The sequence below is a fragment of the Patagioenas fasciata genome, chromosome 14 (genome assembly GCF_037038585.1).
Source record: "Patagioenas fasciata isolate bPatFas1 chromosome 14, bPatFas1.hap1, whole genome shotgun sequence".
Taxonomy (NCBI): Eukaryota; Metazoa; Chordata; class Aves; order Columbiformes; family Columbidae; genus Patagioenas; species Patagioenas fasciata.
Window position 1 is genome coordinate 10,949,448 of NC_092533.1, and position 127,847 is coordinate 11,077,294.

Below are 127,847 nucleotides of genomic sequence, written 5' to 3' on the forward strand. Positions count from 1 at the left end.
ACAGGACCAGGGGGATGTTGTGAGTCCCTGTCCCCGTCTCAAGAGCCGCCCTACAGATCCGTGGGACCCTTGGTGTCCCTGAGATGACTCTGTGTGTCACATCCCAGTGAGGGCTCCAGCACCATGCTGGGAAGGATGGAGCTGCAGACAAATGGGGCACAGCAGCCAGGAACAGGGGACTTGGGAAGGGAGGGGAGGAGGGCGCGGGGCTGCCCAGAGCATCTGTGCAGGCAGGGAGATGGCAGGAGGACCCGCAGGGACGGTGATGAGGGACCATGGGGGTACGAAGCACTGAGCGACGGGCGCTGCTGGGACACCAGCTCCCAGTGCAGCAGCAGTGGCTCCTTCGCTCCCCTCCTGGTGCCCATTCCCCTGACCGCTGGGCTGGCTGTCCCCATGTCCCCAGCGTCCCAGCTGCTGCACAGCCAAGGGGACAAACACCAAACTCCGCTGGACCTGCTCTGATGCCGGTTTTGGACAGGGACCCAGGAGCACGTTGCCACCAAGCCCACTGCCTCCTCGCTGCGGGACTGGGGATCCAACGCTGCTGGGGTGCACACACCCCTCCAACCATGTGCTCTTCCAGCTGCTCCCCCCACGGCGCAAGCTGAGCTGGGGGGGGTGCAAAGTCAAAGCCTGAAGGGCCATCACTCACTGCCAGAAAAACAAAGAAAAAAATCCACAAAATCTCCAAAAACCCCAACCAAAACGATCAACCAAAACCCCCCAACCAACCAACCAAACCCCCAACCAAACAAACCCCCCAAAAACCCCCAACACCACAAAAAACTTGAGAGCTGCTCCTCTCCCAGCCCAGGATGAGCAGAACTCCCGCCAGGCTCTTCCCGGCCCCGCACCAACCGGGCTCCCGTTCTCCACCGTCTGCCAGAAAAAGTATCTGCTGAAAACAAGTAATATATGTTGATTGTTTATTGATTCCAACATATTAATAGATTGGATAATAAACAGTACTTTTAAACATTCTCTTAACCAAAAATATAACAAATATTTACAATCACTCAGTAAAAATACAAAAAGCATACAGAGGCACTGTCTTTCTAAAAGACATAAGTGTAAGAGGTATCAAAAAATAGGAGACAAACATTGCTTGTTACAGAATACTTTACAATCACTGACTTGTGCAGTACAATTGCTATTGGAATATCATTACATCTGTGCAGTTTTGCCAATATGCTCACATATTTAGAATTTAATTAATACCAAGCTAAACTGCATTCCAGGTATATCAAAAATAAAGATAAAACAATAAAAAGCACAACATAAGCAAAAGCTGGGTTGGGAATTCAAGGTAGATTATCCTCTATACACGCGTTCTAAAATATAATGTGTAAAGCTTTTCTAAAGAGAGAGTATCCCTTTTTTTTTTGTGTGTGTGTGTGTGTGTGTGTGTGAAGGCAGTGGGAAGTTTGTCCTTTAAAAATCTAATTCTAATGTTTATAAAAATCCACGTGGCAGGTTCATGTTTCCACTGTTGCCTGCGAGGCAATGGCTGGGGAGATGATGGCAGGAGGTTTTGCATCCCCGCTGATGCCACAGAGGCGGCATCACCGAGGCTCAGCTCCTGGGGAAGGGCAAAGGCAAAGCAAATGAGCCAGGGAAGCAACACATGGTGAGCAAACACCCACCCGCTCCTGCACACGCACTCCGCAAACACGTGTCCTGCAAACACCTGCAGACATCACCTTTCCATTGCTTTGTATATTCGGGAGATGAAACCCGGACTCGGGGGCTCAACCATCTCATTTTCCCCTTTCTGCAACTGGAGAGGCCAATTAAAGTTTATAAAACCGCACTGCTTTTTCGGGGGGAACTACTTGGAAGTTTAAGCTTTATAAAGCATAATGAAATACTGTATGGTTAAATCACAAATAGCTGAAATTCATCTTTCACCCGCAAGTCGAGAGCAAACAAACAGCGGGCAGAGAGCAAACGGAGGTATGGCAGTGGAAGAACGTGACATGAGGCATTTTAACTGTTGATCAAAACCAGACCCCGAGTTCAAGGAAGCCGGTGGAGGTACCAAGCCTGGAGTCTTGTGATGCAGAAGACCTCACTTCATTCGAGCAGTGTACAACAGGTACTAACCACCATCCTGCTTCCTTTTCAATGACTGAAAAAAGGGATAATGTCTCTTCAAATCCATACCAGACACACTACATTTGGCTATCGGCCCCGATCAATGTGATCGGTTGATTTAAAAACAAACAAACAAACAAAAATCCCAGCAAGGACCAGCAGCGGCAAACCACACTGTGCGAGGCAGGAGAAGCAGTAGTAGCTCATTGTCCATAGTTTATGCAGTGACTTATTTACACCAGCTGTATTGGATATTAGGAAAATATGATTAGCAAGACTTCCATTCTAAAAACTTCCCAGTCTCCGGAAAGCCCTGCAGAACAGACGGATGCTGTTGATGTGCAAACACCACATTTTGATGGGTGATTTATTCAACTGCTCTTACGGCTGCCAAAGACTCCGACCCCACTCCTGGAGCTTTAACACATCCCCGATGGCAGTACGATCAGGTTTTCAGGGAAAAAGGGAGTCACCTTAGCAACAACACCCATCCCTTGTACTTTTGCTCAACAGGCTGAAATGAGCTGCAGCTCAACACCCGAGGTCACGGGAACTGTATGATTCAATTTACCTGGCACAACACAGATGATTTTGATGATTTTTCTGACAAAACACGAAGCCTGTTGCGCACTCCACGGAGAAGTTAACAAGCAACTACAGTTGATGGTGGGACTGCAAGGACTTGGATTTATATCCCACAAAAATATCAATTTAACACTTAAATATTATCAACATTACATGTGCTGAAAATAATTGCTCTGCCCTGCATTGCTTTGACACATTAATCTTAATTCATTAAGGCCTGTGCAGGTTCATTATATTCATTAAGGCCTCGAAAACAGCAAAATGCATTTATTATGATATACCTCAACTGATTTTTAAGATAATTTTTCAACCATTTGCTCCTCAGATACTTGTGCCAAAAAACTCCTGCAGCCAACCAATTACTTATGAATTCGGCATCCCTTCCTCAGCATCGCTGGTCATTCATGTCTCCCAAATTCCAATCAATTTGGGAAAGTTCCAGCCCCACGGTGATACCGAGCCTGGCACTGCGACGACTGCAGCCTCAGGTTGGGTCACACAGTCACCCAGAGGCATCAGTCCCGAGCTGCTATGGGGAAAGCACATCAAAGGCTTTGGGTTGTTTTTGGTACTTGTGTCACTTTCAGAAAATGTTGCATTCACCTTGCACCCCCTGCACACATACAGAAAAAAACAAACAAACAAACAACAACCAAACTTTAAAGCTCTTCACAACTGTGGATATAGAAATAATTTTTGAGGCACTGTAAAAATGACAAACATCTTCTTTCTAGCTTAGGCTGTAAACATCACAACAAAGATTTACAATTAAATGTTTAAATACATATTCACACATTCATGTCCAATTTCAACACTAGAATGGGGCATCGTGTGCTAGAAGAAAGAAACTGCAGGTATTTCCAGTTTTAGCCCTCTGCGCTCTGGCTGGCTAAGCGAAATCAAAGAAGCAATTTATTTGACCACAGTCAAACTAGACTATCACGTTTTAATATTGGCTGCTTGTAAGTCAGAACTCCACTGACATCAAACACCACCAGGATTTTTACCTAGGATTTAAAACAAAATGTTTTGAGATCATCCGTGTTTTCCAGATGAACACAACCGGGGTTTTTAAACCCATCATAAAAATTATTATATTCTTATATAAGCATTATGGCATTTAATCCACTTTCACAAATTTTACTGTGAAATGAAGGTGATTTATAATTTTTCTAAGATAACCTTTGCACCCAAATCCTGCACAACCCTGGTAAAAGGCCAGAACACGTGGGATGATCTTAAAACCCACAACACACGGTTCAGTTTTGGTTCGCAGCACCGCGCTTTGAACTCCGCGGGGCAAAACCTGGGGAAAGCTCTTTTGGGAAAGCTCCAGACCCCCCTCCCAGCTTCCCATGGGCTGTGGCTTCCGCATTGCAAATGATTATTGTATAGGGGAGCAGAGCACCAACTATCGCCTCAGTTGGCCGGCAGCTCAAAGAATTCCAATAATACTGGAGGGGCAGAGTGTTTTGTGAGGTCCGTGGAGGAAGAGCGGGCGGCACGGCTGCCTGCCCGACACACGCCGCTCCGCAGGGCTTTGTGCTCTATTCATATCTAATCTAAGCCCACTCTAAATCCATGTATTTCTTCACTGGGTGGTTCCCCATTTCTAGTTTTCTGTGTTTATTTTGAGAGCACAACAGTTTATGTGTAGCTAATTTACTATCACATTGACTAAACATTTATATTAGCCAACCAGAGCGCTCCCAACACAAATAAAGGAAATTCCCATCCAAAAAAATAAAAAAAATTAATAAATTATTTTCAGATATTTCAGTAATGTCCTTTGCTTTTGCCGACATTTTGATATATTTTTTGAAGTTCATAAAATAACACTCTTAGACTTGTAATGGTCATGTAGAAAATAACGACGGTGGAAAGCTACCAAATGATTATATGGTATGATACAGAAGAACGCTTCCCAGTTTCAAGCGGTGCTGACAACTGGTCCTCCCAAATGTGTGAAGCCTGGTCCATGTCCAGATACCGGTGTCGGTATCCAGGTAGTCAGAACGCTCCTTGAAAATGGTTTCCTATTTCAAAGGCAGAAATAGCTTTTTGTTTTAGGCGGTGGTAGAGTGAAATAAGGTGGAGAGACGTGACCCGACGCGCCCCGTCCCGTCCGCGCCAGAGGCGGCCGCAGCGGCCGAGGTCAGTAGCAGCAAGTCGTTAGCGGTGGCTAACGGAACCGTGCGGTCCTTCTCACATCCCTCCCGTTGTGGTTTCCAGCAACAGCCCAACGGTTAGACTGCTGATACTTGTTCGTCTTCTGCAAAACAAGAAAAAAAAAGCAAATTATTCCATCGGTTCCCTGCCTGGGACGCAGGTACACAACAGCACCCAGATATTTAATTACTGGTCTGTGAAGATTTCACTACTTCATCGTGATGTTTTCACTGTCTTAATCATTGATCACGACATATTCGGTATCAGCATTTATCAAATCCTCAAGTAGTCTGAGGCATTACAGTCATACAATAAAAATATATCGCAAAACAGAAGATCCCAGCTCCTCCAAAAATTATTAGCATGCAGCTCCCAATATCCCAAAAGCTACTGATTTGGGAGAACAGCCAGAAAATTACTTTCCAACATGCAGTGAGCATTGTATCGCAAATAAAATTAACCAAGCACTTTAAAAATAGTGTATCTAAAAGTGTATGGTTAAATTTCATGTAGAAAAATTTAGATTAAAATGTTTGAAGCAATTATTTCTTTATTTTTACATCAAAAACATCCCATGTCACAACTGAATTAATGCTGTGCAACTTTACATTTTACCGTAAGTTTGAATTGCAGTTCTAATATACATGTTAAATACTCCTTACATATTTTAAAGGGCCAAGATAGGATCATTTTGCATCAGGAATTGTTTTAATCTAAATCCACACTCATTTTAAGCCAGAATGAAATGGAAGGAAATGACCACACCATTCTATTAATAATAAAAACATGAGTTCACTAGCAAAGGGTACAGAGAGATCCCATCAGTGCAGAGGTACTGAAAGCAAATCAGCAGGTAAACAATTAAGCAGAAATTCGGCTAACTTGAAGTTAGTTTTGACACAATGTAAGAGCAGTCTTGTTCAGAAAGATCTCTTGCATTTTGGTCACCCGATACGTGCCATGCTTGGCAGCACTGGCTGTTGCTTCAAACAAGATCATGAAGAATTTAACTGGAAGAGACATTGTCAGGCCAAGTTGGGCTGAGAAGTCAGGTTTTATTTCCAGGACAGAGATTCACTGTTCTTTTGTCCAAGATTTTTAAACCCAGTCTCCAGAAATCTCTGTTGAGGCTTAAGGTAGCTTAATAGTAGCACATATGAATACAAATGTGAAACGAATTAAGAGTTGTATAACAACTCATCAATTCCAAATTACTCATTTTAGATCATCATCCTGATGCCATCCTAAAAACAGCGAGACATCAGTTAACCAACCCGGAGAGGCTGGAGCTTTTCTGCATGTCACTTATAGCCTGACAGTGTCCCTTAAAGCCATTGCCACCACTGAGTGGGGACAGATTTAAAAAAGAAATTAAAAATAGTAGCTCCATGCTCTTAAGTGTCTCAGTTGCGCTTTGGGAGATCTCATATGTATATTCATATACAATTCAATATCTGTTCGGTGTCAACATGCCTTTTTTTAAAGGGAAAGCATTCTTTTTTTTTTAAACGTGTGTATACCATGCATACACCTATGCATGTGTATACAGCCATACAAACATAATTGCATATTTAGAGATTAATCAAGTGTTAATCTCCAGGAATGCCCAAGAGAAAGCCCAGAACATCGTTGTGAAGTAACCACTGCCCAGACCCGATTCACACAGCAGCTCACTCAACATCTCCCGAGCCAGGTGTTGCACATACCATCCTCTTCACTATCTGCGTCAGGCATATCTGCTAGTTTGGGGCTGGACGGCTGCCGACTATGCCACTGAGGCATCTTCGATGAAATACAGGCCACCGGTTCGCTACCGAGAGAAGCTGATGAAAGTCTAGAGAGGTCACTGTGCAGCATCTTTGACCTCTGCACTGCCACACTATAGTCGGGAGGTTTTAGGTGTGGGTGGTGGGGCGATCCTTCCTTTATGTCCGCTAAAGAAATCCCCATATATCCCGGAGGGGTGGGCGGTGGCTCCCTATACCTATCGTCCTTCTTAGGTGAGGTGACACAGTACACTGGCACGAGAAATAAGCAATGGAAATGTTAAAGAAGAAAAAACAAAGGAAACAAAACGTTAAAAAATCATGAAATGTTACAATGGAAAAAACAGAAACTGATAACAAAATGCAAATGCAGAAACACTGGTTATAACGACAGGAGCAGGTATTTACGCTTTCATTTATGTTTTCTACTTATTTTAAGAAGTCAGAGCAGCAACAGAACCTGTGAACTCACTAGGCAAGATGCCAAAGGAGCAGACACAAGACTAAAACCTCCTCTGTGTTCAGTTTGCAGTGCAGAACTGATCGCTCCATGGCGGGACACCGAGGAGCTGCCGGCCGGAGGGAGAGCCAGCACGGCAATGCCGCCGGCCGCGGCCGCTCCCGCTCTCCCTTACGGGTTGCCAAACCGAAATGGAAGAAATTAAGGCAACTAGCCCAAAGTTACTTTGCACAGCGTGCGAGTATCCGATAGTAAGAACTGTTGGTTGACTTCAACAGCATCCACTTCATCATCCATCAGTGTCTTAAGAGAAACTCATTATAATACCACTGTATCAACTGATGTGTATTAAGACATTAAACCATCCAATCAGCTATGCTATAGGGTGAAAAAAAACCCAGAATCACATGAAACTGCTCCTGTGAGGCAAACCACATATAGGGCCTGCATTCATTATTTTGCATTTTCTAATAGTAACCAATGGCTTATCATGTCCACAGTTCTCTTCCCTGTCCATCAGCAGTTCAGATCACATAGGCTCTCAAACCAAAATCTAACTTTTCTTAAAGATCTCTCCCCTCCCACCCACCCGCAGGCCTGGGGCTCGTGTGCATGTTAAATTGGGCTTTTTCCATGTACATGTTGCAACAAGAGAGTTTCAAAGCTAGGGTAATTTTTTCAATCTATTAGTTGAGTGAATTTGCATTCTTCTGTTGATACGTTTTAACATGGATGCATGTTCAACACAGCTTCATTTATTTCAGCAACTGTAATATTATCTCACAAGAATGTGAATGAGTGAAAATAAAGGAGATTTCTTGTGTTGTGGACTTGTGAGACTCTGGGTGTTCGTATCAGAAATAAGAGCGAGTTCCTACCCGATGGCCTTGGTTCATGCTTGGGCTTATAGGAAAACAAAGCGAATTCATGTAATCTGGGTCTTTTGCAGATACACGTGAGTACAGGCAGAAATCTATACTGCTGATGTATAATAACCATTTTCATTTAACTAGCATTTAATTGCACCCCTATGAGAAAGGAGGGGAAGTGAAGGAAGCCTTCATCTCCCTGAAGGGATTGGGAAGGGCTGGGTCCTCCCAGCAAACCCCAATCTTCAGTCTGATGGATTTGCAGGACTGACAAGGGTGGGAATATTCTCCTTGAAAGGAGAAAGCTACAGGCTTCCTAGAGCCAATATCCAGCCTACTGCAACAATGGAAATGGGAATACTGTGCCCTTTTGTGAAGTTCCAATTCATAATACTTTAGGAATTCTAACAAATAAAACATTCTAAGAGCATTAAACATCCACAGCATTAAGTGTCTGTGATTTCCGTTGCCCACTCACAGCCTCAGGTTACAAAAACCCTCCACAAGGAATCTCCTTCCCAAGCACCTGACTACTCAAATATTGACTTCGTAAAGAAAACAGGGTGAAATTCCACACAGAGGCTAAGAGAAATGTATCTAAAAGGTAACAATATAAATTTTTATGTATACTATAGGTAAAAGTAATGGGAAAGCTTGTCCCTTTGGATGTACAGCAATGGCACAACCACCTCTCCACACCTTCTTTTCTTGTAAAGCAAAGGTTGCAGCAAGAAACGCTTGGTGTTGCAGAGGGTAGAAATGCACCTGAAGTTCTGAAGCCATCGCAATTATGGATTCTCCCTTGACCACATCCTGCCATCAGTATGTGGGCAGTGTCTTTCCAGCTCTGTTTTAAAGGTTTCAGGCAAGAAAGCTTCTGCCAGTTCTTGTGGGGGACTGTTCAACACCAGCGCTCATTAAGCAAATTAACTGAAGATCCTTGTTTTGTTTACAATACTCTGAAATCATGCAGTCATTACAGACTCTGGCAACAAGCTGTTTGTAGAGAATAAACAAATGGTGATATAAAGTGAAAATACCTTTGGCATATTGTATGATGGTGAATGGTTAACAGATTCACATTTGCAAACCAGGAATTATATCCACCTCTATCAGATGTTTGCTTAAGGAGACATAAGCATGCCCTGCTGAAGCACGTTGCTGAGTCTTTCTTACCACTGTGCTATGACTGCACAAGGGAGGAAACCTATACAGTGCTGTGTGTAAATAAAATTAAGATAATGGGGAAGAGCTGTGAGTAAAGATGGAATGTACTGAAGAGCTAACACACCATCTCCTAAAAGAGCTCAGAGGCCCAGGAGCAGCTTTGAAAGCTGCAAGGGCAGAGCACAGGCACAGGAGTGAGCAAGTTTTCTGCAAGGCTGCACCACGCTGCCTTTCTTCTGCAAAGGCAAGGAGCAGGAACGCAATCCAAGACCTCCAACCCACGTGTGATGTTTATTCAGGCAATTATCTTTGATAACATAAACGCCTCTAGCAATCCAGTCAGTAACTAAACTGCATTTCAGCTGCACCCCCAACTTAGTCTAGAAAGCTTTGCACTCCATGTTTTATCTTGTTCTTAACCCAGCTCCTTTAGTTTTAGTAGGATAGGGAAAGAACATCTTGCTCGGTAGAACTATGCATCTTTGAAAAGACATTAGTTTTTCTCCTTTCATACAGAGTCAAACTGCAGTTGTATGACCAAATAAATGGCAGTTTAGCACAGCAAAGACAGGAAGGGAATCTGCTTTCCCCTTGAGCTTCCCGAGCCCAAAGCCCTGTGCCCCAACTCCAGAGAGCGGGAAGAGCTCTGTACTGCTCAGTCATGCTTTTCCCTCTCAGGTTCTTGAAAAGTCTGTATTATATGGACTACAAGAAGCCATGTTTGTTGCTTCTTGCCAGAGGAACATCTACAGTGATGTAGACTCCAAAATCAATGACGATTCCAAAGTCGTCCAAAAAATAAAAGGTCATACCACTGAGAGGAACTGGCTTGACATTTTCACGGAGACAGTTCTCGTGCAGCCCCATACAGTGACTGGGAAGCATGCTAGTTTATTATTTCAGTTTTCCTAGTGAAAGAGAAGCTGAAAACACACTGTCTGTGCAGTGTTCTGATTAAAAGCACATGTAAAGCTGAATTTAACATGCCATCGAGCCCCCAGACCTACTGATGTCATTTCTTAACAGCTTAATATTAAAATGAAAAACAGAGGTAGAAGCTTCCACAAGCTGTTGGCTTGGCTTACCTATCAGGCCTTTTTCTGTACTTGAAGTAACAGTTTTATAAGTTGTATCAGTGCCTGGTTTAGAGTCCAAAACCTCCGTCTGCTCTGCTGTAGAGTTCTCCAGCCCCCTTCGCTTAATTGTCCCATAGTTTGTCTCATAGGTGTCCGACAAGGAGCTAGAGGAGGCCCAGCTCTGCCGAGACTGATCCAGCTCCACACTGGCTTTCGACTGCCTGTTGGTTTTGGAAAAGGCATCAGAATACAAATAAGCCTCTTCGGAGAAACAGTTTGTGGGATCGACTTCAGCTATAGGTCCATCCAGCTGGGTGTGCCGGTAAGAATTGAGGAGATCCCAGCTCTTCTGGTTGGGGATATTCTGGAAGTTGTCATGAGAACTACTTGAGCATGAGGTCCAGCTTCCCCGGCCGCTGTCTGCTGCCTCTACCGTGATGTGCTCGTGGGAGATCTCCTCGTTGCTCATGGAGGACGTGAAAGCCATCCCTCTGATAAGAGCAGGCCTAGTGATTGACCAACTACATTTGAAAGCAACAGGAAGCAGAAAAGAAATATAAAATTAACCAGCTTTTAAAATAAGAGTGATGTACTCAGAGACAATTACCTGGTTTTAAAGGCAACTAATCTCTGGTTTTGGAAGAAGTACACAGCAAAGTCAAGGCACATGGGAACACTTCCAAGCGACACTGTTATTCCTGACTCATTACTGCACATGGCAGAAGGGAAGTTATTCCCAAGGAAATAACAAATCTGCAACAGGCATTACAAGCTTGACCCCAGATCCATAAAAATCTGGTCCACAGTGGCTTTCCTCTATCAACCACAGCGAGATGGTATCTGACAGCAAGCAGAGGAGTAATGACCTCTTAGTTTCAGACTACTACCACCTTTTTCTTTGCATTTATAAACTAAAACCAAAATAAATACATAGAATAAAAACCAACCCCTTCACTGGCAGCAACTAGAAGTTGTTTAGACAGAGGGGCGGTAGTTGTATTTCACGAATATTAGGAAATATTGGGCACAAATAACATCTGTGGAAATGATCTGGAGTGACACATTCTGAAACTCCAGCACAAAATCTCCTGTTTAAAGAAATGGCTGCTAAAAGCTCTGATTGCTGTCAATACATAACTAAGGGGTGAAAAAAAATCAAGCCAGTTTTGCCTGAATGTAGAATACATGAAGTTACAATTGCTAGACTCCATTTAAGTCTCAACTGTTTCTGGTTATGTTAACAACTGCATGGACAGCACATTAAAATCCAACACTAACCCTCAGCAGTTTACTGACATGCTGTGAAATCGAAGAATGTTTCTTAGACACATGCAAACAATGTTTTTTTCCCCTTGCTTTTCCATTTTATAAATTCTAGCATAAAAACTGCTTTCTTCCCTCCAAAACCCACTGAAACCAAAACCAGTTGTGTCTTACCCTGGGCATGACTGGCCATAATCAGCCAGAGGCTGAGGATGCTCTTTTCTCTCTGTGCCCCCCGAATCCACCACAATGAGCGACTGGGACAAGCTCCTCTCGTCCTGCAGCGCTGCCGACATCGAGTCCACCGAGCAGTTGCTCACGATGCTGGAGCGGGATGAAATCTCACTGTGGCTGGAGTCTGAGAAGTTATCAGACTTAGTGGAAGGTATGAGGGCATAGCCTAAAGGAGAGGAAAAGAGAACCTCTTGGTCAACAAGTAATTTGAGCTTACTAGGTAAGACAACGAAGAATTAACAGGCACATTTCAGCGAGGATATTTAGAAGAAACAATCAAACCCTGTTTGCGCACAATTGGTCCACCGAAGTTTTTAGCGTACTAAAGATTTTAGCATCTATCATTTATTTAGTCTCGTGACACCAATAATCCACCTGCAACTCCACTACCCTCCAGATCAGATGGTTAATCCTGTGTAAACAGAATTGACATTTGCAGCATGAATAGTGGGTGGACAGATCAGGTCTTCCTGACTCTGCAAGCACCGAGCTCTCTTGTATGAATGCAGTGCGCTTTCCACTATCCCTCTGCCCTGCTCTCATGTGAGACTCGAAAAGACTTTGGCAGTGGACGAGGAGATGCTAACTAAGGTAAAAGTCAGCTATTAGCACTCAGGGATTAGCCATATGGCCCACTTCAGGTTTATTATCTGTTCCAAAATTAACAGATCAGGAAGTAAAAGCAGAAAACACAACTTTGGCAGGAGCTGGACCAGCCACCGGCGTCGCTCCCGCAGAGGGGAAACAGCTGAAGACCTCACCGGTTTCAGAGCAGTTGTGTGTTGTTCCCCTCTATCTGAGGGCAAAAGGTCTTCTACTGACTGTGGTGGTGTTTGGTTTTGGGTTTTTGTGGTTTTTCTTTGTTTTGTTGGTTTTTTTCTCTAAATTCCCAGTGGGTTTCTCTATAGCAAATTCACTGCATGTCAGGGAAGATATCCCTGTCTTCACTGAGAGAAAACAGTCTATGATATGCCTTACATTATGCCCATAAAACGATAATATTAGAACCTTTATTTGAAAATATTGGATCATCAACTGCTTCATGTATAGGTAAACAAGCATGGTCTGTCTTTACAGAAGACCATATTAATACACTGTTGACACACCCCTCAGATAAGCATTTTTCCCGAATTCCTGCCATTCACTCAATTCTTTACTTCATTTCTACCTACATATGCCTTTGAGTTGGACTGCCATATATTTACACCAATTGGCTGAAAATGTGAAACACCCAGGCAGTGTAGAAGCCAGGCCAGTGATACACACAACTTAATACAGATGACTGATGCCATCAAGTGTGTAAAAAACCAAAGGTCATATAATATGGCATGTAGAGCCACTGGTATACGTGCCACTGAGCATACAGCTCATAAATGGAGAGATTTCACAGCTTAAGCTGGATTATTGCTGTAAGATTTTAAGAGCAAATATGAGCATTAAATATCAATACTATCGAGCTAAGAACACAACTATACTGCAGCAAGTAATGTTGTCACAGCGCATGTTAAGATGTTCTTTTCAAGAACTTCAAAGGTCTGGACAGCAAAAGGCCTCTTCTTCATTAAAGAGATTAACACTATCTGAAAGTTGAGGCATTAAATAATGGCACACATATGCAAACAGACTAAATGCAAGTCTTTGCTGGGCTGAAAAGGTTAAAGATGTAACCAATGCAAATATACACTAACTGGAAGTGAGCATTTGATTTACATCATATGAGGGACTATCTAGAGCCTAATTAAAAGAATGTTGCAGAACTTACTGTTTCACTGGCATTTGCAAAACACTAAGTAACAGAACTGACACTGTACCTGTTCCTTGATTTTCTAAACTTCACATTACTGTCTTCACTGCACTGTAAGGGTGATTAGCTACACATAACTGACACAAATATCTGGAAGGGAAGCACACTGAACAGCTTAAACGTATCAACAAATAATGCTAAAATAACTTAGACAACATTGGTATATCTGTCACAAAGTGGACATCACAATCTTTATTCTAAAAATACATCATATCGTCTTCCTTCTCCTTCTAGACTTCATGCACAGGCAGTAAGATGTCCACAGACTGCTGTTGCTACAGATACTTGCTGTACTCAGAGCATCACTGTCTTTCTCCTTTTGGTTTTCACTCCCTTCCGAGGCTTCAACGTGCTCCGGTTCCCTTTTTGCAGTAAAAGCTGTTCTTTCCCTGGAGAAGCTTCTTTCCCTAAGTCTTCTAAACCGGAGTCCCATCGTTCTCCTGTGCTCAGCTTCTGCCTTTTTACTCTCATCCTCTCCTTCTCCCTTTTCACTTATGTCAGAACTGTCTCTTGCTTTGACAATCATCCAAATTTTCTTTTGTAAATAAGCCCCACCTATTCCGTAGCTGCGTTGTCCACTGTTCTTGTTGCTGGTTTCACTGGCGAGTGATGAGGAAGAGCCAGAGAGATTCATCTGACTGCAGTTATCCGACCTTTGGATGTTACCAACTACAATAAAGTACAGACAGGCAGATCTTGGTAAATGATGAGATCAATCACAGCAAAAATAACGTGCTGATTTTAAAACGACTTTTTTTCAATCCTATTTGCATATCACTTGGGTATAGCTCAAAAGAAAATGAAATCTAAGATCAAGTGGAACGTGTTCATGCCTATAATTATATCTTTCAGCTGTCTGTGAAGCACCTAATTTTAGTTCAATGAGCCATTAACACAACACATACAAGGTACGGATCACCCCAGTCAAATTAGATCAGTGCTAAAAATACGCTGAAAGCAAGTTGAATTAATGAAATAATCCCAAAGAACAAAGTATTCTTTTCAAAGAGCAAGATGAAAGTTAACAAAAATAACATGTTTATAAGCAATGCTCAAAACTCTCAGTGGAGCCAAGTTTGGCAACACAAGTAATTAAGCTTCTTATACAGATGCTGTGTTGAAGTAAAAGAAGTGGCATTCTCCTACAGGAAACAGGATCTTGTGAAGGCAGAAGTGGACGGAGCAGCACGATCTGCCACTGAAAGGGTGAGAAGATGCAGAAAGTCGCCGTGCGGTGCCATGCGAATCCCTCAGTGAGTCAAAGCAGCACAGAAGGGAGGGAGAGACACCTTACACCGTCCAACACCGACCGCACCGGCTGACTACAAATGGTGTTAAAGAGATTGCAAATGAATTCCCATCCAAGGTTGACTAATGATGAAGTGATGCGGGTCTTTTAAGACGAAGACATCAAAAATAAAGGGATTCTCAGGGCATCATGATAGACAGGGATGTATACAAAGCCCTGTGCACAAGAACAAAATATACGAATAGTGACTTGAGGATTTGGATGCACTATTTTTGCAGCCACCAAACCATGTGTTCTGGAGAACTATGACAGCATTTTATCTCCAGCTCCATCTAACCACCTGATATTCCAGCTACCTGAGGCAAAAACATAAGATGCCTCAACAGCCACAGTTTCTGCGCAACTCTGTCGTCTTCAAGAAATCCCCAGGTTTGCAAATCCCATTTGTATAACCGGCAACCTAAATGCGAACTGACAAACTGGCAGGTGTCAGCACTTAAGATCTATTGGGAATTCTGTCAGTACGTCAGCAGTTTTTAAGATAAAAACCTGTTCCCCTTTTTAAACAGGTGACTTTCAAGGCCAAAACATATAAATACACTGAAAATCTACGTCTATTCTTAGACATGATTCTGTTCTTGACGTGAAGATTCTAAACTACTATTTCTCTTACATGTCATAACCAACAAATATTCCTGCTACGGCCCACCCTGGCTTTAGTCCAACCCAGGCAGGGGGTGCCAAGAGGGATGCTGCCCTGCGCCCCGGAACGTCCCCGCAGCTCACGTACCTTTGCGCGGAGAGCCCTGAGGAGAAGCAGGGGGGCTGGAATGCAAAGACGACGCCATGGACATGGTGTCATCCGCTTGTTTCTTACTACTTACTTCCTCCGATAAGCTTAATGACTTCTGTGGGGAGCCTGTACCTACCAAAACAACAGAATCACTTACTGCATATTATTCTTCTTTCAAGTTAGTGATATCTGTGTAAACTACAAATGACACCATGTTAAACAAACACTGGAGTATTCAGCAAAGAGAGGAGCAGATGCTCAGATGAATTCTACACATGGCAGCCTGCATTTAGAATTTAAAACTATTTCTGTCACAGTCAACAAGTCAGTTCAAGATCTTCTGAATCAGGACCTTTCAAATCCGCACTTACTTAGGAAGTTTAGCAAAACCTTTGTGCCACTGTACTTTGCAAACTGATAATTTGGTCTTTCTTGTTCAATTTACAGAGGACACAGTGCTGAGAGGTTAATTTAAGTTCTCCATAGCTTGTTTGATTAACATGTAACACAGGAATGAAGGAACACCTCTCAGCAAAGCTGCTGGAACACAGCAAGTTGCACAGGCTTTTAAGAGGAGACTTGAAATAAATACTAACTGGAAACATTATTTTATATGCTGCAATATACTGTTTTCTGAAGCTATTTTAATAGATATTGATTGTATATCACAGAATCATTTAATATCATTCACTGACTGCAACTAACACTATTTAATAACCCACAACTGTAGCTTTCAAACGACACAAGTTATGCAAACAGGACAAAAGTATTTTAATACCTAATACTGCTTTGCAACTAGCCAATATGGAGACAGAAAAAAACTGATGCTCACTAGGAGCAACTAACAGCACATGTTGCTTCACTTGACAATAATATTGTTATAATGGCGTTCTGAAGTTAAAATAATAAATGTCTGTGATTTGTCTCAATGATTTCACCAAAACATTTAATACTTCATTTTGTCAGGTACGCAAACAAGCAATGTTGTTCTCCTCCATGTGTGCAAAATACCTTTAGAATGCAGAAATACACAGTAAAAGACTTAACACTCTACATCTAATCGGTTCAAGAGAGATATTAATATCACTTTAATTAGAACGTGCTCTTTGGTTCAGGAAAAAAAAAATTAAGAGTATATTTGGAGACAGTGCTTTGCTATTAGCTGTTTTAAGAAAAGTTAAAGATTGTGCAAATGACTAAGTACATGGCACACTCCTTTAAAACACAGTAACATGCTTCAGCTTTTAAAGGGAATGAAGTAAATGAAGCCCAATGGTATCTCAAATGCTCCACCCAGCTACGAGCAGCTCCTCCCTCTTATTTACTTAATCAATAAAACTCTCCAGACAGGTGAACTGAAGATACTCACTGAATGTGACATGATCCTTTGTCAGCCCCTTTTTTCTACTGGGGTATAAATTCACAGTCGGAACCTGAAGAACTTGACTCATCCTGTTTTGCTGATGGGCTTTAGTGCTTTGGCCAATTGATCTCATGGGTACTGGAGACATTTCTGAGGATTTCGCTCCTCTTCTTTCACTTAAATTCTTTGTCACTGTTATGGAAAAATGGCATATAAATATCTTGCACTGTGAATGGCAGGATTCTAACAGTCATTTGAGTACTCACCGCCAGACAAAGCCACCATGGCACGAAGCAGATAAAACATATTTGAAACTATTTCTATTCCAAACGCACCTATCTTGTTACACTGAAGAGGCTGCTATGTAAAACGGCACAAAAAAAACCAACTCGTGTCTTTGAAGTTTCTTAAAGGTGCTTTATCAAAAGACAAAAAAATATGATTTATTTCTACCACAATTAAGGTCCATGTTGTAGACATTTGTACATAAAGTGCTAAAGCAGAAAGGCATCTCCTTTGAAATTACTTTCCTTTTTTGAAGTTTATGAAAAAAAGGACTTCATTTGCTTAATTACCTGGAGTAAAACATTACGTACATATTCCCTAGTTTTACTTCCGAGTATCTATGGCTAGCACTGTGCAAACAAAGTTTTAAATGATTTATTAAAAACAATTGAAAAACAACCTGATAGCATCTATGTTTGTCTCCTGGGCACACTATGGCCACCTGCTATGTTTGCACAGAGACTCATCCTGACATGATTTAATTCATTTTTTTGGCATGGGGAGCAAAGCACAAAAGCACAACAGCGTCACCTCTAAGCAGAAGCTTTCAGTGCTATTACGCATCGAGCTGAACACGGCACAAGGTGAACACCTCTGCTAGCAATGCACGATGCTGTACCTATTTTTAGTCAGAGCTACCTGTGATTTCTGGCGACCTCAAGCACAAGACCAGTGGGAATGCACAGAATTTAAAATTTTTAAAAAGGGAATCAAGTATGGCCATTTTCAAGATTCCTACATCAGTGCTATTTAAAAGGAAATGTTAAAAAAAAAAATCGCATAGGAAGGCATCTTATGAAATAACAAGGATTTGCATTCTTAATATTGAATAATGGAAAGGGTGTAACATTTTCTCTTCAAAATGCCATCTCCTAGTCATGCTTTTAACTTGCCTCGTCAGAGACAAAACAGTATTTGAGGACAAAAGGTCTTAAAATTCTACATTCGGACAACAGACAAGCATCAAACATTATTTTGATGAGCCTGGTTGCTACTCTTCCGTTTTGAAACAAACCTGCCTTGCAAGCAAGTGAAAATTTCTAAGGATCAGAATAGAAAGTATTTACCATTTCTCATTTTTAAATAAGAATTTCCTGAACTGTGCAAGACAGCAGGTCAGGTAACGCTTTGTTTAGTTAGACAGCTGCACTGGAGTTCAACTGATGAAAACTGTCCTGCTGTAGCCCTCACTTTTTGACTGTCAAGCCACGACAATCCCATCAGTCAATATTGACCTAACTTCTCCTTCTCAACAATCTTCATTTATTCAAAACCATAATCCATTGCAGTTTCTATATTGATTTTGTCTCTTTTCATTTTCTTGCTGTTCATATGGTAAATGTTACTTTTATCCTTCCTAATTCTGTACAAGGACAACAGGGCAAGAATAGAGCTGATGTACTATTGAATTTCCTTCCAGGCTGCTGAAAAGACACACTGTTTAAGAACTATAGGTCAAAATAGAAAACATCACTGCAGTTGCTGAGCTCAACCAAGATCAGAAGATAAATGCTGGTTTGCTGAAACTGTCACTACATGAACTGACAAACACACACTTATTAATACTGGAGCGTTTCTTCTTGAAGGGAGAAACAAATGAGTATTTCTAGGGAAGGAACAAGATTTTTGTAAATCTTGTTTTTTATAAATATATTACTTATATATAATACACAATATATTACAGATTGTTTATAATATATTCATAGTATAAATTTATTTTTACAAACCACACCACCATTCTAGATCCCTTACTTACGAGTGCTATATGCCGGCTCACACTGAAGTGACAAGATTTGAATCTTCTCTTCGTCGGTCTCCACATTGAGGTTGGACAGGTACTGCTTCACCTTCCTCGCCATCTGGGCGTCCTCATACAGCTTCTTGGCATTCAGAAGCGAGCTGCGTCGGGCACGTTTTTTGTGAGCACCTCCCTGTACATCCAGCATGTTCGAGTTCGTGCTGCCCTGGCTCAGAGACCTAGAAAAAAGCAAAGCGGCAAACGTTTAGTTCTCAGTAGCAAATAGGAGCTACAGTAGCATACGCCAAAGCAGATTAATACCAATAATCTTCAGTTAGGGCTAGTGCATGCTGATGTAAATGAGTTAAAAAGATGAACAGCATTAAAACAACACTTGTCTTAAAATATTCGGGTAAATTGATAGCAGCAATTTGAATCTAGAGAAGGATTGCGCATGAAAGTGCGGAATCAGCAAGAATGAGGCACAACGCTGCCTAAAGGACCCGTTTAGCTCTGCTAAGGAATGGCAGTCTTGTTCTGCAAAACCCACATAGGCTATTTCAGCTGTGGACTGCAAGAGCGGACAAACTTCTTAACTTTATTCAATTAAAGCATTTGGTACCCACTATCTGCATCAGGCTTACAACAGAAACTTCTTGCAGTTCAGCCAAGTACAGAAGTGAGTGACTCGTGTAATCCTCTTAGAAAACTGAGCTGCTGACAATGCTCAAATAAAGGGAAAAATTATGTTACATATGCAAAGTACATTATATCACACACTTAACTTCTCCAATTCAGTAAAAACATCCGCAGTAGAGCAGCTCATTAAAAAAATGTATCCCAACAAAGGTCAGGAAGGCAGCGATAATATACATATGTCCAGACTGCCACCTATGAAAGATGATGCTCCTAATTCTGAGCCACCAATTCTATCAGCAACAGAAGCAAAAAATAAATAATCCCCAAATGGTTCACGTACATCAGTAACTCTCCCTGACAGTCACTCCTGGTCACACTGAATCAGTGACCAAACCCCTGATACTGGTGTCATTCAGACATACAAATCACCTCTGAACTTTCCAAAGTCCTACAGCCACACCAGTTCTAATCCATTTTTCAATAAAGTGAGGTCACGGTATATGTTACATGTAAATTCTAATGGAAAGTGTCAATAAAGTTGTTTATAAATTTGTTTGTGTGTGTTTTGTTTGGTTGTTTTGGTTTTTTTTTTTTTAACTTTCAGAAGAATATTTTAAAAGGCTAAATTATTTCTAAAGATGTTTGTCAAGATCTTGGGAGGGTTTATAGAACCACAGGTGGCAGAATAAACAATTTCCAGCACTGAAGAGCCATAACAGCTAGAAGAGTCAGAATGAAACATTGTTTGAGGAATTCTAAGGAATAAAGCACACTGAGCTTAAAAATTAAGAAATGGTAGGAAACAGCTGACTGCAGTATTTGCAAAGATGTTAGATAAATCAGTTGAAGAGAAAATGTAAGACTAAAAACTGGTAGAAAAGTACAGCTTAATTAAATTAAAAAGTAATTTATTAGAGTCAAAGAGAAGCAAAAGGCACAATGGACTGTTCACACCTATCCAAACTGAGGGGGCACTCCTATCTCCTACGGATAACAACGAAGCTCATATCTATTATATAATGAAATAGGAAACTGCGTTATGTTTATTTTTAATGATATAAATATTTTATTGGTTATGTACACACTGTATTTAAGTCTGGACTTGATTTTTTTAAGGCAATTTCATGCAGTTTCCTTTAAAAATGAGTTTTCCTTATTCACTCGTGTTGATAGTAATCCCAAGGGCTAGAAATTCCGGTGGCTCCGGTTGGATCCCTGGTATTTCTTCCCATGAGCTGATCACTGAGCACCTAACGCTGCCAGCCGAGCCCTCCTGCTCCCGGGGCACCCACACGCTGGAGATCGCGCATCGGGGACGAGCATCCAAACCTGCTCTCCCCAGTCTGCCCAGCACAAGCCCTGGTACCACCCCCATCCTTGCTGGGGGAACAATCTGTGCCGGACACCCGTTGCTGATAAATCGCGTTGCCGCTTGCAGAGCCATTGTAGGAGGGCAAAGCACCACGAGCGTTTCTGCCTCCATCCTCTATGTAAAATGTTTAACTTCGGTACACACAGTTTATGGGCAAAAACACACATAAGAACATACAAAATACGGCTACAATGTCATCTTGAAAATCACTGCCACCTGTCAGCTGGGAATTTCACTTGCCAATCTTGGCACTCTCATTTGTAGTAATTTCATTATTCAGTCCTTGTACAATCAAGACTCCCAGTGAAATCAATGAGGATTTTAGTTCATGAAACGTGCGATACGTTTTAAATACATACTAAAAATGAATAAAGACTGAATTCAAACTTTGGGGGGAAATCGCTATAGCATTATCACAATGCAAAGTGTCGCTGTAGTTTAAAATGCAGAAGGGGTTAAACTTCTATGTTACACGTTTCAAAGCAAGTTCTTTATTTCCCAAACATTCTGCCTTCCAATATAACTGCACAGCAGGTTTTTTTATGCATAAAGCCAAAACTCAGACAACTTATCTAGTACACAAAAGCAACTCAGAATTTTTGTAGCTGCGGTATAACGCTGGCTGTAACCCCTTACTCCTGTGTTCCAAAAAACATGTATTGCAAGGTTAATAAAATGCATGCTGTATTTCAGATGCATGCACTAACGAGGAGGATGCAGTATGTTAAAGAGTTGCATAATCTTTATTTATCTTAGTTGCATTCATCTCTACACTTACCCCAAACTTCTCCACCTCTTCTTCCTGTAAGCAAGAGCCATATACATTGAAGCATGTATTTGAACAGAAAAGCACAGGAAAAAAATAAAACAGTTGAGAGTCAGGAAGAAAGATGTAGACAGGAAAGAACAGAAAAGAAAAGATTTCTATACAGCAAAATTCTTCTCAAACAATAACACAATGTTTTAATGGAATGCGAGGACAAGACTTGATCAAATACTTCAATATGGAAGAACATCTATCAGTTTTTGCTTATTTTTAAGTTTAACCTACAAATTTAAAAAACAAACTCGCATTCAATTTTCTTGTTAAGTATTCCCCATAAGTCAAATTCAATTTTGATGGAGAGAGCGAAAACTGTTTAACTTCTTCATATTGCAGAAAGCATGATTAAATTAATTTATTCCTTGCATTAGGACTGCAGTAAGTGTATGGGGAAATCACCACCAGTATTCAGGTTTATGATGATGTTTTCTCTTGTTTGCTTGGCTGGAAAATGAGCTACTTGCCAAATATATGCCAAAAAACTAGATACTCTATAGTAATCGGTAATGAACTTGTTAGCAAGTCTCATGTTACTGCTAACAATCATTTTCTTGTTCATTTTTAATCTTCAAAAGCATTTATTGGTGCTTCATAACACAAACTGATAGATCAAACACCAGAGGCAATGAAAACATGGATTTATTTTCTTTTAATCTTTGGCACTCTCTCTAAAATTAGATGCCTACGCATTTTATGTCAGTGTGCATAATTTAAATTATGGTCATTAAAATGTGTTCTGTAATTCTGAAAAACATACTAAAGGTAACTATTTACTATTAAATTCATTTAATGATTAGATTAAATTAGGTCTTAGCGCACAGGGGACTGGGGAAATTTATTTATAGACTGATTTCATCTGTGAATGTCAAAGTTTCTGAAAAGCAATCATAAGTTATCAGTAAGTAGCCTTATAAATTTCATTTAAAAGGAAATTTTGGTAATTCAAATCCAATAGTATGAAGTTGTATCTCCTCTTTAAAACGAATCCATCTTAGAACTGCAGAATTGTTTTGGATGGAAAAGACCTTTAAGATCATCAAGTCCAACCACTAACTCAACACTGCCCAGTCCACCTCTAAACCATGTCCCTAGGAACCTTTAAACAACAAGAATAAGGGATCTGTTCTCTTTGCCTCAAACCTCAATTGGACCAATTGTAAACAAAATACTTAGTTTCCTGATAGTCAGCCTTGAAAAGAAAAAACAGCGAGGATTCAGGATCATCTGTGGATCCTGACCACTGGAAGAACACAGGGAACCAAGTCTCTACGCTCTTACAGTTGCTATGTATCCTTGCATTTGCTCTATCCTTCCATTGCACAGATGTAACTGAATTCATAAATCAAAGACAACTACCCCCTGCTCAGGTGACCTCTCAACTGGAATTCTGTGCTTGAACAAAGCAAAGGATGCTTCACCCAAAAACCTCTCCAGGAACCTTCCTCTGGGCTCTGCTCTCTCCACAGTGTCCAGAGGGCTCTCGCTGCCAGGGACACACACCTACCAGGCTATTCGGGCGTTTATTTGAAGTAGACGCAGTGTTGTGATTCAGCACGGGACATCAGCTTGTCACCAACTCCCCACCTGAACGGAATCCTGAGCAGTTTTGTCTGGCACCTTATTCTGGGGGGCAGGGACTGACAGGCATCAGATGTGGCACTGACACAGCGATGCTGATGCATTTAGTTCAGCCAGTGGGATGCAAACAGATGCAGGAATTATTTAGTTCCACTAAATACAATATGGAGCTAATCAGCAGCAGATTAGAAGTTGTGGTGCTTTTATTCTGCAGTTTGTTAACACAGAGCCTGATGTACTATATGTGCATAACACCCTCCACCTGCTTAGAGTCTGAACATATCAAATATTATGTAGGTGGAACAAGGTGTGTTTTGAGCAAATAAAAAATACTTTGTTTTTAATATTTTATTAGTGGGGTTTGTTTTGAAGCAGCACTTTAGATTTATACATGGGTGATTTAGATGCTTTATATATCTCTCTATATACATAGATATATATATAGAGAGAGAGACACGGTCTCTCTCTAATATTATATCTCTCCAAAACCTCTCCCGACACTAACATTTTACTGAGCAAAAATACGAATCATTAAAATTAGAGCCTATTCTTTGCTTTTTAGAGACGACAAATTGATTTATTAGTCATTAAAAGCGGGTTGTGGAAGCATCAATGGTGTGGTCAGAATTTGATAAAAGTTGTGGTACTGATGGTAAATGTCAATGGGTAAGTTACACAATGAAATTTAACACAAACACACACAAACCCAGATCCCGACCCACTCGGAGACACCTTCTATCCTACTGTCTTTCTAAATTGCACACCTTTGCCTGAACATCACCGCCGGGTCCATGTTTGCCGAGGTCATTCTGACAACTTGGCGAATTTCTTTGGCAATCATTCGGAGTTTCTCAAAGTTTACCAGGCCATCCACTTTAGAATCGTTTCCTGGGGAATTGAAACACACACACACAACAAAAAAAGAGTGTAAGAATATTCTTTTCATGGGCAATGTGTTCCTAAGTGCTTCCACCCTCCCTGCCCCTCCATCACCAAAACTGCTTTAAGCAAGAAAACAGGAAACTCTGGCAAAACACAAATGATGCTCAGGCCCACTCAGACTCCCCAGCATTGCTCTTGTTCATCTATTTCTGAAGTAATAAGTATTAGCAGGAAAAAAAAAAGGAGTAAGTGAACTATGCCCAAATTCATTGGCATAGATATTAAAATCACAGAAATATAGAGCTGACATCAACAGCGGTCACATTCTGAAGTTAGTTCAAATTGTTCTGAAACATCACAACCACGAACTGGGCATATGTGGAAATGTTTAACACCTTAACCAATTGCGGACAGAACTTTGTCTAAAAGGAAATAAATGGAAATTTTTAAACAAAAACCCTTGAAAATGCTGAAAGCAAGAGTAGGAGGTGTTATATCATCGTAGCTGTCTGAAAGCCACAACATGGAACAAAAACCTAGAGACATTTAAGAAAAATACATTTGAAGTAGTACAACCACCAGCTGGCACACTCACCTGCTCTTCCACCCTAAACCTTAGGACAGGTGATGAAGACTAAGTACTGCTTATATTAAAAATACGCATCTGATTTTTATGTTTTGTCTAGGATCAGTCTCTCCTGTTACACATTCAGAGATGTATTTTATTTTACTCCTACAAAGGCCACATCGCAAGCATCCTACTGGTGGCAGTTTCTTTTAGACATTGATTGAATCACGGAGCACTGAAGAACGGGCTAAAGCGTATTCAGTGCTCGGTTTATAATTTCTCTCTGTTTGAAATTACCTTCATGCAGAAACGTGATATCCTTCTTGACAACAGGAAAAAGTGGAATAATTGGCGGCTGCATGCTCTGGCTGCTAAGGATGTTGCGGTATTTTGCCATGTTTCGAGACGGATCAAAAAGATCTTGCAGGTCTCGGAGGTGCTTTTCATACTTGCTGGGTAACTTCTCCCAAGTGCCCCTGAGACGTGCTACTGGTGCCAGATTTAACCCGCTGTAAGGCAGATACATTTCATCATTAGCAGATCATTACTTTTCATAAGGAAGTAAAGGGCTGGTTTTTTTGTTTTGTTTTAAGGATTAAAAGTAGGTTTCACAAGGCTGACTGTAAAGCTGGGTGAACACCAGGCTGCGAGTCCATCCCAATAAACCTCCACTGTTCGCTCTTGTAAGCGTGTGAATGAGAGGACTGGAAAAAGCACGATTGCTTCCTGGTCACACGGTACAAATTTCAGGTTAGCTGCCAAAACTCTCTCAATGCCTATTTAACTTAAGAACCACTTCTCCCCTGTAAAAATGAATACCCTGATAAGGACGAAAAGGGTGAAAAATTAATGAGGTGACAAAAGGGCACTGTCAGAGTTAAGAGCATGGCAGCGCTTGTAAATGAGCACCAGACTGAGAATTAGACACATCAGGTATGTTAAAATCGTTACTGTTCCCTTATTCTCATTAAGTAAAAATAAATCCAGAACTAACTGGTTGCAGTAGAAAGAATAATAAAGAAAAAAAGAAATAGATCTATCCTCGCTGTAATAGTTTGTCACCAACTTTGCTCCTGAAATTTTGCAAAGTCCTTGTAGCTGCAGAACTGGAAAGTGATATTCTCCAGCATTCATTAGTAAATCCAGAATAATACAGTTACTGAATTTGCTATTCTAAGAAGATATTGTTCTCATTTGGAAAATTTCAAAAACTCACTTTGTATTTGTTCTATTTTTCTTACACAGATTGCCTCCATGCTATTGGCAAATCACAAACAAAGCCTTCTCTCACGTGAAAAATCAGACATATGCCACGACACAGATCCTCTTTCACACACTATGTTAGGATGGTATCTTCCTGTTTTGTGAAACATATGGCACCACAGTGATACGCAGTGCAAGGCAAGAACAAGAACCCCTGTGGTATATGCTAACAAAAACATACTCCTCTGGAAATAAGGGTAAAACAAAAGCTAATTTATTTGAGGGCTTTTTGACCAAAGTCCACTGCAGTCATGGCCTGATTAGACTTCACTGAGAAGTACGAAGAGTCATTTCTCCACCTACAATAAACCATGAGAAACCAGGGAGCAGAATACAGAAATTAGATTCTGTATCCACATGTGTATTCAGCATGTAATGAGTACCCACAGTCCCAACGGCTGCCCAGCACCCTTCCAAGGAAATTCATTAATTATTTAATGTATGACTAAACAGAAATCAATACCATTTGATAAACCGTCTAGACATGGAAGAAAACATTTTCAAATGTTATTTTCAGAGATAGTGCTGGTGCTCGGATACAGCGTGAATCTTTGTCTGATGAATCTCAGCAACTTTTGTTTTTCCCTTAAAGTAAAACCTTGTTATAACATAACTGCAAAAAGAGGAAATGCTTAAATGCTGTTAAAGTAGCAGCATCTAGTATAGATCAGAAAAGAAAGTATAAATGTACAAATGAAGAGGGGAAAAGAAAATAGAGAAGCAAGCAGATGACAGGAAAGAATAAAAAAGAAAATTAATCTAAACCAAGACTGATTTGAGGAAATCCTTACAATGAAAGAGAGAAATAATCTCATCATTGCAGGTATGACTCAGTGCACACTGAAAAAGTTACGACGACTGTAAAAAGAAGGGAAATTGCGTGTGGGAATCACAGAAAATGACAGCAATGTTCAGGTGGGTTTCTGAAGTTCATCAACCAAACAGCACTTCTGGCCAAACCCTCTGTCTCCCTGGCAGGTAAGGGAGGGACGGTCACATCCAGCACCGCTGCACAGCTGAGCTGACGAGGCTGAGGAAGGAGAAAGCTGCAGCGACAACACTGGACATCTGGTTTTCGAAAAGCTCAGCAATTCCCTTAAAATCACCCAACAGCACTGGTGATCTGTTCAGGATACACCTATTTCCCTTCATTTAGAAGAACAGAATTGCCTCTGACAGCACAAATCAGATCTGACAAGTGTGAAGTGTTTTACCTTATAACCGCGAACATGGAATTGAAGTTCTTGCATTCTCGACAGTGGAGGGCAATTTTAATGAAATGTTTAATAATCTTCATTCTTTTCAGTTGGTTGGGCTCTGCTAAAATTTCCATGGCAACCCAGAATGTCTCTTGATTTATGACATCCTCAAACTGTTTCAGGTGAGCGTTCCCTGTTTTGGAGTCCAGCTTGTAAAGGTCATCGATGTATTCCGTAGGTTCGATATTGCGAAATAATTCAAAGTCTCTCATGGAAAGCTGAGTGGCCACCTCAATGGTGCTCAGCTGGAGGAGGGAGATTTGGCTTTCTCTCAGCAGCTCTTGAGCATCCTCATCGGAGCACAAGGTCTCTGTCTCCATATTGTTCTTTAGATAATACCTGAAGAATAATTGTGTTACAATAAAACATTAGAGATGCTCTGCAGAGGGTCTGTGAACACAGAAAGTGAACCGGATCAGGCATTACTGACACCAGAGGGGTGCTTGTGTATTAATATTTCCATGTTATTGTTGATAACCCAGACTAATAGGCAAGAAGGGACAGCGTAACCTTGTACTTTACCACCATTACAACAGCAAAAAACCAATTCAGAAGCTGTTTTAATCTACCTCTTTGCTAATATTTTCTATACTGTATTCTGCAATATGCTGTAGTGTTCACCTTCAGAAAAAGGTCAGTTACTTTTTCATTTGTAAAGTCAGCAGTGAAGTAACACTTTAAATATACAATCGTCCTGAGAAATCTCTTGTTAATGTATTTCTTCATTTCTTAAACAAATGGAATGTGGTTTCTTACATAACTTCGGTACGGTATATTAATATTTACATGAAGCACATAGTATTCGGGAAATTAAAACACATCTGGAAAATTCATTTTCATGGTCCCAAGCAGATCACTTTCAGATATACAGAAGTTTATTCCTTATAAATTCCCTCTGTTGCCTAGCAAAGACTAAATAATTTTTTACTTAATAAACTTTCCTCTGGTACGGATCAGGTCATCAAATAAAACTGAAGCCCTTAACGTTTCAGAAACGTTCATAACAGTTGACATAAAAATGGAAGCATTTACCTCAGGTTAATATCAGTTCATCGCAACGTAACATCAGCGAGAAAGAAATTAAATTGTATGTTTTAATCATGAAGTACATGTGGAGTGCTAGAATAAATATAATTTTTTCCTGTTTAAGTGTAAGCCGCTATGTAAGTCAGCTTGATTTGCTAAATTTAGTTGTCATCAAGCAACTTTGTTGTAGTTTTGGGGAGGGTTTTTTCGGGTGTAGAAGAGGAAGGTGAAACAGGAAAGAAAAAGAAGAGAGAGAAGTGCAAGTTACTGACATTTACTTGTTTGTTTTTCTAAGGGACTGTGTCTATTTTAATGAAAGCATCCCTCCCCAAAGTTTCTTTTCAACATTTCAATCCTAAAAAAAGGCAAATAAATCCAAACTAGGGTCCATTTACCGTCCGTTGAGTTGAATCCTGTCGGCTAATTTGGAGAACTGGTCTGGGAGCCTCCGCTGCTTGATGACTCCCTCGGGGCTGACGGACACCTCGCACAGCGAGTAGGTCTCGGGGGCTCCCGTGAGGTTGAATTCGTGCACGGCGTGACTCACCACCTCTTTGGCCGTAGTGTCTTTGCTGATGATAATGTAACAGCTCTGCTGATCTGCTTTGAAAACCCTTATCACTTGATCCGGGATATCTAAAACAACAGAACACCACCTTTAAGGTATGAAGCTCCTTTTTCCTTGAAAAGACACAAGGTCATTTACTGTATTGTTTGATAGCCATAAAACAAATAAACAGCTAGCAAGGAAAAAAAAAGCCATGCTGGACTTGATAAATATTCCTTAAAATATTCAGTCGTTTCCTCCAACTTTGAGAGGGGAAAAAAGACAAATCTCTCTGCTTTTCCACAACTGAATTAATTTCTGTATTATCCCATGACCACACAGTGCGAGACTGTCCTGCTCAGTTCTGTCAGCATCATTCCTTCCTTGGCTCTTTCATCTTCGTGAGAGCCAGAACCAACATTTGTGCCGGGGATCTCTTCCAGGGATGGGGAAGCCACCGAGCACACGAGGATGGGCTGGGGATGGGAAGACGTGAAGAGGAAAAAGAGATTTTATCGCTCCCATAACTAGCTGCAAACTTTTACACTTGCTCTCTCATCCTGAAGGAACTAAGCTGGTGCCAGCAATTAATTCTTTGGCTAGTGTATTTATTTATAGCACGTATTATGTATTACAAATGCATTAGAGAACAGCTTTATCTGAGGCAGCCTACAGCAGGAAATAAATACCTAAAGCGTTTAGTCTACAGCTTGATGATTGTAAATAATTTTCTTCATTAGTTATTACAGAAGGTTTGATTTTCAAAGTAAAACTGAGTGGGGAAAAAAATGTCAAGAGTCAGAGCACACACTAATTTGAAAGTCAGGGAAACACAGTTTCCCCGCTCCCTAAACTCTGAAAACTAAAACCTCCCAAGTTTCTGCAGTTTTCTGCAGATCTGAGAACGTTTACAAGCTGCTTGCTCCATCGCCTGTACATTAACTTCTTCTGTCAAAATCCACTGCTTAAGGAAGAAATGAAGATCTCTTTTAAGGGTACAGTGAGCTTGGGGTTACTTTTTCTTGCATCATGACTTAACGGTGCTATGGGGGCAAGTAGCAGGAATTTCAGGGGAAAAAGTGAGCAGGTAATTTATGATCCAGCATCAAAAGTTTCCACCCATTGGAAAAGGAAAGCTCCAAACAAACTGGAAGATGGGGGGAAACAATATTAAAAAAAGTAAAAGTAGAATTAGTTTTCAATCAGATAACATTTTCATTATTGTATCACATTATCAGAACAGTCTCATTAAAAGCTGAGGACTAGTTGAACTTGAAAAGCTCCATGCATCCATGAATGGGGGTAATAAAGGCAAAAAATAAACAGTATGCACATATTTCAGAATCAAAGCAGTGAAGCTGACACCGAATAATTTGGAAAATGTCTGCACTTATAAAATCGTAATAAATCAAGAGAGGAGGCAAACATCTATGCCTTGGTATCACCATGACCATGCAACCCAAACTCAGCCTAACTCGTGACAGGTAAGGGAAATTCATGTGACAAGGACATGTCTGTCTTCAGGGTCTCTGCTTCTAGGCAGATAAACATTAATAAAAATTATCTTCTTATGCATTATTGAGCTTGTGTTGAGAACACAAAACACGTTTCAAGTTCGCATGCACGTACTTTTAGCTACACAGAATCCACCAGAAGAACAAATCTCAAACTACGTTATCATCTAAAACTTCGGTTTCTATCAAAGTGATGTAAGGAACCTCATTCCTTTCCAGTGAGGTCACAGAGAAGCAAAGGAACCTGCCAAAGGTCACTGAGTGTGTTGGTCACAGGAATGGGAATAAAATGCAGGTCTCAGCCTCAGGATGGCACCATGCCCGTCAAGAGAACCCACGGATTTGTTTAATTTAAGGGAAGATTACAGGGCACAGGACTATCCAATGCTCTAATAGCAATAACTACATCAATACAGCACATGAAAGTGTTAAGTTTAACAGGCAAGCCATGCAATATTAACGTCTACAGGATGCTACACATCAGGATACTTACAGTAAAACCCAACAGCTGCGGGCAGGAGAAAAAGAAAAAAAACTGTGTCAACACCAAATGAAGATTTAGATCTTTACAAAACTCATCAAGGGTATGCAGTGCATCATCAGAAATATTTTGGTTTTCTCTGCCATTCAAAAATGACAGCGTATTTGTTATAGCAAACATAAAGGTAAGAAGTACTAGTTATACATTTCATATTATGCTATATATTATGTTTCATATTATGTTATATATTTCATATTATGCTGTAACTTGGACAGGATTAAATGAATATTCTTAGAGAACATGTGTGTAGCTCTCACGCAGACAGCAAGAACCCAGATTTGCAGCAAAAAGGGAATTTATTTGCTATGGATACTTATGCACTCAATAGGATATCTGTGTGAATCCCTTTCAAAGAGAAAATCTCCAGGTTTACATAAACATTGGTCATAGCCACAAGGGGCTTTACAGAATATTTAATTATACACAGAACTTACACTTGAAATAGGGAAACTAGATTCTGACATGATTACAAGCAACGGTGTATAACAACAAATGTCTCCTGCAGCCAGCCCATGGACTCTAATGGACTACACAGCTCAGTTTTTTTTCAGACATACAGTTGAATAATGTTTGTAAAACACTAAACCTTAATAACACTATGCTGGTACTATGGCAGTGCTATTCTACCCACAATACTGCTTGAAATTTATATTTAAAGATGATGGATGGACAAGTCAAATCACCAGTACTGGTATTGGGAAGAGATGACAAAAGAGAAAGGTGCGGACAGGGACAATCTGCTTCCACCAGAGCTCTGGTAAACTCCAGTAAAGACTCTCAGAGGTGGCAAAATACATTTCTTTCTGGTAAAAGATGTAATTTCCCCCCAAACCACTTGCCTTGTAATCATCCTGTAAAGGAAGCTAAGGCTGCTGTTTTACCTGAAGGATTAGAGAAATCCAGAATGCTGGTCGTGGGCTGCAGGAGGTCGGGGCTGCTGGAGGAGAGCGTTCCCGGGATGGGCATGATGGCCAGGCTGTGCCGGCACTGCCGCGTCCCCACGATGCTGTCGTCCTGCGACTGGCTCACGCTGCCGTCACTGCAAAACAGTCTGCCCTCAGCAACCTGCACTAAGGCCTTACATTCATCTCGGGATGAACAAAACTAAGGAAAATAATGGCACTCGGATGTTTTAATTACACACTGTAGACACGCTTTCAAACGAGGACAGAGGAAATGCATATTTGAAAGTGTTCGCTGGGAGAGAAAAGATGTTCTGGTCTTTTTCTGCATCTCTGGGTCACAGATTTGCTGCATGTTTTTAAACATAAACAACCTGGATATAATGACTGAAGATACTAAGCAACTAAAATATAATAACTTAATAAGGAACAATTACTTTTTGAGCAGAAGAGTCTGACAAACCTGAACAGTTTTGGAGGCAAGATGCTGAATCGGGTCTTGTCTAAAATTTTCCTGATTCTGTTTCTCCCACCAGATACAGTGTTTGCTTTCATTTTCTTGTTTCCTTTTTCACGAGGAAACATCTGTTCCACATCTCCAGGCATATCTGGGATGGAATAACGGTTGTTTTTCTTTTCTGCGATTTTCGGAATATGTGGAATTCCATTCTTCTCTTGTCCTATCCTGCAGAGCAGCTCCTTAAACACTGTAAGGGAAGATACAATCACCATGATCAGCCTTTGCATGCTTAAAACTTCACAGTGAATTCCTTCCCCTCGAACGTTTTGCTTCCCACATCCCTGCAGAAAAAGTGAACCAAAGAGGTACAAAGGAAGCAATACATTGCATTTTAATGGGAGAAGGCAGAACTTTACAGAGCAAATTACTCAGATTGTCGCTGTGAGCAAGGCAACCAGGACCTTCTGTATAGGAACGTACAGGAATGCCCCGTGAAATGGCATATTTCTATTACGTAATAAAATTTAAGGTTAGAAGCCTCGCATTATGGATTCAAATATAAGAAGAGGAATTGCTCATTGTCAGCACCAGGCACTTAGCACTCAAAAAGACAGGATGATAAGTATGACTGTTGAAAAAAGCTTCAAGACGTGAATTCATTAACATTTATCAGAGAAATCACCTTAAAATCGTATCAGCTAGCAGGAAGAGATTAGAATCTACTCATAAAAGTATGCTGCTTACATTTATAATACAAATGAACAACCTATCACTGTCTCAGTTACAGTTATGCTTTATGTCATTTCACATCAGTCTGGACCACCGGCCACATGGTTGTTTTATGCTTTTTTGGAATTACGCTAAGAAGCAGAACCCTGGAAATTTTTACTTGCACGGTGCTAAACAGAAAATCATAATTGAAAAGAAAATCAATAGTGAACAAGGGCAGCTAACTGGAGGAAGACGAAAAGGACCCATCAGAAGGTCTGAGATCTGACTACAGGGAAGAAACTACCTCGTGCAGTCTCGGTCTTGCTGTAGCTACGGTTGTTCCGTTGCCTGAACAGGATTACCCAAAAAGAACAGATGGTTTGACTGAGATTTTAAAGAGGTATTTATGTGTTTATATTCACATTGACAATTAAAAGCCAACATTTATATGTCACGCTGCTTTTTACATCCCCTTTTCATTTTTAGATACAAAGGCAATTCATCCTGTCTTCTTTCAGCCATTATAAAAAGTTTTATGAAAGCCCAGTTTTACGTTTTTGCTGTTTCTTGGCAGAAACAATTTGGCCCAGGTCCCTTGGCTCCGTTTCAGCCATAGCGCATGAGGGGACACTAAAGCCGCTTAAACAGCCATTTGAGGATTTCTCGGGGAGGAAAGAGCTGCCTGCGCTGGCTTTGTGCCGCCCAGCCCTTGGCACACCAGAACCTATCGGAGCAAATGGAGGCACAAGGAGGGGAATGCTACAGTGATTTGGAGGGGGGGGTGGGAAGTGGAATCTTGTTGCACTTCTAAAGCCAGAAAGACTGGAGTTTTTCTTCACATATACACCACCACATTATATATGAAGTCTACTCACCAAAAATGTTTGTTTTTACAGTAATGGAGAGATGAGTGTTGTTCCTCAAGATTTCCAGAGCTTTTACAAAGGTAATGTTCTCAAAATTCTGTCCATTTACTTCCATTATCTTTAAGAGGAAATTGGATTATTAGGAGAACAACTGCTTATGACAGGCTTACAAATACAAAGGTAAGAACTTTCCAGAAGTTAGCATATCATCCTTGTAAAATAAATATTCTCATGATGTCAGTGAAGTTACATGCTGTGAACAAGCCAGTACCTCCATTTCTCCCTGACAAATGCTTTAAATCAATTTATTTTCTGTGATAATATGACATTCTTGCAATTAGGAACTGCACCTGAATCAAGAATGGTGGATTGTGAACCACAGAACTGACCCTGCATCAAAGGCCGGATTCCCACCTGGTGTGAACTGTCATTGCTCCACCAGCCTCACTACAGGGCAACGATCTACACTAGGCAGAAATTAATCCAATAAAGCAATCTGGTAGCTTCAGCTTAACGATGTCTCCACTCCGAAAGTTTCCCAAGATAACCACAATTTGGTTTCTTTTCCCATTCTGTTTTTGAAATATTTAAATATCTTAAATGTTTTGAAAACTATTTAACAGAAAGCCACTTAACGCATGCAGACTGAAGCTGAACTGTTCCACTCACAGCAGAATACTAGTTGGTTGGTTGTTTTTAGTAAACAGCACATTCTTTTTGTTGGGAACACTACAGTTGGTTGAATCAGATATTATTTTTTTTTAAATAAGAGACTGACGTTGTAAATTAACTTTATTCTTCTTACCTGATCACCACGCTTGAGTCCAGCTTCTGCGGCTTTACTGCCCATTTCCACAGTCTCTACAAAAATACCAAACCCCTTGTCGCTTCCTCCAAGGAGGCTGAAGAACAACGGTGAATCTCTAGAAGGTTTCTGCAGGGTAATTTGCCTCCATTTTGCTTTGGCAGCACAGGCAATGTTCAGCAATCTGAGATGTCCTTTCATTTTCTGTAACAGAGAAGACACAACAAAATGGAGCCAAATATTTTCTCTACTAGAAATGGAAAGGCAGTTGTGAAAAAAAAGAAAACACCAAAGTGCCAGCAAAAGGACTTAGGACGCCATGTATCCAAATCATACCAAATAAACCTTGTCTCTTCTGCAGTCATGCAAAACCACATAAACAAGCGCCATATGTACTATTCTATATGGGCTTGATATCTAAATATATATTTAAGAACAAATATATCCATGTTAAAAGCCATCTATTGACTGTTAGACTTAGAGACTAAAATGCCTTAGTCATTGGTAACACACTGGAAAATGAAAATGTGTAGCATTAGAAAGTAGGAAAGTCATTCTTTTTTGCTCCTACCGTATCTTCCAAGTTCTTTTCAAATTCTTCTAGAAACCGCGTCATAGCAGGATCTCCTTCAAAGTCATTGAAATGATTGTTCACCCACAGTAAGACCACTCTGGTAACCTGTAAAAAAAAAATAATTAGGTATATATAAAGGTACCCACAATTCTTCTATCAGCAGGAAAAAAGAAGGGAGAGTTTGACAGTCTGATGGGTTTCCTTCAGCTCAAAGTTAGAACACAATAAAACCGCTGGCTAAGAATCTTACCGCCACAATTTTCAACAAATTGGACATGGATACAAGTTCCAGACTCTGAACACTCTTCATGCGTATGTGCATACAGCTACATAGAGTTGAACCTGGTTCTATTTATGCGTTTTTATCGACTGCACCTGTCTTGAGCAGAGTTTGTTTCCAGGACAGAGGTTGTAATAAGCTGCTCAAACAAAATGCGTTCAACACACTGAAAAGCTCTACAGTAGCAAATTATGGAAGACAAGCACAATGCTGTTGTGAAAAGAAAGATGCTATGCCCAAGAGATCATGAGCACAATTTCCCTGCATTTCTGGTGAAAAAGTATTTCAGGGACTGGCATTTACATCTTTAAATTAAATAGAAAAGAGTATTTATCATTCTGCAGAAGAGAAGCAGTCTCATACCTGATTTAGGACACCATACCCATACAACACACTGTAGAATCTTTTCTTGATACTAGCGAAACATGTTGCTTTAAAATAGTTGGAGCAAAATCCTAGTTTATCAGCAACACAAAAAGGAATCAATTTGGTGACATTTTCACCAGAAATACTAATCTCTTAGACTCAAACCAACCTTGTCCCTGAGGCTGTCCACTGTAAACCACTCCAAGAGTTTATTTCCGACTTCCAGAGGGCTTGTTAGAAATGTTCGGTATGTTAAAAGGAAATCTTCAATGTAGGTTGGATCCACAATAGAATGTTCTTCTATTAAGTGCATGATGAGTCGCTCAGGTGTTGCCTTAAAAAATTAAATGCAAAAAAATAACTGATATCTCTCATCAATATCTCTCTCTAGAGAGTATCTTAACAGAAAACCATGTGAACAGTGTACTCCATTTTCATATTTCAGTTATGGTCAACTCGGGACAAAACACACTCGTGTTTAAACCAAATCTTCATGCTTCTGTCAGCCCAAATGTTTTGCATAGGTAATACCTAGCTAAAATAATTACTAACTTCCCTTAATTTTATTTCAAATCAACAGTTTAAGTTCCTCTTCCAGATTACAAATGACAGGTCAATACATAAAGATGCACAAAGGGTGTTCCCAGTACAAAACTTAATATATGTGCTGAACAGGGCTAACTTTATTAAAAGGGAGATGGAAGTAAACTTGTATAATAATATCAGTTCCTTCCCAGACAGACAAAACTGAGTATGTGTTCTAGATTCAAACCAAAATTGTATTTATTTACTAGTAAATAAAGGTTTAATAGATTAAAGAAAAGCACAGAAAGAAATTCACCTTGATAACTATGTGTCCTTTTCTGGTTCCACTGCGATCCAGCTCCCTGTGCTCCTTCACCATAACAATTTCTCCTTCTTCCTCCACTTTATGAGTGTTTTTTTCCACGTGGTTCAGAATCCTCCAGTAGTCTTGTTGGGCTATACACACAAACTATTCCCAAACAACACGGGATTGTTAATAAATATCCCAAACATGAATGCATCCCCTATCCCCAGCTCCGGGCTGTTCTGACAAAATTATGACAGCACAGCATTTGATACCAACCCCACTCTGTTCTGCCCAACTACACCAGAGATAAAGTTAGAAATAGAAGACAAACAGAACTGGTCACCTTTCTGCATCTCCAAAGAGTTGTTCAAATGGGCTAAACATATAGAGGACAAAGCCTGTAAGAAGCGGAAATGGATGTTTTCTATTTATCTGTTCTCTCTGCATGCCAGTCACACGCACAGTGTGACCGGGTGGACTCTGCTCACACTGCAGCACAAAGCGCAAGTTCCCATTTCTCACGTAACAGCGATGTGAAATCAATCCCAGTTACTAAAGAGCGTACAACTACTTCAACATTGGAGTCCTTGACTCATAAAATACCAAGCTCCTTTTTCCTGCTCCTGGAACGAAGATCCTGCCTTAAGATGAAAGTAGTCTGTCTGCTTTTATTAGATGCTTAAAAACACGAGGTAGTTGTATACAATTGTAATCTTACCTGGCAGTCATCTACTTTGGTTCTGACCACTCCATTCATGTACTGTTTGTCCAGAGAGGGTGTAATCCCAAAACTATTTCCCATACAGAGACTCTCACTCTTCCCATCAGGATAGCTGATTTCCACCGTGCCATTTAAAATAACGTACCAAGAATCAAGCTAGAGGAAATAAAAAACCACACATTTTATAAGCTGTCCCACTGCTCTTATATTGTAAAGACTTATTCTTGTGGCCTCCAGTTTGTTGTCGCTACAGTTATGCAAGACTTAATTCAGTAAAAATCTGCACTGTAAGGCAAGCAATAAAGATGACTAAAACACGAATGCTTTTCAGCTTTCTTCATTCATGTCAGAACTAATTCAGTAGGGAGGAATGCTGATTAATAGATTGCATTTTTAAATCAGTGGGCTAATTGCTACAATGTATTTATACCATTTAGTCAGAACAAATACTTTTCCCCTGGGTACCCAGTTGGTCACTACCAGAGACGAGAATCTGCCTGGTCCTCTTGGAGGAACAACCTGCTGTGGTCAATTCCAGAGGTCTGGATCCAAGGACAGAGAGAGATGACTACTGACTAATGTGAACATCTGTTTCCTCCCACTGAATATGTTAAGAAACTGCTCCTAATTAAGACATTTATGTTATAATACCTACATTTTTGGGCAAGGATACCTCTTCGTGTTAGTATTTTTAAAAAACTACTTAAATTTAAAAGAGAGTTATTTTACCAATGGAAATAATGCATTCTTCTATGCCATAAATAATCTTTGAAACATTTCCTCCAGCTGTTAGCATTTACCTGATAACAACATCCTCAGTGCTGGTTTATGGCTACACTTGGCCATGTTGAAGTCTTGAACAAGACAGCAACACACAGGCAGAATCTCCCAGAGACACAGGCAAAGGTTTGGGCATTTTGCATACGATGAGAGAAGAACTCTCTAACTTTCAGGTGCAGGAGAGTTGTGGATATGGAAAACAGATTTTTCAGCCCTTTGCCCTCAGATGCCCTTGCTCGCCTACTAACTATGGCACTCGAACTGTGTTGTAAGCAGTGACTTACTTCTTGACCGTCTTCGAGTATGATGGCTCCTGCTTGCTCTACTACTTCAAATATCATCACTGAGCAAAGTTCTCGTCTCACAGACATCGTCATGTTCGCAAAGGCAGGGAGTTGATGCATGAATTCCAGTAATTGCTCTGTTAGACAAAGGAAACATTGGTATGAATACTGCAAGGCCCAAGGGTTTCTCAGATACCTTACCCTCCACAGGTATATTAAATCTCAGTTAAATTCATTGAAAAATTGCTCAGTGGTGTTACAATCCCCGTTAGTGCCTGTGGCTAAATGAGCCCAGCGTGCATTCTGACATCGACAACCAGAACTCGGCTCTACAGCACTGACGGTGCCCTGAGTGACTCACGGCAGCAGCCTGGCCAGAGTGTAAAAGCACTTCAGCTTCAAACATGTACAAAATTTAAAAATACCCTTACAGTACACTAATTATAAGCTTGATAGAAGCATGAAATTATTTTCCACTGTTTAAAGAAGTGATATGAAGGACAACATAACATAAATTTTACTATTAAACTAATGCCAATTTCTAGTTAAACATCACAATAAATTATTTTCATTAGAAATGTTTTCCACTTCACAATTATGTAGATCTATACTGCAGTAACAGTACATTCTCTCTGACATTTAATAACTGATTCAACAGTTTCAGGGAGTCAAAAGTACCTTGTTACCTATCCCTCCCTTATATCACTATATACAATGATGCTAATACCATGGTCATCATCTCAAAGGCAGTATAATACTTAGTTTCTCAGAACAAATACTGTCTCAGTAAGAGAAGAAATCATTCAATCAACAGTATCACTAGAGCAAAGTGATCTCTGGCAGGTATTCATAATTATGAGGGTATACATTTAACATTAATTCATTAAATAGTTTCAGACATGCTTCTCTTACAGAAGTTATATGGCATAGTTTTACATAAAGATCTTTATTTTTCCTCCTCACCAATATCATCATCAGTTTTATCTGCAGGCTCTTTCTCAAGGCACTCTCGTACAACATCGCGCCCTAGAAGTGGATCTGAGGTTCTGTCAATATCTTCATCCTCTTCTTCTTCTTCATCTTCAGAGTCTACAGGGGCTTCCGGAAGGCCTGTTAAATCAACGTCTCCCATCTCGCTTTCTGTAGCCTACAAAGAAAACATCCATCAGACAAAGAGTTCAGTGTCTTCAGTTTGATGATTTATGGTCTTATCTTAGGTAGTTAACATGACATAAGAAATTCTGTGACCAACAATTCAAACTACAAATTGTAACAGCTCTCTTTCTGAACACTGAAATAAACACGTTACACTGAAATCTACAGTTACAAGATGGTACAAATATCTACCATTGGCACAGAGCAACACCACACTACAGGAATTATGATCACAAGTTTTGAAAACAAAATCAACATACTAGGACATGTGTCATCTGTATTTATATCCCTCCACACCCCAAGAAACTACAGGCAATATAAACCCATCAATATTAACCATGTAATACGGGAAAAACAAAGCAGCTTGAGTGGCTAAAATGAAAGCAATTTGATCTCATTTTTAATTTCGGTTTTATAAAATGAATTTTAATCCTGTCATGGAGCAAGTATGTCAGGTGGAATATATAAATTGGGGGTGGGAGGAAGGAGATAAGTATCCTGATTCTTTCCCGAATTAGCTGATTCTCACTTTATAGCATTTACTCCTTCTTGCTGATTCACGTAAATAAAATGTTTTTTTTCACAATTTGAGAGTCTGTATTATTAACAAAATAATAATATAATTCAGTTACACCACTGGTTGCCCAGTGCCTGTAGAGACATTTCTACTGTCATCAATAGATGGCAATATAGACACCACATGGAGCAGACACATAAAGCAACAGAGAAGGAGAATGCAATGCTGGCAACAAAAAGCAGAATCGCATAGGAATAATTTGCAATAATTCCTTATGTAAAGTTTAAATGATGTAATTGCATGAAAATAACTTTCCAGACAGATGGAAGAAAAAAAAGTAGTTTCAAATTTTCAGTTTCCACAGAGTAGTTGTTCAATCAGTTTTTTCTAGTTTAAGTCAGCATGCAAATCATTTTTCTGTTCAAACTCAAAAATTTGAACAAGATATGTCACTGAGAAGTATAAAGCAATTATATAGAGACGTGCAGAATACCGAGTTTATTTTTTTAAATGAAGACACTTAGAAAATTCACTTTCGCTTTAAAAACATTCTTGAGATTTTACAAAAACACTGATGACACACCCATGCATCAAATGCTCTGCAGGCTCACAAAATCTCCAAAATAAAGGATGGGGCCTGTCCAACCTGGCTTTGAACACCTGCAGTGACGGGGCAGCCATAGCCTCTCCGGGCAGCCTGTTCCAGTGTCTCAGCACCCTCAGTGTAACAGATTTCTTCCTTATATCCAAGCTAAATCTACCATTTTCTGTTTAAAACTTTTGTCCTTGCGCTGTCACTACAGGCCCTGGCAAAAAGTCTTTCCTATGAGATCCCTGTAGGTACTGAAAGGTCTCCCCGGGGCCTTATTCCCTTTTTCCAGGCAATTGGAACTTCCCTTGACCGCCATGATTTTTGGATATGAGCAACTGCACCAGTCAACCCCCTGACGGTCCCATGGTGCATCCTGTTGGGTCCCATGGACTTGTGTATGTTCAGGTTCCTCAGGTGGTCTCAAACCTGATCTTCTCTTCCCGTGGCAAGGACTTTGTTCCCACAGTGCCCACCTTGAGCTTCAGGAACTTGAGAGATGTTGGAAGAGTGAACGCGAGTGAAAACTGAGGCAAAAAAAATCGCTGAGTGTCTCAGCCTTCTCCGTGTCACTAGTTCTGTCTTATTTATGGTGGTGAGGATGCTCTCTTTAATGCTCTTTTTATGACCAATGTACCCGTAGAAGCTCTTCTTGTTATTCTTTACATCCCTTGCCAAATCCAGCCCCATCCTTTAGCGGTCCCAGCTTCACCTGTCCAGGCAGTGTCCCCATGTTCCTCCCAGGACACATGTCCCTGGTTCTACTCTGTGCGTTTCCTTCCTGTGCCTTAGTTTGACCAGGAGGTCCTTGCTCAGCCATGCTGGTCTCCTGCCTTCCTCGCCTCATAAAAGACAACACTCATTTTAAGTGATTTAAACCCAGCAGACTGCACCGCCTCCATCTTCCTACACCTCCCCGTTGATGGGCTAATACAAGTCCCAGCACTTGGGGAGATGAGCAGCATATCCTTCTTTCACTAGACAGAAAAATACTGGGGTTTAGATATAATCTTGGACCCTTCAGCCAGTCTTCATTTTAATAATTAGCCAGCGAGCCTAATAAATCAGGCTTAAATGATTTAACATAAGTATTTCTTTCAGAGTAGGATAATAATACATATAGGGTTAAATCTGTTTTATATTACATCACTTTACTGGCTCATGTAGCTCACATTAACAATTTTGGAATTAAGCCCAAGCGCAAATTGTGCTTGGAGAGTCTCAGTGGCACATGATCAATACAGCATTTTATTCAAGGACTTTTCTAGCATTTCTTTTTCTAAAAAGCCACAATTTATATCAACTTTTCCAAGCAGAATCAGAGACACTACAGTACTAATTCCAACTTTGACAACCTCAAGCTAAGGTAACAAAACTGATTCTATAGGTTCTACAGAAAAGCGATTAAAATTTTCCTTGTATATCCTATATAGGACAATAAACAAATCTTCTCTTTTTTTGATAAAGAAATTCTAGTTTGGTTGAGCTATGAAGTAAGAGAAGGTCCTCAAATGGTGTTTCGAAGCTGATGTGGAGCTGGTTGACAAAGCGTGGGCAGGTCAGGCAGCGCTGGCGAACAGGAGGGTTTTGCTCGTCAAGCACAAGGAGCTGCTCTTCCCAATCACGATGCTCCAGCTGCTTCCATTATCAAATATCAAAATCATTCTTAATGGAAGCATTTATGAACTACTAATTTGCAAAATAAAACCAGAAGCTGCGATACTCAGATCTGACACAAATTGGGATTTTCAGGACTGGGTCTATAGGGCAAGAATATCTACCAAGAAGGCAGCAGGAACAGGCTCACACAGATCATTTGGAAAGTTAACAGCAGCTTACTGACAAAAGATTTACTATTTTAAAATCATACTATTATTACTCTATATACAGCAGTGCAAATTTTGCCAATTTACATGTTTCAGCTATGTTTGCCAAACGTTGATCACAGAGATGTCCTGTACACTGGTCTCTGCTTTGGAAGCCAAAGACATAAGAATTAGCCCTAGCAAAGTTTTGGTGATAATTACATGTATATTCCACTACAATGTATGTCAGAAACAGTCAGTGACAGGAAGAAAATAAGCCTCATGTAAAAGATTTCCTGTGCCATAATAACTCCATATGATAATGTATTCTAGTGCTTGTGACTCCTGATGCAACCTGGTTTTAAGAACAAGTTGGTTTTTTTCCCCTTCTCTCCTGTCAATTTTATTAGAAAAAATGTCCAAGCTCTTTTTCAGAATTGACAGAAAAACCCTCAGTAAGATCTATTCTCTGATGCACATTTTATAGATAATCCATTTTAATATCACAACCTTAACCACAATTGGAATTATTGCTGGGCAATGATGTTTCTACTCACAAATAACATATGCTGCCAAAGGGATACATGAAAGATTAAAAAAAGAAAAAAAGAGAGAAACTTTGGGCCCATCACTGACAGAACTAAACGGATAAGAAAAAAAATAGATACAAAAGTGCTGGTCATACAGCGAAGCGCACTGCAAGCTTCTTATCAGGTAACTAACTCATTATGGCAGAAGCGAGACCCTGCCCGCCTGTGTCAGACACGCTCTGGGTTCCCAATGGCACCATCGCTGCCCACCTGAGAAAGGGCAAGGAAAGGTGTTTTCTCTCTGTAATAGCTGTTGAATTATTTTTCCCTGAGGATACCTACGGCAGGTCACAGCAGCTGTTTGCAGAATTCATAAGCCCTCATTTCAACCTCTGTACACATAACCACGCAGCCTCCCCACAGCTCTGAAACCAAGCATGCTGTACAAAGCGGATTGAATGAAAGGAAAATAAAAAATCAATCCACTTCAAGCAAATTCAAGAGGTTGTGTCAAAAATTGCTGGGAATATTTTTTTCCCATACATTAAAAAAAAAAAACAACAGTCCAACAGAAAAACAACTTCTCTGCGGTATTGTAAGCAAGTTGGACTTTACAATGCATACATTTGGACATTTTATCACATAAAGACTGCAAGCTCCAACAGGGAGCAGTAATGGTACAGGAAAAGGGAGAAAATTATCTTTGTATATTTATTTTCAGAAGTTTCTACAAGTGACTAAGGGTTTTAGCACAATGTTTTCGTGGCACTGCTTGCGGGCAGGACTCCTTTGCTGCTGGTCTCACCTTCTGCTTTACGTTCATCATTTCATGTTTAACATCCTGGACTGGGAAACAGCTGGAACATGTGAGGCCTCATTTCAACACTATCGATTAATACAGGGTACACAGATGAATGGAAACCCTTTCCAAATATCTTAATAAAATTTGTTTCATTCTTTGGTTCCACCATCCTAATCATATTTTCCTATTCTGGAGTCACGTTTGCACCACTTACTGTAAAAATTAATGTTAAGCTACCATTAATTCAAAAGGTCATTTCAAATTATTCAAAAATGCTCTCCTCTGCTGACATTAATGATTCTAATGATACTCCTGGAGAATTTGGTATGTAATAGATACAAAGCTGACTGCAAAAGCAAAGCGGCACTTTCCAAGTCCTTCCTGGAGCGCTGTATTTCAATGTACCAAAAACGCTTCCGGCTATCGAGCCGATTCATTACACTAGTTTCAAAGAGATTCTCTGCCTTCATAATATCACCATGAATATTTGGGGAAACACTTTTCTCTTTCCTTCAGATTTCAAAATCTGTCTATATTGATGCGTCACTGCAATATAGCGCTATGTTAAATACTGTACCATGACATTATTACACGTTATCTATCCATGCGCTTACAACTGCGTGACTTCACCAAAACTGTTACAGCCACTGCCATAAAGCCCATAAAGTAGTCAGCAGCTTTTGACTGATTACTATTTGCACATTATGCATATGAGAACAAGATACAAAACATTCACTAAGATAAGAAGTGGTTTTGTTCCCCTCATGACATGCCTGTTGCCCATCTATTCTTCACCCACAGTTCATCAAACGCTTGATTCTCCAATGCTATCTTTCAGGATTAATGACATGGCTGTAATATTGTCTTTGAAGGCCTCACTTGAGTCTACAGGGTAACATGCAGAACAGAACATCTGTTATTAGCAATAAATACAAATAATCAAGGAAGGTATTTGAAACACAAGAGCAATTTCATGAAATTTGTTCTATTTCAGAAAGAAAGAAAATCATCCCATAAATCATCAGCTGTGACACTGAAAGCAACACCACACTTGTTGGTAAACAAAGATGTGAAAGGCAACAAAAAAGAGTTTTAAAAGAAGTTTGTTTCACTTTTGTGTGGTGGTGGCGAGACACAGGAACGACACAGAGATACGCAGAAGCATCAAGAGGGGAAATATTGGCTAAAGGGCCACTTGGTTTTGTTTATGGAACATTTAACACCAAAGAAGGAAAAATAAGAAACAAAAGCAATATTACCTGATAAATATCAGACAGGCTGCTGCTCCCCGAATCACTGGCAATGCTACATCCCGACTGGCTTGAAGGGACATGAGTCACCTGAGGATGAGGATTGTCGGTAAGATGCATCTTGGTAAGATCAGCTGGAAGCTGTAAATAAAATGGATTTGGGGAAAGGCGGGAAAAAGAAAGGGAAAAAGATGTGTAAGTCTGATTGGAAGACAAAGTTATTAATAAAACTTTCGTTAAACATTCGAATACCCATTTGTAACTCGATGTACGTTTTGAGAAAAAGCTTATTTAGACTTAGCTTGCCCAGTCACACTCCAGATTTTATGAGAGTGACAAAAAACAATGCACCTTTCATAAAACAAAGCTCCAGCCTCTTTAGAGCTCACCGACATACACCGACAGGATTGAGAAACAGTCATGTCGGCCAAAGAGCCCACACTCTTAAACATTCGGTTATGATGCAACCCAATACGAAGCAGGATTCCTGTTTATAAATTCAGTTCATGCCTTAGTTCAAGAATAGCCTCCAGAAATCATCAATATGTATAAAGAAAACAAAAGGAAACAAACGTTTTGGTCCATAAAATGCTATGATTCTTCTTTAGGAAAACAGGCACACAGACAGATTTATAGAAGTACTAGTGTACATACATGTACATTTTACAAAGAGTGCATAATATTCTATCTGTAAATGAACACACATATGTAGACATATAAGTTTTAGTGCATGATTGAAGACCACAAACGTTCTTTCTATTGAAAAAAAAGTGAAAGTCAGTAGTAGGGTTTTGCAGGATCAAAGCCACATAGAATACTATAAAATAGTCAGTCCTATAATTTAGTTCCCCATCTATTTTCTGCCACATTTACATCTGGTATTTCTTAAATTTACACTCAACTATATGGTAAGAACATCATATCAGAGAATCACAGTTTTTACAGTAAAATGTATCCCACTTATAAATGATAAAATTATGCATTATTCCTTTAAAAAAATGTTCTGATGTAAAAAAAAGGCCCAAACTACTCTGACAGCATCAAGTACCACGATCAAAATGAAAAGTTTCTTCTGCAAAACAAACAAAATTCCACCCAGTTGTGTCAGCCACTTGATATTCAATCCTACAAATTCAAATATAGATTTGTACAAATATAGATCTGTTGTCGATCCTATGTCAGCCTTATAAATACCGACTAAACTTAAGAGAAATGGAAACCAGATCTTCATTTGGAATCACGTTTTTATGTCATTTTTATTTAAAGAGCACAAGAGAAGCACTTTACCAAATACTTGTTCACGTATTTTCCAAAACCGTAAGCGGCACAGTTGGTCTCCCAAATCTTCCCTGCCCCCAGAACAAAAGTTGAGAGCACCTCTGACACATGTAACGTAATTTTGATTATCAAAACTTCTATGAGGAACATGACGGATGTTGTGTCATCTGTAATTCACAATGATATTCTCCTTGGCAATTGCTATTCAAATCCAACCATCCTACGGGCTCTAAAAACCAGCACAGATCATTAATTGCAAAGTAACTCTAGGAACAGAAAGACTGCAAAACGATTTCCCCCATCCTAATATTTACATTATACTAGTTTTGTATTTATTTTACTTACAAAAATAAGGTATAAAATATCCAGCCTGTAAATTAATATCTACTTTCACATGTATTTGGAAAAGGAGAAAGTCTGAAAAGTGAGAGACTGCTAACTTTCACAAACTCCTGTTCAAAAAAAAATCCAAGCAATAGGTATAAAATAGTGAACTTGAGCCAAATACAAAGGAAACCCAGCACTTTGAAGGCTATGTTTAGCCACCAAAAGCTTTCGCAGGCTGAAAAAAAAATCTACTCTCAGGGTTTGAGAACAGCAAAAAGGTCAAACCACTCAGCTGACTAAACTCAACCCCGCAGCACAAAGGTGCGCTCGGCATCCCCAGCACACGCGGTACGAGCCGATGTGCACCAACATGAGACCTCTTAACGACGAGAACAAAAATGTATTAAAACCAAAGCAGAAAGTTGTAGTGCATTACAGAGCAAACCAACCCACACGGATTAATTACTCCCAGCTCTACAAGACTGCAGTTCTGCTGCAACCTCCTCAGCCTGTCCCTGTCTTTATAACCTCCTGGTTCCAGCCACCAGCTCCCAGGTCAGATCCAATCAGATTTCTCTCCGTCCATGAGCAAGTCCCACGCTGACTGTGGTAATATAGATACAAGGAAATCTAATTTAAGCTCCCTGCTATCCAGGTTCATAGTGATTTTCAGACTTTCAGAATGGCTCCAGAAAGACAACAAGCAGGACCAAAAGTGGAACCAATTCTGTGAGATTTCCCAGGATAACAAGAATCATAGAAAAGTTTGGCTTGGAAGAGATCTGCTGTCTACCAAAAACTGCTGCTGTTGAAGTCCATTCTGGCTCAAAGACAGAGAGACACACAAACTGCCACATAAAGTTTTTCTTCCCTAATTTAGTTTAGATTTTAAGATTCTTGTGATGAAGGCTGTTCTGTACAGCTAGGTTGAGAAGTACTGCTGGAGCAAGACACATCTCTCAAAATAAATAAGTTGTGTATGTACTTTGAATGCCATTTTCACAAATACACATTGAAGACCAACTCCAAAACACCGCCAGACTTCCCAAAGGAGTATTTCTAATCAACTCATTAATCACTTACAACTGATCTTCATTCCCCTGCCAGCACTCGCATTCATTTCAATCACCTATGAAGCACATGGGCATATACAATGCTCCGGCTGGACTCTGCAATATGTTCTTGTAAAAAGACGTTTAATGCAGGTTAGATGCAAGGAAATACTGCAATATTTCTTTATATTTGAGAGAGAAAGAAGGTTTATTTGAGACAAGTGACCTTTAAAGTGTTGCTTGTCACTCTACTCCATCTCCCAAAATAAATCACAGCTTCTGTCTTCTGTGTGTCATTTTTATTATCCAACTGATTGGTCTTTCTTTCAGAGCTCACTAAGCACCAATACATGGACAGGGTATTTCTGTAACAGGACAGCGGACACAGGAAGGACTTGCTGGATGTGGTGGTGAAGTTGCTGAAAGTGTTATATATGACATTGTCTCAACTATTGGTGAATAACATTCACTTTGTATTCGACTATGATTTTTTGGTGGGAGAAACTTCTAAACTATTGTTATAATTGCATCAACATCTTGAAAAATTATGTGTTGGGGAAACAAGTTCAAAATACGGACATTCACCTATGTCCTCGTTAGATGCTTTCGGATGCAGACATATATACCTACATTATCTTCTGACTAGTTGTGCGCCCCAGCATCCACAGAGAGGAAAACCCCAAACGCCCATGAAATTCCAATAAACACTCAATACAGAAACAGACTACTTACTTGCCACCTTAAATCACCACAATTTCATTTTTTCACAAGAAAGGATAATCTGGAGTTCGAATATGAGCATATCTGATGTGCTGGCACAGCCAGTCCCTACGCCGGTGCCAGCACATCCTTGTGACTGACCTTTCCCAACAAAGAGATATTTAGCACCAAACCCCCGCTGAAATGCCCTACTGTGGTTCAGTTGTACATGAAAGGAAGTTAAGAAAATAGAAGTTATGCTTTGCACAGCCACCCACAGCTCTGCCTTCCCACAGAGTCTGGCAAATACTGTCGGTGATTACACCCAAAAAAATCGGAACCAACGAGGCAATTTTTAAAGAGATATTGCAAATTGCAATAGGAAAAAAAAAAAAGAAAGAAAACACACTAAATCCTTCGGGAGCTCGTCCTAATGGTAGCATCAATCTGTCTGGTCACACAAAACGTGATGTTTTCAAGATGCGATGGGGCCGGGTGTTAAATAATCCCATCTAGGGTCCCTCTCCAAAAATGACCACATTGGTGCCAACACTGACAACTGACACTGCTGCACAACTGCCAAAATCTCACGGGTTATTGAGCTTTTTCTGCATCTGATTGAGTATCAGAAGTGACCCAACCAGATGACGTCCAGTTCATTTCCTCTTGGATAACAGGAAGGTAACGTTCTTCAGTTTTATTACTTCACTACGCTTTCATCACCACGACCACGCCAAATGTACAGTGAGGCAGAACATCTCCATAGCCACACAACACTCCTCAACAATTACAACTACACTGACCTTTTACACATAATTTTCAAGCTATCCGGTGCAGTCGACTGAACCGCATCTCAGTTGATCTCATTTGAAAGTATCTCATTTTTAAGACATCCAGTTTGAGGTGTCTGATAACCAAAGACACAGGAAAGACAACAAAACCTGCTGTGCAACTGGAAGACGCGTGTCTGAACAGAGATTTCCCAACTAACGCTAATTTTCTAAATTAGTACTTAATTCAGCTTTGCAGTAGTATTTCTATCTATACCTATGGTAACACTTGCTATACAAGAAGTAATTTGCCAACTTTCTCCAAGCATTAGGTCTGTAATTTTGAAATTAATTGAAGTATAAATTCCAATACACGGTCCATTTCGCCAGCTAACAGACCATTGCTACAGGCCCCAGTCGAGTGCGTCTGCAGGGACATTTACTTCTTACGTAAACACCATTTACTCTCAGCAGTGAAGTCACACAGAATACTCATGAATTAAATTAAAAGTCAATTTTGGTATAACAGATTTTTAAGACTGCACATGCCCCGTACCACAGAGCAGATGACGTGATCTTTGACAAGATGACCACCAATTAACTCTTTCAAGAAGCACACTAAAAATGACTGTTAGCCTAAGGAGAACGTTCCTTTATGTGCTTCCATGGGAGGTTTTGCTAAAATTTAAGGCTATAGAAAAGTCATTGCAGGGCTTATATAAAGACAAAGGCAACCACAGAAGTTGTAAGTGAATATTTGCCATAGGAGTGCTAAACTGAGACTTCTGTCTTTGTACTTACCCTTCTTTCCAGGGAAAGGAATCAGAAGAACCTATCTCAGCACAGCTCGTAATGCTGTATTTCCTACATTACTTATTTTTGCATTTCCCGGTCTCTTTCCCCTACGGAAAAGCCATATCTGTGCCTTTGTACCACAAGTTTTAAAAATAAATATCAGTGTTTCCTGGCACAGTTTGGATATCAGAAAAACGCATGTTGAAAAGGCATAGACAGCATGAATTTGCAGAATAGCCTTGATGGATGGACACAAGACCTATGAATTATCTTTTTCTACATGTTAAATAAGCTTCGCCATTGTGTTTCAACCTGCAGTAAGTGGCATGTTTATTAAACCTGAAACCAAGTTACTAAATGTCTGCATAATTCTCTCAATGTATAGCATCCATTAAAAATTCAACTTAATGTACAGAAAGGGCAATAAGGAAGCAAAAGTTTTGCCTCATTCTTTGATACTCCTTGATAGCAAAGTTTTTCATCAGTTTCCGAGGTGCCTGTATGGACATTTACAACCAATCGACCTAGTCTGGACACATCAGGAACATCAGCCTCCGAGGGAACAGTCTGTCCTTTTACAGGCTGCGTAAGCAAAATTTTATGCCCTTGGTTTTACAGATTGCCAGTAACCTTATACCTTATTTGCTTTTCTGAAGTTCCCTGAAATGTTGCCAACAAGAGTAATAATCTTCAGCACCAACACAGGGTTTTATTGCCACCAAACACCCGAGGATGAGCAGGGTCGGGGCACACACCCCTCTGGTGTGTCACGCTAAAAACCACCACCCGCTGCCACACCAACCCCACCAGCTCTCAGAGCCTAATAATCCCAATTTTAAGGCATATATATTTATTGTTTTGTTTATTGCTTGAGGTTTTCCATTAAGAGGTTTTCACTGTTTTAAGCTGGAACCCATTAACATACCCTTGGATCATTAACTGTGATCACATGTGGTGACCTCTGAGCTGCTGGAAATGCTCCTGCTCAGCCTCCATCGCACCCAAGTGGCTTAAGGGTTCAATTTCCCTTTCTCAGATGACACAGAAAGTCTAGACTGTTCAAAAAAGCGTGTTCGCCTTCAGTTTGAAAAGTTAAACAAAAGTGCCAAATTAAAAAGACCACCTGATCACAGAGCTGAAGGGGACACAGCCCTCTGAGCCCTCTGCCAGCTCCCACTTCTCGTCACTACATCCTCCCATTCCCTTCACATGCCATTACCTCTGACGCCCTTGACTCAACACCTTTCATAGAGTTCATATCAGAATGAATTAGTTCTGTCTAAACATCTTCCTTGTAATTCCCATTTGCACTTCCAGTCTTCGGGTTTCCCTGGTTTTTGGCAGCCCCGTTGGGAGCTTTCCCCTTCCCTTTGCACTCCCATATACATCTCCAATACGTCTGTGATCTCCTACAAACCAAACCCCCACCACGGCAGAGGAAAAGCTCTGCCCAGAAGCAGCCAAGTGGCTCTGCTGGGCACAGCAGCACTATTGCGGATTTTGATTTAGCTCTGGTACCTCAGCAGTTTCTCTGCCGGACCCCTTGCTGGCTTTATAGTCAATGCCGATTCCCTTCGCCTTCAACTTGAGCAAACTCGGCATTCTGGCATCTTTTTTGCCAGTTGTTTTGGTGGTCTCACTACGTGCCTGCGGTTCCATTGTCAGTTTGTTCATTTTCACAAGACAACAAATTTCTTCAATTAGTTCTGCTTTTCTTTTCAAAACCAATGCAGCAGTGCTTACTGCCACTGACATGGCAGTCAGTTTCTCACCAAGCAAACCTTCCTGTATCCCACTTTTTGCTCTCACCTACCCCATTCATTCCATCTAAAACAAACAAACAAAAAATATATAACCACACACACAAAAAAAAGGAAGAAAAAAACCAAAACCTCTCAGACATATTTTCTTGGCATCAGTAAACTACTTTCACCATCTCACCAAAACCAACTGGAAACCACCAAAACCAACTGGAGTTCTCCGAAGTTATTTCGCAGCATTTTGATTAGCCTGCTTCCAAAGGATTTATGTACATTACCTCTGGTTTACGTTCACCTTTACAGATGAGCTCCAGCTCTGCTCCAGTTTAAGAAAGTTTAAAGTACACGTGGAGCTGTGGTAACGGGGGAGGAGAAAGTTGCTCCTGGGAGATTCAGAAAGAGGCCACTTAAGGCCCCACAGCGAGGGGCAACTGAGCCCAGCCGATCCTCCTGTGTTGACATCAGTCCTCAGCCAACTTAATGCAAACAAAGCCATTTTCTCCTTAAAGACCACAGATGTTCCACCAGTGACACAAAAGATTTCTTTAGATTTTTAAAGAGCATCAGCGATGTTTTCTGTTTTGTTTTTAGAGCGAACTGATGGATCAAATTGCCAACAGATAAAATCCTACGACCTTCAACATCAGGCAGAGAAAAACGATGCCTATCCAACTAAACAAACCTTAGATCATTTTCTTTTTTGAAATATACAAGCGATGGGCTTGCTGACAATCTATATTTCAATATTTGTTTCAATTCACTGTCCACAGTACATACTCACTCCAGTATCATTGGTACTACAGACGTGAATCTCAAACAAACAAGGACCAAGTTGATACAAGCCGTGATGTCCTGGCACTGCCCTCAAAACTACCCTTGTAGCCTTCCTAAAATAACCCCAGGCTTAGAAAGGAGAAAAAAGCACAACACAAAACATCTAAAAGAATTAAAAACCCCCAGGGGCTGTTCTATGCCCCCGGCAGCCAAGAGCTTTTTGGTCTTCATGGCTCCTACAGCGTGTAAAAAATAAAATCCTCTCAAGTGTTACGTTTCCTTAGTTACAATAAGGTGACACGAGGACAGAATTTCAAACTAAATTCTGGTGTTGCCTTAAACTACACATGTAATGCAATTTTAATTTGGTTTTCATATGTCTAAATTATAGATTACTGCTATGCCTTAACTCATGATAACGCTAAGTGTCTGACATGCAAATACCTCTGCTTTGGAGAAGAAATGGGGACGTCAGCTGTGAAAATTCACTTGTGAAAAAATGTACCAGTATTGATGAGAGCTCCATAATACTGGGAATATCTGACACGTAAACATAAGTTGCATGTTTTACAACCACCAACTAATACAGATCAACTCTTCTCGGGTCCATTCACAGTGTAACATTTTCAAAATGTCGAGAATTGCATTTAGTTAGTACGAAAATGTAACAGGAGTGTTCAAAAAGACTTATTTTCAATGCCAAGAGTTCAAATTTCACTGTTCTTGCCACTGCAAACTAATACAAGACTAAAAAGAGCCTGGTCTAAATAATTACAGCAGCAACCAAGCCGTGCCAGCGGCTGGTGATGCTGTGAGCCGTGTTCCCAGGTCACCAAAGGACGCCAGCTGATGGAGCGGAGCTCCGGCCCCGGGACAGCACCGCAGGGCACCCAAAATTCCTCATCTGCAGCCAGTTTCACCTCAGCTGAGTCACTTATCAACTCTACCGTGGTGATAATGGCCCCTCTTTGCACATCCTCAGGCTGCTAGAAGCTGACATCCCTGTAATGACATCATGCAAGTGCCACTCACTGGGCTACGGGGACACAGGGAGCTCGGGGTGAGCGCCTCGACACTGTGAGCAACACCCGGCACCTCTCAGCTCAGAGCTAAGGGGCCCTCAGGTCCTGCATATGCAGAGAAACAAAAGAGCGCCAGTCTTCCAGCTATGTTTTCTTTCTGTATTCATAAAGAAATGCATTCGTGGAAGTGAGAGGAGCAAAACAAGGTGGTCCTGAACTCGGCTGTAGCTGTAAGCGGAATTGTAACAAAGCAGGTTTAAACCAAACAAAGGAAATAAACGAACAGATAGGTGTTTATTTGTGTATTAGGAGCCGATTTCCGACAAAAACAATACTTCAGGAAAAGGCTTTTTTTTGTTGGAAAGTAGTACGATGTGTACTTGCTTTTAACCTCAACATACTATATACAGGAGTATAAGAAAATCCAAGCTTTCTAGAGTAAATGGCCACAGAGCTCATATTAAACCATTTTTATATTGATAAACTATCAAACAAAAAGTACGTTTTAAAAGTTTTGCTGAAAGTATCCTGCAAGTTGTCATTAAAAAACCAAACAGAGCTAAACTTTTAACTAAGTGCAAAGAAAACTGGCATTCATCAGTCCGAGCACCCAGGGATCAGAACATGGAGTAACCAAGAGGCTGTGCTCCTACAAACCAACTCTGACGGGGTAACAAGGCAATCCTTCTGTTGCAGGGGAGCAAGGGGAGAGAAAGATCAAAAAATGTAGAAAAGGAATAGATCATAAATATGCTGAGGAACTGGCTGAAAACTCAAAAAAATTCCAAAGAGGGCTCAATCACACAAACCAATGTTCAGAGAAGGGAAGAAACAGTCAGGAAGCAGACTGGAGGAATTCACTTGCTGCACACAGACCAAGAAAAGGAAGCAAAGGATCAGCCGGTCACCCTGAAAACATTTAAAATCCGTACTACCAGGGCTATGTTCCATGGAAGTTCATTAGCAGAGACAAGGACGACATCCAATCAAATCAAGGACACTCTAACCAAGCTCTGCTTTTCTTCTGAGGAGCTGAAAATACTCTCTAATTGCATGAAGGTTTCAACTCAAGATCTTGGAGACCAAACTGATACCCCCTGGAATCAGAAGATGCTGTTACACTGATTTTAGTTACGGATAACTGAAACTCGCATCACATGTCCCTGTGAGACAACAGCAGAAATAGGAATGGGACTGAAAAATGACGCTGAGTCTTCCGCTCTGACCCAAACACAAACTTGTACCAGGCAAATGTATCTTCTTATTATGCTCAACATTATTAGATTTTTACCTAAACAGCAGAAAAAGAACACAGAAGCCCAGAGAAAATAAATTACTGTCTACGGTCATAAGACAAGTTTAACATGCACCTGGGATCTTAAATGAAACTGTTTTCCTTCAGGAACAAACATTTTAGATGCTTAGATGTTAATTCAAACCCCCTTATTTTCTATAAAAAGCACATCTCAAAAAGCATCCCTTTTCAAATATCCTCTACAGATACATTATCCAACCACTCCGTATTTTCCCCATCAGACCCTTCTGCTACACAAATGTGTGTGCATTCTAGGCTTGGGAAATTGTTAGGATGTGCATCAAATTTCTATTACAGGAGAACCATATACATCTAAATCGTTAAGTTTAGAGCTTTCTTTCACAGTGACTTCATAACACATCTATGTTCAAGAGTCTAATACCACAAAGTGCATTACAGGCAATTTAACAGACACTGAGGAAGTTATGGCCAGAATTACAAAGATTATCAGAATCTTGCTGAGATACATCAGAAATATTTAAATCTTTTGCCTTAAAATATTGCACTGGTATCAGAGGAATTTAGTTGAATATCAGCTGAATGCCTCTTGTCCTTGCAAACAGAAGCAGATCTCCACAAGACCGATGCAAAGTCCTCTAACCCTCAGCCTCCTCTGGAGCGGCAGCGACTTGACAGCCGGGGCTGCTTTGATCCCTGCTCTCCACACTCCTCGCTGCTCAGCATATTCACCATGTTTGCATAAGGACACCTGCATCTATTTATCTCTTTTTTGTTTTCTTTTTTTTTTCTTTTTATTAGTCTATCGTTCCACAAAGTGTACAGGCAAAGACCATTTCTTCTGATGTGGGATTCTGCCCCTGTGCTGGTACATCCAGATACAGCTGATAGAGGAATGACCATCATCTTTCTGCAAAGGAGATGGTGATTTCTCTTGGACATATTTCCACGTATCAGCAGGTTTGAGAAATAACGCTGAGTTCTAAAACAGCCTGCACAGAAGGGCCAAAACGCTCGTACAGCTCATCTTCGGGTGCAATGCAGAAATTCATAACCTCGGAGGTCTCTGTCTCAGTTTGTCCCCCCTTCATGCAGCAAAAGAGATTCCATCCGTTACTTTACGGATGTCTAGTCCATCTCTTTTACTTTCAGAATCCAAAAGCAGTGGAGTTTCTGGGAGATGAGGGGTGCACGTAATGCAAACCGGTGTGTGCAATGCAAACTGGTGTGGACAATTCTGGGGCTCGGAACATCTCTACCAGGAGGTGACGGAGCTCCTAAAGCTGCTTCTCCAACGGGTCACTCGCAGGCAAATTAACCTCCTCAGTAAAGGTTAACCTTCCCAAGTATTCTCCTTTACATGCCTTCAGGAAAGCGTACCTTTCTGATTAGTCATCTAAAACATTACTTCATTTTGCTATGATTAAATAGATGTATCATTACACTGGCACATTTGGAACAGTTATAATTGCAACTGAGTCAAGAGCCCATTTTCAGACTATTGTCCTATACCAGTTTAAAAGCAACTAATTAAAAAAAAATCTGGAACAGATATCTATACAAATCTACGAAATTTTGAATTTAATCACCGAGATAGTAAATGAAAAATTAGATGTTCACTGCTCTATGGCAAGAAATGGTTCTAGTTTCAAAATAGGATCATAAAATACATTATCAAGTTAAAAGTTATAAACTTGCATATTTAAAACACTGACATCATTTATTTTGCTATAACATGTATTATTATAAAACACCTGTCACAGAAACAGATTTGTGGTACAAAGCTCAGCTAAAACCAAAATGGAACAAACTTGGATATAATTCAGCTCATCAGTGTGTTTAATCCTATGCACATTTCTCCTCACAGTTGCAGAACATCATGAACAGATCAGTTTAAAAGTTTGTGGAGCGCTGCAAGAGTTTTGGGGGGGTTTGTGTGGTTTTGTAGAAGGGGATTAGAGGTGCTTTTAAAGATAAAGAACTTTTACCTGCGGATTGGATTGCAAAACCAGTTAATCAGATTGTATTAGCCATTAAAAAAAAGAAAAGGAAAGAGAAAAACTCTTTCCCCCCCCAACACTTTATACCATTTTATTTATGAATACTAAATGACTGAATAAATGGCTTGACTGGTACGGCAGCAACCCACTGGGTATCATCCAAAGAGCTGACACAGGGGGTCGAAAACCTTTATGATTTTTTTTTTACTATTATCTTACCCCTGCCAAACCCTCAATCTGAGCACAGGGCTGTTTTTCTGTGGTTCCTCACTTTGGCCCAAACTCTACAGGAAGAGCAACCTCAGCTCAAGTCCCAACGTGACTAAGCATTCCCATTTTTTAAGCAATATTACACGTTCAGACATCCTTAATAAGAGTGGTGCAGGTAAGCCGAGCTTAAGTAAACAGATCCTTTCATATTTAATATCTACAGAGTAGGAAGGGAAGAAAGCGAAGGGGTCTACATGGAGATGGAGACACGGATGATGATACAAACAGGCCAACGTTTGCCAGCAGCATCTCTAAGGTGAGGAGCCGCAATTACCTGGTTGAGCCTTTCAAGGCAATGGGAACCAGCAGCTCCACTTTCCCCAGTGATGGGGTGGATTCAGCACACTTGAAACAGGCAAAGTTCAGCCACACGTACACCCACCGATTTACACATTGATTTTGACAATGCCATATGGAGACCCCAAAGCTCAGCATTTTTACCCCTATACACCGTGAGCTTCCATTTGTATTTTATCAGTAAAAAAACCCCACCCTGCACAGGGACTCCATACACCCAGCTCTGCTGCTCCACACCATCACGCCACTTACACTAAACTTTTTGGGACCAAAGTCACGAGTAAATTTCTTGCTCCAAAGTCAATGTCGTATCTCGTGATGTCAAGAGCAGAAGGGTTTTGCCTTCAAACCCTGCCAGCTTTCACATGCAAGAAAGTTGCACAATCTTTATTCTAGCATGTATGAGCTGCAATATGAATACAAACTTGTAATAAATAATAAATAATAATGAATATATGCCCAGCCTCAGGTTTATAAGGCAATTCCTGTGTCTTGGGTGACTACTCCTTGGCAGTAGCATTAATAAAACATCAGCAACTCAGCTAATTTTCTGAACAAGCATATCGAATAGTAAGAGTCTGACAAACACTGTATTTTTTTATTTCTTTAAAGGCTTTTATCTCAATAGGTAGGTTTAGCTCGAATGTTCTAGATGTCATTACCTCCTTTAAGAGAAACACCCTTCCCTCCCCAGTTTCTGCATCTTCAGACACACAAAATAATTTGTGTCCTTTAAAGCTAATTGTAATTACATAGTTCAGCTAAATAATTAACCAATTCCACAACGCTGCACAAAGGAAACAACCAGTACAGCGTCATACAGCTCGAAAATTAGAACAGTGGGTTTGTATTCCAGTATTTTCAAGTTAGCAAAATATGCAAGCAGTCACAAAAATGTTACACTTCAATAATACTTGCCTCATATTTATAGGCTAAAAAGCAAGCTTTACACATTTCATAAGCAAATGGCATTTTTTATCCTTCCTGTTAATTTGTAAGCTATTCGTATAGAAAACAATTCCAAGATTTGAAGGTCCCCCCTTCCCGTTCAGAAATGATTCCAGCAGAACAGTCCATGCACAGCCCCGAGAGCAGCATCGCATCCGAGCAGCGCTTGGGGTCTGAGAACTGAACATTCAAACAGCACCACGGTTGTCAATACATGTCAGAGAAATGCACCACAGACAAAAATCTTACTTACTTTGGAGGCCCACGGTTGCAGGCAGTTGGCATAACATCGAACCAGAAAAGCCATTTCTTAGGCTGGGGGAAAAAAGTTTCCTTTCTCAAAGAAATGCCACAGAGAAATAAATACGGAGTAAAATCCCTTCTGGATTCTCTTTAAAAATCATAAACCAAAGCAGCAAATGTACATGTATGCAACTTCTCAGGCTTGAATTTCACACTGAATTCGATTACAGCTTCCACTAGATCTGAGGAGTTTTGAGTATTGCAGGGAGTTAGCAGCAGCAGCAGCAATTCCTCTAAAAATGTTCCGGTTTTAACAAGCACATAAATTCAAATCAAAATGTTTCCTAGCTTTTAAAATACAAATATCCATACGTTCCCCCAGGCAAGAGGCATGTACCCAAAAAGTGCTGCTGAAATTGAATTAATTCTGAAATGGATTAGAACTGCAGGTTAAAGCAACAATACATTAAAAGGTGAGATATCAATTCTTCAAATTCCTTTTTCCTCTTCACTAAAACGCATTTACAAGTGGCTTATCTTCGGGTCCACTTTTCAGAAACTTCACATTCACATTATAGATGAAATTTTGCAGAGGTTCTTCAGCATCTTAGGCGATTCAGGAATCCCACACCCTGGATATTAAAGTTTCTTCTTTATACTCTTGTCCATCATAACTGCAAAAATTGAATTAGTGTCCAGATTGTAGCTCCAGGATATATGCTCTAACAGGTTTGCACTGTGGAATGTATTAAAAGCCTCTGCAATAAAAAACCTTTTCTCTTTTGCCCCCCCTTCCTTTTTTTTTTTAATGCAGTTTACAACTCTGCAGTGTTGCTTAGTATTCTAATGCATCAGTCAGATACCCCGGTTAACCCACGCCTAGCTTCTCCAATTAAAACATTTCTGTAATGCACAACGAACCGGTACGTCCATAGCTACAGCAAGCCTGGCTGCTGGAGTCCTAATTCCTACTATCTTTGCTGGCTTCTCAGCAGCTCCCTCAGGAGAAGCTCCCATCGATTGGATGCTCCGCAGCAAGATGAAATATCTAATAAGGAGGAAAGAGAGTGGGAGGGGAAGGGAGCTAAAAGGATGACATCACCTGGATAGAAAGCCTTTAGAAACTGCATTAGATCAATTGGCTACTGTATCTGCAGATGCAGCCAACAGAGCATCTTTACTGACCTAATATAAACACATATATCGGTACAACTGCTCAGCAAAACACTCCTGCTCCACATTATATTTTATTTCATTTTATGATCTATTAATGCATATACTCTGACTATTTTTATAATTTTTTAAAATCTCTTGTATCTATTAACACTTTCAACAACATTCAGGGGGATTATTTCTCATCTTTGCATCCAAATTTATAAATATCTGAAATAAACATCTGCAGGCATTCACATGCATGCACACACGATACACCCATAACCAGTGCACAATAAACAATTCCTGCTTTTGTGTATGTATGTCACACAAAAGCCTCAATATTTTTATCTCATCCTATACACTCATTAGGAGATTTCTGTCTAGAATGGGCAGAAAATTTCTTATTGCAAGGTGATGTTTATAATTCTCATAATTTTAGTGGTTTTGAAACCATGTTAAAAGTTTTGGTGGGTGGGTGGGGTTCTCCCCCCCCCCTCCCCCAAAATCAGGACTAATTCTGTTTCTAAACAAAATTGCCTTAATTCTGCAGTACTCGCTTTCATAATTTATTTTTGCAAGTAAAACCTGAGATACTTGCAAGCAGCTTAGTATCTTGGATGGCAGCCCAGCCTGCTGGAGAGCTGCTCCGAGGAAGCACCTACGAGATCCCCCACCTTGGAGCTGGGGCCGCTGCGATGGTTTCAGTTCCTCGAAGGCAAATGACTTAGAAGGGTGGAACATCTGGAGGAGAAAGGTGGGGGCGGACAGAGGGTGCTGCTTCTGTCAAAGCCATTATTTAGTATTCTGGATCATTTATTTCATCTGCAAGAAGGGACACTCACTGTTTCCGTTTTCCTCTCTTCAGAAAGGATTTTCATCGCCATGTGTCTCATTATGCCCAGTTTGCATCAGACTCAAAGGTAATTCTCTAAATCCAAACCAGGCCCTGCTGGCCATCCCAGCAGAGGAGCTTTCATGAGTGGTCTGGTGGCAGCAAGGGCCAAAAATCCACTTTGTTGTTTGCTCGCTTATCCTTGAATACTAAACCTGGTGGATTAAGGCCATCCACCCCAAGCTCTTTTTCATCTACCGTGCCAAGGGGCAGGTGGAAGAAGATTCTTACATTTTGGAAGTCAAGTTGCACCAAGGGGACACCGCACCCCATGTCAAACCACAGGCTCCTTCCAGCAGCCATACCGAAGTTGAATTCTTCCCGGGATATAACACAGGTTTATGATGGGAGTTGCATTTTAACTAAGAGAAAACCTTCCCCTAGCACCTTCAAATTGCCTTAAAATAAATAAATAAATAAATAAATAGGTATTGATGTCTCAATTAACCTCTATCAAACAATGGAAATAATAACAGATGTAACCAGGCTTCATAAATACTACTGGGTTTAATTTGTATTAAAACATAAAAGCAAAACTGAACTTCATTCCTGCGCTTGCAAAATTCGCAAACTCAAAGTCATTTCATTTTTAAAAGCTGAAAGAATTTTAGATAATTACTTCAGATTTTTAAACTGCACTACAGCAGCTGTACAAATAGCTGTTTCTTGTACTGTTCCTCAATACTGAACAATAGCCTACATATGCCAGCCTCCGCTTCCATACAACCATACTGCATCTTTTCTAATAATTCACAAAATTGCATTCAAAACCACCTTAAAAATCTAATGTAATGCCACAATGATAAATCTTCAGCAGCAATGAACACCCAAATACTTCTATGCAGCATTACCTGTATCATAGTTACCACCATCACAATTTATATCAAGGAGAAAAGCAAATCCGCCCAGCTAAAGGAAACCTCTCCCTGCCTGCACACACCCCCCCAGCACCAACATTGACATTCACCTCCCAGCCACATTTTAAACCGCTGCATTCTGCATTAAATCCCATCCACTACAGACTACAGCGCAGCTGCCATATTTTACAACTCCTGTAAACACCGGCTCAATAATGGGAATAAAATTCTATTTCCTTCTAGTTTTGCCTTTAAGTGCAGATGACATCACCGCTCTGCCGCTCCGCCAATGAGCGCGGCCGCGGGGTCCCGGGGGGCTGCGACCAGCCCTGCGCCCCAGCCCGAGCGGGGAAAACCTGACCTACTTCCACCGCCCAGCTTTTGGGGCATCCCCCCACCCATTGCTGGCTTGGGTTTGGTTTGGTTTTCTTTTCTTTTTTCTCCTCCTTTATATTTTTTTTTCTTTCCTTAAACACACAGGTTTCTGCAGCCCCAGCCCCCTGCTGCACAAAGCTGTAAGTTTTTATAAATTGTCTGTTTAAAGGGCAAATCTCAAAACTAAAGCAACTGAGATGAAAAAACAAAGAAATAAAAAAAAGAAACTAACAAACCAAAAATCCCAAACAACAACAATAAACCCCAAAAAAAAAGATACAGAAGCTGCTCCATAGTGATCATGAGAAAAATACTTATGAAGAACTGCAGCACTGGGTAGAGTCACAAACAATACATCATCAGTCTTATTTTAAGCCAGATTCTAAGATTTTAGAGAATCTTAAGGAAAAAAGCCCTTCAGCCTAAAACCTCTGAATTAAAGGTGGTCTTTGTTTTTTAACATCAATTTCTTTCCATGTTTGAAATATCACTCTATACGTTTCTATGCATCATATTCCCTTTATCCTCCCAGAATACTGTCTGAATCCCCCTGACTGTGAAATAAATCTGCATGTTCTAATTGTCTAACAAGTTACTGAAAAACTGGATGTTTTTAAAAGGACAGTAAGGCCTTTCATAATTTAAATGCACGTTAGTTCAGCAGCATTAGGGTCTCCTCTCATTTAAGGACACTTCAAACTGAAGTTCTGTAAAAGCAGCGCACACTCGCAGCCGGCAGAACCCCCCCCACCCCCAGCAGCACCGCTTTTTCCTGATTAATCAGAGAAAGAAAAGCCCATTGTGCAGCACCAGAGGGGAGGAACGGCGCTGGTCTCAAAGCCATCATGGCACTGGCTGAACAGGCAGAAGAAACCGCCGAGGTGCCAGCGAGCCGAGGGGCCTGGGTCTGAGCAGGTACCTTAATTTGCACTCCCCCCTCGTGAACAGAGCAGCTAAGGTAGAGCATCCAGCCTCCAAGCCCTGGCTGGGGGCTGGGGAAGGAGAGCAGCTGCTTGGAAAGCAATCTGTCATTGCACACACTCGGGCAAAGATGTTTCAGGCTACAATAATTCATTTTAATACAGTTTTGCGAGTGGGAATTGCCAAACACAACGGTGTAATGCAGAAATATTTTAGTATTAAGGGCACCTTGCATCAAGAGGTGATTTCAATATATTTGAGTACTTTAAATCTTTTTTTGGGAGGTGGGGAGTGTGGGTGCAGCAGCAGAGGCAGCTGGAGCGGGAGCTGGATGCAGCCCCTGCTACACTGGCACAGCTCGCTCAATTCTGTGTCGAATGTTTCTCCCATTTCTCCCTCATTTAGCTTAAGCATCTCAGATGAATCATTGTATTTTCATGGCAAGGGTTAGCCCCTCATAAAGGCTTCTCAGGAATTCCTGTTTAAAGGGGGGGGGGAGGCGGGAATACAACTCTCCACCCTTTTCCTGACCCTTTTAGCAGGCAAGGAAATCAGGACTGCCAGCTCCCCTTCCCCTTCAGGGTGACATTACATGGTGCAAACGCATCCTTAGGTCTGTGGCTTTCCACGGTAGCACTTACTAACAGGCTGGAGAAAAATCCTACCGAAAGATCTGTAGGACTCGTAAGTGGTATGAAAACACGATCCATCCTAAGGCAAGGAGGGAGGGAGAGCAGGAGGGAGCGGGAGAGGGAGGGCAGAGACTGTCATCATCCCTGAAGTGATGTAAGCTTCTAAATATAGCACCAGCAATACAGTGGAACAATAAAAAGGCACCATGGATTCAATTTCTCCATTGCTTTCGCACTACCTCGACCATCTTTCTTCAGCTGTTGTGTTAAGCACAGAAAGGTCACCTCCTATTTGTGGTGATTCAGATTTATATAGTTTATAATACTTTCTTAAATATATTTATAAATTACAGCGCTCTCCTGCAGATCTGACTGCTGGTGCGGACACTGCAGAGTCGGGTAGCAGCATGATCAGCATTGGAAACAGGGACAGGGCCAGCATGGGGGGAAGGGGACAGTCCCCCCTACTACAGACTCAAACAAAAAGTTCATTTCTATGGTTTGAACTGAGATGATTCATATCAGGCTCCTCCCTTCCTTCCTGACATCTCATTTCAGCAAGGGGTGGGGAAGTTTGGGAAAGTACACAACCCAAAAATCCCTGGTGATGAGAAGAAGTGGGCACCAACCCCAGAAGGGTCAGTTTGTAGGACTGAATCCACCCAGAGATACAGAAATGATTAAATCTCTAATGGCTTTATACTGAAAGAGGGTAGGTTTACATTAGTTATAAGGAAGAAAATCTTCACCGTGAGGGTGGTGAGAGCCTGGCCCAGGTTGCCCAGAGAGGTGGTGGATGCCCCATCCCTGGAGACATCCCAGGCCAGGCTGGACGGGGCTCTGAGCAACCTGAGCTGGTGAAGATGTCCCTGCTCATGGCAGGGGTGGCACTGGATGAGCTTGGAAGGTTCCTTACAGCCTACAACATCCTGCAATTCTATGAATGCAGAATTTTCCTCACTAAAACATTAACTTAATCTAGTCTCCAGACCAAAATCACAGCCCAAACCTGATACAAGCCTGACTGTAATTTCCTCAGGTGCCGCCTACCTGGGAAGCCAGTTGGAGTTTCGGGTTTGAAAGCTGTAAAGCCCATCAATGTATATATTAATTTTCATCCCCAAAAACCTGATATGAAAGCCAATACAAAATACAATCTTTTCTTCCCTCATTTATAAAAACTGTACCTCAAGTTAAAATGAGCAGATTAAGACCATTTAGAACATAAGGTAACAGCACACCTCCCACAAGAAAAAGGCCTCTGGTTAAATGACCTTGGGAATAACACATTAACTCCACAGATCAGGTTAAAAATCATTAAAATGCCACTTCCAATATTTCTTCTGTCATTTTTCTTGAGGATTAACTCCAAACTGGAAGCCTGAAAGCAAGAAGGAGGGAGGGATCTGGCTCTTCCTACCAAATTTCAAAATTTCTCTGAGCAAGTGTGATTTTGAACAGTCAACCTCCATTTAACAGTAGCCAGGGCACCTAGCTTGCAGAGTGTATGTGACACGTGTATCACCTCAGGCACGACATCTCATGAACAGTTTTTTCTTAGGAATAGACCCGTGTCTGGAGGCACCACTTTTAGACAGCAAAGGGTAAATGAACAGACCTGCCCGGACTCAGCCACAGTCCACGCACAGGAATCTCGGCCGACCCTGGACCCAGGCTGGGACCAGCCAGGTGTAGCAAAGTCTGAGCTTGGGCAAGAGCGACTAGAAGGGAGGAAAGGGTGAGTAAGGGACTGGCAAAAGTGCTCCTGAGGGGTTTACTACAAGGGTGACCACAGCACAATGCAGAGATCCCCAAATCTGCCATGCTGGGGAGCGCAGCACAGACCCCTAGCAGCTCTGCAGGGCTTCCCTCACCAGACCAAGTGTCACACCATAATGCTTTCCAAGTTTTCTCCTTTTCTGGTGTCATCCAGCCCTCACTACCTTTGGAAGTGGGAAGTGACTACGCTCTTTGAAATTTTACCCCAGCATCACTTGGGGTCCCTTCCTCCCCTCTGAGCAAAACAGTAGCAAAATCCCAGTTATTCTCACCCGGTCTGAGAAACTGAACAGCTAAAGCAAGGGATGGGCCAGATGCCGAACCTGCGCTCCAAGCTGACAAACCACGACTGTTAACCAAACTCTAAAGGAAACAAAATTTGAAATCATAAAGCCCATCCAAGCATTGTGGCTACATTACCTCAAACTAAAACTTCATAATGTAAGAACAAAAAAACTCTAATGCTCAGCAACAGAAAACAATTCTGACTGGCAAGAACAAAGTATCAACAAGGAATTAAGCTACAATGATCGCCCCATTTAGCCGGAGACTTCATTTAATCACCTATTTCAAGTATTTCGTCTGTCAAATACATCCCCATTAAGAAAGTTTCCACATATCTAGTGTAAAATTACGAATGCTGTTAAATGTCATTAGATAGCAATCAGTTCTATGCCAAAACCAAAGATCTTCTTCTAGCTATTCTCTTGTACAGATAGTGGTTTTCATGCCAAGTTTTTCAAGGAAAACAGGGCATCCAAATGCTTGTGTTATGCACTGACATTTTCTGATGGTGATTTTAACTGAAAATTGCTCAGGATATTCTCAGTCCCTAACTTGGTCCAGAAAGCTTCTGAAGAACATGACTGAGCTGATACAAATTTCCATATTCTAAATTAGAAAACCATTTTAACTTGAATACAGAGCTGAAGACACCACCATCCCAGTCCTTTAAAGAAGTCCTTCAGTGCTATGTGACATTCAATCCCATGGCTGAAATACAAAATGACCCTTCACATGGCTACTTCTCTCTAAGGAGTGATAAACCTAAACTGAAGCAAAAGGTTGAGCTGGCTACAAGTGAGAATACAGCCAGGCTGCCACTCTTCAATACGACATATTGAACAGAAAGAGCCCAGATGGAAGACAGGAAAGGAAAAACAAATCCACACACGCTACCATCTCCCTGCATGCAGGCGACCAGCTTGCTGGCTACTACCCTGTGGGTTTCCTACAAGAAGCCACTCAATATGTCATTTCAAAAGACTGAAACAATAATGTTAAAAAGAAGGATCTGACAAAGAACTGCAGCTTATATGCAAAAGGTTTTTAAGTCCCCAAAAAGACAGACATGTCTTTCTCAGGTGCAGTGATACAACCATGAGCAGTGGGCACAACCCTTACACATCATTCTCAATCTAGTTTGCATAAGAGGTTCCTTATAAAGAATTAATGACTTTGGAACTGCCACCCAGCCCCTTAGGGTCCATCAAAACGGCGATCAACTCTCTGAACATGCTGCATAAAATATTTTCTCAGGCATTTTCCAAGGAACTGAGTTAATTTCTAACCATGGTGTGAATTTGTCCATGCAGTGAAAGGAGTAGGAAGAAATAAATAACTGGTTATTATGTGGTGAACACTTTAATAATGACCTGGCCTTTTACTTCTTGTGCATGTTAATCTGAAAAATATCTAGAATTTTTGAAAGGTTCTTCTGCTACAAGCTGCCACGGAGCAACCCCAGGTACAACAGTGCATTCCTCCCACAGTGCAGCCAGGACCAGCTTAGGTCTAGGTCTGAGCAACTCTCCAGTTCAACCCCAGTTAATGGTGCGGGCAGGTTTCACTGGGAAAGATGGACTATGCTCAGGATCCATTTCTGAAGGGTTCCAGGCTGCCTGGTGAAAGTGCTCATGTTGTAAAAACACTGATGGGCTTGGACTGCAAGTAGGAAACAAGTGGAAAAATCTGTACAAGTTTTTATTGAATTATCACACGGACAAGTGCAGTTCTGCTGCTCTGCTGAGCAACGGAAGGTCACAGAAACCTGCTGCAGGGACGACATTGTGGTCACGGGGACAATCGTCACCGCAGCTTTCACCAGCACCTGGGGAGGGAGCAGCTGAACAACTAAGTGCTCAAGTTACTCAAGATACAGAAAGGTTTTTTTAAAATAAGAAAGGATTTGAAGCAAGAGAAAATTATGGTGTAATCACAGGTAGGAAAAACAGATCACAAAAAAAAAAAAAAAAGGAGAGAAAACTCCTTTAAAGCAGCTGACAGATACTTATGAGTCCGTGTGGCAAAAATTAGCTGCTTCTTCAGCTGTATAAAGGGTTATTTTACACATAAAAAGCCCTGAAGAAAGATGGTTAAGTCAGCCCTGTCAGCAACCTCACAGCGCAAAAGCTCCTGACAGCAGCTCGGTACCTCGTTCCAGGACCAGAGCTTCTGGCCTGGCAGCACGGGAGGATGCCAGTCTGTCTGTCCATCCGTCTGTCTGTCCTGCAGAATGATGCCGCATCCCAACACAGTGCTGTTGCCCATTGCTGCAGGCTCTCCCACAGGCAATGAGAAGGGCTGTGCACTACTGCAGGCAGCCTGATTTGAGTAAATACAGGTGCTCACTTAAAATAAACCCTCCCTAGTTTCAGTTCGATGTAGTTTCATTTGTGCATCACTCTTAAATGCTGTTAAACATTTGCACATGTCATCTCCAAATTGAGGTGTTTTCTGTAATTCACAGTTTATATATAATCTGCTTGTTAAGTCTGGAAAATCTTCAGGGAAACTCCTGAATACAAGTTTTGAATAATTACAACCACTTTAATTATGGATAAATTGGGGTAAATGGATAAATTTTTTTAAAAATAAAGTTTTAATCTGAAAAACACAGATTTTAACAGAGGGGCGCTATTTTCAGTAAGTATTTTCTTATTTTGTGCATAAATGCAAACAGGCGTGACTGGTTTGGGAAGCACCATGGAAATTCCTAGGAAGAACCTGAACGCATGGCACACTTTGAGGATTTGGGCGGTTTTTTAATGACCACCATAACCAGCGACAGACTTTCAAGGAGTCCTTGACAGAAACGCTGCTGACATAATGAGCAGACAAAAATCAATACATAAAATGAGTGAATGTGGATTTGGCAATTCCCCCCTTGCTTGTGCATTCCCCTCTCTCCTCCACAGCCGGCTCCGCTCGGGTGCAACCACAACCAGCCCCAGATTGTCTGCTCAGGAAGTGAATGTGCTGCAGACGCAGCTTCTTTGTGGGCGCAGAAGCAAGAAAACAACTGAAAATGGCAGGAGTTCAAGAGAGATGCAAAGCAGCGAGTGTGCACATGAGGTTTGACAGGTGCCGTCCTGCCCAGGCAGCCCAGCTCACTGGGGGACTTGAAGATGCTGCAGCACATGCAACCTGCGAGTTATCCAGCACCGTGCGGAATTAAATGGATGGATGGATTAGATGGGAATTAGAACAAAGTACATCTCCATGTTGTAAATAAAAATGGTGTCAGGAAGAAGGGACTTGCATTATCTTTTTTGCATCGCATGACACCTCCAGAGAGCTACCAATGACACAAATCTCTGTATCTACACAGCAAGACTCATGGATTTCAGAAAGACCCAAATTTTCTTCTGATTCCTTAGTTAACAAAGCTGAAGTTCTGTCAAGTAGTTTAAGAGTGTCAAAAAGAGGAAGTGTGCACAAAAAAACACATTAAAAAAAGCAATGAGCTGAAAAGAGAATCATCCTCCAGCTCACAAACAAGTGACTTGAGCCACTCAGAGCTCAGCCACAGCCTCATTAAATTAACTGATATTCCAAATAAACAGATGACAGCTGATGCTGTGTTCATGTTTAGCAAAAGGCAGCTGGAGGCATGCTGCAAGTCAGTCTTTGTTTTAGATCAATAAAAGGTACCATTTCAGCATATTTACCTGGTAGTTAAAAATAGATTATAAAGACCTATAGTGGTTTATAGCATTTAAAAGGATTAGTGATAGTAAAGAACCTAATGGGTTTGATCCAGTATATTGAAATGTGACTTAAACTCCTAAATCGCGAGATACTCTACGCTAACTCCAACCTCTGACAGGATTACATTAAGCAATGATCAAAGAACAAGAAACTTGCCACTCAAGCAGTCTTCAGTGACAGACTTCTCTGAAGATAAATGTTTCTGCAAAGCTTAAGGAAATTTTTTACATGATGCAAGTATTAAGATACTGTCCATAAAACTTAATATGATAATAAATCTTTCAAACCTCATCATCCTCTTACAAGATTTAAAGGAAAAAGTGAATTTGCATCTCTGAGAAAGAAGATTACTACAAGTTTGGTGCTGATTTCTTTATTCTGTTTAACAATGAACTAACAGTTGAAAAAAGTCAAAATGTTGTCACAACTCCACAGAAATACGCATCGCATCATACATGCACTATTTTTAGAAATACAAATATTCCTCATTCAAAAAATTACAGATAGAGAAGAACTGTCAAAAAAGTACACAGGTAATAAATTTGAGACGTCTCACTCGAATGAGAAGAGATTTGAGCTTACAGGTTTGAGAGTAATGCAGAAGTTTCTATCACATTGTTAAACCTCATTCAGGTTTGACTTCTACAAGAAACATAAGCGCAAAACTTCCTTTATTTTTTTAATAGTGAATATAAATGCTTGAATCATTTACTTTCTGATTAGTCGATCCAAGATCAAACCAGCAATTTCACTTCTATAAAGCAACAGAACTACCATTAAACATTTTTTCCTAAAAGCATCAACATAAATAAATCAGCTGTTCTGAGTCTGGCTGTAGTTTTGTAAGTACCTGCTGAGTGGACACAAAAGTTCAGAACATAGCTGAACAAAGATGATCACAATTACTTTTTCCTTTTGTAATGAAGAAATACAGTTGCATTACCTATTGGGTCGAGAACCAGACTATGAACTAGAAATGACAAAGTATTTATCTGAGTTGTGATGACTTCCTGCTGTGTTACCCTGAGTTCCTGTGTGGATTCTTATCTACATTAGCCAGTCCATGCACAGAGTGCATATCTCCAAAAAGAGATGCAATCATACTAACAAGCCAGATCTGAAGCACAAACAGGCATAATTAATACCAATGGCACGTTTCTTTCCAATCCATTAAGTGTGAGCAAGAGCTTTCTCCAAATGACTCCAGCCTCACTTTTCCCCACCCAGTCGGGATGACACTGCAGAGGTGACATGAAAATGCAGAGAGTTAAGTGACAAAAATGAAAAAGGCAACAGAGCCCAGAAATGCCCTGGGATAAAGAGGTCTCATGTCATTATGGATGCCCAGACCTGCCCCAGGCAGAGCCAGCCATGTGCAGCCATGTGCACTGGGGCTGCCATCGCGATCCAGCTGCACCCTAAAAACCCCCGTTTGAGTAGTGCTTTGCCAAAAACACATTTATCCCTCCAACCCTGCTGGCTAGCGATGCTGTAGAAGTGAAAAGCCCAGCACCAGCAGAACCTGGACAGAACTGCGAGCAGAGCCAGACGTCAGGCTGTTCACCCACTGAACAAGAGTGAGTTTAACACACCTTTTTGCATACATATTGCAAGAACAAATCCGCTTTGAAGGTAAAAACAGAAGTATAATCCTTTTCAGTCTGAGTGAGAAGAAAGAACACACATGTTCACTGTATTTTACTGGAAGAACAGAAAAAAAACACACCACATCCAAATTTAAATACTTATTCTGCAGGAGACCACTGCTCTTATGAAACAGTATTGCTCTATGAACCACAAAAACGTTGTAAAGGAGCCTAAATGATAACTCCTTCACCAAAGAAGCCACCAAAACGATCCACTTTTAACATTAGTTCATTCAAAGGGGGGGGGGGGGGAAAGAAGATTCCCACCTTAATTTGAATATCAACTCTCTTGAAGATATACAGTCAAATTCAATACTAGGGCTCTTTTACCAAGTAAAAGGCATAAGAGAATGGAAGAGCCTCAAAGATGGTAACAATGATTTCAAATATTAAAGTATCTGCATACAAATCTTTATTTTATGGCCATTCACAGGGTTTTCTACAGAATGAGTTCCAGCAATAACAAACGGGGAGCTCCATGTGAGAAGCAGATGCAAGCTCATGTTACAACCTAATGGGTAATTTTTGTACAAAAGCAAAGATTAACTTTAATTCTAGAATCATTTTGGTTGGAAAAGACCTTTAAGATCATCAAGTCCAACCATTAACCCGCTCTTGGCACTAACCCATGCCCCTCAGAACCTCACCTCTGTGTCTGTGTAACCCCTCGCAGGAAGGTGACTCCAACACTGCCCTGGGCAGCCTGTTCCAGTGCCCGACAACCCCTTCTGGGAAGAAATTTTCCTAATATCCAATCTAAACCTCCCATGGCACAACGGGGGAACATCTTTTCTCTCCTATAGATGGTTACTTGGGAGCAGTCCTAGGGCAGCCGTTATCTTGGCACTCTGTGGTGTGACCCCCAGGGCTCATGACCCCAACAGATCTGGGTCAGGGCAGCAGGGCCCGGCCTTGCTCATACCCATCTCCACAAGGGCCCGCAGCTGATCCCGCAAGGCATATCTGTGTCCACGTCCGCTGGCTCCGCCAGTCCCGCACTCCCGCTCTGTCACACCGGCAGCTCCGCCGCAGCCGAGGCCCGACCGCTCGCACCGGAGGCTCAGGCGGCAACGGCCGCGTCCGTCACCATGGCGACCGGACGCCCCCGCGCGGCAACCCGACCAATAGCAGCTCGCTCCCTCTCCCCCGCGCGCCCCCCACGCGCCGCAGGCCGTTGGCCCCGCCCCTCAGCCCCTCGAGCCCCTCAGCCGTCTGGCCTTGAACCCCCAGGGCAGACGGATCAGCTCCTCAGAAGATGGCAGGTGCTACCGAGCTCCTCGGCGGTATTCCATAAAAGATACTAAACAAATTGTAAATACTAATCACAGTATATTTAATGCACAGAGATTTACATTTTAAGAAGTTGAAGGTCAGTGCATAGATAATCCCCCTTAAAAGCAAACACAAGGAATCTTCTGTTTAATCATGAAAGGAAAAATTCTGAGATGGGAGAAAGCAACACCAAATTTCAACACCTATAGCGTTTAAGTTTTCTTTAGAAAGCAGAAAACTACCTGTATGTGAGAAACGAGGCATTTAAAAACTTCAACAGTGTCACATTGAGTCCTCCAACATCACAGCACGGAGTCCCCGCAGAGCCCCGACCCCGAGCAAGGAGGGTCCCCAAGGTCCATCACGCACCGTCTGCCAAAGGGCACTTAGCACCAGGCTGGAGGGTGAAATCCAACACTGCCTTCATTCATCACGCCATGCCAGAGAGGAAACCTGCCGCCCAGCCTGTACACTCTCCCACTCCGGCAGAAAACATTACTGCAAGTTCTTCTCTTAATAAGAGTTTCATTCAAAAAGCCTCCCCTCCTTATCCCGCCCATTCTCACATGAGCTGAGATGAAGGGTCACATTATAAAGCCTGTTTTTCAAGACCCACCATGTATGAGCAGACTCATATAAGTTAAACCTAGGCACAGAACAAACCATCCCTCAGAAAAACTCATTATTTTATCGGATTATAACGGAATATGGAAAATACAGGCATCCAATTTTTATTGTCAAACAGGCAGCTGGTTATTGTGTTTCAATTTCTTCGTCATGTGTTCAGTTACGAATTACTTTTCGCTATACCAAGTGCTGTACCACACTGTCCAATTAGGAGCTCACAGTCTACAAAGCAAGGATTGGTATTTCGGTTCAGGCTGCTGGAAACCCAACAGCTTGCAAGTATGCTATCAGAGAGGTGGCTGTTCACTCCTTACCACTCCAGGACAACACCTAACAGCATTAACAGGCCTCTTTTTATATATCCCTAGTTAACTGACATAAAAGCAGATTTAGGAATATGCTGTTGATTTATGAAGTTTATACCGTTTCCCATCAAATGCTGAAGAAGCCACTAGATTTGCAACATGTAACTATACGCGCAGACACACGCATGCACTCCATGTAGTTTGTAACATAAAGAAATAAATCAACATGAAGCCCTAACGAGGACGTCATTTGTTGACTAATCACAACCCTGTGAGTGTAGCACTCTGACTCCTTGCATCGATAACCTACAAACTCTGAAATCATTCAGGAAGACACATAACTTGGTCTTTCTTAGAGCAGAGATGCTGAGTCCCTCCAGGCACATTGCACAGGTACCAGCAGCATCGGCTGCTCCTGGGATTCTCTTCCTCTTAGCAACAAAGTCTGAAAATTATTTCCTGCGAGCTTATTCATTGCCACAAACACCAAAGAGAAAGAGACATTTTGTCATCCACAGATTGGAATTTAATTCCTAATAAAGCCTTATGCACAACTGCCCAGAGGATGAGTGTCCAATATCTCATTTCATCAATAACTGATTGAGGTTACTTACTAACGACAAAGTCCAACACGTGACACTTCTTGAAATGAGGTAGAGGACCTTAAACTTCAAGCAGCATATTCTTCCTGTCACAGGAACAGGAGCTTTGCTGCTTATGAGACTGAACACATCAGATATTCTGAAGCGCATCAACTGAAAGAGGCTTTGTTCCTTTTGAGGAGATGAAAAGGAAGATTGGCAAAAAAGGGGAGAAATTGAATTTGTTTTTTCCTGTGCCTGAAGACTACTCAAGGACTGTGTACTTCTGCATCAGTACTGTTTTTTAACCTTTGATTTTCGAAGCAAATCAAAATATCCAGAACAATTATTTTCAATGAGATAATCTGTCTGGATCACAGCTATACCCTGCTACCAAACAGGAAGTCTGTATGTGAAAAATAATGGTAAAGATTAACCTCCATATAAAAGCATTGTGGCCTTGAAACCACAGCCGTACGTGCTTTCACACAGCGCAGATTATACAGTCTGTGATGTTATTTAAGACTAGCAAATGAGTTGCTGTTACTCTTCTTGATGCTTGAACTACCACTATGCTATTTTTAAGCAAGTAAACACAACCAAGTACAACGATATTCTTAATGTTGTATTGAACTGCATCCACGACTGACTAAATTTCAAACCATAATTCAAATTTATTATGGAAAAAAAAAAAAACCAAACACAAAATCACCAATTCCAACATCTTGCCAAAAGAACTTCAGGTAAAACCAACAAAAACCAAGAATGACCATTTCTCCATGCAGCAAACATTTTAACATTTATTTATAGCATTCAACTGAAAACCCCTAAACCAAGACACCTCTTTTCTAACTAGTGTCTGAACCTTCACTTCCACCTATCGTGTTCAAACCCAAAGCACTCTACTGCTCCCCAACAAGAAGTGTTTGCCAAAGTGACAAACATGGCTCATTTCATCTCACCAGTTTTTCTCAATAAAAGGAAGGCCAGCCAGCCACGGAGATGGCACGACGCCAAGGAAATGGGCCAAGGCAGAGCAGACTCACCGACAAGTAGCTGCTGGAATCCACGTTGTCAGTGATGGTCTGACGCTCGCCCCTCTGGTTGATCTTCCGAAACCTCCGACGGGACTGCCTGATTGGGACTTCTCTTTGCAAGATGTTTTCCTCATTGTCCTTGGAGTTCTCCACCTGAAACACATGTTCAGGCTCCTGGTTAAACATCCAGTTCTTCCATAGCACTGAAAGCCGATGGAGCCGTATGAAGCTCATGAGGAAGGAACAAACATAAGTTCAGAGCAGTTAAATTTTTCTCGAGAAAACGACTGCGGACGTTTCAGAGAACCAGTGCTGCATGTCTCAGAACTACGTTATTACAATGAGCCGGAGGCCACAGTTTCCTTCCAGGAAACAGTTTGTTGTTTTTTTTTTTTTTTTTAAAAAAAAAAAAGTAAAAAAGGCACACGTATCCTCTAAACAATGTCACTCACCAGTAGAAAACGCTTTTACACCCACACGTACCATACAACACGAGTTACAGACACAGCTCATTTCAAGTGTATCTTCAACACAGAAGTTACCATTTCTTTGAGTACTCTGAGTCTGCGAAAGGCATTGCATTATACCCTATTTTTATTGGTGTAATTTTTAAAAGTGTAACTTGTTTCCAGTACCAGTCACAGCTGAACAGCTTTAAATACTCCAGCTTTTTATAAATAGCTACTTCAACTATGTCATACCGACTTCTAATCAGTTCCAGAAGATTAAGAAGAAATAACTGTAATCGGATTCAGATCTCGATGTTAACTATTATTTGTGACTAAACATTAAAAATTAGGTAAATCTATCTTGTTAGTAAAAGTTAATATGAAACCTTTTGATCTCGCTAGTTCCAATTCCTTTTTTTTCCCTATAAAAAGCAGTCTCATCCCTTCCCATTTCCTTCTGATGTTTTGGAAAGATATCTCCTAGCAGGAAGCAGAACAGACGTGCACGAAAACAGGCAGCAGCTGGGCAAGAAGCTCCTCTACTATACATTTACTATATAGAGTTTATACTGTCCTCAGTGATTTATTTTTTTTTAATTTTTGTTTTCAAATTTCACTTGAAAAGCCTAAAACGTAAGACTTGAGTACTGGAACAGGAGAAGAACCTCAGTGTGGTCTTATGCAGCCTTTACGTCATGTACTTGGGTAAATTATCTCAAAATCAAAATGCAAAAGGTATAAAGGAATGAACAGACGGGAACAATAAAGTAACAAAAATACCTAAACCATCACAAAAGCAAGATCACATCTACTTTCCACATCACTTTTTCCAAACAGCTAAGCCTGTCTGAAGTCACAGGAAGGTGCAAGCAGCTGTGCTTGCCTTGTGGGCTCTTTTTAATTCGATAGAGAAAAATACGCATCAACAATATAGGTTAAAGATATCGTTAAAAAAGGTGAACCTGATACCACAGTGTTGTCAAAAAAGCAAGAAAAGCAGAGTTCCCCTAGAAAGGGACAACCACGCATTTCACTAGAATTTTACTACCTGTTTGCAAAGGCACGGGACAATGAGGAAAGACATCCAGCAGCAGTGCTGCTATAAGCATGGTGGTATAAGGATGTATGGAAAAAAAACCATATATATATATATATATATATATATATATATATATACATACACACACACACACAAGGCATACAGGTCAACAAAAAATAAAACAAGAAAATCCTTTTAAATAGACCACCTAGTATAATTTTAAAAGTAGCAAGACACTGGATAGAGAAGCCCTTCTTCACCTAGCATAAAATATAGATTTTTAGTTAGCAATAACGTTGCTCCCAAATTATACAGAAGGCTTCCAGAATTAAGAAAGTTTGGTTTTCTACAGTTACTCTACTAAATAACCAACATCATGTGGATTGCATTTATAATTTTTGTATGTGTGCCACACTATGTGAGCCCCTTCAATAAATGCATTATTTCCTTTTTTCTCTGTGTTCAGCCCTACAGGATCACAGAAACTAAAACAAGTGCTGAGCTTCTCCAATATAATGGAATAACCTGGACACCGAGGACTCGCTGAAGTGGCCAAACAACAACTCTTCCAGTACTGCGAACCCTGATTATTAAGAAGTCCCAAAATGAAAAGGTATTTTTAAGACTGAAGTAAAAGAAACGCTCAGTGAAAGATGAAGTTAGTTTTCAGTTAGAATTGTGGAAGAAAAATAAGAAGTGAGCATAAATGTATTATTTGTTAGCACAAAGGCAAAACAACCAACTGCTAGTGGAATCTGAAACTGAGACCAGCTGCTTCCTTCGGTTACCGCCACTGCTGTGACCAAAAACACATTAAAAAATAAAAATCAGAAAGCAAGGAAAGAGCTTCACACCACACAGCTTCCAGTTCAGTACCACCAGCACCATCAGGATTTTGAGTGTAGACAACCATCGCATTGTTTGTGCTTCTGATTTCTGATTTACAATAACATATACAAATGGGCTTTGATACGCTGCACATCAGCAGGTCAGGGCTCCCCGGCGCTCCTCATCACTCGGCTGTGCTTCGACCTGCTTAAAGCCAAAAGTTTCTGTTGGCAGAGAGCAAATCCAACCTCCTCACATCCCCCTGGAACGGGACAAACACTCGTATTGAACAATTCAGCATCTCTGTGGGTGCTGTGAGCTGTGCCCTGGCGTGGGAGCAGAGGGAGGACCAGGCTGCCAGCTCAGATGGAGACTGCTGCCCCACAGACTTTTATTATTATTTGATTTTCAATATGTAACAAGAAGTCTAGAATAGAATACTAACTGACTAGTTTCTAATCAAGAATGTTTCCATACAGCCGGCTTCACCAACAGCACTGGCTGCCACGTAAAAAAAATTGAGGAGATTTGTAAGACTGTCCCCAAATTCACCATGCAGCCCATGCCAGCAATTGAGTATTTTCCAACTCCAAATATCACGCTGTCTTACGCTTAAGATCTGAAGAAGAAAACAACAGTACCGTGGAACAATAGAAAGGACACTTCAGCACACTGAGATATGCTGCGATTCTGGGCCATTTTCTTAAATGATAAATGGGCCTATAATTAATTCAATAGATTGCTCAGGCTCCAAAAATATGAGCTACAATGTTCATTCACACACTATCTGTTATCCTCATTAACTTAAGCTGACCACATTTTATGGCCTTTAAAATGGGTCAGTTCCCAGAGGATTTCCACTACAGAACTGATTTACATTCTAACAAGAAAGGATAAAGGGGGGGGGGAGGGAACAACAAAACAAAGCAGTAGTAGAGAATGATGGTGTTCTTCAACTACACTGAAGTAGCTAATTCTTTTGCTTGAAGATAAAAATTCCTTATGTATCACACCTTATTAGAACGTTGCAAATTAAAAGAGAAAATAAAATAATATAAATGAATAAGAATTAATCATGGAAATGAAACTCAAGTACACCTTGTGTCAGCACAGAACATTGGCAAGGTGCGTACCATCACATTGATGCTTTTTTCTCACCCCCATTTGAAGTCCTACCTAAAAATCTGACAGTTAACAGTATCTTTAGTTACATTTACCTGTAAAACATGAACATAAAAATAATGAAGAAATCATTTCGTATTTTCAATTTTCTGATTTTCCTACAGAAAAAATACAGTGACGTTCCAGAAAAGGATTTAAGGTACTTCCAGGTATCTCTACACTCTCTATATTCTCAGTGGGATTTAACTACAACTGTAGAAAGTTCAAGAGGTTCAACACACAGAGGATGACAGTCCAGGTTGTGCATCTGTCTGCAGGGACAAGCAGTTTCTCAGCAGACTGCGACAGGGTGCTCCTCTGAAAAAAACTCACAGTTTCAGCTACTCAAGCTACACATACACAAAACTCTATGGTTTCTTCATAAAATATTTTAATAAGATAATTCTCCCTCCAGTAGTACACACTACATGGAAGCTACTCTTTGATTTGCATCTTGTTGTTGTTTTGGTTTGGGTTGTTTGTTTTTTTGTTCTAATGGTGATAAGGCCAAATAAGGATGGGTATGAGTTGTGTAACCCATTTGTTAGTGAAACTGAGCCAAACAGACTAAATTCTTCTTCTGTTACATCAACCTGAAGGATTACAGAGATTCAAGAGGTCTATATATGATCGGGTAAGTGAGCATTTGTCATTCTATGCCACAACATGCCAGCAACATTGAGGTGCCTGGCCCAGCTCACTCAGGCCTGGCTCACCCCAGACCGTGGACTCGGGCATACTCCGCGTGCCAAATCCTTGACAGCAGCAGTTAACAGGCAAAACTCCAAAGCAGCAGCAGCAAACCCGAGTGCCTGGGACATACGCATGACATGGCTGCACATATCATCACCCAAGCAGTCCTGTGGCACCCCTCAAGGCATAAATCTCTCCCCCAAACCTCCAGCTTTGAGAAGAGACAGGATAATTGGGAATACACAAATGAAATACTTCACTCCAGAGGACCGATGTAGGCTCCTTGCACGATTACCTACGCTCACTTCATGACATGTCAGACTCCAGCTTAAACTGTGCTGCAGTAAAGAGCGCATTATTGATGCTGTCAAAGCCAGTGAGCAGAACCAGACTGACACTGCACAGAAAAAATGGCACAAAGGACACCAGATGTACTCGGTACGGGACATCGCTGGCGTCCACAGCTGGGAGTGTATTGCGAGAAACACATTTCTCATAGAAGCTGAATATTTACGGACTCAATGAGTAAGAGACATCCTCAAATGTTAGCTCTATTTAGTGTTATTGTATCTAGATATAAGGGAGTGAAATACATGGCAGTTTAGAGATCTAAGCCTGCTTAACAGACATGTTTCTTCTCAGAACAAACATTTTTAGTCCAGCTCTATTAGCAAGATCTCATAAGATCAAAATTGAAAGAGATCTTCCAGTGTCCCCAGCCACACTACTCAGGTACAATGCTGGTCTGCAGGATGGAAAAGCAATTCTAATATTCCAGCTTCTGACAGTATGCATACATCAACCCAGGAAGGACTGAGTTACAATCTATTGGCACATATGAACTCAGCAGTATTCTGAAGAAGCAGAAGGAAACCTGGCCATGGAAAAAGTTGATGACAACTAAGCTGAAAACTCTTATGTTCCTTCTCCTCTTACCTAAAAGCCTTCATGCTCTGTGGAACTGCAAAGGTGAGTACTAAGAAGGCCTTTCCTACCAGATCCAGAATGGCTGACATGGTTGGTAAAAAGTAATGAAATGGAGTGTGGGGGTGTAAATAAAATATTTGAGATAGCAGTCTATCATTGCCTGACTCAGGAACACTCAACTCAGCCATCATGGTAGGCTTTTGAAACTCAAGTAAGCATAATTTTAGAAAGAATGACCTAATCATCATCACCATTTACCCATCTAGATTAAATTTACATAGCTATTGCTGTACGATAGCAGCCATAGGTATAATTGAAATCAAGGCAATTTTGATGCAATTTTATAGAATACTTTACAATAAGCTTTCTGCTATAAAACAGAAAGAATTTGCTGAAATCAGCAATAGATTTAAATACATTTGAAAAAAGTCTGTCTTACCACAATCATTTCTGAAGGCTCCAATATGATACATTCGCATCCTCGTTTTCCTCCAGACTGTTTGCCAAAACTAGAGTGGGATGGGGAAAAAAGCAAATGACAAAGAATGAGATGAACAGCCTATTTTACCTTTCCAGTAACAAAAATAATTGGCAATGGTGTATGTTACAATATCCTTAAAAACAAAAGAGGACAAAGAAAAATTGATGAAAACTATTGTGTGAATAATTCTAACCAGGTAGTACCATTATTATAATATTTTATTTACTCAGCACCTCTTGTCATTCCCTGCTATGTAAAGCCTTAATATAAAGAATGTTCTTTTGTAAAATCATTATTACTTGCAGATACTCAAAACCACTCACAATGCATTTCAGTGTTGACAAGAAAACATTAGTAAATTTTAATTAAGCACTAAACAGGCTTTGTAGAAACAAATATACATAAATTCCAAGAACTCCAAAGTACTTCTTTGCGGGCGGTATTTGTAATGACGGGTCGCTCAACTCCATGTCACTCCTTCATCCTCCCAGCAAACGGGAGGACAGTTCTGTAAAACCAAGCCTTAACTTGGGGCCTCTGTCTTTACATCGATTCTTGTACCATCACGAGAAGCACATCATGGGCATGATGGGCAGTGTAATACAGGAAAAGAGGCTAAAAGCCATGTGATGTGGTTTGGCTGATCGACTCTAAAAGGTGATATCTTCAGGACACCTAAGGACAGAGGTGACTTCAGGGAAACCAACTCTGGAGAAGGTTCCACCCAAGCAGATCTGAGGGTGCTGGAACTATCAGCAAGAAAGAGCTCAGCGAGATACCTAGGCAGGGGGTGGTGGTGTTACAGACCAATAACCTCTTTAATCGCTTAATTTGTGACTGTAGGAACACCTGCAATCCAAAAATCTCTGACTTCACAAAGTAACTTTGTCTTCACTACAGACCTGTTAGCTCAAGTAAGGTACACTTGACCCATCCCACCAACTGAGCTCAGGTGACAGCGATCCCATACAGACCTTTAATTAGAAAACAACTACTTGATTAACAGCATCATGGCTGGATTAGCAGTCCAGTAGCTGTAGCTGGTGTGTTACAAACTCACTGTCAACAGCAATTACTTTCTAACACAGATCAGCAGGTGAAATGATGGCAGAATCAGTTAACTCAAAGCAGAGATTAATGTGTAAATTAGAAGGAGACTAAGACAAGTGGGGAGACAAATCCTGAACAAGTGGGTCAGCTCCAAGGTTACGCTTGGAAAGTACATCTGAAACTCCAGCCACACAAAACATACTACTTACATACACGGTCATCTCTACAGCAAATATGCACTGAAACACGACCACTATATAGAAAACATATAAGAGACTCATGCTTATAAACTTCTGTTGGATACGTGCATTTTGGGGAAAAGAACTTATGCAACTGAACCGTGAAGTTATTCAAGCGAAGCTTCAGATTATTCTAACAAAGAAATTATCAGCGCAATCTGTTAGGATAAAGTATTACAGTTTACAGCAGCACAGTGGTTTAAACTGTCAAGTTTTGATTTTGCTAATGGTCCACTAAAAAATGGAAAAAAAAACACCTTTAAATTCCATGGTTGCCATGGAGTCATAAATGACAATTGATATTTTCTCGCCCCATGCTATAGCAGGCCAGAGAAGCACAAGTTTCCTGCTGAAAACTGGCATTTTCACACACCTGTAGTTTCACGCCTTCTTTCACGCGTTTTCCACACAGTAAGTGATCCAGGCATGACAGTGTGTGTTGGCAATGTATCTAAATCAACGGCCGAACCACTTCCACCGTTACAACAAAGTTACTTTAGTTCAGAAAATACAGAAATGTCTTTTTTCGAGCAAGCTCAATATAAGCTCTGACTTCAGGGTGAACTGAAATTCCATGCTATGATTTCTCCACAAACCAAAAACCAAGGCAAAGCCAACTTTGCCAAGGTAGCATTTGCAATTGCAAAACCAAAATAAAGTTAAACAGTTCTAATTCTGTTTGATACAACAGAAAAATAAAGACAAGATTTTTTCCCCAAAAATTCTAAAGAATTACGTGCACCTAGAAGATTCAGTTTTTGCAGCTTTGTAAAGAGAAATAATCATCATCGGTTTTGTCACAAACAGATTACTGCTATTGCTGTATCCCCGGTAGTTCGGAAAAGCTACAATTTTCTGCTGAAGGTTGTTCAAGCACAGTATTTTTATTGTATAACAACCATTTATCAAACTACTGGAGGTTGAGGGAGGGTTGTTTTCTTCTTGTTTTGTTTTACATAAACACATCCATGAAATTCAGCTACTGTCAAGCTCCCCCCTCTGCTTATGTTCCAACATTCGCTAATTAACTAATGGCTGTAAATACTGCCAGGAAAAGAACACCGCATGTAGCAAAGGTCAAGCTCTTGGCACTATCATTTCTGGTCCATCAAGCACTTTACAACAACCGAACGCTCAGAAAAGGATTATGTTTCAATGACAAAACTCACCCATCTAATCCTAAAGAATAAACTACTCATATTTACAAGTCAGTAGGTCAGGTTTAATTATTTCCTGGTGCGCATCACGAGATGCTTCATCAATTATACCACAACAGAGCTCCCTCAAAATGAGGAGGTGTCATATGTCTTTTCCCCAGCCATAACTACCATCACATTTGAAAACAATTCTAAACATTCTTCTTAATTAATATACCAAACATGTTTTAGAAACATGGATTTTTACTTTCTTAATAACTTATTTCATATTTTTCTCAAGAATACAAACGTGTAGCTTCTCTATCACTTAAGAGGTTTTCCAGTATCAGTATATTTCATTAATCTGTTGGTTTTAACCAAGGCATCAAAATAATGTTCATTCCTAATTTTCTCGTAATATTACACAATGAAATGTTTAGAATAAACAGAAACGCCACCCTGAAATGATTCACCAGGGAAGACTCTTCAGTAGTAACATCCACCAACATGAGTAACAGGCAAGATGAAACCATCATTACCAAATACATAAGCAAAGATGTACACCTGCGTGTCTGACTTACAGAAGGTGCTAATGTATGCTGTTTGCCACAATCATATATGCATATTTTTTAAACTGAAGACCTTTAATCAACATTAAAGTTCAAATATCTGTTTTATTGGTTTACTGTCACAGAATTAGTGTCCTAACTAGTTCAGGCAAATACGTTAGCAAAAATTAAAAATAGCCATGAGCAGAGTGTGCGCACATCCAAGGGAAATAAATAGAGAGAGGAGACGTGGGGAGGAGCAAGCAGCAGCCTCTGGAGTCACCCACATCTGCTTTGAAGTGATGCTTCAAGTCTTCGTAAAAGTTGTAGGTAATCAACAGTTCCGCACTTCTTTTTTTTAAGTAGTAATTTCAAGCATTAACTTAATTAATAACAAGCATTGTGACAGTAAAAGAAAATACTTATTAGGTTTTGGAGTCACCTAGTCATGTATTAAACCTGCCATGTTACTAAATATTTACATTAAAAAAAATTAACAGTACAGTACTTACAAAGGTATGAAAACTCTCAAGACATTAACTGATTTCAGTATCAAAACATAAGAGAATGTTTGGAAATGGAAAATGTTAAGTTGAACAAAGCTTTGGAAATGGAGGAGACATAATCCTGTTTGGAGAGACAAGAGCAAGCTTTGGTGCAGAGCATTCTTCCAAAGGAGAAGGAACATTGCTGTGCCAACAAACTACCCAGACAAGCCGTAAATTTAACATCATTATTCTGTAGCTTCCCACTGTTGGAAGCCCAGAAAAGTCTATACTGTAAACTATATGATGTTTTTTTTATTTATAATTTTATTGTATGCTCCTGTTACTTAATTATTATTACTTAATTACATCTGTATCATTAATTTTCAGACAGTCACTCACTGGCTTTTGCTCCAGCGGGGGGACTGGATGAGATGATCTTTCAAGGTCTCTTCCAACTCCTAAAACATTCGGTGATTCTGTGACTTGCAACACCACCACGAGAAAAAGAAAGTCGTCCACATAGCAAAGGCAGCTTTGTTTATCCTTGATTTATGGATGCCTCATTTGCAAAAAGCTTGTTTTCCTCCTGATTCACTGCTATTCATAATTAAAAATACTTCAGCAATTGCATCATGTGAGAAAGGAACGTAAGTTAAACTGGCATGGTATCATATACCAACCATCAATGGAAGGTCAGAACCGCAAATAATGGGGTTCTCAGGATCAGCTGGTTTAGTCAGTTCATCTGTCCCTTTTCCACTGCAGGATTTGCCACCATTTGAGAATACATCAGTTTTCAAACTCATGCCCACTCCTCAAAATACTGGAAGGCATTAAAATTTCTTTAAGGCACTGGGTCTGTTATAACAAACCTTACTTTTACAAAGCAAACTACTTAGAAAAGCTTCCAACATTAACATATTTTGAACACAATAAAGTAGTTGTTTAAATAGGATGTATACAAACACTTTAACTTTCTAAACACACATGTTTAAAAATGTTTAATATGCAGCTGTTAAGCAACCTGATTATTTGGTGCTGAAATACATCTGGAATTTCCAGACTGACAAATTTCAAGAATAGCCATCACATTTAACTTGAGCAATATGCTGAAGTTATTAATTACTGATGGTTTCTCATTATTCAATACTCAAAATAAAGAACATGCTTTAAAGGTAAAAACACAGCCTGTCCCGAACAGTTTTCAGCCTACAAACAGATGGAGACGGAGACTGAATTATTTGTTTGAACATCAATTAGCAGGCACCTTCAAATTCACAATACTCTACCACATCCTAAAGCAGTATTTTCAGATATTTCACGCATCAAAGCTTTCAACGACGAGATGTCAGGCACTCTAAGATTCGTTCTGTATTTTCCAGGAACTACAAAATTATGCTGGCTGTATAAGTTGGTATCGATAATACACACAATTATCTGTGATTGTCAACCGAGCTGCCCGCAGTGATTCTCAGTACTGTGTTACACACAGGACTCTGCTCGGACAATCATCAGTTTATCCCTATCACAAAGGGTTTGCAATTTTCTGCAGGTATTTTGTTCTTAGGAACATACTCGTCCCTCTAACTGCCTGGCAGGCTGCTGTTAGGAACATAAAGATGAAAACAAATCGTACTTTTTGGCACTGCAAAGAGAATCCTGTGACCCCACACATCCAGTTACCTGGCTGGATTTCTCCATGCAAGTGCACACACAACCTGGCCTGGAAGAGACAAGTTGCATTAATAAAAAAGGCCATGTTGTTTGTTTGTTTGTTTATCCAACAGATGAAAAATGTTTCTTTTTTCACAAGTCAGGGCTTACCCTTCATTTGAAACGCATTTCATTTTTCCTCTTCCCAAATAGCACCTCTTGTGCAAAACAGCAAACACACAGACATCTACTGCAATGTTGCTGCTGCCCAGATCCAAGATAGAATCCATTCAGTTACCACTGAATGTACTACACGAGTATATTGTGAAAGGCTTGGAACAGACATTAGTATTATCAAACCTCAATATAAATATAAATAGTCTAAAAATGTAATTTTACATTTAAATTCCTGAGAAGTAAACAAGAGGAGAAAATCTGCACAGCTGCCTAAGTCAGCAGTAACACAGCAATGCGATTGCAGACAGAGAAGGCAGAATCAACACTTGGAATTTCCTCACAGGAATAACTTGTTTCTCTGAGTTTCTGCATGGAGGTCTTAATTTCTCTAGATTTTCCTCAGACTGACCATTATCTGAAGAACTGGGGTCCTGGGGAGTCTCGGTTCCCCTCCTGGAGCACCCGGGGCTGTCAGGACGGGACACCCGGAGCCCTTGCACCAGTTGGCAGCGTTTCCCTTCGCGTTACCAACTGCCGAGCAGCCCCAAATGCACTTGGTTTGCAAAACAGAGTAAGGAGCTGGGGAAAAAAATACGAGCACAGACCAAAAGCTACAGCAAATGCAGGTGGCAGGGTTTTCCAGATACCCTACCCTGTGCAAGTCCTGAGCATTTCAAAGTAACTTAATTATAAAAATATTAGAATATTTAAGTCCATCAGCAAATGGTTTAAAGGAAACCTGAAACCCCAGGATAGAGGGCTGAATGCAAAATACCAATTTCAATTAACGCTCAGTCATCAAAAACCATTTTGGCATTAGCTCTCGGTAACAACATTTAACAGGTTTATCTCTCGAGTTTGCTGAAGGTTTTAATTGGGAATGAATTTGGAGGCTGCATAACCTGCTACTCAATTTGCAGGCTACAAACTCAAGATGTCCATACTAATTACTTTATATTCTGAACAAAATGATACTGTGAGGCAGCCTGTATCTTACCTACCACCTTCTGTGAAGCTTTGCAGCTATCCCAGGCCACGTGATTAGATTGTTTATATCTAAAATATGTTTTTACTAAAACTAACTGCACATTACCCTTTGCTTCTAATTTCATATCCTTCGGACTTTTTTAGTTTAGCCAATAAAAAAAAAATATATATTTATTTGGTGAGATCAGCATCCCTTGCACTTCATCAAACCTCTATGGTGCAGCTGTTGAAAGAAACTACAAACAGAACAAAAAGAAATTACTGGGGGGTGGGGAACTGTGGACAAGATTATTTGGTCGTTTAGTTGCGACAGGTCTAAATACAGTCTGTCTTCACTACATACTCATTTGGCTGTCTTCGAGGATTGTTCCATGCCAAACAAGATGCAGCACGTGCTCTTAGTTTGCAACACCTCCCCAGCCCTTACTCAAGGGAGCAGCTCTCGCACGGGACCTGCACCTTGGAGACCAGGGCACACGGCTTCTCACCACGGTCCCTTTTTCCTCAGAGTGTTTTCATCACAGCACTAGCACTGCCAGAAAAACTTCAATGCAAACGACCATATCTGAACTAATTAGTTTTACAAAATACATTTATTGGGAGCATTCCCAAGTGGTATCACAGTGTTAGTTTACTGCCCAGCTACCAGGCAAAGCTACAAGTTACAGCCACCACTTACAGAAATGCCCAGGGAAAACAGCACCTCATCGCAGATGCACGGAATAACCACTGCTTCTCACCCAGATGTGAGTATAAAATCTATTTGGTCTTGAAAAGCACGGGGATGTAAGCCTGAAGCTGTCTACAACAGTTGGTTGCAAAGAGCTCTGAAGTCTGAAGCAAACACACATTGACAGAGCACCGTCCCAAGACCTCTGCAATTTTTACAGTCACAGAAACAACGAGAGGTTTAAATTACAATTCTTTCAAACAGCATCACACTTCGGAACCTTATTGGCAACTGCAAGTTTGTCAAAAGCTATGTTTCCCGGATGCCAGCAGTGGACTGGTGAACATATATGAATCTAAACCCTGGCAGCTGAGGGAGAAACAGAAATATTGCACACTGAAATGGCAGCGAGAAGGACAGGGACGAGAGGAAGAGCAGAGACTGAAGAGCACTGGGACAGAGCTTGGACACAGCAGGTACACACCAAGTGGAAAGCAGTATTTCATAAAGCTGAATCTGGGAGGGAGGCTTGGCGGGAGAGAAACACCAGTATAGCTTTTACTGGCAGACGCTAGGAATGCAGGAGCTTGGAGCCGCTTGTTTACAGCTGCGGTGTTCAAGAGAGTTTGCAGAAAACAGCACCGCAGGTTTTACAAGTCAAACTGATCTGGCTTTAGATGATATATTAGAGGTGTAAATATATTTGAAAACAAAGCTACATATGTCAACATTTAAAGATTTTCAAAATACAAGGAATTCCAGCTGGGCAAATTGCAAGGCTTTAATCGTGCATCCTTATTGATCAACACTAATTGTCCTGTAAAAGCACAAAATTTTCTGTGCTTCTGGTACTTCACATAGAATAGACTGAAAAACTATTAACAGTCACTATCTTAATGTATTTTGAAACGTGCTGTGTTATTCACAAATATTAACACAAAGCAAGGTAAAATAATTTTAACCCAATTCGCTAGAATTCCTCTTTCATGATGCAATTTTTTTGATCCAAGCATTTGCACCTTCTCGTTTTACCCAAGAAGAGAAAAAGAAATGGCTTAATTGAGTCATTGACATGTCTACAACTCCCATGAAAAGACACCACAATATGATCACGAGTCCATTTTGGATAAACTTAAGTGTTTTTAGCAACGTAATTCACTACCTGAATAGGACAATGATACCAATTTTCTCCACTCGTGAGATTTTGGAAGGGCTGTTTAATTTCTTGGAAGGGCTCAGAAAAGAGAAGTGTTTATTTTTAATAAGATTACATCTTGAATGTTTCAAGACTTTGGTTTCTTCCCTTGGAGGTTCAATTCTCACAGCTGTAGGAGGCTGTCATCCACATAATTGGCTTCAAAAGTTCCTCCAGGCCCTTGATGTATTTCCTATGGCTAATCTTGCTGTGAGTAATCTCCTTCAAATATCCTGTTCACACGAATCATCTTGATTAACAAGCAAGGTTAACACAAAAACTCTTTAACTTGCTGACATGATTTTCCTTCCACAAAATCTATCAATCCTATTCTGTTGTTCCAGCCATTACTTTCATGTTAGGAGCAAATTCTTCTCCGACGATGCCAGATCTATCGACAAATCCATTCTCCAGGCAACAGGGCAATCAACGTTATGCCATCTTTGTACCTGATATTACTGACTGATTGATCTGCTTCTTACCTTAAAAATCTTATAGGGCTTTTCCTATCAAGATCATCAGTGTCAGAATATTCAACAGGTCTATCGTAACTGGATGCAAGTTTGACTCCTCCAATTTTAAAGCCAATTTCTGAACTACTGCTTGCATGTAAATTCATCCAAGTTGAATAAAAAGCCCTTGTCAAGCACAGTGAGCCACAGCTGACACCCTTACTCATTCAAATACTCAGAGAAAGTTAATAAAGCAATGACTGCCCACCTTCTTGTGCTTCCATAGAGCTATGCCTCTTTCAGGTTTGAAACTAGGAATATTTTATTCAAAAAGATCTGCAGAAGAAAAGCAAGGTTTCCCTAAAGCTCTGTTGACTCTGAAATTATCCAGTGGTAGATAGCAAATGAAACGAGGCATGCAAAAGGAGAGCGTAACCAACATCTCGACCAGGGTAAGTTCACGGTTGTCTGCTGAAGTTGCTGAAGTCTCCTTCTATCTATCAAGGTCATCATGCGGCAGATGACAGAAAAAAGACAACTACTGTGAGGAGGTACCGGGAAACAGTAAATCATCATCACCTTCCAGCTGTACTTATGGAGACTGAAAGTATCTTATTAACCATCAACTGTAACTGCAGTTTCTCATTCAATTGTTTAACAAAAGTTGCTAGGCAGTTACTTTATAATACAATCTCAAATTTTGAGGAATGATTGCCAAATAGATTAAAAACAACAACTTTACAAGAAAAGGAAGTCCTAAAAAAATCCCTTATTGCCCAGGGAACCAGTTTCCTCTAACTGAAAAACACCAATATCCTGCTTCTCTATGAAAAACTGTTCCAGTATTCCTGGCAAAAGAACCCTAAAATGTACAAAAATTCTTTAAATATAAAGAGTTTGTCAGATGCTCTACAGGACAAATATAAACACTGAAATTACCACATGAACATTACAGAGAGATAACTGGGGAGTGGGAGGCGTTCTACACAAGGATTGAGTTTCAAACTAGAATCCATTGGCTGACCATTATCTGTTTTACAGATAACAGCCTCTGTCTACCCAGTTCTTCCAGAATTACCATTATTCAAACTCGGCTCTTGACCTTTCCAAAGCACTAGGAGGTCTCCAGATTAAAGCCTAAATTCTCATCCTTCGGAGTCACCACCTTCCTCTCATTAAGGATTCCATTTCATCCTCATTCACTTTCCACCTGGACGTCTCAAAGCCACTGTGAGTTTCCCACATCATTTTTGTGCAGATGACACCTGTCTCTAACATCACTCACCTCTGCCCATGTGCTGCATGAATATCATATTAAATTAATCAAAGAGATAAGTTTTATCTGATGGCAGTGTCTGAGCGGCAGTAAACCTATCAAAACCCCTAACTGACTGAAAGGATCTCTCCATTCCCTTCAGCATCTCAGAACACTGCATGCATGGTTTTCTTTTAATTCTCTGTGTTTGCCCACCACTTTCCTATTACAGAGATAAAAAACAAGCACAGATAAATCAATATCCCAAATAACATACATGAAGTTTATTTTACTAATACCATACAGGTATAGGATTATATGCTCATTAGGCACAGAGAACATGACATCAAGCTCTTCATCAGCCAAAGATGAATTCTTTGAATGGACAAATGTCCTCCCTATCCTCTTTTAAACACATACTACTTTTTTCCTATTACAGTAAATAATATCTCCTAAGGTTGTCAGGCATTATTTTCAAAAAATCAAAGCCTGGGGCATCACTAAACTGCAGCAAGAGATACTGTGGGTCACCTCCACTGTTACAACTTAAATGAAAGTAAAAAACAAACAACTTACTTTTGTTTCCTATCAAAAAGAATAGCTCTGTAACACCCAAGGCAATAAGAATGAAGGCAGTGTTGCGTTTCCTTACAGATCTGTATTTAAGCCTCTTTTCAGAATGAGTCACATAATCAGAAATGTGGTTGGGGACAAGGAATAAAGCAGAAGATTAAATATTGCTTTAAATGTAATTAAAATTGTGCTAATTATTATTATAAAAGAACAGTACTAAATTATTTATGGTACTGTTTCATATGAAAATAATCTGTAAATGACTGGTGACTGTGCAGCTCCTTCAACTAAAAATGTTATATGAGGTATTCAGACCAGGGAAAGTAGTTTAATTTTATCCCACTGCCATAGGGCACTTAAAACTGGCAACAACAGATCTGGTTTGCCTTTGAAAAGAAAAAGGCACAAAAAAACCTTCATGATGCACTTCAGTAAGTTATTCCTGAAGTTTAGCAAAACAATTTTATCCAGGTTTTATGCAAATATGAACTTGCCACGTTCTCACTTCTGGCACTGCTGAGCTTCAGTCACTCCAACAGCTGACCAAGAAGAGAATTGAAAGATTCAGTCCTACATGTTCTTGTTGGTACCTACCATGAAATTCGAATACATGGGAATGTACGTGAGTTAAAGCTGACGTTTCTAAGTCTACCAACTCCTGGTCAAGTCATGCTGAGTAAAGTACCACTGATTAACCTGAGCTTCATAGACACCTCAGCATAGGCGCATGTGCAAAGAAAACAAAGACATTTGCAAGGTTGGTCTCCACTCGTTATCAATCTGATGGGGCTGTGTTTCGGCTGGAGCAGGCGAGGGGACCACGCTGTGACCACAGGAGCAGCCGTCACCATGGGGGTCACCAGTGTGCCAGTGCTCACGGGGGATGGAGTCCAGCACAGAGCCATCCTGCAGGGACCACGTCATTTGATAACAGACAACAGCATTTCCGATAATCTCATCAAAAACTATCCAAACTGGGTACCAAGACCAATCTAAATTGTTATTTATTTTTTTTTTAACCATTCCTGCCTAGCCTAGGAGTGCAGCTTGAATACAAATAAGCAAAGTGTAACTTCCAGATACAGTGAAGTAAAACTTCTGAGTGATACAGGAGGTCAAGGAGAGTCCGACAGCACAGCAAGGTCCAGCTCCAATCAAACACTGTGCTTCACTGAAAGCCCATTGCAGTGTTCACTGGGCTTCAGCTCTGAGGCACAGCCAGACTCCTGCCATGCTCTCTGATGCTGCTGGGCTCTGCTCTCTTGTTGAGCATAAAAACCGTATCTGCCATGAAACGCAGGCTCCAAGCAAATGGTAGAAGCTGTGATCTGCAGTCACGTTGTCTCAGACAGGGAACTCTATGCTAAACAGTTATACAACTGGAATTATGCAAAGAGCCCCCAAGTTAACAAGCTAACTACAATTTATCTTATAAATGTAAAAAGCCAAATGAGATTTAAAGCCCATGAAGTGAGGTATTTCACACAGAAATTTCAAGATGCAGAAAGAGCGAATGCGAATTTAAATCAAATTAGCAGAACATTTCTTCCACTATCAAGCTTTACAAGAACAAAATAATAAAATTTACAGTAACATCAACATATAAGAAAGCATTTATTAAAAAAAAAGGAGATCTTGCCCTTAAACAATAATAACAAACAAAAACTTTACATACCTGCAAGGTGGTAAAAACATGGAATCCTTCATGAGTACAGATCCAGAAAGCAGTATATACCAGCATCTTGCAATAGTTTCTGAGCTGTAAGAAAGGAAATCATTAATGTCTACTTTCTTCTTAGAGCGACTCAGTAATGTATTATCCAAAATGTTATTGTAGTATAATAATGATCTACCACTCTACCAATTTCATATGGGGACTGGAATCCCAAGCACTTTCATTGAATGCTATCAATAATTAATGTTTTTGAAAACGTCTAAATCCAAAATGTTTCTTATACCTTAGGAGTTGACATATTATTAAAATCAAATTATTAATTTTCAGTAAAAAAAAATTTCACTCCCATTAAAGTGTACATAAAACTACTAATACAGGAAAATACTATTCCATGCTAAACTGATCAGCAGTTCTACACAGACCTATCAAGTGTTATGGATAAAATACAAGACTCCTATACATGACTCCTGCTGTGCATTCCTCCATCTGTGCACGTGCGGTATCATCTCCCTTGTGCCACTCAACTGCAGGTGGGCAGACAGGGGATGTTCCAACCCCAGCCCAGAGCAGTGGGTCCGCACAGAACTGCCCGTGTTTTATGCAGCAGATTTTTGCCTGTTCCCCTAGCGCTGCATCGACACCTCCTGGCCACAGTGCAGCAGCCCCGTCCTCCCCACGGACACATCGCAACCCGCCACCCGAACAGGTGGCATCTCATCTAGACCCAGGTGTGCTGGAAGACATGTCTTACAGAGAGCTGGGATTAGCTGTGAGAAGATAAATGCACCATAAGAAAGGCTAAAATATGAGAAAAAAAAAAAATATATTTATACATAGGGACCTAAAGGGAAATCTATGTTGAAGTTCTAGTAATTGAAAGAAGAGGTAACATTTGAGCTCCATTCCTCCTCCAATCCAGGACACTCCTCCCAACGGCGCGGTCAGAGCCAGCTCCAGGGGAAGAGTGCCACCTACTGAGATGTCACCACAGCTCTCAGCATCCGCTGAGGTGACAAACACTACCTGCTTTTCATTGATCTTCCCGTGCACAGACACACCTCTGTTGTCCGTGGGAGCCCGGCTGGTAATTCATGGGCGCCCCTCAAATGCCAAGGCTGTGACAACCACCCCTGTCAAAGCTTTTAACCAGTCTGGCCAAGCTTAAATGTTGTGAAGTCTTATTTTTACAGCTACTGAAAAAGCAAGCGATACATGCCAGCATGCAAACCAATGGTTTTGTTTACACTTGTACTGAAGAAGTCCAACAAGCAATATGGACTTACCAAAAGAGAACTTGGTTGCCCTTGTACCTCTCATAGCGGGCACTTGATGACATTATTCTGGGGGAGAAGGAGAAGTTTAATTTCAATTTTAATCCTCAAAGACTATAAGTCACTAATCACCACATTTCAGTAGAATTGCTTTAAGGCTCTAAGACCTCAAATTCGACTATTTTTTTTTGTTCTAAACAAAGGATGTGCTTAACCATAAAAATGCAAATTATTACGGTGTTCTTCATTATCCAAATAGATAACATACAGCATGTTCTCTAAGTGTTTAAATCACTCCCACACATTGGAATTACCCATAGCAACAGAATTCAAGGAACTAAAATACTTCCAACGCACTTTTTGTGCTTTGTTTGCCTTCCATTTTACGTATTCTGAGATCATCTGAATGTCTGAAGCATTAAAAACCTTTTGTAATCTAGAGTTAGCATAGGGCACTGTCTGCACAGTGCTCTGCAGACAAGTGGGGGTGGGCTCTGCCTTCATTCTCAGCAAAGCTAATTAGTTTAGATCCCATGCCACGTTACTGCAATGACTTAGCTCAGCAATGGACTTGGCCAATGTTCTGCCACCTCGGAGCGGAGGCAGACAAACGCTTTGTTCATCCCCACAAAAATACAGTCATAACTGCCAGCTGTGCTCTGCAACGCCAGCTCGCTCCGCAGTACTTTACCTGAGCTGATGTTCCCTGAAATGTGAGAGTATGTCCAGTCCATGAAGGAAAGAGTAGATAGTATTTAAGTCCTAAAATTAAAGAGAGAAAAGAAAAATTAAAAAAATACATCAGCAACTTCATTCACAGCATCTAACCACTTCAGCATTACCTTCTCATATTCTGCAATATGTTACATAGATCTAATTCCAGAGACAAAGTCTAAATGAGTAGACAGGTAGGTCAGGACACCTGCAGACTTGAAGAACCCTGTCCACACTTAAGCTTGTAGAAGTTAAAAGAGTGAAGTCCAAATGACGCATAAATATGTACTTGAAGGAGATCTATTAAAAATATCTCTGAAAATATTATTTACATGAATAGATATAGCAGCAGCATGTGGAATAAGCCAAACAGGACAGTCTAATTCATCCACGGTCAAAAAATTTTGAAACCTTACAAAACTGCATTGAGGAGGGAATTTTACAAAACTAGTCTACTAATAGCAAAGAACCTTAGAGAAAACCTAAGCCACAAAGTCTGGCCACTATGTATGATGCAGAGAACCACAGTCCCTTTTCATAGCAGAAGTGTCATGTTCAGGGAAGAAAAGCTATTTTATGTCTACCTCAGATCTAGCTGGAAGCCCCACCACAAATTCTACCCCTCTCTAACTCAGCCCAGTCCTTGACGGGACTGTAACATTCAAAGTTACTCCAAAATACTCTTTGGGAAAAATACAGACAATGAAGTTTTAGATTTGCTGCCTGCCTCCTTCTGCAAGGACTCGGCATCACACCAGTGACATCCATGGGCAACCACAGAGGTAAATAACTTCTCTGAAGTGGCAATATTAAAACATGGATATTATTTCTCTTTAAAAATTGGACTTTACATAGAAGCTGTAATTAGGAGATACAGCTGTTTAAACTTCTCACTACACAGGATCCTCTTCAGTCACAAAAATATCTGTGCTGATGGTGCAGACCACATGCTGGGGAAAAGCTCACTAGGGCTATTCATCATTTAATTTACTGTCCTGAACAGGTGGGCTGTTAGCATTAAATGCATGCACAACAAAGCCATTATATACCACACAGCAGTCTCTCCAGCTTGGTCTCAGAAAATATGCTCTGAATTTTCAAGTGCTGCATTTACACTGCTTGCAAAAGATAAATCAATATGAATGCTAGCCTCAGAATTTACAATGGATTTACTTTAGAAAAGTTCTTTGGCTTAATATTCGATGTTTAGAAATATAACGGATACAGACTGTTATACCAAATGAAAGGTCATATGTAATTGCAGGCCATGTAAAACAAATAAAATTCTGCTTTTATTTTTTTTTTTTAAATGTCATTACCCAAACCCATGAAAATCAAACAGAAGGCTCTGAATGCTTAACACATATATTTATAAAGCACCCATTTCACACAGTCCAATCTCCTCTTTATCTTCCAGCTGTGAATTGACACAAACTTGATTTCCTTAGTGCAGCACCCCGGAGCCCTCGCCATGAACCAAGGACAACACATGCTGGTGGGGACCAGACACCAACAGCAGAGCCCAGGACGGTCACCCAGGCACCGACCGGCTCCGTCCCAGCGCCGCCCTTGCCGGGCAGGATCCACCGTGACCCCACCACCAGAAAACGTCAGGCACAGGAACACGGCAGCGATATCCTCCAACTGGGTAGTATCTTAGTAGTTAAAGAATTTATGGAACAATCAAAATGAAATCCTTGTGTTCCACGTTCTTCCTCCCCCAGGCAGGCAGGTAAAGGACGGACGAATGCCGATGCTCTCAGCTCCTGTTGATGCTGAGCTACCAGGCAGCCATGGGGAGTTAGTGTTTGGTGTTACAATTAAAGCTAAATTTTTCAGTCTTCATAACTCATTACGTCTATATATGCTTTCCTACATTTTCCAACATTTTTCTACGTAATTGAGACTAAGATATAACAGAATGTCTTTAAAATACATTTTAGATTAGCAGTTCTATTGTCATGAGTTACAGAAAATCGTAAGTGGCACAAAAGCTTATGTTCATGTTTCATTACAAACTTTTCAAGGTACACATGGGACAAAGGACTATGTCCTTACTTGAGAGAACTATTCCCTACAGCTCCAGAGAACACAGCCCCTTGTTAATTCAGCATGGGCTGTCTCCTGCCCCAGACTGACCAAACAGGAACGGCTGTACTGACCCATCATGCTTATTTGGGAACTTGATGAATAAACAATTGGGAAATTAAAGAGATAAACATTTGCTTAAAGGGATTAATGCCTGGGAAACCTCTCTCAGCTCAGACTTCGGCTGTTGCAGAAAGAACAGCTGAGCCAGAGCACAGTGCAGGAAAGGCAAAGCTTCCCATCGCCTCCTCACAGCAAAGGCACTGACCTTAAGCTGGACGACATTACTGCTTTAATTGTGATAAATGAAATGAGAAAGATCGTATCGTTCACTGTCCAGCCAGGTGACATTTCAACAAGCTGTACATATCGGCTACTCACGCATCAGCTTCTACAGGCATTTTAAATCAGCACCTGTAACAGTCTCCCTAAAGATAACTGACTTCTAAAGCAATCACCTCTCTAATTAAGAAGAGCCGGTGATTTTGTTGGGTGCCACCAAGCACAAGGTCTAACTCAGCGATCGCATCTCCCAGGCGGGTCTGTGAGATGCCTCTGTCCTCCGCCACATCGAACATACCGACCCAATGTGTTTTACATGTCCCATTGAAACACTGCTCTCTGTGTTTGTTTAAATAGATTCCTTACAGCCAGCTGGGCAAAATTCTTCCTCTCCCTCACATGCCACTGCAAAGTCTAACAAGGGAGGTTATGTGCAGCTAATCTAGCTCAGTTTTTCCTGATAAGAGGAAAATTACATATCAATCATCCTGGGTGAAGTGTCATCCATTAGCCCAATCTCATTTAAGAATAAATGCTTATAAGTCTCTTAAACATAATTTCGATGTTATCTTTAGAGGTTCATTTCATATTTTTGCAAGCAGGGAACATAATTTAACCCACCCCAGCTGGAGGCAGCGAGCTGTGCCCACCTCACAGACCCTGCCAGCCCAAAGCATCCCGTCACAGACAAAAGCATTTGCTTCTCCATTTCAAGCTTTATAGAACTGAAAATAAAATTATTTTTAAAAATAGATTTATGTTGCCACACCAGTTATAAACACCACATAAACATATAACCACAGTACAAAGGGTAGAGATCATTTTCACAGATACCTCCTATGAAAAGGGCTGTAAAAGGACGATGCCAAAGGGCAACAATCAGCGCTACAACCCCACAAGGCAAAGTATTTGCTGAAAAGTTACAGACCCTTTCCAAACCCTCCCCTATATGATCTCTTTAGGTACTTCTTTCTGCCAAAACCCAACCAAAATACCATTATTGATGAAAAACTATTTCACCACATGCTCTAAACCAGGGACCCAGGTCAACATTGTTTTCTTTTGTGACCTTCATTTTCAGAGCTTTTCATCAGCTGAAGTAATAGTTGAACATAAAGCACAGTATCTACCTTTAAATGGTATGCCCATACATATCCTTCAATCTTTGACAAAAAACTACCTTGCCCAGGTTATTTAAGGAGAAATTAACTCACATTTTTCTATCCGACTGGCTGAAAACGCAGCTCCAGTGAGCTTAGGGAAGGAGCGGAGCTCGAGAAAGAGGGAAGTGGGCAGAAGTTGTTAATCTTGGTAGGATGGAGGTTTTCTAGACTACAGAGAGCCAAAATGTGAACATTGCGACCTCAGTGACGCTGCACAAAGCTGCCTGGGATGGCATATTTTCTTTGCCTCCAGTTCTCCTAGCACTTAATTTACGAGCGAAGGTGTTCTCAGCTGCTACATTTAAAAAGCAGAGGACATCTGTGCCTTCACATTCTTCATGTGAACGAATCCACTGTATGAAATAGCGTGTGTTTAGGCAGAAGTGCAGAAATCAATGCTCTGCGGTGACACCGTTATCGTCCAAACCCGGCCCCAAGGAACGCGTGGTCTGGCCCCGACACGCCAGAGCTCCCAGCTCCATCCCACAGCAGCTTTTATCATCCCTGAGACACACATCCTTCCGACAAAGAGCTGCCCCAGCTGCTAAACCAAAGGCAATGTAAAAACACGGAGATTTGAGTAACAATATAATGTTATATAAATCAGCTTCCTTTTATAGTAACATCCCCATCCCAATATACTGTGAAGTGAGGCACCTGAATAACGAGACCACTTCTCATTTCCCCTGTCAGATGTTAATCCGCGTAATTACTGCAAGATGTCGCAAATGGAGAATAATGGAAAATAAAAGCAACAAGTAACACCAACTGAAAACTCATCACATGAAAGCAAACCAAATAACTACTGCCATCACTCATTTACCCCAAAACACCTTTATTTGAAAATAACATGCTACTTCTGATTTTTACAAGAATGGTGAAATAATAATTTCTTAGATGTAAACATATAACTTTAAAAATAAAGAAAGAAATAAAAAGTCAGCCAAAAAAGTCATCATGAAAATACAATCAAACCTCAAAATTGCCGTACAAGTCATGACCACCCTTAGTCTCCTCATTTTTAAAAAACAGCTAAAGATCTGGGTGCTTCCAAACAAGGAGAACGGTGCAGAAGCACCGAGCGCTGCTGGAATCCATCTTCTCCCCCTATGGCCACCTCTACTTCAGTAGCACATCACGCAATACAGGTGACTGGGTACCCTTCAGTTAATCCAGGAAACTTGCCGAAGCATAGTTTATTAGTCTTCTAAGGCCAAACTGCTTTTCGCAGTTGCCTTTGAAGTTTATTGGAGTTAACGTTTAACAATTTAATGTCCACCCTCAATAAGGAGTTTGTCCCTCCCTCTCTGTCACCTCAGCTGATGAGCAAAGTTTGTGTGTTTGTATCGCTTCCTCCTGCTTCACTCTTTTCTCTCCCAATCTTCACTTTTACTCCAGGGAGCAACTTCACAGTGTGCGATCAAGGTTCCAATGGAACGACGGTTGTCTCAAGTATGGAGTTCTAAATACAACGTTTTCCAACCAGCCCCAATAAATCCAGCCAGTACAACTGTAATTCACATCAGCTGCATTCATACGCTATAAGTCCACAATAAGGTCCAAGACAAATCCCCCTTCAGTGTTAAATGTGGGCAAAAGCAGTGTGATGCTCTGGAATGAGGATTAAATGATTGCACCAGGAGCAACTTTGCTCTTGATAAACATAAAATGAAAACCCGATGCTTCACATGATGTGACCCCAGCCAGGTGTTCCAGTGACATATGATTATTTTAAAGCACTAAGCCGGAAATCTGTTCTATTTCTACGGAAAAAAGAGTAAACTGTTCTGAAATGACCTCACAGCTGTAAATTCTGCTAAATCTCACAAAGAGCCATCCTCAGTGATTGCACTGAGGTATTGGAGAAGCTGAGGAACCCATAAATCCCCTTGGACTCCCTTTAGCACTGCCCAGTCTGCTATGTACAAACTTCAGAGATGCCCTAGACCCACACTGAACATTAGACAAGGGGTCTCAAGGAATGCAGACTAGCAGGTAGCATTCAGTCAGTCCAGAATTTTGCACAAGGAATGAGAAAAGAGCAGGAACTTGCACAGCAGAACCAGCACTTCAAAACGCATGTAAGAAACGGCTGTGTCAGCAAGTTCCAGACAGATTGCTCTCACATGCAAACCTGTCCCGAAGAGCTACGCAAAACCTGTCTCTCAATTCCACCCCAAACACATCACATTCCTGTTGCAAGAACACACAGTTGGCTCACCGGAGGCTGCCCACACCCAGCCCTGCCAAGCCACCGGGATTCACGCTGGAGAACCTGCTCCTTACGGAGGCGCACAGCAGGGCTGACGGGATTCTGCATTCCTGCTTTCAGCACGGTAAGCCAAGACACCTGCCAGGATGCGTATTTTATACACTTTGGAACAAACAAAAATGTTAGTATCTTCTAAAGATCTGCTACAGATTCAGCTGTATTACAGATAATATACTTTAAAAGAAACAGACACATTTCTGCCTTTGAAGCAACAGTTAAGCCGCATGGTAACACCTTCCCAAAGTCCACTGATGCTCAAGAAGACCATGAGGTACAAAATCTTGCAGTGAAGGGAGCTGCACAGCTGAAAGCTGCCACAGCCTCCCACTTTGTACCAGAGCTGCTGCCTTCTCTGCAGCGCTCCGACCAGACACTGCCAAACGGGAATCACGGCCAGAACCGAACTTCGGCAGAATCAAGCACTCACTCGGTCTCAGGACAAGGATTTTAACATGCTCTTGGACAGTGGATGAATTTCTCCATATTAAATTTGTGATTTGAAGTGCCTGGATGCCAGCGGAGCGAACAGAGGCGGCTCCTGGGGCAGGGCGAGCAGGCTGTGGCAGCCATGGGGAGCAGGCCCGTGATTCAGCAGCCTCCTCGGACACATTGAAAGCGTCTTTTATTAGGAACCCTGTCAGGCTCAATACAGACTTTGTCACTCTTAGGGGGTGCAGCGAGAGAGAGGAAATGTTACTCAGCACAGTTTATGGTTTTCATTGCTTCCCTTCCTGTTACTTCATCGAAGGCTGGAACCCGTGCTGTTTCCTTTATTCCCTCTTTAAGGCCAATTGTAAAAATAGTACTCCCAAATTCTTTCCTGATAATGTAATACCAGAAATAAAAATACAGCAACACGCTTAGGTTCTCTGATCCAGGGTTTACATATTCAGATATCAAATGTACCATCCTTGGTGATGCTGGCTCAGGAAGCTCGACCTGCAGACCCAGAGGACACAAACCATCAGCCCCCCCAACATTTAAATGTGTGCAGCAGAGTATGCGGTCCCTCAACTAACAGGAAGACAATGAGATAAACTGGAAAGCAACTCCTCCATCTTAATTATTTACTCTCCCTGTTCAGTGGCATAAACTTTTGATTTTTTTTAAAGTGCAAGGGATGCAACAGAACATCAGCACAGGACTCTTCACCTAGAGCTGGAGAGCACACCTAGAATAACAACTCCCTTTAAAGTATCCTCCTTTTTACCTGGAGGCCTTTAAAAAAAAAAAAAATAATAAAATACAAGCACCAAAACACTGTTAAGGAGGCGAAAGGATTAGTGAGATGAATGAAAATGTTCTCAAATGACTTTAACAAAATATTTTGCAGAGAAAGACCCAGTATAAGTAGCACCCGTAAGGAACAACATGTCATCATGCCATATAAGAAATACCATTAATTCAAAAAGCCTTATTAAAGAACTTTTCATAAAACACTCTAGCAGCAAACTCCTCATGAACCTAAATCACTGCCCGAGACTGCGCCCAACAACATTTCTATAAAATAAACTGGGACAGACACTTCAGAGCCATATTCTATTATTCAGAAAAAACAGCATATATTCCATAAAGAAGTTTTGCACCTGTGGTACCGGGTGACGGTTTTCTGGCCTCAATTGCCAGTTTACTCACTATAGGCATTTGAAGCAATGCTCAAGTGATCTTGCTAAAAATCATCATTCATTCATTATGATTTTGTAACACAGGATCACCACACCTGATCCACTGAACAGCTTCAAATGACTGAGAACTTGATTTCTTAGAATTACAGCCTTTCATATGCCCACAATCTCCTGGTGCATGTGTCCATCAGACAGCTATGGTCCATGTTACGACCAGGATACAAGACTCCTGCCTAAACTTGTAAACTTTACGTTTACCCATACAGATGACGGATACCATTTTTTCCAAAAGAGGAAATGCCAGTCCAGTTATTGTAGTATCTTTATATAGGAGAAAAGAGATTAAACCAGACTTCATTTCACTCTTTCGTAAATCCAGGAAGCACTTACAATCGACAGCATCAGTTTACAACAGCGTAGCCACAAATAGGAAATTAAAATCTGGGTTTTGTTTTTGCAGTAACATCTGCACACCTGAATTTTTATCTTTTGTTTTCCTGCAAAAGTAGTTAAGTCTCTCAATAGGGTTAATACGGTTTCCTTATATCTTTGTATTTTCTTATAACATGCACACAGAACTACAGGCACAGACTTAAGAATTACATTCCACTCCTAGGAACAGAAGTATCCTTATTAAGATTTGAAAAAGCCAGATCTTACTTAAGAACAAAGGCCATAGACCACTATTAGAGTTTATGTATAGACTGAAAGTACCTCCATTCAGCAGAATACTTCTGAAAATAAAAGAGCCAAGTATTTCTACACGAAAATAAAACAAAAAGTTTCTCTCCTCGCCAATAGCTCCCCACACCCAATACAGATAAACACCTTCCACCTAAGAACCCTGGACTATGTTGATATAAGACTTTGGTAGAAAGAAAAACATTCAAAGGAATGAGGGAGAAGAAATTTTATATTATTTTGACTGCTGTTTCATCACACTGCGTTAGCATTTCTGGAACTCTGACTTTACCAGAGAAGAAACTTCCTTTGGAAAAGCTGATTTTGCAAAGTGAAATAACAAGGGCCCTGAACTGGAGAGGCAGGAATGTCAAATGTTATTCCTTCAAAGCAAGCAGCTTATAGAGAGTTTTGAATACCTGAAGAACAGTTCAGCCCTCATCACGGTTCAGAACAGAAGCACAGCTATGTAAAAGTGTCTTGCAGTTAAACATTACCATAAAGTTCCCAGACACTCATTACTTCATTTTAAAATATCTTTTAGACTTACATGCTGGTAATATTCATTAAAAAGAAACCAAAAAGCAAGCTGCCTTGAAAGCATTGTGCTCCTGGAGTTCAATAGGATGTGATGCTGAGAATAGCCAAAAATTAATCTCAATGGTCACATCTATCAAAGAGCAGGATTCTACACCAAACATTTTTCAATAAGAGATCAAAGACCATGAAAGCAGCCTCCTTACTCAGGCTCTTGAAAAGTCACCCAAAATCAACAAGCAGAATGGGCAATTTCTGCTTCGAGTTCAGTCAACACTTTGCCAGTCGAACAGCTGCCTACTTGTCAGATTAACAATGGCCCTTCCAGAGGACAAACACCCATCAAATCATAATATTTTAGTTAAATATTTTTTTGGTCATAACTCCAAAAACATCAGCTTCCCTGACTCACAAAGAAACTTCCAGCTCTTTTAAGAGAAGTTGGCAAGAAAGTACCAACCACTGGAGGAAAACAAGGAGAAAAAAAGAAAGAAAAAAAAAAAAAAAAAATCAAGCTCCAGATATTTTATTCCCATAATAATGCCATTACAAACTACAAAGGAATTCCTGTACAGAACAACAGTAACATGTTTACTGGTAATTCCTCCTGCACTCTGATATTAGTGCACCCAAGCACTACCAAACAGAGCAATACAGGAAAGTTACTGTAATTTAGAATAGGTTATATTCCTCAGAGAAGTTGTAAAATACCTCACTGCAGATTCCCACAATCAAATTCTACTACTGCCACAACTACAATATCCCCTCGCATGCAGAGAAATGCTAACATGCCTGTGTACATGCGTATCCATGTATTAGCAAGCATACATATTTCCCTCACCAAAGAGAAAGTGCAATCACTGAGTTTTAGCATCTTCACTTGTAGCAAAAAAATAAGTCAAATTTACCCTATTGTGACATTTGAATGCAAACCGCAGCAAAACTCTTAAAAAATGACACTACTTCACTGCTTTAAGATCTACTTTTGTATTCCTCAACAATACCTCTGCCATAAACCACAAAGAAGCTTACGGATCCAAACTGACAAGTTATATTCTATGTGTACTTATTCATATATCTAGGTTAACGGGTTTAAAGTTTGAAATCTAATCAACATAAATATGAGAGGTACTGACAGCTGTGCACTTCCCGAATAATTACAATTGATCACTGATGCATAATGCTACTAAGGGAATAATTCCAATTAAGAAAATGAACAGCTTCAACACTAGGAAAAACAACAAATGAGTGTACTGCCAGGGAACGAATCCACCATGAGATAATATTGTTACTTGGGAATTTCCAGCTCCAGATCCTGCAGCCTTCCCACCAGGCACCCAGCATCCCATAGAGCAACCACCTTCATGACTAATGTGCACCGAATTATAGACGAGATGCCGAGCAACCGCCTTCTCCACCCCCGTCCTACATCAAACAGGCACTAACTGATCACAGGTGAGACATGGGATACTTCGGTTGGGTTGCAGCACGTGAGATGATACGCACACCTCCTCCAACCAGCCATTACATTCTCAGAGGGACCAAAAACTTCAAAAGCTATAATTACCTTTGAATACAAACCCAAAACAAGCCAATCTCAACTCTCTCATTCCTATGAAACCGTGATCAACACTAATTTGTAATGCAACATGCCGGAGATTCCTCCAACACCTCACTCTTCCAGTGTTATTCAGCCACAGCCTCCACAGAAGTATAATATATCAGGATTTCATCTAAGAAGACAACTTCTGCTTTCGCAGAGCAAGACTACAATTATTCAATGAAGATGGAAAAAAAATTCTGAACTTAATCTGAGTATCAAACTTAGGGTTACAAGCAGCAATGCAATGCATTAAGACTCAGTCTTTTAACTCATCAGCTCACATTAAAGAAGATTCACACGGGACGATGAAAGTCGAAGCCTGGACCCAGCAGCAGAATGTGGCAATAGGAGATGACACCACCGCCATGCCTGGGCAGCCACGCTCGTGAGCGCAGATGTGGAGAACACACGTTCTACATCCCAGCCCACCCGCTAGGAGAAACGGAAGGATCCAGTATTACAGTTCAGACATTTTACACAATAATACTGAAAACTGAGACATCTCTGCTGCGTGTTTTCAAGAAAAGCAGCACACAGAGTGTGTCAGCCTCTCATTTGAGCAGCCGGTCTGCTGCAGTACTTACTAGATGCACCCTGTACAAGCGTCAGAAAGAGGGGAAGACCTAAAGCGTCTCACTTTATTACATAAGATTCACAGAGAACTATAAAATTATTTCAGATATAAATATATTGAAAAAAAAAAATCAAAGCAACATTACTGTTTGCAATACTAAACACCGAACTGTGTGACCTCCAAACTCTACACAGCCACATTTGCTAGATTTGAGTGACCTAAGAACAAGGGAAATTTTCAGCTTTTCTTAAAAATATGTTTGTGATCAACTCTGTCTGTGCAACATCCGTTACCTACAGGTCTGCTATACTCCATAACCCCCTTCTTTTAGCTAATGTATACCCAAATTGCAACCCATCAGCACAGGAGCCAGATTGACACGGTAGGTTAGCACCAACATGCAAGCCAAGTGATCTTCCCTAATGATCACACCAGCTGGATCATGTCCTTTAACTTTGGTACTAGGACTGCCCATCAGTTGGGAGGTACCAGCACATTCTGAAGATTCTTCCAAGCATGTTGAAAGCCACATACAATGGCATCTTTGGAAGAGTTTGCTGAAAAAAAGCCTTATCATCCAACACAACTGGGAACGACAAATCTCTTTGACAGGAGGTCAGGAGCCGAACACGGGGCTGCCAGTTTCCTTCCTACTTCAGATGGGAAACAGGAACAGAAACTCCTTCTACAACAGTTGGAAAGCCCACTTCTACTTAGCCAAACCAACACAGCCCACTGCAGGCTGGATAATATTACACAAACCATGACAACACAGGGTAAATAAATCAGCTTTAAGTAGAACATCCTCCCTAGATAACCCACGATGTCTAGTTGCTACTGGCAAGCCCTTTGTGACAAGAGCATAAAAACCTCCCAGAATCGAGGTTCAACAGTAGAAGTGACCCTGTCACCTTTTAATGCTAAATACGCTATATGGTTTACAAAGGCAGACCTCACTCTCCACCTCTTTCAAGTGCAAATTGTCAAGGTGAAAAACTTTACAACAGTTCTGAAACTCTCTCTATGTAAGAATTCATATTTGGCCAAAAGGTCAAACCATACGTGCCTGCAACATGCCACCACAGGAATTCTTTCCCTCCAGAGCAAAAGGACCAACATTTGAGGCTCATTTTTAATCTGTCTATGGAGGACGGATGGCTTAAATGTCAATGCTTTAATCAGACACAAAAAGATTACAAAGATAAAATCCCTTGAGGCAGTTATTTTTGTTCTATTCAGCAAGAATTTGCTAGACTCTCTTAACATGCTAAAAGATAACCGATAATTAGCAGAGCTAAGGAACGCAGCAAAACCAGATGCAGAATGCTAAATAATTTGTGTGTGCTTCCCTGAACTAAGGGTATTTCCAAAATACTGTATTGCAATCATCAAAAGAGGAAGAAGGGTGTATCACAGTTCCATCAAACAAAGGAAAACCCTCTAGATTTTAAGCCTGAGGTCACTGGAACAAGAAGACCTCCTAGTTTTAGAAATAGCTTGTCTGGCAATACCAGTGTAAGTCCAACTACTCTGTGGCAACAGCAGACCTCTTACAAGAAAGGCCATCAGTGCTCCGAACATCCTTTACAGATCTGTTCTCCCATACACTTCCTAATGAAAAGTAGTTTTGAACATGCTTGGAGGAGGTGAGAGAAACTTTGCAAACTGGAAGTTTATCCAGAATGAATGGTCCTCAGAAACATGCAGCTTCTTCGCCATTGACAAGGCCACCACAAAGCCACCTTTTAATGCCAAGAGACCCGTTTCCACCTGCAGATCACCAGCGCTTTCCACTCCTGTGATGGAGGATGAGCAGAGTCACGGGGCAAACACCAGCAGCACATCAGGGATGCTCCAACAACTGTTTAAAAGATTCGGCTTCCTTCCCCCCTCCTCAAAAGCTGTGCCCGGGCACGAGTGGGCAACATCCGAGCACTTTCACCCCAATTTCTCCTCCAACAGCATAGATGCAAGTTTGTTGAGTATTATTTTCTTATTCTTATCTGCACTACCAACTGATACCCAGGTTCTCCTTACCCAAAGTGATGCAAGAATTGGTTTTGCCAAATATTACAGGAAAACTCCTCTGCAAACTTACACAAAGTAAGTCTTGCTATACTACTCAAAGGTGTTTTCTTTCCAAAATTATCATTATTTTTTTATGATTACTTTCATGTAGTATGGTATTTTGGGGCTTTAATACTCTTTCTGCAAGGAATTTAACACCTACACATCTTGACTCCTTGCCCTCCACCCTTGGCAGTTCCGGAGAACAAAAGCAGAAAAGAAATGTATTTTTCTTCCATTTGGCAGCTTTTCTGAATGCCCAGTGTACTTGCAGTTCTCTCCCACCTCCTTCCACACCCTTTTCTCGCCCTTCTTCACTATTCTAGTATCTCCAGGGAGTTCTTATTGCAAGGTCAGTAACAAGGCACTGGGCTTGTCTTTTAGCTCAGATTAACAGTTTTGTAAAACACATCCTTACTACCTAAGAAGTCTCTGGAATTCACTATTTAAATTCACATAATACAATAGAAAATTTTTTTTTTTTAGAATTTTAGAATTAGATTTTAATTAATCAGTGACAACTTCTAGTTACATTATTGCTAAGCAGATGAAACTAAGTGCACGACCCCACTGCATGGACAAAGGTATATACTATAGGAAGTAAGCTCCAATAAAGAATTCCAAGACTCCATCATCATTTCTGGTTTCACTCTCAGAGCTGTCACAGTTGCCATTAAAATGAAAAACCAGTTTTTTAGGCACAGTAACCGGAAGCAAGGACAGGAGAAGTAAATCTTAGAGCACCAACACCTCACACGCTCCCTGGAAGATCACTGGGAAACAGCCACCCTGATCCACTCTCAATTTTCTCCTTTAATAAGGTTTAAGGTTCATATGAAGCAGAAGGTTTATTACCTTCTGAAAAGAACCAAACAGAGCTTGTTACTGGAAAGTTCAGGTACCGGACTGCATGGTCACCAGTGTGACCTTCGCAGGCTAGAGTTCACGCCAGGAGACGCAGCAGCACTCGCTCAGGACCGCGCAGAACAACCCATCCCCGCAGCTGTTGTGCAGCATCCAGGCCTTCCCTGACAGTAACCGGCACTAAATGGGAGCCATCTTTCAACCTCCTACAAGCTAAATTTACCGCCACCCTATCATCACAGCTTAGAGAACCAGGCCTTGAAGTATTTGATCAATAATAACCATATGACCTAGTCTGCAAAATCACATCTGTTGAGCCCTAAACCCTGCATTTACTGCGAAGATTATCACAAAGCAAGCTGCTGTGATCTCTATTCTTTAGTTACAGTTACTCTGCCCAACAGCTTGAAAAAGATCCATAAATACTATCCGTGTAAGCTTCCAGCGTGCTCTGACAACCATGCAGTAAAAACAGTGAGTTTCTGTTTTGCAATAAACTCCCAGATACAAAAGCCTTGTTGACAACTATGTTGTCAGGCCAGAAAAACCTAGAACCACTGAGTGCATCTTCTAAAGTCAGTTTCTTGGAACAAAACAAACAAACAAAAGAACAATAAAAATAATCAGAATTATGTACATGCCTTTCAGGCCATCCCAAAAGCTTGCTGCTACAGAAAAAGAGGCTGCACACCGAGGCATCCGAAGGCAGATACGTGACAGTGCTGACACGGCCCAAGTTGGAGCAGAAGCCACCAGAAAGACCATGCCAAGAGAACAAGTCTCCCTCTGACCAGCAGAAACCCGCCTGCCAAGGTGAACCATGGTATGGGAGCTCATCACCATGTTCCAGTATTTAAAGGGTGGCTACAAAGAAGATGGAGACCCCCTTTTACAAGGAGTTCGCAGAAAAGCCGAGGGACAATGGGTACAAGTTACTCCTGGGGAGATTTCAATCAGACACAAGAGGGAAATTTCTCCTGATTATTCCAATGGTTGATTATTCTTATCTCCCCAGAGAAATGGTGGATTCCCCAACACTGGACACTTCTAAGATGCAGCTGGACAAGGTGCTGGGCTGGCTTGTCCAGATTGGGCTTTTGCCAAGAAATGTTGGACCAGATGATCCCTGTGGTCCCTTCCAACCTGGTGTCGGATGATTCCACAATATGATTCCTGGGGGACAGACTGAAAGGTTGAAGCGGTGAGAGCCGTTTGCATGCTGTGACCATGGGCAGCAGCACCGCAACAAAATCCTTCTCCAAATACAACCAGCCCTTCTCAGGGATCAGGCTGCAACACCAAACCTGCTGGCTGCACCTTCTGAACTGGGGTGAAGGAAAGAAGAATGAAGGGCAAGAGACATAGGGAAAACTTTGTGCACCAAGAATATTTCACAGGAAGGCTAAGAACTTCAGGTATTCTGGACATGTTTGGTTAAATATTCTGACCTACACCCACACCAGATTCCTTTAACCAACAACCAGCAGTATCCCTCTGTATTGGGATTATAACAGAATACGAAGCTTAAAGAAAAAAAAAAAAAGAAACAAAAATGATCAAACCACACCTGGTAATGGGTTTCAGAGAAAGCTGTTCCTACACATACCGGACATTAAAGCATGACACAAAATACTCAAGAGCACTTATGCTGAGGACTGCTCTTCCAGAGGGAAGGTGAGTGAGGCCATCACCGGCTGCCATCACCAACCAGGGACGTTTCCCCCAGGTCTGGGTGCAGAGGTCTCGCCAGCACCCCCCAATCCAGCCAGCTCCGCAGCAGAACCAGCGGCACACGCGAACCATGGCCGTCTTTTTCCTTATTTCATATATACCTTTCAGAAAAGATACCTAAAAATCATACATGTAAGGTGTGCGGTAGACACCCATACACAGTCATAGAAAGTAAACAATGCTGACACACAATTACAAAGGTAAAATGCTTTGTTACTGCTTTTTGTTGTGGCCCTACTTCCTTTAAATGAACCCCAACAAGCAGGAGCAAGTAAGATTAGGCAATAATCTGACTTTTTTGTGTAACTACACACAAAAGAGATACGGTCTGTTCATTACACTGGGTTAGGATGTTCAGATTCAACAGTTCACCAACTTCTAGACACAAGAAGTGCCTGAAGCCACAGGGTCAGCCAGCACACAACATTCCTCAAGCTCCCAAGGCTCAGACTTGTAGCTCTATCTCAGTTAGACCTAAGTAGGCTCTTTTCTCCAGGTAAGCTGGACTAGTACTACATGTTTCAAAAGGCCAAGACAATGCTCAAAGATATCCATTCACTTCTATCCTGTGACAGAACCACAATCCTACTCACCGCTTCACTTTAATGAATCAGAATTGGAAGCTGCATCCCATAGACAAACATGGATGGGGAACAGCTTTTCAGCTCCTCATGTGGACCTGGGTGACTCACTGAGCACAAACACTGGACTTCCTGGAAAAAAAGCCAATACACCAGCTCTTGTCCACAGAGTTATTAGCCCGCTGTAATGTGATTTTCTCTTTAGTACACCCATGGTTATGGAGAGGTTTTTCTGTGGGTTTGACTTTTTTCAGAATAATTCATACACCTAATTCAGAAAACCTTAAGAGTTACGTTTTCCCATTTCCATCTGAGTTTTTCTATTCCTTTCACTCCTGCCCAAATCTTCCTTTCCAGGACAGTCTTCAATGTCCCTACCCACAACAGGGGTTCATATGGACATAGATGCTAAAAACAAAAATCTCACCTGCCCAGCAACATTTATTATATTTTCTCTACTTGTTTAATATTATGTTTTTGAACAAGGGAACTTTGTTACTCTAAATTTAATTTTAAAAATCCATTTGTCAATGACACTTGAGTAAACTCAGTAAAACAGTGCCCTGAAAGCTGATTTATTTGGTTGGAACCATGAATCTATATTTAAGTGAACTCAACAGGCCTTAACTGTTGAGAAAGCTGGGAAAAAGTATTTATTTCTGTGAACCACTCGCAAAGTTTCCTTGCAGGTATTCCAGACCGACAACAGCTGCACAACAGCCAAACCAGAAGCCTTCTGTGAACAGGGTACCTTGTCCAAGGCTCAACATAACGTTATTTGTGTCTCTGAGACATAAATAATCAAAAGACTAACATGAGCAACACATTCAGTTTTGCTGCTGAAAGCACAACAAAAACAAGCTCAAAAAAACTGGTCAAACACAAACAAAAAACCCCTCCTAAGACAGACATTGAAGCTCTTATAGCTGAATATTTACATATATTAACATTTGGTTAAACACTAGTAAATGCTCCAATACTGTATTTTGGTTCGTTTGAAACAACAGATGGATTTTATGTTTTAAGTGCAACTAATTTAGGACTGATTTCAACTTCAGAAAGTGTGTTACACTTACGGTTCCAACTAGCGATAATCTGAATTACTTGAATACTAAAACATATGCCAGGTTGTTGAGTACTTCTGGCCAAGACACAGCAAAGTGACTGTACAAGTGCATCCACACAGCATTGAAAACAACTGCAGTAAAATAACCAAATATCGCTGGTCTTACGTAACACTTTGTGAATTCAAAGTCAATCCTACAATCAGCAACAGGTTAATAATGCAGAAGGAGGCTAATTTTAATTATCCAGAAGAGGGATTTGGTGTTGCCCAGTCTCGGGGATGGGGACCCCTCATTCTACCCACACTGAACCCAGGGATGCTGAGTAAGACTGATCGACTACCAGCAAACATGCATCCATTGGTCTCTATTTTCATTTTGTTTTAATAAAAGATTGAGATGTGTCTATTGAAGAACATCATTCTTGACCATCTCAGAAAACAAGGTGCAAACACAAAGTTTATGAAAAGGAATCATCAAGAAGCATATCAGTGAGGCAGCGCTTTGGCTTTTTTTCTCACAGGAAAATTAATTGAAGACTCAAGATACTACACTGCACCGAGAAATAGAAAAGTAAGAGACAACTACCCACCCAAAGCATTCTGACAAGACAAAATGAGGAAACAGAAGCCCTACAAACTTCCTAACTCAGCAGGCTGGCAGCTGAAGAGCTGCAGCTCTCCCAAAGCACCGAGGCCTGGCGGACAGCCCGCCGTGATTGTCAACACTGTCTTTATCAGGCGCTTAAATACGTCAGTTTAATTAGCAATTTTGGAAATTAAAGAAAAGTGTCTTTGTTTTACCTCCCTATGTGGCACAGAAGTGCAGGAGGGGAAGAGGTTTACTGCTGCTTCATTAAAGTAATAAAGAATTTCAGGACTTGCTTCATTAACAAAGAAACTATATTCTGCTTGTGAATAAGACTCTTAGTAACAAACTTGAGAGCTGTCAGCCACCAATATGATATCCATTCCTCAGGTACTACTGTTATGAACTTTAATTTTACTAGACGGCTATAAAAAGAAAAAAGCTTTACAGCACATTTTATTTAAAGAGACTAATCTAATACTTATGAAAACATCACAATTTAGGTCTTTTCTAATCTTGGGAAGATGCTGATAGAACATGGTGTCATGGAGGCAGCACGCAGGCCTGGATGCACGCACTCACGGCTCTCCCTAAAGTGCAGTCACTGAGCATTTTTGCTAATAAAACTATTGATTTTTCTGTATTTGTTTTTTCAGTCATACAGAAAAAAACACAACTGCATCTGTCACCTTTATGAGACTGCTTCTAAAGTATTCGCAATTATAACATAAGGTATGTTGTTGTAACTGTAAATAATAATTGTCACATGAGTACGGAAAGGCAATCTGCATAAGGCACACAACAACCCAGCCAGGAATTTATTAGCAGTAAACTGCAGGAACGTCAGTGCGTGTTCACAACCACTTCGGTTATCACCCAGTGATAATCAACACATCGACTTTAAAGGTCTCTTCCCACTTCCCAGCACACTTATGTGCAAAGACCAAGCCAAGTCTGCAGTGTAAGGGATAAAAGCGGTTGGTTCACGCTGGATGTTCAGTTTTGGGAGGTCCTGTGGCACAGACACCAAAGCACAAAGCTACAGAACAATGTGGAGTATTTTACACCAGGTAACTGCTGGTCTTCTTCAAATGGAGCTCCAGAATTGTTACTCACCCTACAAAGTCTAAGAAACTATCACCTATAAAAGAACATATCACTAACAAACCAATGGGAATGAAAATGCAAGAGAGGTTAGTTAGTAGAAAATGCTGGCAGGAGTCAGGTTGCCATCATTTCTCTTTCCTGGTTTTAGAGGCCCGCACCCTAACAGTAAAGAACTTTTATTAAATACAAACCAACATCTAGAACTTAATTTAATAAAAATTTCTTTTCAGCTTTAGGATAATGACAAGCATCTAGATTCTTGTAGTGATTCTACAATTCTGATTATGTCAAATGGCTCTCCAAAAACAACAGCGTTGTTCCATTAACACTGCTAAAAGCTCACTGCAAACTACAAAACAATGGATTTCAACAAAGGCTAATCCTCTATTTCACCTACTGAGTTTACAGAAAATTATTAAAAGGATGAAAAAACCCACTTCAAAATACCAGTTATTTCTGGAAACAAGAAGCAGATGTTCTCCTCTTCGGCTCAGCTGTGCTACAGTACAACAGTGCCTTTGTTATACTGTCAATGATAATTTATTTTATTTATTACAGCCATTTTATAATGCCCATCAATGTACTATTTGTGCATGATTTAGATTCATGCAGATCTATTTCTCTATATACAAAGCCATCAAGAAGCATCACATACACACTCCAAATAGCAGACCCTGTTATGACACAGTTGTGCAAATTAGTTTTTTCTCTTCCCACTGTATTAATAAAAAGGGAACAGGAAGAGAAGGAGGAGTTAGTATTGCCAAATGAAGTCGAATTAACATTAATCAAGAGTTACTGAAACAAGACATAGTACAAAGACAGGAAAATACCAGAGCTTAGAGTATAAAAATAAACTCTAAGTCTTTGAAGTCCAATAAAGGCAAAGATTTCTGAACCACGTAAAGGAAACACTGTCTAGAACAAAGTCATGAAAAACTAAAAGGAGACTATGTTGGGACAAGGATCCATTAAAAATGAAAGAAAGGATGCTCATGGGAGAGAGAAAAAACAAATGAGAGAGAAAGAGAAAGGGGCACAATAATTTGCTATTTTGCCCTGTCAGTCACTGAGACCTTATCTGTGGCGGGCATTAAACCACCCCCAAAAAGACCAACATCCCAGCCTTCGTACCAATCCGATAATGAATTCTGGGCTTCAAAAATGAAACCTTTAATGAGAGTGCATTCGCAGTGGCATCAACATTCATCCTTCCCTCCTACTGTTTTGAACGAACAATTTCCTTCTATTAAAATATTCCCAAATTACCAATTTAATGTCCCCACCTGTGACACAAGAAGCAGATAGGATGATGTGCAAGACAAAGCTAAAGCACAGAACTACCTAAATCCCATATTGCCAACCTGCAAGAACTGCAGCATCTGCATGTATAAATACTCCCACGTTTAACAGCGCACAGACATCAGCATAACCCTGGAAGACAAACGCAGATATTAAAATATTAAACAAGTGTGTGAAATCCTATAGTTTAAATGTAGGTATGGTTTCTTTATAAGAAAAGTGATTAAGTATCCAATTACTGCCAAGGTTTCCTCCACCTGACCAGACAGTGTGCACGAAGAGGTGATTTGTTGGGATAACCTGGTATTGACAAGAACATCTGGCAGAACCCTCACCAATTCTGCACTTTCAGGCTGAATCTGAGGCAGACAGACAGACAGAATCCTACACAGTGTCAGCACATGGTCACACTCAATCTATGTGACCAGTGAGTCCTAAATTCTACAGAAGCAAGACTCGCATCCCAGAGTGACAATGAGCCCACAAACAAACATTTTGAAAGTCTTTCCACAAGAAAGCTGGGCTTGCATCACATTTCTGTACAATCTTATGATGCACCAGGGCAGAGGTAAGGAAGAAGATAAAAGAAATTCAATACATTTTCCAGACTTGGGTAGTAACCAAAGAAAGTTTCTAAATGGAGTAACAGAACAGCAATTATAGAAAAATGTATACATCATTAAATGTTAGCTACAGTCTCTAAGAGTTCATCAAAATAATTCCCCCCACCAAATAAATTAAGGATTATAACACATGAAGTATCTAAGCAGCAACAACCAAAAAAAAAATCAAGTGTGTACATGTCTAATATGCATAACTTATACACTTAAACAATTAGCAAACGTTGGAATGTTACCACAACACTGAAAACTTGCCCTAACAGAGATTTTCCAAACAAAAATATTTGTAGCATCAAGAATTCAAATTTTTACTGGAGCGAGCCATCAAGATAATTCCCCAAAATAAGTGAATTATGAAAATATTTTAATATCTCCCTGCTTAGTTCCTTAGATCTTACAAATTCAGAGATTCTGTCAGGAGAAAGACCTAAAAATCAAAATCGTATGGATAATCGTACCACTCATAAGCGAAATTTGATGTGTGGATTATTTATCTGTATTTTTCCAGACACTGCTGTACAGATGATAGTTATGAAGCACCAGACCATGCTACTAATCAGTGCAGCCCCAACCCTGTAATTAGCGATACCCAGGTAAACTGCTCCGATCCACTGCAGGATCAGGAGGGCAGAAAGGGACTGGAAGTGATGGAAACTGAGGTGGTTGAGCAGCTTCAGCTCATCCTAAAATCCCAATCCCAGTTTCGGGAATTCTAAGGGGGTTTTCCTGTATAAAAGTGCAGTCAAAGCACAGGAGCGGCCCCACGCAGCTGATTTCGTGTGGGAAGAGCTGATGATACCTTGCTGGGAGAGTAGGAGGGGAACAATGAAGATGAACTTTTTGTCCGTGCACAACTGGATAGTTGGGGACAGGAGTCACCAGCTCGTCCACCCTGCGCAGGGACACCCGAAACCAGGGTCTGACCCCCAGGGCTGCACCAAGTAGGTTTCAACCTCCCTGACCTGAGTCTTGCTGCCTACAGAAGAAAGTTGACAAGTCAGGATGCTTAACACAATTAAAAATAATAATAATAATTACATTGCAATTGTTTCTTCTGGTTCCCTTATCACCCTATATCCATCTGTCATCACATCTCGGAGCTTGGGAAATCTGGCGGAGCACGGCCAGGGAGGGGAGGTTTGAATTTTGGCTTTGTGTCTCAACAGGTAGCACAGATCCAGCAAGAGGACCCCCGGTACACCCTGCGATCAGAACAGGGAACTGCCCTTCTTGAACCCAGCTTAGTTTCTAAATGTGTATAAATAAAAGTATCCCAAGAAAACAAAAGTGATTTGACTGTAATTATCCACTCAGGAACAGAGGACCCAATCCTGCCAAGTTTTAAGTACACATTTAACTTTAATCATGAGTAGTCTCACTGCGCAGTATCTCTAGATGTCTGCCAAAAAGGGTCACATTAACAAGGGAATTAAGATTTTTTTAGAAAATCATTTTAGGAGTGCTATTAGTTAGCGATTAATTTTTTTTTCCCCACAATTGAGATATCTTGGCAAATTCAAACCTGCACACAACCCTAATGTCAGATCCACAAGCATGGTCCAGCGCAGCTGGACACCATGACAGCTGACAGTTTAAGGTTACATGGTTAAGTGAAATACTCATTTTAAGGCAATTTTAGCCAAAATAAGGTGACAACCATAAAGAATTCCATGACAATTGCGGTGGGGGGGGGGCGGGAACTGGGGATATCTTAAAAAAAAAGTCCTGAAGAACAAAAAGCCACACGCAGCTGTGAGATGCTGGTATTGCAAGCAGCAGCGGGCAGATGTTTCAGGCCGGGGCAGATTACCTGTGCCCCACAGACAAAGCCATGACGAGCCAGCTCGGTATGCGAGCTCCTGAATGACACTTGTGTGATGAAGCCAGTTGCCCAACACTGCAAACCACACCGGCAAAGGAATTTTCCTAACTGAAGACCACAGCTGAAGAGAAAGAAAGGAAGGTCTGAAGCAAGAGAGGAGTGACAAAAATAAGAAAAGAACAGAGAGACATCTCTTTTGTAGAGACTGCCTCATCATTAATTTAGGGAGCAGAGATACAAGGAGGAACGTATCAGATGTCCCAGGGCAAGTAAACATTTGGTATTTCACCCACTTAAAAGACTGACCCAAAGGGAATTGGGGGTCTCTGTCCTGCAGGGACATACTCTGAGCAGCCTCTGCAGCAGTTTGCCCGAGTAGCCTTTTGATAATTAACTTATAAGGAAGACCAGGCAGGACATTCTGCTCTCTGTGAAGTATCAAGGGAGAACAGATGTTTCCCGGTCTCAAAGGGACAAACTCAAGAGCGTATCATTTCATACCACTAATTCTTAAGCACATTAAAAAAGAAATAAATAAAATTAAAAAAAAAAAAAATCAAAAATCACAGCAAGACAAACAAATAAAAAAGGCTACGGTAAGCAAACAAATTCCAATCAGCCTTTCAGTGAAATGCAAATGCTATCTAATACATTTCATTATTAAATTAATGCTCTGTGACATTAGCATTCCCCAAAATACATGGCTGATTACAGACTAGCTTGTGGGGAAGGGCCAGAGAACGCAGTTAATTGGAAAATACGTTCTATTGTAGCTAACCAACCTCGCACATTTCTACACTCCCACTCACCAGAAAAACATCTCTTTATGAAGTTTGTGCAGCATAATTAAGTTTGGTTTTGCTTAAATCTGCATCACCGTACAGGCAAGCAAAGTCTTTCAGCTCGCTAACTTTTCCCAGAAGTTTTGCATCACTGAAATATTCACAGTTTTACTTTTCAGTAATCTAGCTCTTCTTCTTCACCCTACAGCTTGCCTGAAGTAGTTCCTAAAGCACCCTATGTCCGTAACCAGTGTGTTACTGGACGCTTAAAACTGTGCTGGGCTTGAAAGGTCCAGCTTTGCAAAGCAGAAATAAATAAATAACCAAACTGCGCACGCAAGTTTGTGAGTGCTGGCCTCGGTGTGTGCGGCACACGGGCAGGAACCACGCACCGAGCAGGAAACCTGCTGGAACACCGATCAAAGCAAGGGAACAGCTAAAATTTAAAAATAAAACAAAATAAGATAAAATAAAAAGAGCCATCGGGGAAGGCGCTGCAGACCCCTTACCTCCGGCGTCCTCTCTGCTGGTTTCTTCCGCAAAGCCTGTTTCACCTTGGGGTCCACTGGAGAGCTCATTCTACTCCTCTGCTCCTCCCGGGCCGGGACTCCTCGGAAATCGCTGCCGGGGGGCGCTGCCCCCGGGCGGGCCGGGCACACGGGACGCACCGATCAGCCGCGGCCGCCGCCCGGGACCCGCCGGCTCGGAGCTCGGCCCGGGCGGCCCCTCTCGCCGCTGCCCCGTGGCGGGGCGGGGACGCGCCCCGAGACGTTGCCCCGTGCCGGGGGAGGCCGCGCCGCCTCGCACACCGCCGCCGGGCGGGGAGAAAGGCCGAGGCGGGAGAGGGGACCGGGGGCGCGGGGCGGGTGGGCCCCGGGGCGGGCGCGGTGCCCGCTGCCGGGCTGGCTGCTCACCAGGCGGGCGGCTCCTCCGCGGCGAGCGGGGCGCCTCCGGCTGCCGGGCTCAGCAGCGGCGCGCGGGGCAGGTGGCGCCGGCTCCCGCCGCCGCGTTCCCCCGGCGGCCGCCGCCGCTCCCCATCGTGCGGGCCCAGGCGGCGGCGCGGCCCCGCCGGCAGGAGAAGTGCGCGGGCTGCGGGAAGTTACCGGCCGGAGCGGGACTCTCCGCGCGCTCGGCCCCTAAGCAGAGCGGCTCCGCCCGCCAGCCTCGCACAAAGCGACGCGGGCGGGCAAGGATTTTCGCGGCGCGGCGCCGGAGGATTCCTCGCCTCGCCCTGCGCCCGGAGCTCGACCTTTTCCTCCCCTCAGGCCGTCGGCACCCACCACCACAGACCTGGCCCACTGCCCCCTTCACCCACCGCACATCACCCCCCAAACACAAAATGCGAGAGCGGGCTCTTTAACCCACAGAATCAGCAAGAAGGGCGAGGGGCGGGGCGGAGGGAAGGGCGGGGCTGGGACGAGCACCGCCCCCCGTCTGCTGTGGGGTGGAGACGGGGCGGGGTCAAAGAACCGCACGGAGGGAAGGCTCGCGAGGGTTGGGCGGGGCTCCGCGCGTGCGCGTTGCGGGGGCGCCTCACGGGCCGTGGGGCGGGACGGGTGTCTGCCCGGGCACGGGGACGAGCATGTTCCGCTCTCTCGGCCCGCGGAGCCGAGCGATCCCGCGGTTAGAGGCAGCCGGTAGCCGTTGAATGCGGCCCCGCCAGCACCGGGTGCCGCCGGGCTCTGCTCCTCTCCACAGGGCGCCCACAGAGTGTTCCTAAAACCACCATCAGCTCCACCTTTACACCTGAGACAACCCATTCTCTACATCAATTACCTTTCGACGTCCAGTGGGACATAATCCTGCAGCTGGAGTGCCCACGGGCAGGGACACGTGTGTCACCACACCAAACACCGTGTGGTTTCTCGGCTGCACCGTGCTGGTCTCTGCTCCCGCCTTCCGCTCACAGAATGTTCTCGAGCTTCTCGAAGTCTTGGGCTCCATGTCTGGCACTGGGGGTCGGGTCCCCCAGACGCGTGACCCCACCCAGCTGTGCCCACAGAGGCCTCGTAGGTGAAGAGACGGACCCAGAGAATGTGGGGTTTGCCCGCAAATAACTGGTTGCACCTCTCAGAATCCCGTCCTGTGGGGTTTTCACAGAGGGGACCTGGACTGGTGCTGAGTCCTCCTAGTCCTGTGTTTCTGGTGACAACGGCCCCTCGTGGACACTGGGAAGCAGCTGCCTCCTAAGATTTTGTTCCTTACACCACGTCCTGTTCAATAAATTTATGAGAAAAAAGCTCTGCAGACACACAACTTGTGTTTGTCCTTTTTTTGTTGGTTTTGTTTGTTTGTTTTTTTCCTCTTTCCTTCCTAAAAAACAAGAGTGGTTTTGTTTCTTCCTTTCCTCTGGCTATTCCTTCCTGTTCTTTTTACCACTTGCCCTTTATGGCACAATTGTCTTTGTTGTACTGAAGGACTTTACTGGCCATCACAAGTTGGTTTATAATATTTCTAGTGTTTCCTTCAAACAAAATTTGGCATGTTATCCACCGCAGACTTTTTTGGTGCTGTGCCTGGTTCATCGCAGGCACAGCCATGGAATGGATAACACAGATCTTAAAAGCAACTCTTCATAACATCACAAACTCCTGACACTGCGACCACTAGAGAGACAATTTCAGGTGCTCTCAAAAATGGCAGTCAGGTAAAGGACAAAATTCTCATCCCTTAAAGTCTATCAAGACTAATTTATTATCTTTTTTACTTCATTTTGAACTTCCATGGTGAAATTAACATTTCCAAATACCACGTCTATTATTGTTCCAAAGGTCAGAAGTTTGTACAAGTTATTTGGCAGAACATGTTATCCTTTTTCAACTTTAGTACATCAAATATTATTTCCAGTAGTGTGGGAATCTTCTGAGACTGCCTGCCAGGAACACAAATTGAAAGGCTGGAGATAAAAAGTCCTCCCGAAGAGGAGATGCAAGCAGAAAGAACTGAAGCATGAATGCTTCCTTATTAAGAGATGTAATAGCAAATAAAGTATATTTTTCTTCATCAGCTCAGTTTATAGTTAACTATCATAAAAGATTAGGCAATACCCCCAAAGTGCAGGTGGCTGGATAAAAAATGTAATGATTCTGTTCTCATGGATCTGTAATAATTTAAATCCTCATCCCGTTTTTTTAGAAGGTGACTCATTTTCCCACCTATTCTAGCTGTTCAGCATTCCTGCAGTCAAAATAATGCGGAAGCAGGCATTCAACACGGGAATAAAATTAATAGCCAATGAATTCCTTTTTCTTTGGCAAACAAATTATTTGTTGTACATGAGCCACCAGACATGTGTAGAGCAGTAGGACAGACAGAGGAACTCAATAGGAACCAAAGCTGTTATCCCAGTTTAATTGCTTGGCCCAACTGACCCGTGAAACGAGACTTTCCTCACTCCAAAAATACCTGTATTTGGGTAGATAATAGCTCTAATAGCTGCAGTTGTTCCAGGGGCTATTTTAGCTGTCAGGTTTATTTTCCCAAATATCTGGAGAACAATGGAAACAAGTGTCACTATCGTAACTGCTTACTGGTGTTACAGCCTGTGCCTCCACGTGGTGAGGCCTATGTAGTTAAAGACAATTAAGAAGCTTTCACAAATGAGTAATTTCAGGGTTGGGATTAAAGGATGTGGCCAAGCAGGGTGACTCCTCTGTGCAGAGGGGAAAATTTACTTCCCTTTTTTCTACACTGCCTGAATAAAGCATCATTACTTATCATGCAGTTTCTTATTTATTGAAAAATAACAATATCTGTAGCCTTACATGGAAGAATCGGAGGTGTCTTGCTATTTATACAGATTATTTGCAGTCTCGGGAGAATAAATGTTTCTGCTTAACACATCCGTGGATTTGAGAAGAATAGCTAAATTACAGCGCACGCCTCCTCCTCCTGGTATGTTCCTCCAATTGTTTGTGTTCACCGACACTCCCAAAGATGTCTTTTCATCTCATGCCTTTCACCACCATGGGTACATCCCAGATTCTTCAGGGTAAAACTCAACTTCCTCACCTCTCCCGGTGGGAGAGACACACAATCATCATAGACTGAAATATTTTTACTTGTATTTTTATCTATTCTAGATATTTCTTGTTCCTGTGAGTTTTATTGCAGCCTTTTCTTCCTCTCATTCTCCCATATGGCTGTTAGGCTATTTTTTTTTTTCCTCATTTCTTAGCTTTGGAAAATAATTCCTTTTCAGAGATTCATTCCCATCACTGGTAACAGCTACTAACTGAATATGTGGTTAACGTGCTGCAAGGACGACATACAAACTAATTCTTTGCCTGAGTGGAGGAAAACAAAATGTTCTGGGATCCCCCAATGGGAAGAATCTCTTTAGACTGTTTTACCATATGTGCTGTTGGGACATGTGCTTATTCTGATGATTAACTTCCTGGGTACAATGTTTGTGATGGTTCAGTAAAAGTGCGTGAATTCAGGGAGGCAAAGGGGTAATTAGTATTTTTGTGCAAGTGCACCTTTTGGAGGAAAATTAGCAAATGCCACAGCACTGATCAGGTTACCCAGATAAGAACATTGATCTCCTGTCTCAAACAGCATTTCCATATCGAATTCTCAGTATCCAAAATTATGTTACAGAAGATGTGAAATAGTGAATTATTTTTGCAAAATCAAAAGCAAGAATGAAAACAGTTGTTTGCTATTGTACCACTAATTTTGCTCCTTATGAGGCAAAGTTCTGGACTCTGCATATTCCTAGAGCTTCAGTGCAAAGGATAATGGTAAAATGTAGAGACGAAGCATGAGAATTGTGAGGTCTTTATCTTTCTGCTGTATCATTATTTATTGTTTTTTAATGAAAATCCCGTCCTTGTTCTCGTTAACTCAAGACAGGCATGGCTTTCCTTCCTCTACAGATTTTTCCTGAAGGGTAAAACTAGAAAGCCATGTACACGTAAGCAATGACAGAAGTCATTGTGACAGCCAAACCCTTGTTTTTCAGCCTGACACAGATGAGAATCTTTACAACTTTTAAATGCGGCTATGAGGCCTTTTCTACTTATGCTTTACGTTCAGCGGCAATTTTCCGCGCTTTTCCTGTTCCCTGTCACACGTATTTGATGGTCCCTAACATGCTGAGTGCTTGTGTGAATGTACTGTGAACACGGTCGACCTGAAGATTGAAGGGTTTTAAGACAATATTAACATGCAAAGAGAGGGTGAGGAGTCCCAGCTGCTCCCTGGAGCAGAGTGAACCAAAGCTCCTGCGCAGGGGGATTAACCATTTCCTGTGTCTTTGCTCCCGGCTGAAGGGATCGTCTCGTCTCGACTGATAGAGGATGGGTGGAAATTCTGAAATAACAACTATTTCGTGCTTGGGGCAGTGGGAACATCGCACACCAGCCATCGTATCGGGCAATGCCCGGCTTCTGGCGTCCTGGTCCCCAAGTTAGGAGCAACCTGGTGAAGCAAATGGTGAATTAGGTTGTTTGCTACTTGTTTACTAGGGTTTCTATGAAAACAAGGGCGTGCATTGATATGGACTCTCTGAAAGCCACTGATGAGGACAGTAAAAGCTATTTATATTGAAACAGTGCTGGCTGTCCTTTGCTTACATGGGTATTCTCATCTACCTTATTTCCCTTTCATGGCCAAACAGGAGAAGACGTGTCTCAAGAAGGGGATTCCTGTCCCTCCCTGCACTTGGAAGATGCAGCTGAACAGCTGTCTGTCTGTCCCCCACCTCCCGCCTCCCTGAATCACTGAGCTCTGCCAAACGGGAGCGAGCGGGATCAGGACAGAAAGGACTCGTGGCCATTCACCAGAGTACCCAATCTGCCGCAGGCGTGCTTTGTAGCGTAGAACATTATCAAAAATGTCTGATAAAACAGAATAAGAACTGACAAACACATTCAAAATTGTAATAAAATACCACCTAAAATAAAAACAGCTGGTTTGCTCAGAGACAGAAGTTCTTGCCCCAAACCCACCCACTCTGCAATGGAACAGCTCTGTTGTTCTGTATGAAACAGGCTCTTTTGTCAAATGGTTTGTCTGGTTTTTGCCATTTTATTTTTACTACACACAACCTACAGATATTTGATTCCAGCCTCAGCACTTCGCTGGCAAAAGCTGAAAGAACATATGGACCTGTCTAGATATCAGAGGTATCCAGCAACAGTATGCAGATGTCCAGGCTCTAGCCTGAAAAATTCAAGATGAGGGTGGTGGGGGAAAACCTGCCCTGACAGGAGGCAATCTGGAGTCTAGTGACTACCCCACTTGCATTTTCTTTGTTGTTATAATCAGGTTAAAACTTTAACTGAAAGATTTTCTTCAGCTGTTGTAGGAAACCTCATGCCGAAAACCATTAGGAAAGGGAGGGATAAGAGAATGGGCTGGATGTAGATGAAGACTGAAAAGTGACAAAAATCAAAAGGAACACTCACGCTATGGGAAAGTCCCCACCAGTCATCTGGAATCAGTAGCAAATTCGACGTACCTTTTTCCAAGTTTTCTAGTGTCTCTTTCCTTAATACTTGGGGTCTGCTTGAAGTTGTACAACTGTAAGTTGCAAGATTTCATAGCAGGGTTTTTTGTGATGATGACCTGTTGTAACCCACAGAGAACATGCAGTGGTATTTGTATTTTTTTACCAAGTAGTTATTGTCGGAGGCAAAAAGCCAAACACTTGCATAACACAGTATTATCTTTCTGTGCATCTATTACAATTGTAAGTGGCCAACACTTTGGCTGACAATGTTGAGCGAGTAAAAGAGCAGAGCACGGCTACAGAGAGGAGCCAGTTTAAATATGATAAAGATTAGAGCAAATAGGATTTCAGTCCTCCCCTTTTTTTTTAAGTAAATGCAGTAATTCTCTGAGCGTGTGGAAAAATGACAAACGACCTCTCTGCTGCCGAATGACGGGCCAGCAGTCTAGACTTTTCCTTAACTGGCAATCAACTAGATTAAGAAATGTATAATAAACACCTGGCATGCTGTTTCTCTGCTTTATGCAATCAAATACATCCAACTTGTTTGTGAAAGCCTATGAGAACTATCACAGCATTTGAATCAAGACCAAGGCTGGGGAAGACTCCCAGTTCTTACCGTTTTCCTACTGCAAGTGTGGATGTCAGGGTAATTTGCAACTGTGGGCATTGCTGTCATAGCCGAGACCAGTGCAGCGATTCAGCCAGCATCACCTCAGCTTTTCGCTGTGTGCGTATATTTTGTACATTTTTGGGAAGATACATGTCTGTGTGTTTGTGTTTCTGTGTGTGTATAAACTATAATTTGATTATGAAGAAATGTTGCACAGTTTAGTAGACTTCGATCAGGCCTGGGAGCCAGGAGTGCTCAGTGAACTCATTGCAAAGTTATGTAGGACAAAAGTCCCTATATCATCCTCTGGTTTTAGGCACTTTTCGATGCTGTTGGCCTGATTTTTCTGATGAAGAGCATATAAACAGCTCCCGCTGACATTAGTGAGTTAGCAAGCACTCAGCTCCTCCACGCCGGTAAATTGGGTCCCCTCACATTGAAGCACTCAGCGTCAGAGTCGGTTGCTTTTATCATCTGTCTTCGCGCGATGACATGCATCCTTATTATTCCTTATGATCTCCGGCTTTTAATGACCCTACAGAGCTAATGAGATGTTTAGTTCCCCCACCCAAGCACAACCATATGGATGAGATGATATCAGGCGGCTCACTGAAGCCATTAAATCTCAGGTATGCAGAATATCCAGAAAGTTCCTGTTTTCAGTGTTGTTGGGTTTAGTCTTCAAATGCAGAAGCGTACGGCATGTTCACATGATGTGCACAGCACAACAGAACAGTCTTCTGCACACAAAATCCCGTCTATTTTTAACTTAAAAAAGATCTGCAGATGACTCTTCTTCCACTCAGTGTGGTTTCTTCCCTTCCGCCTCTCCTTCTGTGGCACAGTAGATGTGGTGGCAGGTGACATTGATCAACTGCGGCATCCCAGAGCCTGGGGTGGCCTCGTCCCCCAGGCCAGAAGCTCTGCTGCAGCAAACCAAGGTGTTCTGATGAGAGAGCGCTGGACTCTTCTTTCCCCTCATGCATCAAAAAGCCAAGACATCCAGGGATGATGTCCGTCCGTCCGTCCATCCATCCATCCATCCATCCATCCATCCATCCATCCTCAGCTGCAGGGGAGGGACTCAAGGAGGAACAGCCTCGCTGAGCAAGACTGAAGGCACAGGACCAGCTAGAACCAGTGCACAGAGCTGGGCTTCTCCTAGAAGAACAGCACCAAAAATGGGGAAGGACCCTCCCTGCAAACCCTCTTATCCCCACAAGGGTCTGCGGGGTCTCACAGGAGGGATTTCACCCAGCAGGGGAGGGTATGGCCGACATACAGCAACTCCCGACCGCCTACGGTGTGGGGCGTACATGTGAGGGGAGAGGGACGTGTCGCTCCATCCGTGATTTTCAAGTAGCTGATTGTACCAGTTGGGTTTTTAAATGCTCAAAGCGCAACCATTCGCGGTCTTCTTGGAATGAAGGGAAGCTCTGTGTGTGAAACGCAGGAGGAACTTGTAGGGAGCAAAGGAAATAAAAGCAGAACAGCAGCGAGATGAAGGTCAGATGAGCATATGAATCATACGGTGATGCAAGTTATCGAGTGCGTGGTTCAGCGCACCGCCCAATAAAACCAGATGCCACCCAAGTACACAAGATATCACTTACCTACAGTCACTTACCCCATGTGGAAGTAATTGCTCTCGCTCGGAGCAAACGGGCTGCTTTTCTTCAATTCCTTAATATAATACTGTGAGGTTAAAAATCAGGAGAAGATCTATCAGGTAGGACAGCAGTGATGATATTGAAGCAGAAGCAATGTCTTTGGATTTTTAGGCAATTCATTTGACCTTGGTGACAGCTGCGATCCAAGCGTTCCCCAGTCTGAAATACTGAAGAGGCGATGGAGGCCGCCGTGGGGTATCGGCAGAGATGTCTGGAGATGTATTTGCAATTTCTGTTACAAAGGGGAACGCAGTGAAATTCATGTAGAGACCTATAGGAAGCAAACTGACTTCTAGAAACACCCTGACACCAAGAACAACCTCGTCAAGGAAATATTATTTTTGACAACTGCATATGCAACGACTGTGCAACTTGAACCAGCAAACTTTGGCTGTGCTGGAAAGCAGAAGGGGGCTGTGTGTGTTCTGAGAAGTCGCAGGTGCGTTGCAGCTCCCCACCATGTCGTTTGCAATATTCTCGGTGCCGCACCAGCGAGGCAAAAGCCACAGATGGTACCAGTACATGGCGCAACATCCGAATTTTTCAAACGGTTTTAGTGATTAATATTTTTCTCAGAGCTTCGGCCAGCGGGCAGGTTCTTTCCAGAGAAGCCTGTGTTGCATTTCAATAGTTCGGTTTCACTGCATCCAAGGCAAAATTGCCTTTGCAGTAGAAATGTTTTCTTTTATATAAACAGTTGCTATTTTGTGAAGTACTAACTGAGCTTGTCTCCAGGAGGGTATTACAAATTGCTGTACTTCATAAGAAGGTACCAAGAGAAATGGAACCAGTTTGAGGGCTTACAGACAAGGAGACTTCGAGGCGGCAGGAACCACCCCAGTGTTTTTTCCAGTTGTGATTTCAAGGATGTGCACACAAATGGTAACAAACCTGCAACCAAAGCTGGCAGAAGAGTGTTGCAGTCAGAAACCAAGAGAGCGGAGCTCGGCAGGAGCCCATGGCCGGGATGGGAACCACCAGCAGTTGCTGGTGTCTCCGGGGCTCTGACCAGTATCTGTCACTGGTTTGCTGTGGGTGGGGACAGGTGCCAGAGACCCCGCACAGGTGACACACGGTGAGTGTCACACAGCCCAGTGAAGGGGGCCCAGCCTGCGAACCTGTTGGTGACACCGTGGGCAAGGAGGTTAAGGTTCTGGCAATAGGGTTTTCCTTGCTGAGATGTCAGAACCACCACGTGCTCCAGTAATGGGCTCAGCCGCATCTTTAGCCGCTTACAAATTAATTAGAAACACTTAATGAGCTCTCATGTTTTGAGTGTAAGCGATGAAGGCAGAGGATGGGCACTGCCGATGGAAGACATTTCCTCTAAAACTGCCTCTGCTGTACATGTTCTGAA

At 41.3% G+C, this 127,847-nt stretch overlaps 1 protein-coding gene across 7 annotated transcripts; it reads right to left on the reverse strand.

Moving 5' to 3' along the window:
• Positions 1-1,392: 1,392 nt before the first annotated feature.
• RAPGEF6 (Rap guanine nucleotide exchange factor 6) lies at positions 1,393-119,064 on the reverse strand. Of its 7 annotated transcripts, XM_065848885.2 has the most exons (31): positions 118,260-119,062; positions 94,375-94,445; positions 93,696-93,752; positions 92,413-92,496; positions 80,273-80,342; positions 74,746-74,889; positions 45,169-45,300; positions 39,475-39,658; positions 38,512-38,648; positions 37,445-37,603; positions 36,736-36,888; positions 36,064-36,228; positions 35,246-35,353; positions 34,675-34,878; positions 33,879-33,987; positions 32,296-32,539; positions 31,812-31,969; positions 30,883-30,897; positions 28,724-28,964; positions 27,258-27,641; positions 25,078-25,289; positions 24,095-24,218; positions 21,708-21,731; positions 18,937-19,157; positions 16,902-17,087; positions 15,530-15,664; positions 14,046-14,159; positions 11,627-11,852; positions 10,199-10,710; positions 6,558-6,869; positions 1,393-4,954 (listed from the first exon to the last, which is right to left on the reverse strand). In XM_065848885.2, the coding sequence occupies exons 1-31, from the start codon at positions 118,326-118,328 to the stop codon at positions 4,929-4,931; spliced, it is 4,980 nt and encodes a 1,659-aa protein (XP_065704957.1). In that variant the 5' UTR covers positions 118,329-119,062; the 3' UTR covers positions 1,393-4,928. The 7 variants fall into 7 exon arrangements, with proteins under 7 accessions (XP_065704957.1, XP_065704961.1, XP_065704958.1 ...); XM_065848889.2 differs by lacking the exon at positions 6,558-6,869 and having other exon boundaries at positions 118,260-119,064; XM_065848886.2 differs by lacking the exon at positions 30,883-30,897 and having other exon boundaries at positions 118,260-119,061.
• Between the last annotated feature and the right edge of the window lie 8,783 nt (positions 119,065-127,847).

What these genes read in the sequence shown, in the direction of transcription:
- RAPGEF6 (XM_065848885.2), bottom strand. Translation starts at nt 118,328, where the DNA reads ATGAGCTCTCCAGTGGACCCCAAGGTGAAACAGGCTTTGCGGAAGAAA. An exon ending in TACTCGAAGACGGTCAAGAA is followed by an intron (nt 37,604 to 38,511) that starts GTAAGTCACTGC and finishes TATTTCCTCTAG; the next exon opens with CTTGATTCTTGGTACGTTAT. An exon ending in AGGATTCAACTCAACGGACG is followed by an intron (nt 27,642 to 28,723) that starts GTAAATGGACCC and finishes ATTATTCTTCAG; the next exon opens with GTATTATCTAAAGAACAATA.